Source organism: Lithobates pipiens, unplaced genomic scaffold (assembly GCF_037356315.1).
Source record: "Lithobates pipiens isolate NorthernLeopardFrog02 unplaced genomic scaffold, aLitPip1_a1.2 Scaffold_1, whole genome shotgun sequence".
Classification (NCBI taxonomy): Eukaryota; Metazoa; Chordata; class Amphibia; order Anura; family Ranidae; genus Lithobates; species Lithobates pipiens.
The window spans coordinates 190,489,785-190,611,680 of record NW_027507685.1 but is presented as its reverse complement, the minus strand read 5'-3'; the positions used below and the strand labels follow the sequence as shown (position 1 = coordinate 190,611,680).

The 121,896-nt window shown below is 45.3% G+C and overlaps 1 protein-coding gene across 4 annotated transcripts; it reads right to left on the bottom strand.

The window, feature by feature from the left end:
* Window positions 1-7,567: 7,567 nt before the first annotated feature.
* On the bottom strand, window positions 7,568-91,398 carry EMD (emerin). Of its 4 annotated transcripts, XM_077479056.1 has the most exons (8): window positions 91,253-91,398; window positions 77,189-77,282; window positions 53,680-53,754; window positions 35,864-36,020; window positions 35,593-35,779; window positions 18,662-18,732; window positions 15,578-15,600; window positions 11,311-11,435 (listed from the first exon to the last, which is right to left on the bottom strand). In XM_077479056.1, coding segments are annotated over exons 2-7 (573 nt in total). In that variant the 5' UTR covers window positions 77,271-77,282; window positions 91,253-91,398; the 3' UTR covers window positions 11,311-11,435; window positions 15,578-15,599. The 4 variants fall into 4 exon arrangements, with proteins under 4 accessions (XP_077335183.1, XP_077335182.1, XP_077335180.1 ...); XM_077479057.1 differs by lacking the exons at window positions 35,593-35,779; window positions 35,864-36,020 and having other exon boundaries at window positions 7,568-11,435; XM_077479054.1 differs by lacking the exons at window positions 11,311-11,435; window positions 15,578-15,600; window positions 18,662-18,732 and having other exon boundaries at window positions 34,994-35,779.
* Between the last annotated feature and the right edge of the window lie 30,498 nt (window positions 91,399-121,896).

Sequence of the window (121,896 nt, the reverse complement as noted above, 5' to 3'; positions counted from 1 at the left end):
GACAGCAGCTCCGTGACATACAGCGCTGACAGCAGCTCCGTGACATACAGCGCTGACAGCAGCTCCGTGACATACAGCGCTGACAGCAGCTCCGTGACATACAGCGCTGACAGCAGCTCCGTGACATACAGCGCTGACAGCAGCTCCGTGACATACAGCGCTGACAGCAGCACCGTGACATACAGCGCTGACAGCAGCTCCGTGACATACAGCGCTGACAGCAGCTCCGTGACATACAGCGCTGACAGCAGCACCGTGACATACAGCGCTGACAGCAGCTCCGTGACATACAGCGCTGACAGCAGCTCCGTGACATACAGCGCTGACAGCAGCTCCGTGACATACAGCGCTGACAGCAGCTCCGTGACATACAGCGCTGACAGCAGCTCCGTGACATACAGCGCTGACAGCAGCTCCGTGACATACAGCGCTGACAGCAGCTCCGTGACATACAGCGCTGACAGCAGCTCCGTGACATACAGCGCTGACAGCAGCTCCGTGACATACAGCGCTGACAGCAGCTCCGTGACATACAGCGCTGACAGCAGCTCCGTGACATACAGCGCTGACAGCAGCTCCGTGACATACAGCGCTGACAGCAGCTCCGTGACATACAGCGCTGACAGCAGCTCCGTGACATACAGCGCTGACAGCAGCACCGTAAGCAGCCCCAGGAGGAAGTCAGCACAGCACAGGGATGGTGTGATCCCCTCATAATAAGAACCCCCAGGAGGAAGTCAGCACAGCACAGGGATGGTGGGAGCCCCTCATAATAAGAACACCCAGGAGGAAGTCAGCACAGCACAGGGATGGTGGGAACCCCTCATAATAAGCAGCCCCAGTAGAAATATGACACCGCTCAACCTCTTCAAAGAGGAGGGTAGGGGCATATAGTACGGTGTGCTTTTTTGGGTCAGGGAAGTGAGCCAAATGAATTAAGAAGGTCTGTGTGCTTGATTCCAAAAATTGTTTATAGACATATACATGGTCTACTGATCACATGTGTTGAATTCCTCCGAGATCCATGCCTCATTCATTTTTAGAAATGTGAGGTAGTTAACACTGTGGTGAGCTAGGCGAGTACGCTTATCGGTCACAATCCCCCCTGCTGCGCTGAACGTCCTTTCGGACAGGACACTGGATGAGGGGCAAGCCAACAGTTCGATTGCAAATTGGGCAAGCTCTGGCCAGAGGTCAAGCCTGCCCACCCAGTAGTCTAGGGGTTCATCACTCCTCAGAGCGTCCACATCGGCCGTTAACCCAATGTAGTCGGACACCTGACGGTCTAGGCGTTCCCTGATGCTGGATCCGGATGACACCTGTCGATGGGTCGGCTGAAAGAATGACCTCATATCCGAAGTCACCAACACATCTTCAAACCGGCCTCTTCTTGCAGGCGCTGTTGGATTGGTACCCGCAAATCCTTCTCTGGGAGTGGGAATTGCTCCTCTGCCAGCGCACGCAAAAGCAGAATGCAGCATTTCTCGAAGCAAGGCCTGGAAGTGCTGCATTCTGACAGCCCTCTGCGACGGCGGTAACATTTCCGCCATTTTGTGTTTGTACCGGGGGTCTAAGTACGTTGCCACCCAGTACTGGTCCTTGACCCTCATGCTTTTTATACGGGGGTCCCTATTAAAACACTGGAGCATGAAGGCCCCCATTTGCACTAAAGTGGAAGCGGTGTGGTGGCCTGGCTCCTGCTCATCATCCAGGATAATGTCGTCCTCTTCATTCTCCTCTCCCCATCCTCGCACAACAGGGATCCCAGAAAGGTTTAAAGCATGCTCTTCTTGCTCCTGCTCATCCGCCCCGGCACCATCCTCCTCTGACTCCTCATCAGACTCCTGTTGTTGACTTGTCTCAGATAGAGTAGCCCCCCCTGGGAATTCATCCAGCATTGCGACTTCCTCATCTTCCCGCTCCTGCTCCTCCACAGCCTGATCAATGACACGACGCAATGCACGCTCCAGAAAGAAGGCATAAGGTACCATGTCACTGATGGCGCCATGGCTGCGACTGACCAGTTTGGTGATCTCCTCAAATGGCCGCAGAAGTCTGCATGTGTCGCGCATGAGCAGCCACTGGCGCGGTGAAAAAAAACCCAGCTCCCCAGAACCGTTTCTTTCGCAGAGTTCATACAGGTAGACGTTAACTGCACGTTTCTGCTGGAGCAGCCTATCAAGCATATAGAAGGTTGAGTTCCATCGCGTCGGGCAATCGCAAATAAGACGTCTGACCGGCAGATGGTGTCGCCGCTGAATGTCAGCAAGGCGAGCCATGGCCGTGTAAGATCTTCTGAAATGGGCCGAGATTTTCCTTGCCTGCCGCAAGATGTCCTGGACCCCAGGGTATTTGACAAGGAATCGCTGCACGACCAAGTTTAAGACGTGTGCCATGCACGGCACGTGCGTGATTTTGCCCTGTTTCAATGCGCTAAGCAGATTGGCACCGTTGTCACACACCACTTTACCAACTGTCAAATTGAGCGGTGTTAGCCACTCATCTGCCTGTGAACGCAAAGCTGAAAGGAGTGCCGGGCCAGTGTGGCTCTTTGCTTCCAGGCACAACAGACGCAGCACGGCATGGCAACGTCTCACCTGGCATGTGGAATAGGTTCTGGGGAGCTTGGGCGGTGCAGTGGAAGAGACGCTAGCAGCGGAAAAGGAGGAGGCAGCTGAGGAGGAGAGGGAGGAGGATGGAGTAGGAGGAGGAGAAGAAGAGTCAGGCCTGCATGCAATCCGTGGCGGTAAAACCAAATCTACACGGGTGCCACGGGTTACATGCTTGACGGCCGTCAGAAGGTTCACCCAGTGGGCAGTAAAACTGATATACCTTCCCTGCCCGTGTTTGCTAGACCACGTGTCTGTGGTCAGATGTATCTTGGCACCGACACTGTGTGCCAGAGATACATTCACTTGCCGCTGAACATGGCCATATAGCTCTGGGATGCCCTTCTCTGAGAAATACTTCCTTCCTGGGACCTTCCATTGTGGTGTTCCAATGGCCACAAATTTGCGAAAGGCCTCCGAGTCCACCAGTTTATATGGCAGTAGTTGGCGGGCTATGAGTTCTGACAAGCCAGCCGCCAACCGTTGGGCAAGAGGGTTATCCGGCGTCATCATTTTTTTACGCTCAAACATTAGGCCCACGGAAGCCTGCCTTTTTGCAGAAAAATGTGAGCTTGGCGTGATGGAAGGTGGAGTGGAGGACAATTGTGAGGAGAGAGGAGAAGGAGAAGTAGAAGACGAGGCTGGACGGTGAGAGCCTGCAGTGTGGCTTTGTGTGTTCCGTTGCTCCCACTGGGCTCGGTGATGGCTGCTCATGTGCCTTCTTAAGGCGGTCGTCCCTAGGTGAGTATTGGGCTTACCGCGACTAACGCGTTGACTGCAAAGATTGCAGATGGCAACGCTATTGTCAGCAGCGGACACGTTAAAAAAAGCCCACACTGCGGAGCCATGTGCCGGTGTCCTGGGAGCGCCAGATGTGACCGTACATGGTCGATGACTCGCTCCTGATACATTTGCAGTCTGCTTTGTCCCTGCTGTGCAATGTAAGTCATTGCTGCTTCTCCTCCCTATCTGCTGGTCCATATCTCCCTCTGAACTCCCCTCCTCTTCCTCTCTTGTGGGCACCCACGTGACATCACTAGACACGTCATCATCAACGTCACCTTCCCCACCGCTATAAGTAGAGTAGGCAGCAACACCGGGGACCAACCTCCTCCTTGGGCTGATCTGGGTACTGGCGTCAGACTGCTGAGTAGCGCTTGTTGCTACCTCCTCTTCCTGATCCAATACCAAGAGTGGCTGCGCATCAGAAATGTCCTCTTGATATGGATCGGAAAATAATTCCAGTGACTCAAGCGGAAGGTATGTGGTGGTGGTGGTGGTGGTCGTGTTGTTGGTGGTAGTGTCTTTGGGGGTGCACATAGCAGAGAGTGAAGAAGAGGGTGCAGATCGAGAGGATGAGGAGGGTGCAGAAGAGTAAGGCTGAGCGAGCCACTCAACCAAGTCTGGTGCATCCTTTAAAGTAATTGAACGCACCTTCTGCAACTTCCCACTTTGGCTCAAGCCTGTTGCTCCTGCCCTACCCCTACCACCCCTGCGGAAGGGCCTGCCTCTTCCTCTGCATGTCATTTTTTAAATGACCCTGTGACAAAACTCTTAGTCCCTATACCGCTGAAGGACTGCTGCAGTATAGGTGAGCGGTCAGCAGTGGTGCACGTCAACCCTATCTATTGTGGACCGATAGCGGTCCTTACAGAACAGCAGACTGTACCGCACTCAAGCCTATGTACCGTAGCACCCTATACCAAGTTACCAGTCCTTATAAGAACTTTTGTGGACCAAGCAGGTTGTGTATTAGTGTTTAGCAGACTGTACGTCAGTCCCTATACCGCTGAAGGACTGCTGCAGTATAGGGCAGCGGTCAGCAGTGGTGCACGTCAACCCTATCTATTGTGGACCGATAGCGGTCCTTACAGAACAGCAGACTGTACCGCACTCAAGCCTATGTACCGTAGCACCCTATACCAAGTTACCAGTCCTTATAAGAACTTTTGTGGACCAAGCAGGTTGTGTATTAGTGTTTAGCAGACTGTACGTCAGTCCCTATACCGCTGAAGGACTGCTGCAGTATAGGGCAGCGGTCAGCAGTGGTGCACGTCAACCCTATCTATTGTGGACCGATAGCGGTCCTTACAGAACAGCAGACTGTACCGCACTCAAGCCTATGTACCGTAGCACCCTATACCAAGTTACCAGTCCTTATAAGAACTTTTGTGGAACAAGCAGGTTGTGTGTTAGTGATTAGCAGACTGTACGTCAGTCCCTATACCAATGAAGGACTGCTGCAGTATAGGGCAGCGGTCAGCAGTAGTGCACGGCAACCCTATGTATTGTGGACCGATAGCGGTCCTTACAGAACAGCAGACTGTACCGCACTCAAGCCTATGTACCGTAGCACCCTATACCAAGTTACCAGTCCTTATAAGAACTTTTGTGGACCAAGCAGGTTGTGTATTAGTGTTTAGCAGACTGTACGTCAGTCCCTATACCGCTGAAGGACTGCTGCAGTATAGGGCAGCGGTCAGCAGTGGTGCACGTCAACCCTATGTATTGTGGACCGATAGCGGTCCTTACAGAACAGCAGACTGTAACGCACTCAGGCCTATGTACCGTAGCACCCTATACCAAGTTACCAGTCCTTATAAGAACTTTTGTGGACCAAGCAGGTTGTGTGTTAGTGATTAGCAGACTGTACGTCAGTCCCTATACCAATGAAGGACTGCTGCAGTATAGGGCAGCGGTCAGCAGTAGTGCACGGCAACCCTATGTATTGTGGACCGATAGCGGTCCTTACAGAACAGCAGACTGTAACGCACTCAGGCCTATGTACCGTAGCACCCTATACCAAGTTACCAGTCCTTATAAAAACTTTTGTGGACCAAGCAGGTTGTGTGTTAGTGTTTAGCAGACTGTGCGTCAGTCCCTATACCGCTGAAGGACTGCTGCAGTATAGGGCAGCGGTCAGCAGTGGTGCACGTCAACCCTATCTATTGTGGACCGATAGCGGTCCTTACAGAACAGCAGACTGTACCGCACTCAAGCCTATGTACCGTAGCACCCTATACCAAGTTACCAGTCCTTATAAGAACTTTTGTGGAACAAGCAGGTTGTGTGTTAGTGATTAGCAGACTGTACGTCAGTCCCTATACCAATGAAGGACTGCTGCAGTATAGGGCAGCGGTCAGCAGTAGTGCACGGCAACCCTATGTATTGTGGACCGATAGCGGTCCTTACAGAACAGCAGACTGTACCGCACTCAAGCCTATGTACCGTAGCACCCTATACCAAGTTACCAGTCCTTATAAGAACTTTTGTGGACCAAGCAGGTTGTGTGTTAGTGATTAGCAGACTGTACGTCAGTCCCTATACCAATGAAGGACTGCTGCAGTATAGGGCAGCGGTCAGCAGTAGTGCACGGCAACCCTATGTATTGTGGACCGATAGCGGTCCTTACAGAACAGCAGACTGTACCGCACCCAAGCCTATGTACCGTAGCACCCTAGACAGACCAAGTTACCAGTCCTGATAAAGAGCTTTGTGGAACAAGTGAGTTGTGAATGATTAGCAGACTGCAGCAGAAGGGCAGCAGTCAAGTATAATATTCTTTCTATATTTGGAAGAAAGAATATTATACGTGTACAAGCCTATTACCGTACCACTGATACCAGTCCTGAAAAGAACCTTTGTGGAACTAATAGTAACAGCAAGTCTTTAAAATTATCCTCACTGCCTGACACACTGCTTCCTGCCTGTCCCTATACAAATTGGCAAAAAAGAGTAGGCTGGAACGATTAGCTGGAACAGCTCTTTTGTGGACCTGATAGTAACAGCTAATGATGATGATGATGATGATGATGAAGAAAGACTAATCTGGCTGAGCTGTCCCTAAAATAGCAGCATACAGCGCTCTGTCCCTTTATCTAAACTGACAAAAGAAACTCAGGCTGCTGACCTAACACCTATACCAGTCCTGAAAAGAACTTTTGTGTACCAAATAGCTAGCGTTTTCTCTGTCCCTACTCCACACAGGATCCTTTCCCTACAGTGACAGAAGAAAGAATGTAAAATGGCCACCGGATCGGGTGTATTTATAGGTTAGGGGGAATGTCCAAGTGTCCATGAGCTGTCATGTCTCAATTGGTTGTCCTGTAACACATGATAAACGTGTCACGAAAGGTTAAAGTTCTTGTATACATTAAACACGTAAGTCCGCCGGGGCGAACGACGGAAAAAGGCGTTCGAACCCGCGGACGGCGAAAGTCGGAAATTCGCCGCGAAACGACCGCCGGGCGAACCGTTCGGCCATCACTATTTAATACTACTAATAATTATTTTAAATGTGTATCTACAAACCAGTGGTGACCCATCCATACAGGCGCCGACCCCCCCCCCCCCCCCATCCATGTGTCTGGCCACCTGATCTACATAGATTTACACAGGGTGCCGGACCTTGGATTCCAATGGGGGGGGGGGGAGTTTTGAAGCATGTGATTAATAGGCTTCAAAAAAAAGGGTGGGCTCCGGTGTGCCCAAAGCCCACCCAGTTGTGTGAGATAGTGAATGAATATCCACTATTTTATATGGCAGTGATAAGTTAGTTTTTGCTACTTGAAAATATAATGTTTAAATTAATGTTACTATGATATTATACATTTGTAGCATTTTTAGGCAATTCTTTTGGCTTGGTTTAGTGATTGCAGCTGGTTAAAGTCACCACTTTTAGTACTGAAATCAGCAAGAGGACACAGGAATTCATGAGCTAACCAGAGAGTTCTGTACACCCTGCATTTGCATCCCTCATTCCCTGGTTGCTGTCTGGTAGATTGCACTTGCATGTCTGTCACACTTCACAATGATGATCTAATGGCTGCTGAAATTGTATACATAAAATCCTTTCCGAAAGCTGACTTAATTGTAATTGTATCCTGCATTTTTTTCTCCAGTGCAAGTGACAACGCTGCTCCTTGATAAAAGAAAAAAAAAATCAAGCAAGCTCCAAATGTAATAAAAGCGAGACTTCTTTTCCATTTAAAGCCTCGCTACAAGTTTAATTTTACTTTAAATAGTTAATTTCGGCCAAGTATGATGCAACATCTACATACAGAATACATTGCCGTGTTACGGTAAGGTCCTGTCCCAAGAAGAAAATCGAGTAAGCTATTCACAGGAAGCTTTGCATTTTATAAATGAATACAAATCTTCCTCTGCTTGAGGTGGGGAGGCAAGTGAATGATATCCAGATCTCTACGTCAGCCGATCAGAGGAAGCCTTGCATTCATTTATAAAAATACAAAGCTTTCTGTGAATGGCTTAGCAGTGGTCAGCTCAACTTGATTTTGTTCCAGGAACGCTAAATAAAATTTCTGTCCAGCTTCCAAAACACAGCACTGTATACTACATATAGCTGATGCTACATACAGTTTATATAGCAGACGCATGTATTAGTAATGGAAATTGTTAGTTTGGGCAAAAAACAAACTATTTAATGTGAAATGAAAACCAGAGTTACGCTTTAGTGTAGAAGTATATAGAGAATAGAAAATTCTAAACTCACCTGAAATTATATTTTCCTGAAGCATCTTAACGACAGCATTCGATGGGTTGTGGTCCTGTCCTTCTACGGACCTGTTTATCTATAGTCTAAATTATTATTATTTTTTTTTTTTATTTAATTTAGCATTTTAGCACTTTTATCAAATTTCCTCCGGAATCCCCAATTTTTTTTCCATGAACGATTTTATTGATATACAAACACTGAACCAGTACAAGGATTTACCAGTACCAGTACCAGTACAATTTTTATCCCTCAGAATCGTCTATTTAGCATGGCTCAAGCCCTGATGAAGGGGCCATGAGAGCCCTTAAAATGGGTTTTTAGAAGGACGATACAAATATTAAATGATTGGACTTCTGGACCATTTATTAGTCTGGACCTCCTCTTTTTATACACTTGACAAGTTTTCCAGTAGCCATGTCTAGCAACAGAGTCAAAGACAGAATCTGTTGCCCTGCATATAAAAGATTAAAGGAAGAAGAATTATCTCAAACAACAAAAATGAATGGTCCTCAAGATCAGAAGAATGGGCCTATTGATGAAGATGAAGAACCTGGTTGGCAAGCCACACAAAATCATTTTGGTAAGGGGGGGAAAACAATTCTGACTAAATTAGGCCATGGCTAGGACAGAAAAAAAGAATAGTGACTGCCTATAAAAGGAATTACATTGAATGGGTTACAAATCCTAAAAGGATGGAACCACAATCCATGCTGTCACAATGCTTTTACCCTGGGTAAGATCTAATCCCGTCAAGATCTGCCCTGAAAGGTAATGTTTTTTTTATACATTTCATACATATTTCTGCATTTATGTTATTGAATCACACCTCTTTGCGATTTGCGCTTTTTTTTCTTTCTTTACTCTAGCTATTGGCAAGCTTCACCCATTTTTCTACAGCACTGCTCCTCCAACTAGGACCTCACCTCATGCTGTGCTAGGACTATAAACTCAGATAGCTAAAAGGCTTGAAAAAATTGGCTTGCTGAATGATAAAAACAAATGCACCATCTTGCTAATGGATCTCAGCAAAGCACTTGACTTTTGCATAATCTGGTTGGTCTACAGACACGTGGACTCATCTTCTAGGCGTGTACAATGCTATATAAGCATCTCTGGCCCCTCTCACTTGTAATCGGAAACTGCAGGTAATTGGCTGACAAATCCAGTATGATCAATAACCTTTCTACCTGATACAGATTTGAATATTTGCTGCTGGCAAAATGTCTACGTTATCCTGCAGCCGGTTCTATATCTAAACACAACTGAGTTTTTAGCAGACGCTCTATCACAATAGCTCAGAGGTCTTCAAACTTTCTAAACAAAGGGACATTTTTTTGGTTTCAGACTTTTGGCCAGACTGTAAACAGTGAGAGTAGAAAATGCCCCAGCACCTGTGGGAGTAAACAATGCTCCATCATTGGTTTTAGCGGGAAGAATAGCTCTCCATTGCTGGTGTCAGTGAGAGGAATGGTGCCCCCATGGATGGTGTCAGTGGGGAGGAATGGTGCCCCATTGCTAGTGTCAGTAGGTGGAATGGTGCCCCATTGCTGGTGTCAGTAAGGGGAATAGTACCCCATTGTTGGTGTCAGTGGGAGGAATGGTGCCCCATTTCTGGTGTCAGGAATGATGCCCCACTGCTGGTGTCAGGAATGGTGCCCCATCAATGGTGTAATTTGGGGGAACAGTGTCCAAAGGGCCAGATAAAGGCAAGCAAAGGGCCTTATCTGGCCCTCGGGCCACAGCTTGCAGACCACTGCAATAGTTGGTAGCTAGCAGGGAAAGAATTTAAGATATCTAAACACAATAACAATGTGATTTATTTTACCTTATCAGTCCTTAGATGTGGTGGCTGCAGTAGTTTTCTAAGTAGGCCAAGTACATTTACTGCAAGTACAGAAAAGACCTGTTGAACCTGCTAAGAATCCACTGTCCTAGTAACTTTCTTTGCACTGATCTGGTTACTCAAGATTATCAGTTACCTTCTGTGAACTACAATTCCCCTCCCCCTCCATGTAATGGAGATAAGGTGTTTGTAGACCAAGTCATAAGAGCAAACTAGGATGATCATATTGTTCTCTATAACTACAGTGCAAGGCATAAGCTTGTTACCTTAAGACAGGAATCAAGACAGGATCAGGTTTCAGGGAGGATTAAGACAGGAAATGGTTATGGGCAGGATCATCAGATGATAATAAAAAAAAAGGTCTTAAAGAAAATTGCATCTACACATCTAAAGATTGGTAAGCTGTGACATATTACATTTGTTTTTGGGATTAGATATGTTTTAATAAATTTGAGATATTGCATTGTTCTCAGATGGAACACAGGAAGATCAGATCTTTCTGACATGCCTCCAGAGCAGTGTGATCATTAGCTGGATTCACACTTGCTGTTTGTGTTTTCAATTGAAATCAATGGAAATATAGGACAACAAGTGTTAAAGTGCATTGCTGAGCACTTCATGCAGTACTGACTGTTGACACGTGTCATAATGCTAATTGATTCCAACACACTATTCCCAACGCACATGTTTCTGTAGAAATGGCTGTGTATAAGTGGGTGCTGAAGTGACCACCGGCTGGAACCGTGAATATTCAGAGCAAGAAATGTCCCCAGCACACCATGGATCTCCAGAATGGGTCTAAAGTTTTATTCGGTGATCACATTGTTACAGCAAACAGCAACATTGTTGTATCAGGTATGTGATGAAGGGGTCCTGCATGGCTCTGAATTTATTATTTGCTGTAACTATGTGATTTCTGAATAAAACTTTGGACCCATTCTAGAGATCCATGGTGTGCTGGGGACATTTCTAGCTCTGATAACGTTAATTGATGTGCATCATGGCACACTGACGTTGGGATGTGCTTTCACTGATTTCAACTGAAAATGCATCAAGCAAGAAAGCAAGGGTGTGAATCCGACCTCTGTTTAGAGCCTGTCAATGTATAGATTACATAATAGGGAAAACCATTTAAATGGCAAAATAGTGACTATACAGCTTCTCACATGTGACAATAGTGAATCAATCTGTACTGTGAGCACCCCTATCACTTGGATTCAGGGTTCCTTTTAGGAATTCGAAAGGGTTCTGATTGGTCTCCTTGAAGTAAAGATACACCAGGAATCCAGTCAACAGAAGCAGGAGGAGAAGTTGCAGCCATAGGGGAAGGAAGCGTCTGGTTGGTTGCTTGGGTTCTTCTTCCATTGCTTTTGGACGGATGGGCCTGCGAGGTTCCACTCCCTGTGAGTAGGAGGACTGATGACGCACTTGGGAGATGTCCTGGTATGCGTTTTCCCCAATTCTAGAACTGGGATAGATAAATGGAAACAATGAAATACGAAGCTAACATACAGGGGTAAGTCAGATACAATAAAATGAGGACATTTACAAATGACACATGAGAAACACATTTTGCAGCTTAAAGTGTGTTAACCCCCCCCAAAAAATAAAAAATTATATATATATATATATATATATAGAGAGAGAGAGAGGGAGGGAGGGAGAGGGAGAGAAAGAGGGAGGGAGGGAGAGAGAGAGAGAGAGAGAGAGATCCTGGTCCCTTAAAGCATATTGCACAGTGCTTGTGCTGTCTAATCTGTCCACCTCTAAACTATAAAAAAAAAAACAAGAAAACAACTCCCTGAACTTGTCACTTCCTGTATCTCCTCTCTTTATTGACCACCATAACCTGGGCTACTCAGCCCTGATCACCGTGGTCAGAGTATGTCCATGCATCATCCACTGCTGTCCCCTCTGCTCTCCTTTCTCCCCCCTAACCCCCCTCCCCTCCTACCCGTAATCGTCCTCTCTGTGTCTGTCTCCGGCCCCATCCTCCCCGCCGCTACTACCGTAAAATAAAAACCTAAAATTGTCACTGCCAGCACACTATGTAAGTAGTTATTAGAAACGAGTGTTCTAAGTACCGAATCTGAGCTGTCTTCAGGACAGTCACGTGACTAGCGGCCGCTTTACAGCTATGATACAGAGCTTTAGAGGAGGAGACAAGTAGCCACGTGCTCTCCCCCAGCTGACGTCAGAGGGAGATTACGTCCCCTCACGCAGAAGACATCCATCTGAGCTGTAGAGCGGCCTTGAGTCATGTGACTGGCTTGAAGACAGCTGCAATTTGGTGTTTAGAGCACTTGTTTTTGAATACTACTTACATACTGTGCTATGCCAGCCTCTAATAAAGGGGTTGGCATAGTCTTATATAAATGGGTTAACAAACCTTTTAAAGCAGAATTCCACCCAGATATGGAAGTTCCGCTGATCAGATTCCTCCCTCTCACATTTGGCACCTTTCAGGGGGGAGCAGATATCTGTCAAATCCAGGTATTTGCTCCCACTTCTGGAGAAAGAGCGACTCGCACATGCACTGTAGGGAACCAGGAGTGAAGCCGAAAGTCTTCCCTGCCTAGTTCCCTTACCAGGAATGGCGGCGTGAGCACATGGGAGTCGATTCGAAGATCGTCTTCGGGTGCTGACATTGCGGGCTCCCTGGACAGGTAAGTGCCCATATATTAAAAGTTAGCAGCTACAGGATTTTTAATTGTTTTTTTTTCCCCCAGACTGAACTCCGCTTTAACGTAGGCAAATCCTTTTTTTTTTGATAGAGTAAGTTAGGGTTATAGCCCCTGTTGGTTTATTTTTTGCCCTCTTTGTCCCATTAGGGTGATTTCCCTTCACTTCCTGTCTCATGGGGGTACAGACGGCAATAATAACTGACAGGTGTCCTAATCCATCTCCAAGCTATCCAAAATTAAAGAAAATGTTTTTCATTTAGTGATGCTTTAACCTCTATGCGACCACGCTATATAGCCGAATGATGGCTAAAGAGAGCTTGCACATTGCCTGAAGGAGAGTCTATTGACGTCCTCCCAGAACCCTGCCTCCTTGCGTGCCCCCCCCCCTCCCCCCGGGGGATGCATCAGAAGTGCTCTGTGATTGCTGTGCCCTTCAGGCACAGCTGATCACAGATCAGGGTAAAGAGCCAATCACAACAGCCCTTTACCATGTGATTAGCTGTCTCCAATCACAGCTGATCACAGTATAAACAGGATTTGCCAGTTATCAGCAGGAGGGAGGAGAGCTGGTAAGCGGCAATCCACACAGTTGACATATACACAAATAATCAGGGCACTGATCATCAGTGCCCATCACTGCAGCAACTTAAGAAGCTCTATTTATCTCAAAACAATTGATGAAAATTTTGTTTGCATGACCGCTCAATTGTCATTCAAAGTGTAACAGCACTGAAAGCTGAAAATTGGTCAGGGCAGGAAGGGGATGAAAGTGTCCAGTATGCAAGTGGTTAAAGAGGTTCTTCACCCACACTTTAGGAGTGTTAAAAGGAGCTCCAAAAATGAGCACTGTCCCCAAAAATAACATCCCTCAGTATGCTGTGTCACACTGACGTGCATTTTCCATGTGTGCCGTCACTAACTCAATCTTTAGCATGTGTTATTTGTGCATGTTGGAAACACACCCAAAATCGAGCACTTTTTCTTGACATGTACAGAAATGTGTTGTCCTTCAGCAAATGTGTGGGGGTCGCATCTTATAGCGTGCGTGCTAAAACATATGGTTCCCCAGCACCGGTTCGGTGTGGCGCAATTTAAAAAAAGGTTAAGGGACGAGAGGAGATTGTGTGGCCAGATCAGAGCGGCCTGAAAATAGGTAAGTATATACATCTATCCTACACAGTTTAGTCAGATGCTGGGAAGGGAAAGTATTTTTAAGATTAGTTAGACTTGGCCTGGGATTCCACTTAAAACTTTAAATGCTTATACTCTTCATACACATTTTTATCCTGTGCTCAGCTGAATTATTGGTCATGATCACCTGCATTAAAAAAAGTGTGTGTGTATGTGTATGTATATGTATGTGTATATATATATATATATATATATATATATATATATATATATATATATATATATATACACCGTATTTGCCGGCGTATAAGGCGACTAGGCGTATAAGACGACCCCTTATTTTTCAAGTGAAAACATAGGTTTTGGGCAATACTCGCGGTATAAGACTACCCCCCTTCTGAGGCAACACCATTTAAAAAAAAACATTAGAACCATTAAAAAACACAAAGCAAGAATGCCAACTACTCATCCGCCATGCTGTGATATGTCCTAAAGTAAATCAAACAATAATAACACAAACAGAGATCTATTGAATGCCACAAATCTGGAAAGTAACATTTTTCACTAACCAAACCTATACCACTTTTGGGTTACATTCTATGGGAATTGTCCACCAAAATGCATTTAATAACCCCCCTGTCATATGTCCCAGATTTACCTGTCCCTCTTGGGTGCCTGGGACCTCAAAGGCAAACAGCAGGATGTATAGTAGTAGGAGATCAGTGAATGGATTTACCCAGGGAAGTATGGTGAGCGGTGTATTATTTTAATGAATACAACGCCTGCTTGGATTGGCAGAGGCTGTAGCATCATCAGCCCTTGTGTGTCTCTATCTCTCTCTCTCTCTCTCAAAGCCAATCCGAGCAGGCTATTCTATGTCGCCTGCTCGTATTGACAGAGGTTGTTACTCCAATCCAAGCAGGCTCTGTATTCATTAATAGAATACATCGCTCGCCGGGACTGGCTCAACGGCGTATACTGTTTGTAATACATACAGTATTAGCAGACATTTGGGGGCTGACATCCATCGGGCAGCATTGTATACATGGCGTATAAGACGACCCCCGATTTTTGGGCATTTTTTTTAAGTGTAAAAGGTAGTCTTATACGCCAGAAAATACAGTATATATATATATATATATATATATATATATATATATATTTATATATCTGCACGATTGATCTAAATCGTGATTCTTTTGCCTTCCCAATCTTCAAAACAGCATTTCACGATTCTATCTAACAAGTGCAGAGAATTCTCACTGTTGAGAAAAAATAAATAAAAAATGACATGCCAATTGTGTCATGTCAGGGGGCAAGGAGTACTTAAAGCAGAAGGTGGAACTCCGCTTTAAAGACTAAACTATTTTCTGGCACTTGCTGCTTACAAGTTAAAATCAATATTTATTGCTAGAAAATTACTTAGAACCCCCAGAACATAATATATAAAAATTGTAAAATAGATTTTTTTTTAGCAGAGACCCTAGAGCACAAAGTGGCGGTTCTTGCAATATTTTATTTATGTCACACTGTATTTGTGCAGCAGTCTTTCAAATGCAATTATTATTTTTTTTTAAATACACTTTAATGAATTAAAAAAAAGTTAGCCAAATTTTTTTGTATAATGTGAAAGATGATGTTACAATCGTGACCTTTATTCTGAGTAAAACAATTGCGATTCCCATTTTAGCCAATATATATATATTTATATTTATATATATATATATATATATATATAAATATTTGGGATCCGGCTGTACCGAGCAAATCAGAAGAATCTGTTCAAATCACTTACTTGCTTCGCAGATCTTCTCTTATCTGAGAAAATAAAGATATTTTTTTATCATATGAAAAAGATAGACACCAAGGTAGCTGACAGAGCTATTAATATCATTAATTAAAAAAAGCATCTTACATCAAAGTATCTGGAACAAGAAATGTCTGTGCTGTCCCAATTAACAATAGCATAACACATGAAGTATTTTTATTCTCTTTGCTTTGTGTCCTTTTTTTTTTTTTTAACACCCGCATTTCTTTTGTTTAATTTACTAAAGGCATTACAGCACAGTTGAGCTGAATTCACCAACAAACAAGATATATTTTATTATATTGTTGAGGTATTTTAACCTTTAGAATAACTCTTTTGTGCTCAGACATCACTAATGTTCATGCCAAATTTACCACCCTTAGAATACGTCCATTAACTTGACGTTAACTCCCATGACTGATTTTCCTTCCTAAATAATATTTACATTTGAAACTTTCACATAAGGATTCACTTTAAAAGTAGTATACTGTATATTGTAAGTGCTTTTATGTGTATACTGTAATTGTGTCAGACATTCACCGTATTAAACAAAGGCACATTGCCATCTACAAGGCAGTCTTAAAAACACACTTCTATCTTTTTTTTTTTTTTTATTAAAGTGGTTCTAAAACCTTAAGGCTACTTTCGAACTGAGGTGCTTTACAGGTGCTACATCGCTAAAAATAGCGCCTCTCCTGTCTCTCCAGTGTGGAAGTCTGAGTGCTTTCACACTGGAGCGGTTTGCTTGCAGTACAGTAAAAAAAAGTCCTGTAAGCAGCATCTTTGCAGCGCTGTAGGAGTGGTGTATACACCGCACCTAAAGTGCCCCTGCCCATTGAAATAAATGGGGCAGTGTTGGCAAACCGCCAACAAAGCGCTGCTGCAGTGGTGCTTTGCGGGCTGTGTTAACCCTTTTTCGACCGCTAGCAGGGGTTAAAAGCTCCCTGCTAGCGGCCGAATAGCACCGCTAAAAGTAGCGACGCTTTACTGCCACCTCAGTGTGAAAGTAACCTTAGTTTTTTTTTTTACCTTAATGCATTCCATGCATTAAGGTAACACTCTTTCTGTGCTTCAGGATTCCCCCTAGCCCTCTCTAAGGCCCCTTTTCACATGGCCGGGTTTTTGTGGCCTACAGATTCCTGCGGCAAGAATCTTTCTGCAGGTACGACCGGATTATGTGATCAGCATTGGCCAGTCAGCCCATTTAAACTAATTGCAGGCTGACATTACATGCACCCTCTGGGACAGACGTCAGAGCCTGGACGCAGATGACTGCATACAGACTTTGACATCTGTCCTGGAACGGCAGCTAATTGCTCTGTGTGCAACAGATGCTGTTAGCCCATTAGTTTAAATGGGCTAAGTGGCAGGTGCTGATCGCATAACCTGGTTATTCCTGCAGCAAAAATTAACAGATTCCAGGAATCCAGAAGGCACAACAAACTGGCCTTGTGAAAGGGGGCTTTTACTTACCTGAGCCTGATTTCACTCCAGCACTGTGCAAGATAGCAGTGGCTCTCTCCCTCCTCACTGGGAGAATTTATAGCAGCGGGAGCCATCGGCTCCCATTGCTGTGAATCAACTCCAGTGACAAGGGAGTAGGGGGTAGGGCCAAGCCACGCTGTCTATGAATATAGACGCAGGCAAGGTGGCTGGGGAGCGAATTTTCATGAGTGCCCTAAGAGAAAGCGGCTTTCTATGGGGACACTCTTCGAAGAGGAGGAGCCAGGAGCACCAGAAGGGGACTCCAGAAGCAGAGGATCAGGGTTGCTCTGTGAAAAAAACTATTGCACAGAACAGGCAAGTATAACAAGTTTAATATTTAAAGCAGACTTCCAATAAAAAAAAAAAAAAATTAAAAGTCAGCAGCTACAAATACTGCAGCTGCAGATTTTTAATAATCGGACACTTACCTGTCCAGGGCTCAGCAATGCGGCGCTGGCATTGCCACTGTGGGAACCCAGCTGTGGCTTCACAGCCGGTATGCACAAGCCCCGCTGTGACTGGCTGGGCAATCATCTGGGACCTGTCACGGGTCCCAGATGATTGCCGAGAGGGAGGGGGGAAAAGTGATCTTCCTTCCAGCGCCGTGGTGCCCTGGGAGGAAGTTGGAGCTGAGACCCTCTAAAAAGAGGGTTTTCGCTCCCCCCCCAAAAAAATACACGCCAAATGTGGCATGTCAGGGGTCACGTTCCCTTAAAGTGGAAGTTCCATTTAAGTAAAAAAAAACTAGAAAGTGGTTGTAAACTCCAAAAAAAAAAAAAAAAAAAAAATTTAAAAAACCTGCAAGACAAAGGCATAATGAGCTAGTATGCATCGCTGTTACCGGCGTCATTTCTCCCGGAGTTATTTCTGGGTTTGCAAACTCCAGCTCTGCGATAGGCCGAAGCCACAATGATGGCACGGCTCCTGAAGCACGAGTGAGCTCTTTCTTCAGTGTGCATGTGCCCATGACATCAGCACATGCGGATACAGTGACTATCTCCTAAAAAAGAGCTTTAGACATACTTCTCCTTTGGGGCACAGGAGTGAGCTTAGTTCTGTATTCCTGTGACCCAGATTCGGCCGACAGTAGGCTCATGCCTGTTGTCATGTGATGTCACAGAGCCAGTCCAGGCTCTACAGGGATCCCAACAATGATGTTCGGATCTGGCAGAATGCCTAACTGACAGCGGGCTCAGTCTCTCAGCGCACCGCTCAATGCCTGACCAAGACGCTCCGGCACCTTCCACAGTTCAGAGCTCCAGAGAGCTTTGGAGGGGCAGAGCACAGAGCTGATAACTGACAGTCACTGTCACAGGCTCTGTGCTCACAGTGGAGCTGAGAACTGAGCGATCAAGAGGTCTTTGATTGCTCAGTTCTTGGCGCAGAGCAGGCGGGGGACAGCTGCAGCATCAGGTCAATGCTGCCCCCACACAGGTATGTACATTAGTTTTTTCTTATCCCCCACTTTTAAGGCAAAAGAAATGGCTACAGTTCCTCTTCTGGGACAAATGTAAAAGATACCTGCTGTATTTTGAGGGATTTTTTAAGTTTCAATATTCTGTTTGTAAAAATAAAGCAGACACTTACCACCCTCTGGTGAGCTTGGGGGTACTGGTAGGTTTTGGTGTAAGTTTCTTCTTCATATGATTGATAGTTATCTATTTAAAACAAAAACAAAAAATACATTTAGAGTATAACTAGAGTTTTTCCTAAAATATACAGCATTTCCCTTTGTGAGATTTACATAGGAACTATAAGCTACTGCTAACAGGTCTATGGACTTATTTACACTATAAGTTTGCATTAACCACGTCAAGACCGCAATAGGTATATGTTGCGGCTCTGAAGTGGTTTACCTGGATTATGGCTGAAGATATCAGTCACCCAGTATCGTTTTTTGTTGGAATCCACGGCTGACTTCTTCACGAAAGCAATCCAAGCAGCTCATGAGCTGCTGGAACGCTTTTCAAAGCAGTGAGAGAAACAATCAGACGGTGAGGCTGGCTGCTCCCATGGGTAATCAAAGAGTAGATTCTCTTTGATCGCCTCTATGACCTTGGATGACTGGAGCGACGCCATGAAGTCACTTCCGGTCCAGGCTGAAAGTAAATATATATATTTTTTAAAGCAAAAGATCAAAAACAAACAAAAAAATGTTGTTGATCTTTTGCTTTTAAGATTAAAGAAGAGATCTGGGATATTTATGACCCCAGATTTCTCCATAAAAAGGACCTGTCATCCTTAAACAATAAAAAGTTAAATAATTAAGGAATCATTTTTTTTTAAAGCACCCCTATCCCTCCGAGTGCAGAAGCAAGCGCATACATAAGTCAGCATGCATATGTAAATGGCATTCGTAGCACACGCGAGGTAGCGTCACAAACGGAGAGAGAGCAATAATTCTAGTGCAGATCTCCTTTGCAACTATAAACAGGTAACCTTTAAAGACATTTAAAGCGTCGCCTGAGATTTTTAAGTACCATAGTATGTCGCCAGTCTATGAGCGGTTCCAATTTTAAAGCGTGACATGTAAGTTATCTATTTACTCTGCAAAAACATCAGGTTTCACATTTTACGAGCACATTGGGGTATATATACTGTATATATATATATATATATATATATATATATATAAAGTATATTCTTTCCCATAAAAATTTAGATTGCAAAACTGCTGTGCAAATACCGTGCCACATAAACAATTTCACCATTTTATTCTTTAGGGTCTCTGCAAAAAAAAAAAAAAAAAGATGTTTGGGGGTTATAAGTAATTTTTTAGCAACAAATAATGACTTAAAGAGGGGTTCTGCCCAACCTGCAAAAAACACATACTGTAGCTGCTGATTTTTTATATTAGGACACTTACCTGTCCTGGAATCCAGCGGCACCCCAGCCAATGTTTCCATCGGCTCTTGGGTGCTGCCGCTGCCATTTGTAGTAAGGGAACCCGGCAGTGAAGCCTCGTGGTTTCACAGCCGGTTCCCTAATGTGCTGCGCTTTCTGAATGGCCCAATTGCGGGGGAAGGAGGAGGGGTCCAAACTTTCGGTTGATTGCACCGTGGCACTATCTCCCGGAAGTGATGTCAGGTACCTGCTCCCCCAGAAAAGTGCCACATGTGGCACCTAATGGGGGGAGGGGTTTAGATAAACAAAGATTGCATTTATGAGTGGAACTCCGCTTCAGACTTGTAAACAAAAAGTTTTGAGTGCTGCCGCTGCCATTTGTAGTAAGGGAACCCAGCAGTGAAGTCTCGTGGTTTCACAGCCGGTTCCCTACTGTGCTGCGCTTTCTGAATGGCCCAATGGCGGGGGAAGGAGGGGTCCAAACTTTTGGGTGATTGCACCGTGGCACTATCTCCCGGAAGTGATGACAGGTACCTGCTACCTGCTCCCCCCGAAAAGTGCCACATGTGGCACCGGATGGGGGGAGGGGTTTAGATAAACGAAGATTCCATTTATGAGTGGAACTCTGCTTCAGACTTGTAAACAAAAAGTGCCAGATAAAGCCTGAACTTAAAGTATGTTTGTCAAGGCAAAATAAAAGTAAAGTAGGGTATAAGAAAAAAAAAAACACCCCCAAAAAAACACAAACATATTTAGTACACCTCTGCAATACATACACGTCTACCCATGTTTTATCCCTTTAAACATGTTGACTTGCCAGAAATATAGTATGCTCCTACCTTCCACTTTAACATGGCAATGCTGTATTTTTGGCTTTGAATTCCTAAGCATGTGGTGTCAGCCCTGCCTACTATATTTTTGAAGGACCACAAAGAATACAGACCTCTCCCCATCTCCATAACCTCTCCTTATGCACAGGCAGGGGCCCAAAAGAGTTGTAAGCGTACAAAATTTCTGGCATGATTAAAACGGAGTTCCACCCAAAAATGGAACTTCCGCTTTAAGGACAGGTGATTTCCCCCCCCAGAAACCCTCTTTTTAGTTCACCTCTGCCCCTCCCTCCAATCATCTGGGACACGTCACAGGTTCCAGATGATTGCCCGGCTAGTCACAGCACACCATGCGGCTCATGCATGCGCAGTGCGTGCCCACAGTGACAATGCTGCAAAGAGAGGGAGACGAGCAGGGCTTCGTTCCCCCTGCATCACTGGACCATGGGACAGGTAAGTGTCCGATTTATTAAGTCAACAGCTGCAGTATTTGTAGCTGCTGACTTTTAAAAAAAAATTTAAGCGAAACTCTGCTTTAACTGCGATTTTTGCACATATAAAACATATACTGTATAAACAACAACTTTCAGCTGTATAATCAGCAGTGGAAATAAGAAGTTAATTGCTGGGATTTACATAAACTTTTTAACGTGACACTAAATTCTGTTTAAAAAATATATATTCTATTCAAGTGTGCATTCTTTACTCAAGAAAGTCCCTTCTATTGTTCTCAGCCTCCTCCAAATCACAAATTCCTTGTTTTTGCTGCTGTGATCCGACTTTCTGTTAGAAGGTGGCTACATTCATTCTCCATTGTGGTCCCACTGTATGCAAGAGCATAGCCACTCTCTCTTTATCACTTCCGAGATGGACTATGGGATGTGTAGTGTGCATAGAGCCATGCACATGGCCACAACTAATGAAAGTGAGGAGGAAAAGGAGAGCTTCAGGAGCTCACAGATAATGCTACAAGGAGGCAGAAATACACAGTAAGAAAAGATTTAATGAAAAAAAAAAAGATTAAAGTGTCATTATGTATTGGATGTGTATTGATTAACCACTTGCTTACTGGGCACTTAAACACCCTTCCTGACCAGACCAATTTTCAGCTTTTGGTGCTCTCACATTTTGAATGACAATTACTCAGTCATGCAACACTGTACCCAAATGAATTTTGTGTCCTTTTTTTCCCACAAATAGAGCTTTCTTTTGGTGGTATTTGATCACCTCTGGGGTTTTTATTTTTTGCGCTATAAATGAAAAAAGACTGAAAATTTTGAAAAAAAATGCATATTTCTTTGTTTCTGTGATAAAATTTTGCAAATTTTAGGGATGCACCGAATGGGTTTTTTGGTGCCGAAACCGATATCGAAAATGAAAAATACACTAGGCCGAAAACCGAAACCGATACCGAAACAGCACCGATACCGAAAATGACTGTTTTTAAAAAATATTTTTATACAGGAGGTGGTCAGAGACTGGGGACATGGTACAGGAGGTGGTCAGAGACTGGGGACATGGTACAGGAGGTGGTCAGAGACTGGGGACATGGTACAGGAGGTGGTCAGAGACTGGGGACATGGTACAGGAGGTGGTCAGAGACTGGGGACATGGTACAGGAGGTGGTCAGAGACTGGGGATATGGTACAGGAGGTGGTCAGAGACTGGGGACATGGTACAGGAGGTGGTCAGAGACTGGGGACATGGTACAGGAGGTGGTCAGAGACTGGGGACATGGTACAGGAGGTGGTCAGAGACTGGGGACATGGTACAGGAGGTGGTCAGAGACTGCATGCATGGTACAGGAGGTGGTCAGAGACTGGGGACATGGTACAGGAGATGGTCAGAGACTGGGGACATGGTACAGGAGATGGTCAGAGACTGGGGACATGGTACAGGAGATGGTCAGAGACTGGGGACATGGTACAATAGGTGGTCAGAGACTGGGGACATGGTACAGGAGGTGGTCAGAGACTGGGGACATGGTACAGGAGGTGGTCAGAGACTGGGGACATGGTACAGGAGGTGGTCAGAGACTGGGGACATGGTACAGGAGGTGGTCAGAGACTGGGGACATGGTACAGGAGGTGGTCAGAGACTGGGGACATGGTACAGGAGGTGGTCAGAGACTGGGGACATGGTACAGGAGGTGGTCAGAGACTGGGGACATGGTACAGGAGGTGGTCAGAGACTGCATGCATGGTACAGGAGGTGGTCAGAGACTGGGGACACGGTACAGGAGATGGTCAGAGACTGGGGACACGGTACAGGATATGGTCAGAGACTGGGGACACGGTACAGGAGATGGTCAGAGACTGGGGACACGGTACAGGAGATGGTCAGACTGGGGACACGGTACAGGAGATGGTCAGAGACAGAGGACGTGGTACAGGAGATGGTCAGAGAATGGGGACATGGTACAGGAGATGGTCAGAGACAGAGGACGTGGTACAGGAGGCATCCCCCATTGCAGCCAGTGTGCCCCATTGCAGCCAGTGTGCCCCATTGCAGCCAGTGTGCTCCACTGCAGCCAATTGCAGCCAGTGTGCCCCATTGCAGCCAATTGCAGCTAGTGTGCCCCATTGCAGCCAATTGCAGCTAGTGTGCCCCATTGCAGCCAATTGCAGCCAGTGTGCCCCATTGCAGCTAGTGTGCCCTATTGCAGCCAATTGCAGCTAGTGTGCCCCATTGCAGCCAGTGTGCCCCATTGCAGCCAATTGCAGCCAGTGTGTCCCATTGCAGCCTGTGTGCCATTTTGCAGCCAGCCTGTGCACTGTGTGCAGGGAAGAGAGCCGCCTCCGCCGCCTGTTTGATAACAGCGCCGGGAACATCACAGCTTTCATTTCAATTGCTGTGTGTTCCCGGCCGTGCGCCGTCACACGCAGCCCCTCCCCCTTGTCCGGGCACTTTGATAGACAGATCATCCGTCCAATCCTGCGGATGATCTGTCTATCTAAGTGCCCGGGCAAGGGGGAGGGGCTGCGTGTGACGGCGCACGGCCGGGAACACACAGCAATTGAAATGAAAGCTGTGATGTTCCCGGCGCTGTTATCAAACAGGCGGCGGAGGTGGCTCTCCTGCGCTATACACCCCCATGATGGGCGTCACCAGGGGCGGAGGGCGGGGCCCCGCCCCCACCCAGGCCACGCCCCATTTTCGGCTCCATTATCGGCCGTTTTTCTCTTTCGGCAAATTGCCGAAAAGGGCATTTTTCGGCCGATATGTTTCGGCGGCCGAAATTTCGGTGCATCACTATGCAAATTATAATTTTTTTTCATAAATTTTGGCCACAATTTATACTGCTACATATCTTTGGTAAAAATAACCCAAATTAGTGGATATTATTTGGTCTTTGTGAAAGTTAGAGAGTCTACAAGCTGTGGTGCGAATCGCACAAAATTGATCACACCTGATGTACTGGTGGCCTACCTCATTTCTTGCGACCCGAACAAGTCAGGAAAGTACAAATACCCCCCAAATGACCCCTTTTTTGAAAGTAGACATTCCAAGGTATTTACTAAGATGCATGGTGAGGTTTTTGATGTTGTCATCTTTTTCCCACAATTCTTTGCAAAATGAAGATTTTTTTTTTTCTCACAAAATTTTCAATGTAATAGGTTATTTCTCTCACATGGCATGTGTATGCCACAAATGACACCCCAAAATACGTTCTGCTACTCCTTCTGAGTATTACGATACCAAATGTGTGAGACTTTTACACAGCCTGGCCACATACAGAGGCCCAATATTGAAATAGCACCATCAGGCGTTCTAGGAGCATAAATTACACATTTCATTTCTCAACCACCTATTACATTTTTGAAGGCCCTGGAGCACCAGAACAATGGAAATACCCACAAAGTGACCCCATTTTGGAAAGCTAACACCCCAACGTATAATCTATGAGGCATAATGAGTCGTTTGAATGGTTAATTTTTTTTCCAGAAGTTTTGGGAAAATGTGGAAAAAAAATGAAAACGCATTTTTTTTACGCGAAGTTGTCCATTTATAAGATATTTCCAACACATAGCATGTACATAGCAAAAATGACACCCCAAAATATGTTCTACTACTCCTCCTGAGTATAACGATACCAAATGTGTGAGACTTTTACACAGCCTGACCACATACAGAGGCCCAATATTGAAATAGCACCATCAGGCGTTCTAGGAGCATAAATTACACATCTTATTTCTCAACCACCTATTACAGTTTTGAAGGCCCTGGAGCACCAGGACAATGGAAATGCCCACAAAGTGACCCCACGTGGCACTGACGACACGTGGCACTGACAGATGGCACTGGAGGCAGATGGCACTGGAGGCAGATGACACTGGAGGCAGATGGGGCTGGCAGATGTCGCTGGCAGATGGGGCTGGGGCTGGCACTGGCAGATGGCACTGGCAGATGGCGCTGGCTATTTGCTCTGGCTAATTGCTCTGGCAAATGGGGCTGGCAGATGGCACTGGCAGGTGGCGCTGGCAGGTGGCACTGGGGCTGACGGATGGCACTGGCGCTGGTAGGTGGCACTGGCACGTGGCACTGGCACGTGGCACTGGGGCTGACGGGTGGCACTGGCGCTGGCAGGTGGCACTGGCACGTGGCACTGGCAGGTGGCACTAGCAAGTACCACTGGCGGCACTGGCACTGGCGGCACTAGTGGTGGCAGGTGGCACTGGCGGCACTGGCGCTGACGGATGGCACTGGCGCTGGCACTGGCAGGTGGCACTGGCGGCACTGGGGCTGACGGATGGCACTGGCAGGTGGCACTGGTGCTGGCAGGTGGCACTGGGGCTGACGGCACTGGGGCTGACGGACGGCACTGGGGTTGACGGGCAGCACTGGGGCTGACGGGCGGCACTGGGGCTGGCGGGCGGCAGGCACTGGCAGGTGGCACTGGCGGCACTGGCAGATGGCACTGGGCTGACAGATGGCACTGGCGCTGACAGATGGCACTGGGCTGACAATGGCACTGGGCTGACAGATGGCACTGGGGCTGACACTGGCACTGGGGCTGACACACAGATCGCTCTCCCTCCTCACACGCTGTCTCTGTGTGAGGAGGGAGAGACACGGCAATGGGAGATGATCTCATATGTTTACATATGAGATCATCTCCCATTGGCAGCTGCGATCGCGCTGTGAACGGCCGCTTTGATTGGCCGTTCACGGCGATCTGTATTTGCCTGTCTCCGGGAGACACGGCGAATACAATACTTCCGCGATGCGCGCCCCCCGGTGGCGCGCATTGCGGAAGCAAAACACCAGGCCGTCCAGGGACGGCCAGGCGAAGGAACCCGCCCGCTCTAAGGCCGTCATTCGGCTATAGGGCGGGTGGGAGGAGGTTAATTTTAATTTTATAAACTAAGGATATCAATTAGTGCCACATTAAGCGCTTCCCACCTGTCATATGATGTTGTCGAGCTTGAGCAGTAATATCTAAATGATGAGTGCAGCTACAGGCATCATTCAGATATCATCTTTTTCAGCCGGCGATTCCCTTTACATAAGAACAATCATAGCGGCTGTTCGGCCGCTTGATTGTTTTTAGAGGCAGCGGGAGGGAAACTGACTGGCGGCAGATGATGACCATAGAGATTTCCAGCGAGCCAAATGGCCCACAAAGTCTCTTTGATTGTTCAGAGGCCTCTGCATTTGGGAAGCCAGTATTGTTTAAAAAAAAAAAAAAGAAGTATTTCAGGCTTCCCAGCATAGAAGTGAGATCTGGGGACTTATTGACCTCAGATCTCACTGTACAGAGGACCTGTCACGCACTAATCCTATTACAAGGGATGTTTACATTCCTTGTAATAGGAATTTAAGTTTAAAAAAAAAATTGTATAAAGAAAGCATCAAACTAGGAAAATTAAAGTAACATTATCAATAAGAAAAACATTTTTTTTACAGCGCCCCGTCCCCGCACCCACATATGTAAACTACATTCAAACCACACTTGTGAGGTATTGCCGCGAACGTTAGAGCGAGAGCAACAATTGAAGACCTCCTCTGTAACTCAAAACCTGTAAAAAATGTTAAAGCGTTGCATATGGGGATTTTTAAGTACCGAAGTTTGGAGCCATTCCACGAGCATACGCAATTTTGAAGCATGACATGTTAGGTATCTATTTACTCTGCGTAACATCATCTTTCACATTAGTCCATTTTATTTGCCTAACTTTACTGGTTATTTTTTTTTAATGCTTGAAACCCCCCCCCCCCCCCCAAAAAATAACATGCTTGCATAAATACCGTGGAAGATAAAATGTTGCAACAACTGCCATTTTATTCTTTAGGGTCTCTGCTAAAAAAACATATATAATGTTTGGGGGTTCTGTGTAATTTGTCAGCAAATAAATGAAGATTTATTCAAAGGCAATGCTGAAAATAATCGTCAGTTTAGAGTTAACAATATAGATCATGACTCTAGAATTATTCCTCTTATTTTGGTAGGCAAATAGTTAAAGAGGAAGTAAATCCTGATGGGTTTACATCCTCTTTGTCTCCCTGCAAAGGTAAAGCATAATGGGCTACTATAAATCGCATAGTAGCCCATTAGGTGTCACTTACCTGACACAGAAGCCAGCGATGTCACCGCTGTCCCCTGTAGCACAAAGCGTCCCTCTTCCTCTGGGTATCGCTGCACCGGCACTGTGACGTCACTCCCACGCACGGGAACAGCCACTAACGGCATAACGCCGTTAGCAGCGACATGCTCAGTGCACCTGCGCGCTGCTGTCTATGGCGCAGCGGTGCCTGTATTTTTGCAAATACACGGTTTAGGAGATATTTCATGGACCTACAGGTAAGCCTTACTCTAGCCTTACCTATAGGTCAAAGTGGTCTGTATGCGCCAACATGCATTTTTTTGCCATGGACCATGTTGTGTTTTTCCACTCATTTTTAAAAAAATTGCATACACGTTAATCTGCATTTTGGGCTTGAAAGTTACCCAAATACTCCCAAAAATGTATTTTTTTCTGGTAGGTAGTGTTTGCAATTTTTAATGTTATATTTGCACAAGAATTTGTCAAATCTATATTTTCAGTACAGAAATACTCCAATTAATTTTAAGTGCACATTAACAAAATGGAATAGATTGTAGCCATATAACTGTTGCAATTAACTGCAAATAAAGAAATGATCATGTACAGTACTCAATGGTTTCTTCAGGTAAATAGATACCAAATATGGCAAGAGTTAACGCAATGAGAGAAAAGTACGATACCCCAAATTCTTCAAAGGCAATGCTGTAAATACTCGTCAGTTTAGAGCCAACAATATAGATCATGACTCTAGAATTATTCCTCTTATTTTGCTGTGCTCAGCGATAACTAACTTTTGTTGCCCAATTGCAAAGCTCTATGTCCTCCTGCTCACCAAGTTGGTTGTAGAGAAATGCTTAAATAATGCATTACAATTTAACTACACTTATTAGATTTTAGATGACTAAAATTAGTTTTAGGCAACTAAAATGTACTGGAGATTTAGTCGACTAAATACGACTAAAACAACTGCAGAAGACTAAAATGGGACTGAAACTAAAATGCCAATTTAGTCCTAAGACTAAAACTAAGGCCGCGTACACACGAGAGGATTGTCCGTCCAACTTAGTCCACTGAAACGTGTTTCAGCGGACAGTCCGCTCGTGTGTGGGCTTCAGGGGACTTTTTCAGCGGACAGTCTGGCGGACTAAGTCTTTCGGAATTTCCGTAATACAGTCCGTCCAACTTTGGTTTCAGCGGACAGTCCGCTCGTGAGTAGGCAAGTTGGACGGACTAAGTATGGCGCATGCTCAGAAAGGATTTACACGGCCGAAGGTTGCATTGCAGTGTATTGGACATCGTATTTCTAGTCCCGTCGTACGTGCTGTACACGTCATCGCGCAAGCTTTCAACGGACTGTCTGTTCATCGTGTGTGGTCAAGTCCGTTCATTCAAAAGTAGGACGGACTGTCTGTCGGATTGTCTGACGGACTTAGTTGGACGGACAATCCTCTCGTGTGTACGCGGCCTAAATCGAAATTTGCTGCCAAAATGAACACATGTGATTCACGTCCTTTGTTGTCAAAGGCCACTGACGAATTTCAGATGGGCAGAACGAAACATGTAGACGTAGACGCTGGGATGACCCCTCTGCAGATGGCCCAAAGACCGTTTACCCCACGAGAACTGACACCTATCTTACCGGACTAACCCGCCATATACCGGACTGTCCATGTGATTGGAGATTAGAGCCACTGTCACCCAGACCAGCCCACTCAACAAGGGATGGAGATCTAGGTTGCTGTGAGTGAACTGTAGATGATTTGCATGAGTCGGGAGGTGGCTTGTTTGCCCCCAGACCAGCATATGTGAATGGCAGTATGGAAGGAGGGCTTTGAGTACATTTGACCCCACTATACCTGAATTTGTTATGCAGCCGTATGTGCAAACAGGTGGAGAGGTAGGACCATCCCTGGGCGTGCAAGCCGTGTTATACATCATGTGGTAGTCTTTTTAGTAAACTAATGGGATTTCCCCATTTTAGAACAGTGTGTTGTTGCCACATCCTTGTTGTGTAGGAAAAAAGAAGAATCCCCTTAAATGGGTAAAAAGTAGAAAAATATTTATTATAGTACATAAAACAGATCATTCACAAATATGATGATCGTTAAAAACATAATCATATCAAAAAGACAGAACAAAAACTAGACAAAAAAAATAAAAAAAACACAAGACAAATTACATAGAGAGCATGGAACAGTATTAAAGATACTCTCCAGTGATTGAGTATTCTCTCCGGTACCCGACGCATTTCTGTTTCATCAGGGTTATTGGATAGGAAAGTATGTAGTCATTAATTTGTCACATGGTATGTTCTACTATGCAACTAAGAAAAAGATTAATAGAGCACTGCAAGAGCTGGCATCAATGGGAGCCTGCCAAGCGACCCCACAAAGTAAAATTATTCCCCAAGTGAAGGAACTCTTATTTGCCGGGTGATCAAAGAGAAAAAAAATATCTCATATGGAGAGTGCAGCTAGGAGGTGGTGAAAAACAATGGGGGTCATTTACTAAAGGGAAATTCACTTTTCACTGTAGATCTGAGGGGGACATGCAAGGAAAATAAAAAACAACATTTTAGCTTGCACATGATTGGATGATAAAATCAGCAGAGCTTCCCCTCATTTCAGATCTACCCCTTAGATTTTAGGCAATTGCCCTTCCAAGTGCACTTGCAGTGCAAACTAGATTTGCCTTTTGTAAATAACCCCCCAATGTTTTTTAAGTCGTGAGGAGATGCTGTAGAAAGCCTCTTATCATCCGTATACTCCAAGTTATATTTGTGAATGATCTATTTTAAGTACTATAATAAATATTTTTCTACTTTACTCTTTTGTGTGGTTGTTGCCTAAAAAGTCCCAATCAAGGGAAGTTCTTTTTTCCTAATCAGCCTATACATCAAGATCTACTAAGTGCTATCCCATACAGTACTGCCTATCCTCGTTTGTTGCTCGTTACACTATTGCATGTATGGACAGTCCAGCTCCTAGTATCTGCCTGTAAGTGAGCTTTTTTTTCATCACATGTTCCAGGATGGACTAGTAGCACTTGCTACACCAATTTTCAGCCATATTCATCATCACATTGGCTACTGTCTCCAAGGATATATGCTACAGATGCACATTTTTCATGTACCCTTTGACCGACTATTGGCCCTTTGACACACAGCTGCTGGGTATAGCGGGTTACTGTGGGCGGGTCCCACGGTACAGTGGTGAGGTGCCTCATTCGCCAACTGTGACTTTAAAGGGGTTGTCGCCTTTTTTATACTTGCCTCCACTGGTTTTGCACAGAGTGGCCCTGAACTTCCTCTCCTGGGGTCCCTCAGCAGCGCTCCTGGCTCCTCCCATCGAGTGTCCATGTTGGAGAAGCACTCGCCTTGGTGGACACACATGCGGGTGCGCTCCCGAGTCCCGCATCTGTGTCCATTCACAAAGCATGCAGGACTCGGCCTCGCCCCCGGGTCATTGGATTTGATTGACAGCACTGGGAGCCAATGGCTGCACTGCTATCAATCTATCTAATCAGGACAAGAGACAACAGCTGCAGCTGGTGTGCTCGTTCCCGGCTGGTGAGGGATCGTGGTCAGGTAAGTAAAACGGGGGTTCGGGGAGGTTTTACCTTAATGCAAAGAATGGAGGTTTTTCACCTTAATGCAAAGAATGCATTAAGATGAAAAACCATGAGGGTTTCTAAGAACCCCTTTAAGGTGTGGCACCTCCCACAGTGGGGCTTGACTCTTCTTGTGCTGAGGTGGTTGATATGGCCTTCATCTGTAGGGGGTTTTCTTGGGGAGGGGGTAGGCCCAACTCCATTGTGGGGTTGTATGCTCCACCATATTCTTCTTGCATTTAGTGTGTGGTGGTTCCATTTAGGGTTGGTTTTGGGGATGGTGGTATGGGGGAGATTTCATGCAGGGTGGGGAGGTGGAGTATTTCTCTTTCTCCAGGCAAGACTTGCCTGGTGCTTTTTATGCCAATTTATTTTTGGTACTAATATAGATAATTTTATGTAGTTAACTTTGATTGGGAGTGTTGAGTCTTTCCTGTTTTTGTAGTTTTTGTTGTTCCAATAATTAGATAACTCCCTCCTTGCATTTATAGGTGAGTTCTACATCCATTTATACTATAAGCAGGATTTCCATATCATATTTCCCATATTACAACCTCAAACTGCAAGACACCACATACAGGAAGGTGGTGTCACCCACAGGGCATTTGGTAGTTACCCTCTGGTCAGTGACCATTCTTTATGGGAGGAATACAGACGGTTCATTAAGCCCCAGTTGAAACTGAATGTGGCTTTAAAATCATGCAAATTCACTTGAAATTGTATGATTTCAAAGCTGCATGTCAGTGCGACTTCAGGTGTGACTTAGCTGATTTTTGTATGATTTCAAAGCCGCATGTCAGTGCGACTTCAGGTATGGTTTTGCTGAATCTGTGCAACTTCATGCACAGTTGTCTATGCGAGTCTCCAAAACGAGTGCAGGAACATACATACCAGTGCGCCACCACAGTCAGAGTCACACTGATTTGAACAGCTCCATTGCCGACAATAGGGTGCAACGTGTCATGCGATTTGAACCTGTCAATTCACATGACAAGTGCCACCGGTGTGAACAGGAGCTAAACTCTGGTATAAAAAATTCTATCCAAGTATGAATGCCTCACTAAAAAAGTATCTTCTTTTCAGCCTCCAATTTTTTTTTTTTTTGCTGCTGTGATCCAACTTCCTGTTAGATGGTGGCTATGTTCATTCTCTACAGTCCCTCTTTATGTAGAAATGTAACCACCCTTCTCTTGCTCCCGAGACGGACTATGGAATATGGGATGTGTAGTGTGCATAGAGAAGTGCACATGACCACAACTAGCCTGCACTGCTCATTCCAAGTTAACGGAAGTGAGGGAGAAAAGCTGAAATTCAGGAGCTCATGCAGGATGTTGCAATGAGGCAGAAAAACACAGCAAGAGACCATTTCAAAGATTACAGGGCCATTAAGAAGTGGATGTGTGATTAGTTTTGCATATCATTTAGTGTCACCTCTTGGCGCCAACAGTACACAAATATGTGGCCTCTTGGCATGTGAGCCTTAATGCCGAGAGGCCGCATATTTGTGTACCAGAATGTAAACAAACCTGTGCCGAGAGCGAACACTCCCGAAACAGTTACCAGCAGAATGCTCCTGTCCTCTACTTGCGATGGGGCGCTTTCCGATGAAGCACCGCATATTCACAATGCACAGTAAAGATGTGTCACTCAATGCAAGGAAATAAATGTGTGGAAGTCTTCAAAATGGAAGATTTCGAACTTCAAGATCATTCAGGTTTAATAGGAGTAGGCTATAAATGATTGAAACTCAATGTGATAATAATAATGTAATATATAGTGTTAAAAGGTTTGACTATAGATGCATGTTAACCACTTAAGGACCGTAAAGATTTGCCCCCTTAATGACAAGGCCATTTTTTGTGATACGGCACTGCGCCGCTTTAACTGACAATTAAGCGGTTGTGCGACGTTGTATCCAAACAAAATTTATGTCCTTTTTTTCCCACAAATAGAGCTTTCTTTTGGTGGTATTTGATCACCTCTGCAGTTTTTTTTTTTTTGCGCTGTAAACAAAAAAAAAACAAAAAACATGTTTTACTTTTTGTTATAATAAATATCCCAAATTAAAATAAAAATAAAAAAATGAATGTTACCCATAGGCTCTCCCCTAGAGCTGCTGCTGGCTGACACAGTGGAGGTGGATCTCATGACCGGACCAGAGTGGGCTGAAAATGGGTAAGTATACACACCTTTTTTAGTTAGTATAGGTATGGGGGGGGGGGGGGGGCATTTTTCAGACTGGTTAGGCTTTAGCTGGCATTCTACTTTGAAGCATTAGCCTAGCAGCATTAGGGTCACTGGCTTGAATCCCCAACCACGGCACTACCCGCCTGGAGTTTGCATGTTCTCCCCGTGCCTGTGTGGGTTTCCTCCGGGTACTCCAGTTTCCTCCCAAACTCCAAAGATATGTTGATAGGTTAATTGGCTCCTGTCTAAATTGGTCCCAGTATGTGTGTGAAAGTTAGGAACCTAAAGCCAGGCAAGTACACACTCTTAGTTTTTCTTCATGCAACCCAGCAAGCCCCCCCCCCCCCTAGCCAGAACACTCTGATTAGCGCTCTCTGCCATTGATCAGGAGTCGGTCGGCCGCTGGTTTTCCGACCAACATACACATGGGCCGAATGTCTGTTTTTCTAACATTCTGCACGTGTGTACAGGGCTTTGGGCTGTAAGCTCCTTGAGGGCAGGGACTAAAGTGAATGTACAATATATATGTAAAGCGCTGTGTAAATTGATGGTGCTATATAAGTACCAATAATAAATTAAAATAATAAAGCATTAGCTTAACCACTTGCCGACCGCCGCACGACGATGTACGTCCTATTTTTGAAGAGAGATATCTCGGTAACGTCAGCAGCTGCTGCCACAATCGAGATATCCATCTCTTCAGGCGGCGGTCGGCTGTACGATAACGGTGGTCTCCGCGGCGGATTTGCCGCGCCCTCCCGCACCTTCTGCCGCTTACCGGAGCCGTCGGTAGCGGCGGAGGCGATCGGGTCCTCTTCCTAGCTGGGCATAGAGACAAGTTAGGCTAAGATGGCCCCCACTCGTCTTTATACCATAGGAGGGCGGAAGCGACGTTAAAACGTCACTTCCGCCCATACCTCTTAAAGGTATATTTTTTTTAAATGTCATTTTTTCTTTCTTTTTTTTTTTTTTGTTGCATTTTAGCCCAAATATGAGATCTGAGGACTTTTTGACCCCAGATCTCATATTTAAGAGGACCTGTCATGCTTTTTTCTATTACAAGGGATGTTTACATTCCTTGTAATAGGAATAAAAGTGATCCATTTTATTTTTATTTTTAAAACAGTGTAAAAATAAATAAAATCAATTAAAATAAATAAGAAAAAAAAAAAGTTTTTTAAAAACACCCCGTCACGACGAGCTTGCGCACAGAAGCGAGCGCATACGTGAGTAGCGCCCGCATATGAAAACAGTGGTCAAACCACACATGTGAGGTATTGCCGCGATCGGTAGAGTGAGAGCAATAATTCTAGCCCTAGACTTCCTCTGTAATGCAAAAAATGCAACCTGTAGAATTATTTAAATGTCGCTTATGGAGATTTTTGAGGCTAAAAGTTTGACGCCATTCCACGAGCGGGCGCAATTTTGAAGCGTGACATGTTGGGTATCAATTTACTCGGCGTACCATTATCTTTCACAATACAAAAAACAAATTGGGCTAATTTTACTGTTGTCTTATTTTTTTATTCAAAAAAGTGAATTTTTTCCAAAAAAAGTGCGCTTGTAAGACCGCTGCGCAAATACGTTGTGAAAAAAAGTATTTCAATGACCGCCATTTTATTCTCTAGGGTGTTAGAAAAAAACCAATATAAAATGTTTGGGGGTTCTAAGTAATTTTCTAGCAAAAAAAAAAACTGTTTTAAACATGTAAACACCAAGTCTGAAAAAGATGCCTGGTCCTTAAGTGGTTAAGCTTGACAGCCAGAGAATTGACATTCTCAAACCAGAGGTCAGCAATAATAATCCCCCTAACTCCTCATGGCACAGCCACTTGAACATAGTTGATATGTTCTGAAAATGTATGAAGATGCTTATATATTAGACAAGGATGACAAAACAGAAAGGAACACAAAGCTTTACATTTTTTTATTATTTGTTTAGCAACTTTTGCCTACAAAATTGTCTACATAAAACAAAAACATAGTGCAAACAGAGTTACAGAGGTTCTGAACAGATGGCATAAAACAAGAAATCAAAACCATTTCAGTCGTTAAAAGAAGCTACAGGGCAGCAAGGCCAGTATATGAGTAGAGAAGTTGGCTGTAATATGGTGAATGTGGATAGGGCCGCAAATGCTGGGCTGAGGGCAGTGCTATGGCCTTGCTGAAGGATGTTTACGTGGGGAATCTGCACAGTGGGAAGTAATGAGATTTAAAAGGTCATGGTGAAGGGTGACCATTTTTTCTGCTGGTACCTTATTAAGGAGAGGTACAAGGGACATGGCCAGATGGTAGCCATGTTTCTGCTCTGCCTCCCTCTCTGTGTCAAACTTCAAAGCACTCATTGGCTCTGGTTGAGGGTCCTTTTGGGATAAGAGCTTGCTTCGTTTTGTCTGCCTTGCTGTGGGGGTGGCAGGTGAAGCAACTTTAACCTCTGCCTTCTGTGGTTCCTCCACTGTGGTAGCTGAGGCAGATAATTCTGACACTGGGTTGTCAGCACACACCTCTTGTCTTGTTTCTATGATCCCTTTCGTCTGTCTTGTCTCTCTGGTGCCCGGTCTTGTTCCTCGGGCGCCCTTCTTCTGCCTGGTCTGGCTGGTGCGTTTTTCTTGTTTTGTGTCACTAGCACCTCTCTCCTGTTCTTGATTCACATATGCAGGATTCTCCCCTGTGCCAAAGGGTTTTTCGGTTCTATAAACACATGTTAAAAAGCAATCATAATACATACAATAATATGTACAAAGACCATAAACCGCTTTAACATTGGCTACTTACTGAGGCGATTCAAAGCACGGCTGGGTAAGATTAAGATGGCTGAGATGTGTTGAAGTTCCCGCACTGTTCTGTTGCTTCTGTTGCTCAATCTTCTGAGCTGGTAATTCTCCTCTGTAATCATCTTTCACACTTCTTGGGGATATTTCCAATGCATGGGCTGAAATGACAGAGACACATCTATTTAGTAACTAACAGGTTTCATGTAGTGGCCATTCCTATATATCTACACTCAGTCTGGGCACATATACCATCTACTGTATTGTTCAATCCACCTGCAAGGCCATATGGAGGAAATGGTAACTCCCACAGAGTCGAGAAGGAAAGAGATTGCCGATTTGTTCTGGCAACAATAACATTTTCCAAATTGCTTGAGGGGGGACCAATGGGGAGCATATCAGGAAGGTGATACCACCGTGTAGTGGAAGCAAATTCTTCACCCATAAGAAATATTTTAATTCAGTCCTTCTGGTTGTGGTGGATGCCAGCTACCATTTCACCTACAATGATGTGGGGTCCTATGGAAGCAGCCTTTTCCCCATCTTCAACCATTAAAATATTGGGCAGCCATTGAGGAATAATGGACAAATATTCTTCAATACAGAGCACGTCCTGAACAACTGAGCTCCCATACCCATATGCCCATATGTCTTTGTGGGTGAGGAGACCTTTGGAAATACAAGTGGCCCCCGGGTTTCGAACCAGTTAGGGACTGTAGGTTTGTTCTTAAATCAAATTTGTTTGCAAGTGGGAACTGTACATTTCTATGTGCAACTCCAATCTGTGCAGTGATGTGGGATGTTCTGGGTGCTTCTATGTGTGCAGTTGTGTTATTTGGGGCTCTTGTAGCCATGCAGTATAGCACTGTGGGATGTGTCCAGTGCTGCAAAACTGATGCTTGGTGGTATCCGGGACCAGTGTAGAGCGCAAGCAGCTGGCAGTGACATCACACCATCTCCGTTCGTACGTAGGAGTCGTTCGTAACTCGGGGACTGCCTGTATTAACTGCAACTTTATGCAGAGACCTGAGCCATGAAAAGAGCAAGTTTTTAATTATAGATTCTGCTGTGCCATAAGATGGTATAGTATACCTTTGGTATATTGTTAAACAAATGAAGAATCTTGCACTCAGCTACACAAATGACTCCAAAGAAAGCAATCAAAACACCATTATGTGAAGTTAACTTCATACTCCACAACTATATCTTAGAGAAGGTCAGCTAGAGATATAAGGACTCCTTCCATCACTACCTCGAGCACTATGGAGCAATGCTGGGAACCATGTGCCCACTTGCTATCAGGAAGAAGAGTATTTCCGGTTCCCTGCTACAGGAAAATTTACAGTATCTTTTGCTATATATTTATTTATTTTTGGTTAATGGTGTGTGTATAGAACAAGTCCAATGGTCACACTACGATCAACTTGAACTTCCAAGGGGAATTTAATAACATCTAGTAGTTTGTTTATAGAGAAATTAGTTGTGTCACTTGTGCAGAAATTCCCCTGAAATGGGCTTGTAATTTTGACATGTATCTCTGGTTTAGATACCGATGACCACTAATTTCAGAAAATCTCAACTTAACTGATGGGAATGATTTACCATTTTGTTATTTGCATATAACAAAAAGTTAAATAGGGTCATGCAGTAAGTACAAGATATCTTCAAGCTAAAATGCATCACCGGTTTGAATGGTCGACTGCGTGGCAAACAGTTTCATACTCACCAGTTGCTGTCTGCTATGATTTGGGCAGATCAGCCCATGCTGGATATATCTTGGAGGCAACCTGATGCCAGATCAGAGTTTTTTTCGCATTTGTTAACGTTGTAAAGCATGTGGCTTTGGTCATAAATTTTAGGGTGGTTCTGCATCTGGCTGACGAATGCTTCAATATCAATCCATGCAATGCTGCTCATCTTGGCCATAGTCTGCTGTCTTCTCTCCACGCAGAATATGGATGCTGTACAGGTCACAGGTGGAGACAAAAGTACTTTGCCGGCTGATGAGTAGAAGCCGCACGCCAAAGTTCACTTCTTCCAAAAATTCTTTATTACACTGCTAAAAGTAGAAACTCATTCATGTCCATATTGTCCTTGCAGTCAATTCAGTATTGGTGAAAAGGGTTAAGGAAGAGCGCCCCCCCTAACGGGCAGGGACAACATGGACATGGATGCAGTTCTACTTTTGACAATTTAAAGAGGAACTTCACCCCCTCCCCCTAATATTTTTTATCCCCTGCTTACCTGATGCTGTGTTCTGCACAGTAAGGATACTCACCTGGCCAGCAGATCCATTGTCGCCCTGCTGGGATCCTCTTGTCTGCAACCACCGCAAGGTTTCCGTGCTGCCTTGTGACAGCTCCCGCCTCTTCTGAGTGCATGCACTGCTAGGCCCGCCCCCCTCCTCCTTTAGTGAATGTAACTGGTATAGCGCCCCCCCCCCGTGACACTTGGGATATGCGAGTCATGCATCCCAGGAGCCACAGACGTCATTCACCTAGGCAAATGTCGGAGGATGGGGCCTTTTTGTTAAAAATAAAGTAAAAAAACAGACCAATATCTGTGTTGCAGACCAAAACTGAAAATTCAGGAAGCACTTGGCCAAAAACCAAAATTACAGTTTTAAAATAAGGTTTATATTTTTATATATCATTGTATTATATTCGACTTTTTAATTAATATCATCAATTTAAATTAATATGAATTTGTCATCTATCATTGGCACAATGCATGGAAAACGCAGCAAGAACACATCATTAACGCACCCGTGTTAAATTTTTGAAGCTGACCTATGAAAAACACACCATAAGCACAGTAATCCTGGTAAAACCGGCACAAATTTGTGGTACAATTGCAGTGAATTTGTGGTAAAATCACCACAAATTTGTGGCAAAAACACAGTACGTTTTCAGTGCTCTTATCCATTAACCATTTCGGGCAAAATGGTTTGGCAGGCTGAAATTCCGGTGCATCGCTAGAGGAAACTACTGCTGAAGGGTGAAGATCTGCTTTGATAAAGGGTCTTTGGTAGACGTGAACTTTGGAGTGCAGCTTCTATTCATTAGTGTTCCTTGATTTAAAGCTGAGACGAGCATCTTGAGCTGGTATCTTGGGCGTTCGAAGCAAGTAATCAAGAGCGGTGCAGTTCTGGAGCGGTACTGAATACTTGGGAGGTTTGTACTTAGTCTACTATTTGGTCATTCATGCACTGCAGACTGTTGCAAAAAATGCAACCTGCCCTTTTTTTTCCAGTGCACCCCCAACACAGGGCTTTGGCGTAACGTTGCACCATTAAAAACCATGGTTTTTGAGCCTAACCATGTATTGAGACTGAGCTGAGCAATGCAGCACTGGTTGTGTGAACAAACTGCAGGCCCTACTGGATGACGCCTCTGTTTTAGATGCTGGAGAACCTTACATTCAAATACTAAATGTTGTTCTGCGTCTCATTCTAGTTTTTTTAATTCTTTGCTGGCTGCCCGCCCATGTCAAGAAATGGGTTACCCTCTTTTTTTTTATCTCGAGTTGCTGGATACATTTCTCCAGGACTTGTATCACAGCTCCCATTTTGAAATAGCTCTTCTTTAGGTAACAACATTCTACAACAAATGATTTTGCAGCTGTCTGGATTCAGTTCTTTATTAGAAATGATGGTATTCATACACTGGCAGTGTGGGAGTTTTTTAAACAAAAATTACCATCTTCCATTAAAAAAAAAAAAAAAAAAAAAGACACTGCTTGGCTGGAGATGCAGCTTGAGGCAGACCAGCTGGCAGCAAACCATTTTATACCCAATTCTAGTGTAGCAAATTACTTGTATCACAAGTTTTCTATAATTCCACTCTTCAGTGCTCTTTGGCATAGATAATGGCATGCTTGCAGAATATTTTGTGCTGGACCAGGGCTTTTTCCCTCCTCCTGGGGAAGAGGGAGTTTACATTAAACTCTTGAAAAGGGTTCTGGGCCAGCGCTCACATAAGGCAATTGTAGAGTTTGGGTGGCATTGACCAGTCCAGTTGTATTCCTGGTAGCTCTACTATAAAAACAGACTTGCACCATGCTAAATATGTAATCTGAAATGGTTATTGCTCCTGCCAAGGATCCCAAGTAGAAAAACAGATACAGCAAGTCATTTATACTTTAAAAAAAACAAAAAACTCCACAACGGGTATCTTTTCTGTTGACTCCAAACTCCCTCATTCACACCAGCGTGTTTTGTAGTGCGTTACCACAGGCCTGATTATACTCAACATGCAGAATCCCATAGCTTGTAATTGTGCGTGTTTACATTTCAATGCTCTGTACAGGATGCCAGGGATGGGTCCTGGGTGACAGGTATATTTCCCCACTATTTGGGTTGTGGTCATTTAAGGGGGACAGTCTGAAGACAATTTTGAGTACTCGGGGGTTCTCACCCATGCAGGGTGAGGGGTTCCGGGGTAGTCTGCTTTGAAGAGAGAACTGATTGACAATTTTCTCAAGATTGGTAAGTGCTCATTTGGGACCTGAAATCCAGAAACTCAGGGTGGGAAACAAACTGGTGGCCCTTCCAACTACAAGTCCCATCATACCTCTGCCTGATGAAGTCATGCTTTTAACTGTGAGCCTTGCAATGACTCGTGGGACTTGTGGTTTTTCAACAGCTGGAGGGCCACCAGTGTGAGGCCCCTGCTCTAAACACTGGTTACAGGGACATCTGTCTGCATGAGTGTCCAGAAAGGGAACAGCCAGCAGGTGTCTGTAGAGAGGAGTGATTCACAGCTATGAGCGAGTGTGGACTGTCTGGCAACTGAGATGCCGTTTGTTGAACTCCTGTGGGCCTTTTTAGCACCCTGAAACAAGCTGGAACCTTAAACTCTGGTATGAGACTGGCATATTAGTGGTAAGCCACTGTACTGCTTTTCCTGATGCCAGAATAATGGACTGTTTAGGTTAACCTTTGCTAAAAAAAGCTGTTTGACTTTTGAAAAAAAAAAAAAGAAATAGACATTTATTTATCTCTCCGCTGATCAGGAATATAACAGGTCGGACGGACACAGCCCGCTGTTCTCTATGGGGATGTCAGATGAAAACGCACCTCCTGTCAGTTTCCATCCGACCCGATCTGCCGGACAGATGGGGAACAAATCTCCACTCGTCCACTTGTAGGGGGCCCAAGCACACAAGGGGGGGGGGGCCCACACAGGGAGAGGGATTAATGATAGATGACAATTACAGAACTCTTCCTCCAGCAGCTGAAAGCTGACCTCTCTCCCTCTCTGCTGCTAGTTTTTATCTGCTGAGAAAGAGACAGTCGTCCCTCACTAATACCCCTCCCAGTGCTGGCTCTAATGTTAGCGCTGCTCCTGAGTTTATCTATGTAACTTGGTTTCTCTTCCTCTGGGCCCATTAACTCCATAAAAACATAGCCCGGATGCGTTCCAGATGCTTTTCTGCATGTGTGTTTTTGATGCTTTCCAGTGCATTTTTAATGCAATCCAGTGCATTTGTTCCCCCTCTTCTTTTTTTTTAAACCTTAAATAAGGACATATGTGTTCCAGTGAGATTGTGGTGCACTTTGCAGCATTCCAGTACAGTCTAGTGCAGGAAAAATGCAGCATGTTCTACTTTTATTTTTTTCTGGAACACACTAGAGCTGCAACCTACTTTCCATGTGTTTTTGATGCAGAATAAAAATGCACTGGACTGCACGTGGTGTAAACTGGCCCCCTCTCTCTCTCTGATCCTGAAACTACAACTCCCCATATTTTTTTTTTTATCTCCGTATATTTAGCAGAAATTGTTAGGAGTTGTGTTTTGTTTGTTAATAATGAATTTATTGTATTTTTGAATTTTTTTTGATATATAGCTTTAATATTTTCTTTGGGGGGGGCTGTCAGGTAGTCTATGCGGGGCCCCGCAAGTTCTATCAGAAGCCCTGCGGACAGGATTGGATCGAATGTTGGCGGGTGTTGGTAGACATCCGCCACTGCGTAGACAGCAGCAGATGGTCTGATCAAGTTTTTCAGGCGGACCCGATTGGTCCCTCAGTGTGAAAGGGTCCTTACAAGCAGCTGGCTGGTGATCCCAGGCTCTACATATGACAGCTCAGTCTCAACGATTTACACTCAAATAAGTACGTGAGCTATTTTTTATTTTATTTTTTTAGCATAATCAGTCATTCTTTGGCCCTTTAGACTTCAATGGGAGGGCCTATAATCATGGCATGAGTTTTCATGCATTTTTATACCCAAAGAACTGCTCTTCTCCCCTTGCCACAACCAAAACACTTGAAGCTTGATGCACGTGTAAAAACACTTGCACAAAACTTGTAAAAATGTGAAAAGGAAATTAAAATGCCAGAAATACACGGTGCTCAGGTGTGAATGCAGGCTCAATGTCCATGTGTTAAAGAAAATAAGTGCACAACTGCTGTTTAAGAGGGTGTTTTGAGCAAACTTTTTTTTATACACAGAAACTGATTATTATATTGTATTAGGGGTGAAACAACTAATCGATTATGAAATTAATCGATTACTATTTCCATAATCGATTAATCAGCCAGTAACATATTGGGGTTTAAAAAAACCTAAAATGAGCCCTTTATAGTACAAAAATAGCAAATAATCGCTACTGTGAATATCACTTTCACAGCTCTAAAAAAATTAACCAATTACAGTAGTGATTATCTGCTTTTTGTTGTACCATAAAGGGCTACTTTTAGTTTTCTTTTAACCCCATTATGTGACATCAACCGGCGACCCCCGCCCCTTGCCCCTATATAAGTCGCCGCACACCGCATCTCTGGCATTGCGGCCGGAGAGAGCGTCGAGTCAACATCTCCAGGAGAAGAAGAAGAACGGAAGGCGGCGGCGACAGAAGACCGGGCCACCGCTAGTAAAAGAGCTGAAAGAAGAAGCGGTGGCCTGGCAAGAAGAACCAAAGAGGGGAACAAGACCCCCGAAGTCGGAAGAAGAGGGCGGCGACGAAGAAGAAAGCCGTGCTTCTCCGCTAGCAAAAGAGCTAGCAGAAGATAGCGGAGGAGTCCGGCGAGAAGACCCCCGAAGACGGAAGACCCCCGGAGCTGTGCAATAAACTATTTTCACCCTGTGTTGTGTTTTTTTTTACATTTTTTTCACAGGTGAATGGGTAGGGGTACGTTGTACCCCATACTCATTCACATAGGGTGGGGTGCCGGTACCCGGGGCCCCCTTATTAAAGGAGCTCCCGGATTCCGATAAGCCCCCCGCCCGCAGACCCCGACAACCAACGGCCAGGGTTGTCGGGAAGAGGCCTGTTGATGAGGACAAGGTGCTTTTGGGGTGGGGGGCCGCGCGGCCCCCCTTCCCCAAGGCACCCCCCATGTTGGGGGGCCTGGTACGGCTCAGGAGGGGGCGCGCGCTCGTCCCCACCCCCTTTCCTGGCCGGCCGGGTAGCGTGCTCGGATAAGGGTCTGGTATGGATCTGGGGGGGCCCCCACGCCGTTTTTTTTCGGCGTAGGGGGTTCCCCTCAATATTCATACCAGACCTAAGGGCCTGGTATGCTCTCGGAGGGGGAACCCACGCCAAATTGTTTTCCATAAATTTGGCGTGGAGTGCCCTCTTGAGAGCTGATAATTCTGTCAGAGTCGCCTCCGTATAGACGGAGATCCGACTTGGAGGCGACCTCCATTGAAATCTATGGGTACCGGTCGCCTACAAGTCGGATTCAAGTAGTACAGGAACCTTTTCTGAAGTCGGAGCGACTTCAGTAGTGTGCATTAAGATGGCTCTCATTCACTTACATTGCTTTTTAAATGTTCGACCTGAGGCGACTAGGGGCGACCTGAAGTCGGATCGGAGTTGCCCCTGTGTGAACGGACCCTAATTCAACATTTGTTGACAGCAATGCTTAGTTAGAGATCAATGTTTATTTATGGTGTTGTGTATCTACCAGCTCATACTTTTATGTTGAATAATTTAGAATATAATTGTAAGCATTAAAGCTGAACTCCAAGCAAAGGATTTGTATTTCTGTCCAACTGGTCCTGCGATTTACACTGCTCTGCCCCACAGCACTGTCCATTTCCTCTGTTGTAGTTCAGTAACACTTGAGCTTCAATCCCCTGTTCAACTCTCCGATCTACAGATGATTCAAATTCCTGACTCAAGCGTGCCTTTCTCGTTCTCACTGTATGGCGATAGTCTAAAAAGAGACACTGATTATGTCAGTCAAAGTTTATTCCACTAAACTGGCCTATTGGAAGTCCCTGGCTGTGGCCATTTCCTGCTGACGTGTTTCACTCCGTTAGGCTAAATGGCTAAAGAGGTAGAGGTGACCTCTACGATTAAATCCAACAGGGGTGAAATGCATTAGTGGAGAGGGATCACAGGCAGTGGAATAAACTTCATGGCATGATATAATCAGTGTATCTGCCTATTGTTGTACTTGCAGGTCTTATCCCTCCCTAACTTGTGACTTGACAGTAAAAGGAAAAGCAGGAGACTGATGGAACTCATCTGTCTTTCCTCCTATCCGCATGTTCCTTGTAAGCAAATGCTGCAGTACAGCTGATTAGCTCCTTGTGCAGCCCCCCCCCCCCTTCTGTTATACAGGAAGCTCAAGAAGAGGATACAAAGTCAAGTTCAAGTACTTACACTGCTTGCATTTAAAAAATACAACTAATGTTGTTTTAAAGAATAGAGGGCTACATGAATTTGTATCTTTTATATCTGCCTGGAGTTTAACTTTAAAGCTGATGTCCAGCTTTACTGTCACTACACTAACATGTGTGCCCGCTGGGCATGCTGTGTAAACTATATGTAGCCTCAGCTACATACAGTAATCTGTGTTGTTTTCCAGCTGTGAGACAAGACCTTTCCATCTCACACCCAAAATAAAACAGTCAGGATTAGCAGCGCTCAGCCATTCACAGGAAGCTTCCTTTGACAGGCTGAGTCAGAGCTTGTGACTTCATGAGCCCGCCACTTTGAAGCAGCCAATCAAAGGAAGTTTTGTATTCATTCATTGAATACAAAGCTGCTTGCGAATGGCTGAGCACTGCATGTGAGACGTGAGATGGGAAGGTTTTGTCTTACAGCCAGAACACAAGGCTGTGTACTGTACATAGCTGAGGCTATATACAGTTTATACAGCACACCCAACGGGCACAGGTTAGTGTAGGAATAGTTTGTTTGTGCCAGCTTGGTCCAAATGTACGATTTAAAGCAGGGGTGCTCACTGAAGTGATTTGGTAACTGGTTGTGGGCCACAATAAAATTAAATTGTTCACAATTTAGATTTTTTCTATTTTGCATAGCATAATGAACCCTTTTCACCTGCAGCCGCTAAATGCTGGCGGGAGGGAGAAGAGGAGGAGCCAAGGGGATGGGTTCCTGTATAAGCCACTCCTCCAGTCCAAGTCCAAACAGAATGTAACCGGGAGGCTGCACTGTTCCCCTGAAGCATAAAAGGCGGGCCGTACTGCTTCTCCCTGGGCTACACCAGTGGTTGGAGGGGTGTGGTAAAAACACGTCTCAACTATGGGGTTTTACCCCCCCCGCCCAACTGCAAACAGCCATTCCTGTTCTGAGCTCACTATAAGGCTGCTTTAAAACTGATGCACTGTGGTTTACCCACGCCGCAGGTACAGCACCAAAACTCCTGCATTAAGGAGGCTCCCGATCTCACCACGGCCACCTGCTTCCTCTGCTGCCAGCGCCAGCTCAACGCTCTAGGATGGGGGTGCCAGCAAGCCCAGATCACGATCAACGGGTTGCAGATATGCGCCTTCCTGCTCTGAGGGTGAGGGACACAGGATGAGCAACCATGATTTAAAGTGAAAGTAAAGCTGTACATCAGCTTTAACCACTTCCTGTCCACCGTATTGTCAATATATGGACGGGTGACGGCTCTCTCGTTCTGGGACGACATCCTATGATGTCATCCCTCACTCTCTGTGTGTCAACCGGTGGTGCGCTCTGTCCCTGGGACACGGCGCATCACCAATCTCGGTAAAGAACCGATGACAAGGTTCTTCACCCATGTGATCAGCTGTGTCCAATCACAGCTAATCACATGTAAACATGAAAATGGCAGTTGCATGCATTCCTCTCCTCACACTGACAGCATGTGAGGAGAGTCGATCGGCGGCATTTCCTTACAGCTGAGATCTGCATACATAATCAGGGCACTAATCATCAGTGCTGCCTATCAGTGCATTAATGAAGGAGAAAAATTACTTATTTACGAAATTACAGAAACCAAGAAAACTATTTTGGTCTTTTAAAATTTAAAAGCCCAGTGGTGATTATATACCACCAAAAGAAAGCTCTATCATTCTCAAACAATTGGAAAAAAAAAGTGTTGCATGACTGTGCAATGGTCATTCAAAGTGTGACAGCGCTGAAAGCTGAAAACTGGATTGGGCAGGATGGGGGTGAAAGTGCCCGGTAGGCAAGTAGTTAAGAATGTTCTTAAAACAAACTAGGGCTGCAACTAACGATTTATTTTCATAATCGATTAGTTGGTCGATTATTGTTTCGATTAATCGGGTAATATCCTTTAAAAAAGCGTGGTGCATAATTGTATATATGTAAAGTTTAAAAAAAAAAAAAAAAAAAGGAATTTTATTCTTAAATATCAATAACCAACTATATGGTTAGGGAGCAAAATCTAAAATCCACTCTGAGAATAACAGACAGAAGAGATATATTGTATATACTATTAGAGGTTGAATTTGGTAAATATCATCATTATTCTCATCAATAATAATAATAATAATATGCTGGCCAAACAAAAACAATGTCTTCCTTCCAAATAAAACATTTAAATTTAAAATTTTTATTTTAAGAACGTTTGTTCGATTTTCTAATCGTTAGTGAGGTCAAATCGACAATTGTTTTCAACCACAGTGATGGGAAAATTTAGAAATAATAGTAAACTTCTCAAGCAAAGGCATTTTCAGACAGTGTATGTGGTTTTTATTCAGAAATGACATCCATTTTAAAATAATGTTAAAAACAAGTGAAAATTTCAAACAACATTCTTTCATTCAGCGAATGTACAAAGAATTTTCGTCTGAATATTCTCATCTGAAAATTGATCGGTGTGGCCAAAATAAGGCTTGGCATACATCTATGCAGTTTGCTTTTGATCTGTTTCTGCAGTGCTTTTTGCTGTGTGTTTTGATTTTTGAAAACGTGATTTTGCTGCGATTTGTGTTTTTCCATTTTTTTTGTGCTTTTTTTTTGTTTGTTTTTTTTGGCCAATTTGTTGTTGGGTATATAAAAAAAAACACAAATTGCTGCAAAAACACAATACAACATGCTTTTCTGCAGCTTCTCTATTAAAGTATATTGAACCAAAAAAGCACAGTTTTGCGTTTGAAAAAGGTTCTTGACCCTTTCCAAATACGCAGCGGCTAAAAAAAAAAAGCATAGATGTGAACGTGTCCCATAGGAAACCATGTAAATGAACTTGTGTGTTTCTGCAAAAAAGCACCAAAAAACACATAGATGTGAACCAGGTCTTAGCCCTTGTACACACGGTCTGACATTCCGACAACAAAATCCATCGGATTTTGTCCGAAACTTGTGTTGCATACACACGGTCGGACAAAGTTGTCGGTTATTTTGTTACGACGGGACTACGTTCAGGCTAGTAGCCAATAGCTTTGGTGTAGGAATTTGATCTGAGCATGCGTGCCACTTTGTCCGATCGGAATTCTCTACACATAATCGGACAAAGTCCGATCGGATCATGTTGTCGGAAAGTTTTATAGCCCAGCTCTAAAACTTTGTCCGACGGATATTCCGATGGAGCCCACACACAGTCGGATTATCCGACAACACGGTCTGATCGGACATTTTCTGTCGGAATGTCTGACCGTGTGTACAAGGGCTAAGACATTTAGTAAAATAATGGGGTTAAAAAAACTAAAATTAACCCTTTATAGTACAAAAAGAGCAAATCGCTACTGTAAGCCCTTGTACACACGGTCGGAGAACCGTCGGATTTTGTCCGAAACTGTTGCATACACACGGTCAGACAAAGTTGTTGGAAAATCCGACGTGATTATGTTATTTCATTACGACGGGACTACGTTTAGGCTAGTAGCCAATAGCTTTGGTGTAGGAATTTGATCTGAGTATGTGTGGCACTTTGTCCGATCGGAATTCTCTACACATGATCGGAGTATGTCCGATCGGAGCATTTTGTTGGAAAATTTTACCAACAAGTTGGAAAACTTGGTCCGTCGGATACTCCGACTGAAACAGTCCGATGTAGACCACACACAGTCGGAATATCCGACAAAACGGTCCGATCGGACACATTCCGTCGGAATCTCTGACCGTGTGTACAAGGGCTAAGGGGTTCATTTTTTTTACGGTGGAACAGTGAAAGTAATATTTACAGTAGCGATTATTTGCTCTCTTTGTACTATAAAGAGCTAATTTTAGTTTAATCCCATGATATTACTGGCCAATTAATGGATTATGAAAGTAGCAATTGATTAATTTCATAATCGATTACTTGTTGATTAATCGATTAGTTGTTTTGGTCCTAAAACAAACCAGTAATTTCTCCATGCTGGGCAAAGCAACTGTTTTGCTTCAATGCCCCACTACCCAGCAGCACAACTATTCCTTCCCTTCAGTTGCTGGCAGCAAAGAGAATAGTCTGTACCTCAAGGTATGTAGGAGTGTATGACTTACTCCATGTGACAGCGCAGGGCCAATCATGAACCATACCGTTAAACAGGGAGAGTGCATAGCCCTGTGTAGAGTACGAAATTAATGACTAGCCTCACTGAATAGGCAAGCCTGATAATTCCTACTGTCCCTATCCTCAGCCCCTGAGTTAAGGTGCAGGGAAAGTTTTGGACGAATAAAATTATTTAATTATTTAACTGAATGAACAAAAATACAATTAGGATTCTGCTAAAAGAAAAAAAACACCAATAGAGTGGATTTCAACAACAGGCATATAGAAAATTGAGGCAATTAAACTGTCCGCAATACCCCAAGGTTACAAATTCCAGCTATTCATCTTTGGCTGGTCGCTATATTTTTTATTCTGCTTTAGTTTTTTTTTTAGAGATCTTTACCAATACATTCTTTTTGCTTGGACAATGTCACATTGTACTAAATAAAACAGGAGTTTTGATTATATTACAACCCCAATTCCCAAAAAGTTGGGATGCTGTGTAAAATCTACATAAAAACAGAATGCAATGATTTGCAGCTCTCATAAACCCATATTTTATTCACAATAAAAAAACAAAAACATATCACATGTTTAAGCCGAGAAAATGTACCACTTTAAGATAAAAAATAAGATCATTTTGAAATTGATGGCAGGAACACGTCTCAAAGTTATGGCAGGGCAACAAAAAGTTGGCAAAGTAGAACCCCAATGCCAAAGAAATTGGGACAATGTTTACCATCGTGTAGCATCCTCGCTTTATTTTAATAACTAGACACCGAATCCCGTCCTGTGTGCCACAAACCCGGTATTTGTTTTTTTAATACCGTTCAATGCGTTTTCATCTAAAAGCAATCCTAGTAGTTTACAGGCAGTGGGAGGGGACACCAGCGCTTCTCTGTGCACTTTTGTGCTGTCGGGGAGCCCTGTATCCGATCCAGCTGTGCTGCCAGGTTATCCTAGAGTCGGACAGGGACCAAAAGGTCCCCAGTCATCGCTTTGGTCTAGAACAGGGGTCTCCAAACTTTCCACTTTGGGGGCAACATTGTTAATATAATTTTTTTAATGAATCTGCAGCAGGCTGACGGCAGTAGAGCTTGATGGCGCACCTGTATCCTCTGCCCGCACCTAAAAGCTATAACCTCATGCACAGGGGCTAAACTTCCACCTCAATACATTTGGTCCTCGCTGCACATTTGTGCCCTCATCAGAGCCCCCCTGCATATTTGTGTGCCCATCAGAACGCCCCCCTAATATTTTTGCCCGAATAAGAACCCACTGCATATTTGTATTCCCATTAGAGCCCCCGGACACATTTGTGTCCCCATCAGAGCCCCCCTGCACAATTGTGTCCCCATCGGACCCCCCTGCACATTTGTGTCCTTATAAGAACCCCCCTACACACTGTGACCCCATCAGACCCCCGTCTCATATTTGTGTCCTTATCAGAGCCCCTCACATATTTATGTCCAAATCAGAGCCCCCTGCATATGTGTCCCCCTTCCACATTTATGCTCCCATCAGAGACACCAGCACAATTGTGTCATCCCCCTTAGAGCCCCCTGCACAATTGTGTCCCCCTTAGAGCCCCCTTTCCACATTTGTGTCCCTCAAAGGAGCCCCCGCCGCACATTTGTGTCACCACCAGCAGTCACATCTGTGTCCCTCTTACGTCTGTGTTTGGCTTCAGTGCTGTTCTGCTGCACCTCCCGGCTCCCACCCGCCTGTTACACAGACACGTTGTAGCCAAAAGCACAGCCGTAAAGGACAAAGGTGCTAACAGAGGGCCGGGACCCGGGAGGTGCAGTAGGTCCTAGCAATCAACTAGTAAGGCGTCGGGTTGGACAGGCTCCGTCGGGCTGCTGGACCTGCGCTACATACTATCAGGGGTGAATATGAAGATATGAAGCACAGTTCCTGCTACCCGACATAGCCTGAGCAGAAACCAACCATGCAATAACTCTCAGCCTGCGGGCTGGTAGATCTGGGGTCTTAAACCCCAGATGGCTCCATAAAGACCTGTCGTTCCTTAAGTCTATCACAAGGGATGTTTACATTTTTTGTGATAGGATTAAAAGTGATAAAAAAATTGTATAATTTAGAGAAACTGTGTATAAAAAATAAATAAATAACAAATATGAATTTTGTTTTTCTTTTTTAAAGCGTCCCCATCCCTCTGTGCTCATGTACAGAAGCGAACGCATACATAGGTCACGCATACATAGGGCACGCATACATATGTAAACGGTATTCGCACCACACATGCAAGGTATTGCTGCAAACGTTGTAGCGAGAGCAACAATTCTAGTGCTAGATAGACCACATCTGTAACTCTAAACTGGTAACCTGTAGAAATGTCAAAAGCGCCTATGAAGATTTTTAAATATCTTAGTTTAATAAACACAATCAGCTGCACTAGATATGTACACATAAATCAGTAAATAAAAGCTAGCAGCTGGCACAATATAAATATACAAATACACTTGGGCTCCTTTCACAGGGGGCATGTCCGTTTGACGGAATCTGCTTGCTCAACGGGGGGATCAACCTGCTGATCCCCGCTGAGCAGGTGGATGACTCACTGTGCTGAGATGGACCTGTCAGAGTCTCACTCTCCTCTATGGGGAGATCTGATGAAAGTGGACCACCTGTCCGTTTTTATCCAATCCCATCGACTTTTTCATTGAAAATAGGGTCACCATCCGTCTGGATTTGGCAGACAGTATCGGAGGGTGTTTCCACGGACACATCACCGCTGACGTCCGTTGCCGAATGGAGTGTCGGATCAGGTCCTCCTGAAAAACTGACAGGCAGACCTGATTAGAAAGCCCATGTGAAAGGGCCCCTAGGTCTGAATCGTGTGCAGAATTGCAGGGATTTGAAATCACAGCAAATCGCAGGATGCTTGTGCGATGCCATTACCTCTTAAAGTGGTTTTCAACTCTCCCCCACAACTTTGTCCCATGTAAATCAGCATAAAAAACCCTAATGGACACTGCTTGTAGATGTCTCCTTACTTGCTTAGTATTGTTGTAATTCTTTTTGTTCTTTAGAATGATGTCACTGAGCATGCCCATATCTCCCCTGATTTATGGCACACCCTGTGTGCTTGTCTATTATCAGGACTTCCTATGGCACAACACTGAAATCCCACGAGACTGCATAATCACTCAGCGCTTCCTCCTACACCCCATGTGACATCACATGGAGTGTAAACCTGGGCATCGGACAATATTACTGCAGTCTTATCAGCTGAAGCTGATAGGACTGACATAGGCAAACACTAGATAATTGGCACAAGTAAATACTATGAAATAAAACAAGTCAGCTATTAGCAGGAAATCAGGGTTGCCATAGAAATGTTGGATTGAGAAGGAGGCTTGGTTAACAGTACAGGAAGTGCTCAAAGTAAGGGCGGAAATACACTCTATTGTGGACTCAGAAAACAATACTTAAGATGGCGCTGCCTTACCCCCGGAAATAAGTTTTTTAAAAAAAATTTTTAAACAGTAATATGCGATTTGGGCTGGATTGCAGTGGATATAGTTTGATAATTACTTATTATAATGGACTAACTAAAAAGTAGCATCAGAGCGTGCAATTTTATTTCCTCTTTAATAGAACCCCAATCGCGCCGCAATTTTGCTGCAATAAATCAGAATGCTTGTCGTTCAAAAAGAAGTAGGAGCTTCTTTTGAGCGACAGTATCGAGCCTTGTGATTTGCCGCGATTTATCACGACAAGATCGTGGTGCGATTGGGATCGTTCAGATGTAAACGGAGCCTAAAAGTGTAGCACTAAAATTTTTATCAGATTTTCACATCTAATATTTTAAAACAAAGTTAGAGTCCTTTGCAGAGTAAATCCAAAGCTGCTTAGTAAACAGTAGAATCAACACACAGCTGGGTGCTCCAAAAAGGAAGGGAAGCCCACCACCATCCCCGATCACAATGACTCTTACCATCAAAAGTGGACCCTTTCATAAGAAGGTCAAATCTGCAGTATAACAATCCTGGAAAGATCTCCCAAGAGGTTGATTTGCCACCCTTGGCACGCTCTGGTGACCATTTGGAGGCCTTTTAATCACAGGCGGTCTTAAACAGCATGATGCAGGGGTATCGTAATTTGTTGCCATTCCACGAGCGTGTGCAAGTTTAAAGCGTGACATTGTGGGTATCTATTTGGCGTAACACCATTTTTTATATTTCACCAAAAAATTGGGTTAGATACTGTGGGTTTTTTTTTGTTTTAAAATTCCTAAAAGTGTATTTATTCCAATTTTTGGGAAAAACCGCTGCGCAAATAGCATGTAACATATAAAATTGCAGCAAACAACATTTTATTCTCTAGGGCCACTGCTAACAAAATATATAAGGTTTGAGAGTCATTTTCTAGCAAAAAAAATGCTGATAATTACTTGTAAACAAAAAGTATCAGAATAGTTTTCAAATGGTTAACACTCTGTAAGGCTCCTTTCACACGGGCTTGTCCGTTTGATGGACTCCGCTTGCTCAGGGAGCGTTCAATCTGTTGATCTCCGCTGAGCAGGCGGGGGACAGGTCCGTCTCCACTCATTGTGCTGAGATGGACCTGTCAGAGTCCCGCTCTCCTCTATGGGGAGATCAGATGAAAACTGACCACCTGTCCGTTTTTCATCCGACCCGCCAGATGGATGTAAAATAGGGACACCATCTGTCTGGATTTGGCAGATGGGACCCGAAAGTAGTTGGTGTCAGCGGACCTGTCACCGCTGACATCCGCTGCCCCATAGGGTTGAATGGGGCATCCGATCAGGTCCACCTGAAAAACTGACAAGCAGACCTGATTGGAAAGCCTGTGTGAAAGGGCACTAAAGGTCTGGGAACTGAGGAGACCAGTGGCTGGACTTTTTGGAGAGGAATGTTGTCCCATTCTTGGCTGAACATATGTTGCTCTAAAACCTGGATATATTTTCAGTATTGATGGTGCCTTTCCAGATGTGCAAGCTTCCCATTACATATACACTAATGCACACCCATACCATCAGATTTGCAGGCTTTTCAACTAAGTGCTGATAACAAGCCAGACGGTCCCTCTTCCCTTTAGTGCTTCTCCATTCAAAAAAATAAATAAAATAAATTCAAAGTTTATATTAGATATATATTTTAGTTCCTTACCTGCAGAGCTTGGGTAGGCATTTTTCTTGCGTTCAAACTCAACAAGTTTCTTTTCATACACCGTGCGTGTGGAGTCTATAAAAGGGACGAAAAAAACAATTGTATGAAACATAATTACTGTTATAAAAAGGCTACAGAAGTCTCAAAAACAAAGGTAGCAAAACTGCTTAAACAAATAACACCTGTGCCAACTTTTTTGCAGGCCTTTCTATTACTGTCAGTTAAAGAACGTGCTTTGCAAGAAAAAAGCTAGTTCGGCGCCCACATTGCATAAACTAACTCTTGTGTTCTAAAATAGTTTTTGACACTTTTATAATCAAAAATAAAAAATACATATTTCTGGAATTTCATTAATAGTTCATTTGGGCCAAGCTGGCCCAAATCAAATATTTCCTTAGTAACGCGTGTGTCTGTTGTGAGAGTGATTTAAAGCTGTGTGTAGCCTCACCTATATACATTATTTAGGTGTCTGTTTATGAAACTGTGAACAGCAGTGATTTTTTTTTAACAGGAAACTGAGATTATATAGTGATATACAGTACTTGGAACTCTGTCTGTTTTAGATGTTGCATTTTAAAATCAGTGGAAAGCCTGCTGATCTCACAGGTTTGCTAATTGGACAGAAGTTCGCTGCTTTTAAAATTCAACATCTAAACAGTCAGACTGGGTTCTAAGTACTGTATTCCACTATATAAACTCAGTTTACTGTTAAAAATAAGTGTAAAATGCAAAACTCTGGTGGGTGTAACAATATGTCCACTTGCCCCCTTCTCAGTATATCCTTACTATGGAGGACAGCGGGGTGTAGCAAGATGGCTGTGACTAAACGTCACTTCCGTTACACAGTCTGACAGGTTACCTAATCTGTCGAAACACCCCCCTGTCATATTTATGTGCATATATATATATATATATATATAAAATATAACATGTGCATGCGTGTGTTTGTGTGAAATGTAGGGGGACTATTTATTTTATTAGCATTAACCACACCGTCTGTCCATGTACTGAGCAGTGATAATTTATCACTGCCTAATAAACTGACATCTCGGTGTTTCAGTGAATTTCTATTAGTGTAATATTGTAAAGTCTCACGAGATTCCAGTATCAGGGGCCGTTCTCCACTGTTGGAAGCGTTTGTAGATCGCTTAACTCCTCCAAAGGAGAAGTGATCTACAAAGCTTCATAAACTGGCATCCAGAGAAGAACGATCTCCTCTGAGAATTCTGGAGAATGAAGCTGTAAAATTTTTTCACTGCTTCATAAACAGACACCTTAGTGCTGTGTTCTGGAGGTGGGATGTCCCGCTTTCTGGTGCAAAATCGAGCCAGGCTGAGCCCTGCTCTGTCATTCACAGGCAGCTTTATACTCTATGAATGACTACAAGGCTTCCTCTGACTTGTTGAGGTGGAGAGGCGGGCAGATAACATCATGATCTCCAACTCGGCCAATCAGAGGTAGTTTTGTATTCATTTATAAAATACAATGGGGTTGATTTACTAAAACTGGAGAGTGCAAAATGATCATGCGACTAGGCTAGCTCTGATCAACAAGGAAATGTTCCCTCCAGCAATAGACACAACTGAGCATGTGTGGGTTGGCTATCCTGCTTGTGTGTTAGCTGGCCTTCAACAGATAGACAGTGCAGGAGGGAAGGATCTGTGCATACAGGATCAAACAGCCTTTTTTACACAATGCTGAGGATTATCCCCTTAAGTTTCACAGTGAGTATAATAAGCATGCTATGCTACATATACAGACTGATTTTACTGTTGTGGGTTTAGTAACACTTTAATCACTTCAGCCCCGGAAGAATTTACCCTCTTCCTGACCAGAGCACTTTTTGCGATTCGGCACTGTGTCGCTTTAACTGACAATTGCGACGTGGCTCCAAACAAAATTGACATCCTTTTTTCCCACAAATAGAGCTTTCTTTTGGTGGTATTTAATCACCTCTGCGGCTTTTATTTTTTGCACTATAAACAAAAAAATAGCAACAATTTTTAAAAAATGCATTCCTTTTGCTTTTTGCTATAATAAATATCCCCAAAAAATATTTAAAAAAAAAACACATTTTTTCCTCAGTCTAGGCCGACTTCATACATGTGTTCTTCTACATACTTTTGGTAAATAAAAAAACGCAATAAGCGTTTATTGATTGGTTTGCGCAAAATTTATAGTGTCTACGAAATAGGGGATAGTTTTAGGGCATTTTTATTTATTTATTTATTTATATATATATATATATATATATACTTTTTTTACCAGAAATGGTGGCGACCAGCGATTTTTATCATGACTGCGGCATTATGGCGGAACACATCTGACAATTCTGACACATTTTTGGGACCATTGGCATTAATACAGCGATCAATGCTAAAAGATTGCACTGATTACTGTAAAAATGTCACTAGCAGTGAAGGGTTAACCACTAGGTGGCGCTGTAGGGGTTAAGTGTGTCCTAGGGAGTGATTCTAACTGTGGGGGGAGGGGCTGTGTGTGACACGTCACTGATCAGCGCTCCCGATTATCAGGGACAGTGTCACTAGGCAGGATGGGGAGATGCTCGTTTACATTAGCATCTCCCCATTCTTCCTCATCGTGAGATGATCGTGGGTATCCTCACGGACATCGGGTCCACGGGACCCGTGATCGCGGAGCTCCCGGCAGGCATACACCTGCGAGCTGCCTCTTTAATGGCAACGTACAGGGACGTTAATCTGCCTGTATGTGCACTTCTGCCACAGTATATCTGCGTGATGCGGTCTGGAAGCGGTTAAGGAATGGTGAGCTGTAATATATTACATTTTAATTTTGGGGTTGTTGTGTGACAGTGAAGCATCAGCAAAGTGTCAAGTACATCCCAACTTGTGGACAAGACTTGTATGATTGGCCCTGAACTGTGACATCAAATTCCACACTTTGCCACAGTGACATACTGACAGCGTTCTGTAAAGTCATTTCTTGTGCCTTTTTAGAATCTTTATCATTCCTGCAAACACTTCCTCTGAAACTTGTCATAATATACATACTGTATATTTGTTCTTGCATGGAAAACTGTAAGACTTGTATAAAAAAAGAAAAAAAGTTTATATAAATAAAGTTTATATTTATTTTGCTTATGCAGGTATCTCCAGTCTGATTCTGTGCCTGGGCACCCCGGGCTGTGTGCGTTTTACAGGTAAGAACCCGACCTTTTCATTTTAATTTAATCAACATCAATAACTCATAGCTGTTTTATCAAATCTTTATGCCCTAGAAAAACAAACAAACATGGCTGCTTCTAATGTGCTCAGAAAGAAATGAGATACGGTGTCAGAATTTCCAAGTAACATTAGTTGTGTTTAAAGCTGGCCTCACACTAGTAAATTTGTGTACTTGAGTGTACTTTTCACTGAAACGTTGCGCTAATATCGAGTGACATAAAAAAAAACAAAAAAACAGAATACAAACACAGTGTGGTGCTTAAAGCGGGGTTCCATCCTAAAGTGGAACTTCCGCTGATCGGAACCCTCCCCCTTCCGGTGTCACAATAGGCACCTTTCAGGGGGGTGCAGATACCTGTCAAAGACAGGTATTTACACCGACTTCCGGGCATAGACTCCCACGAGAGTCTATGCCTCTTCCTGTCCCTGCGCGCTGTCTGCTGGGACACACACGGGTCCCACAGACAGCGCGGACAATTCCTATTGCGCTGCGCGACTCGCGCATGCGCAGTAGGGAACCGGGAAGTGAAGCCGCAGCGCTTCACTTCCTGATTCCCTCACCTAGAATGGTGGCGGCAGCAGCCGAGAGCCGAGCGATCGATCGGCCTCGGCTGCCGGCATCGCTGGACCCCGGGACAGGTGAGTGTCCATTTATTAAAAGTCAGCAGCTGCAGTATTTGTAGCTGCTGGCTTTTAATATTTTTTTCCACAGTGCAATCCCGCTTTAATGCATAAGCATTATGTCAAATACAATACGCCACTGTGTTTTTTTCTTTTGTGTCCTAATTTAAACAATTTTATGTAAATTTAAATACCGTATATACTCGAGTATAAGCCGAGATTTTCAGCCTCTTTTTTGAGGCTGAAAGTGCCCCCCTCGGCTTATACTCGAGTCATCGCTGTCTGCCCGCTCGATCAGCGTGTCGAGCAGACAGACAGCGGCCATTCTATAATTCAAAAGCCGCGCCTCCGGCTCCGGCGCGGCTTTTGAATTTTACAATGGCCGCCGAGGCGCCGACGAAGAGGGCACGGGACGGAGGCAAGGCAAGGCACGGGACGGGACGGAGGCAAGGCACGACACGGGACGGAGGCAAGGCACGGCACGGGACGGAGGCAAGGAGGCAAGGCACGGGACGGAGGCTCGGGACAAAGGCTCGGGACACAGGTAGGCTGGACACACACACACACACACACACACACACACACACACACACACACACACGGATGGATGGAGACACACACACACACAGGGATGGATGGATACACACACACACAGGGATGGATGGATGGATGGAGACACACACACACAGGGATGGATGGATGGAGACACACACACACAGGGATGGATGGATGGATGGATGGAGACACACACACACAGGGATGGATGGATGGATGGACACACACACACACAGGGATGGATGGACGGACACACAGGGATGGACGGACACACAGGGATGGACGGACACACACACAGGGATGGACAGGCATGTCTCACCCTCGGCTTATACACGAGTCAATAAGTTTGCCAGTTTTTTTGGGGGTAAATTGGGGGCCTCGGCTTATATTCGGGTCGGCCTATACTCGAGTATATACGGTAATTGTTTAGAACCCCCAAACATATAAATATGATTGTGGCAATACCTCACATGTGTGGTTTGAACACCATTTATATTTGCGAGCGCGACTTAGGAATGCGTTCGGTTCTGCGTGTGATTACGGAGGGACAGGACGCTTAAAATGTTATTTTTCTCTTAAAAAAAAATTCTGATAATTTTTATTGCTGTCACAAGGAATGTATACATCTCTTATGATAATAGTAATAGTAAGTGACAGGTACTCTTTATGGAAGGATCAGGGATCTATAAGACCCCAAATCCATCCTTTGCACTTAAAAGCATTAAAAATGCCAAGTTTGGCAGTTTTGAATGCTGTAATTTTTTTTAAATTTTTGGCGCCTTTAAGTGTTCAATAAACCAAAAGTGATGTCAAGACATAGCTTCTGGGTTACCTGATCCGAGACCCGACCGAAGCAGATTCCCGGCTTCGTTTGGGCCTCCTACCAACCGGCGGACGTCGTGGATGGTTGCTCGGGCCTTCCAGTGGGACAGAAGTGCCTAGGCAAGCCATGGATGGCAGTTGGAAGGGGGATCCTTGGTATGACAGCTGAGCGACTGCTAGCTGTATCGGTTGTCATCCCAAGAAAGCCAATTGTTTGCTCTAAAATAACAGTAACCGGGGTGATGCGTGCAGCTGCATGCATCACTCCGGTACAACCCCTTCAAGCCGAGGCAACACATATTTGCCTACGTTGAGCGCGAAGGGGTTAATTGACATAATGTTTTTGCATTAAGCACTACACCGTTTGTGTGATTGCATTGTATTTTGGAGACACATGAGTGTGGTGGGCGCAGCTATTAATCATTTTTGTTTTGGAGTTCTATTGATTGGTCATAGTAGCTGACAGGTTTCACATATATAAAAAAAAAATTTAAACCACCACTACTTTATTCTCTAAGGTGTCTGCTTCCAGAAAATACAAGGCTTTTTAAATAATCTTCTGAATTAAAATGATTTTTTTTAAATGTACACACAAAAAAAAAAGAAAAAAGCTACGGCAGTGAAAGGCTTTTGCTGTTTGCATTTCTTGTGTGATTCTCTATGTAATATTCTGGTGTTAATATGGGTGGGAAACAAAAACCACAAAAAAGTCATCATGTTTTCTCCAGTTGAAGTTAGTGTGAATGTGGCAGCCACAATGTTCTATATGTTGTGAGAGCCAGCTTCAATGGTAATGCATTAACCACTTCAATACAGGGCACTTAAACACCTTCCTGCCCAGACCAATTTTGAGCTTTCAGCGCTGTCGCACTTTGAATGACAATTGCGCGGTCATGCTACACTGTACCCAAATGAAATTTTTATAATTTTTTTCCCACAAATAGAGCTTTCTTTTGGTGGTATTTGATCACCTCTACGGTTTTTATTTTTTGCGCTACAAATAAAAAAATACCGAAAATTTTGAAAAAAAAAATGTTTTTTTTGTTTCAGTTTCAAAACTTTGTAAATAAGTACGTTTTCTCCTTCACTGATGGGCACTGATGGGGCTACACTGATGGGCACTGATAAGGTGGCACCAATGTGGCACCAATGAAGTGGCACTGATAGGCGGCACTGATGGGCGACACGGATGGGCGACACGGATGGGCGACACGGACAGACACTGATAGGTGGCACAAATTGGCACTGATAGCTGGCACGGATGGGCGGCACGGATGGGCATGGATAGGCGGCACAGGTGGGCATGGATAGGCGGCACAGGTGGGCATAGATAGGCGGCACAGGTGGGCATAGATAGGCGGCACAGGTGGGCATGGATAGGCGGCACAGGTGGGCACTCATAGGCGGCACAGGTGGGCACTCAGGCGGCACAGGTGGGCACTCATAGGCGGCACAGGTGGGCACTCATAGGCGGCATCGGTGTTATAGTAATGGATGCCAATCAGTGCCAAACAATAATGCATGCCAATCAGTGATGCCCATTGTGGCCACTGATTGGCATCCATTATGGGCACTGATTGGCACCCATTGTGCTGACTGGCACCCTGGTGGTCTAGGGAGGATTATGGATTTTTATTACCTTTTCCCTGGTGGTCTAGTGGTGTCCCTGGTGGTCCAGTGTGGGCATCCTCGGGGGGGCTGTGCTGATAATCGATCAGCACAGACCCCCCCTGTCAGAGGAGCAGCCGATCGGCTCTCCTCTACTCGCGTCTGACAGACGCGAGTGAGGGAAAGCCGATCACCGGCTCTTCCCATTTACACTGTGATCAGCCGTGATTGGACACGGCTGATCACATGGTAAAGAGTCTCCGTCGGAGACTCTTTACCGAGATCGTAGTTGCCGGGTGTCAGACTGACACCCCGCAACAACGATCGCCGCGATGCGCGCCCCCGGGGGCGCGCAGCGGCTCATTATCCTAATCACGTCATATGACGTCCGGTTAGCATAATGAAACCACTTTGCCGCCGTCAATTTGTAATAGGGCGGGCGGCAAGTGGTTAAAGTGGTTGTAAACCCTTACAAACCACTTTGACCTACAGGTAAGCCTAGATTAAGGCTTACCTGTAGGTCCAAAAAATATCTCCTAAACCTATACGGTTTAGGAGATATTTGCCCGAAGACAGGCACCGCTGTCTACGGCGCATGCGCCGTAGACAGCGGCGCGCAGGCGCACTGAGCGCGGCATTTCCAACAACGGAGCTGCCGCGCCTGTTGGCTCCCATGCGCAGGAGTGACGTCATCGCGGCTCCGCCGAATGACAGCGGCGGAGCTGCGAGACCCCACCGAAAAGATGGATGCGCCGGACTACAGGGGACAGCGGTGACATCGCTGGCTCCTGTGTCAGGTAAGTGACACATAATTGGCTACTATGCGATGCATAGCAGTCCATTATGCTTTGCCTTTGCAGGGAATGAAAGAGGAAGTAAACCCATCTGGGTTTACTTCCTCTTTAAGGACACTTGCTTACATTTTCTTTTTAAGGGCTCATGTACACAGGGTGGTTGAAAACCCTTTCTGAAGCCTGGAAACCAACGGTGAAATACGGCAATTTTACAGCTTTTACATACCGAGTTTATGCGAGTTTAGCAGTGGTTGTGAGCGTTTGTACACATAAGGTAACATAGGAGAGGGTTCAAGGGCTGCTGGAAAAAACACCCAACTGCTCCTAAACTTCAGTTTAGCAGCTGTAGTGTACATGAGGCCTAAGGCTTTTCTTGCCCACTTTTATTAAAAGTAATGTTCAAAGAGACTCATGTGGTTTCCCTCACAGGAGTTTTCCAGCATTTCTCTGACACAAAATTAAATGTACGTCAGCCGCCTGGCTTATAACTGCTGCACTTTTTGCTTTGGCCTTGAACCTCCGGCCCTTTTCTGTCTCCCCTGAGATAGTCTTCTCACAAGCTCAGCGCCTGTACCTAGCAGCTCCCTGCTGCACTGGCCCCCCACCTATCTCCTAGATGGAGCCCTCCTGACTCCTAGGCAGAGACCTCCTATGTCTGCCAGGGTACAGCCATTAGCCATCGACAGCTCCTGGACTACGAAGGATGTTCACACCTGCGCAATCAGGTTGCTGGTCTCCATTAAAGGATGAGCTCACTTTTACAAAAAAACTTCTTATGCAGATAAGGGGTACCTGTAGACACAAACTCAGCAGCTTCGACTAAAGTTGAATAATGCCCTCCTTTTCAGGAGGCGAAAGACCACCTGACTGCCATGATGGTCAATGTATAAACGTCTAATATTGCTAAAGACACACATGCTAAGTTCCTTAAAGTCTGGGAGCCATGGTTGACCTATGCCTTCCCTGAACTCCCTCCAACAAGTGTGGGTCGGTTCTGATTGGTATCAGTGATCCCAGGTCCCCATTTCCTCCATCCTTCCCTTCACCCTATCTCTAATTTCCTCTTTTGACTTTTCACACTCCCCCCCTTTCCCCCTTTTCTAACGTTCCAGGGCCCTCAGCCCTCTTTGGCCATCGATGGTTGCACAGGAACATTTCAATGGTGAGTACTACACATTTGTCATGGTTAGTTTTGCACTGTGATAGTTTAGAAAGGAGGCTTCCCTCTTATGTTTAGGTTGTATGTTTTGTTTTTCACATGCCAGTCTGTCAGGTCACTTGGGGACAGGTGACAGATGCACACCGTTAGGGTCAGGAGTGCACCGCTATGGTAGTGAACCCTATGGCTGACTGCTGTGGATGGAACTCTGGGTGGTTCAGAAAAGCAGGTCCACTGGAGCACCAACACTGATTCCACTGGGAGCTAGGGCATAAGATTCCCCAAGGCGTGGAGTCTAAGAGCCAGCAGGTGTTCACCAGAGCCTCTAGTCGTGAAGATGGACTGCGCTGCAATTGGCTCCAGGTCGTGGCCCCCAGGGTCTCCCAGCTTAGTGTAGGCTACAGGAGGATAGAGGAAGCACCAGCCCAGGACAAGGGATAGTCAGGAGATAAGCCAAAGGTCAGGGAAACTAGCAGACAAGGATAAACAGAGAACATGCCAAAGGTCAGGGTAACAACCAGGCAGGTATAGTCAAAGGACAAGCCAAGATCGGTAATAGAAACAGACGCAGAGCACATGGCAAGCAGGAGACAGGAAGCCAAACACACAATATTGCTAGGGCAAGGCAGGCTTGGACAGCACAATGTTAAATAGTGTATCCTGTAGAGGCTAGGGTGGAGCCACGCTGGGGGAAGAATACTTAACCATGCAGGTGTGAGAGTGCAGCCCAAGGCTGACGCACAGACCAGGTAAGCAGGGCATGAAGGTATTACTAGCGATTCATGACACAGTCCTAGCCCCTGCATGGGCAGTCTAGATGTCAAATTCTAGGTGCCTTTGACATTATCCCCCCCCCCCGTCAGAACACAATGACTTCGTAGGAGGGATTCCCCCATCAACAATGAGTGTAACCCGTGGTCACAGGAAAGAAAATTGCTCCATCTATAGCCAGCTTTAGACCCTTTTCCACTTTAAATTGTCAAAGAGACAAAAATGAGAATTCATTTTTCTAACAAAGCCCCAGACATCAGGAAAAACCTAACAGGAGTTTAAATCCTTCCCAACTGTATTTAAAACTAGAAATTTTTTTTGGGCTTGACATGCACCTAAATAATAAAAATGCCTTTGTACAAAGTAGAATCTTTATTGTGGGACTCCCAACGACCATTTGCATAAGTACACAAGTAAGTCACCATGGCAGCAGACATGAGATGTGATGTCTAAACACTAACTGGTGTTCACCAGAGCTCTTGATGGTGGAGATGGGTTTTGCGGCATGTTAGTACTGGGTCGTTGTCCTCAGAATTGTCCCACCAGGAGGTGAGTAAGGTGGGGTCTAGTAGCAGATATGGCAGGTAGGGATCAAACAGAAGCGCAGTCAGTAAACAAGCCAAAAGGTCAGTAACAAGTGGTTGCAGGTTGGGATCAAGCAGACGCATACTTGAAGAACAAGGCAAAGGTCGGTAATAAGTGTTACCGAAGATACGGATGGCTGGAAGAGTGACCATAGCAAGATATTGGCTGGAGGAAGCACAATGATCTGGCAAACAGGAAGTGCAGAGACATGGCTTAAAAATGAAGATCATGAAAGGAAAGGGTTCAAGGATTCAAGGTTCAAGAGAAACTAAACAAGGCAAGATTGCTCTAATGCCGCGTACACACGACTGGACTTTCCGGATGGTCTTCCCGATGGACTTTCGGTGGAGTTCCGACGGACTTTCTGAACAAACGAACTTGGCCACACACGAACAGACTAAGCCCTTGTACACACGGTCGGAGAATCCGTCAGAATGTGTCCTATCGGACCGTGTTGTCGGATAATCCGACTGTGTGGTATGCATCGGACTGTTTCCGTTGGACCAAATTTTCCAACATGTTGGAAATATTTTGCGACCAACTGGTCCGATAGGACATACTCCGATCATGTGTAGAGAATTTCGATCGGACAAAGTGCCACGCATGCTCAGATCAAATTCCTACATCAAAGCTATTGGCTACTAGCCTGAACGTAGTCCCATCGTAACGAAATTACGTCATCACGTTCTGAAAGATCGGATTTTTCGACAACTTTGTCGGGCCGTGTGTATGCAACAGTTTCGGAGAAGATCCGACGGACAAAATCCAACAGACAAAATCCGACGGATTTGGTTGTCGAAATGTCCGACCGTGTGTACAGGGGCTAAGTCAGTTCGTAAGTCCGTTCGTTTTGAACGTGATGACGTACATGGAACTTAACAAGGAAGTTCAATAGCCAGTAGCCAATAGCTTCCCTTGCGTCGTATTTGGTCCATCGGACCAGCACACAGACAAACGGTTTTCCTGATTTTAGTCCGTCAGATAGATTTGAAACATGTTCTATTTCTAGGTCTGTCTGATTTTTTTTTTTGAAAAACGATTGGACTAGGCACCTGAACAGCTCGCTGTCTAAACTCTTAGACCAAGCTTCCCTTGTCTAGTTTCTCTTGAACCCTTTCCTCCCATGAACTTCCTATTTAAGCCATGTCTCTGCACTTCCTGTTTGCCAGATTGTGCTTTCACAAGCAATTCTCCTGCTCCGGTCACTCCTCCAGCCATCTGTATCTTCGGTACCAATTATTACCGACTTTATGTTTGTTCCTTGAGTATGCTTCTGCTTGATCCCAACCTGCAACCACTTGTTACTGAACTTTGGCTTGTTTACCGACTATGCTTTTGCTTGATCTCTACCTGCTATATCTGCTACTAAACCCCAGCTTGCTCTCCTCCAGTTGGGGCAATTCTGAGGACCTGGCACTAACATGCAGCAAAACCCATCTCCACCATCAGGAGCTCTGGTGAACACCAGTTAGCGTTTAGATGCCACACCTCAGGTGAGCCCGTGTCAACTGCCATGGTGACTTACTCGGGGGCCTCAAGTACAGCCAATAACATATCCAAACAATAGTTTAGTTGCTAATATATTATTAATAAGACAGTAAAATACAAATGTTCTAACATTATTTTAGACAAGCTGGCTGCTATAATGCAGCTTTTGAGCAGCTTTCTCCACTGCTAATTGGTTATGTGAGAAAGGGACAAATTAGAAATTTTAGGAGTTTTCTCTTCCTAGTGACGTTACAGTATGACACATCCAAGAAATAAATATCTGCTTTGCACATTGTTAGAGCAAAGACATTGTTTTTCAGAGACCAAAGCTCGTGTCAACGAGCGCTAAGAAACGTCAGGACTAGAAGAGAAATAGTTTATGTAATGGGTGAAGGTTGGCTTCAACCTCTACCCCCTCCTTCTCACATGACAGTGTTTAGACCTATCAAATGGCCCCTTAGGGCAAACTAACAAGAGTCTGTGTAACCTGCAATAAAGTATAGTCACCTGCTTCAGAAGTTGTTGCTGACATTCATCACAAAATTATATTGAACAAAACATATTCCCCAGCATTAGAAAAGGTGTGGTCCAATCTGCCCGGAGACACCTTATAGACATAGGCACCTCATCTCCCAATTTATATGAAATTTTCAAGGCCAGGGAGGGGGAAAGAAGGGAAAAGCAAAAGGAGATTTTTAAACGGTGCAATTATAAATACTATTGAAACACATTATAATAAAAATTCATTTATTTATATACATAAAAAACACTATATTGTTGTGTATAGTGTTATGAAGTACAAAATACGCATTTATTACTAGACTAAGGCTGCTTTCACACTGGGGCGGGAGCAGCGTCGGCGGCAAAGCGCCGCTATTTTTAGCGGCGCTTTACCGTCGTTTTAGCGGCGGTGTGCGGGCGCTAGCGGGGTGGTTTTAACCCCCGCTAGCGGCCGAAAAGGGGTTAAACCCGCCCGCAAAGCGCCGCTGCAGCGGCGCTTTGCTGGCGGTATTGCCGCGGTGACCCATTGATTTCAATGGGTAGGAGCGGTATAGGAGCGGTGAATACACCGCTCCTTCACCGCTGCAAAGATGCGGCTAGCAGGACTTTTTTCACCGTCCTGCCAGCGCATCGCTCCAGTGTGAAAGCCCTCCGGCTTTCACACTGGAGTTAAAGGGGCCGGTTTTTTTCAGGCGTTACACAGGCGCGATTTTTAGCGCTGTAACGCCTGAATACCGCCCCAGTGTGAAAGCAGCCTAAAGAGATCCCGGCAAGGCAAGTTGATGAGCCAATAGCACTCGTTCCCAACATGTTTCGCAACAAGCTTCTTCAGGGGAATGTGCCACTAACAATAAACATAATTTAAAATGAATATATAATATAACATAAATCAACAATGTGTAATTACAACAGTACATGAACACCATATATTACAACCCAGGCATGTGTGATCTTAAACAAAATGGCGCTTACCACCCATCAATTGACAACCGCACAACCGGGGGGCAACCACTAGATGTAAAATGCGTGCAAACAGTCGGTCAAATCAGCAGCTGATTGGCCTTTTGGAGGATACAGATGGAGGTAAGTCAGCACTACAGAATGAGTAAGAGAAAACCGAAAAATAATACACCTATATAGTCAATGTACTTGTATGATTAATAATATATAAATTAGCCTCCAAGAAATGAAGGGATGGGGCAAAAAGCCTCACTTCAATAGTATTCTATAATGCTGATTAAAAGACTAAATTAACTATGACAAGTTATAAATATAATAACCAAGAGTAAAAATAATTAGATATAGTAATTCTAAAAGAGAAGGTATATGATCATACCTTTAGTGATATTTAGAAGCTGAACCCAATTAAATGGTAGCAGATTGGGAAATTCTCATAAGCCAAGTAAAATGAAAGATCAATGCTCCCAGTTAATAAACAGCCAGGCAATCAGAATGAATGAAGTCTGGCTGATAGACCCCTGTAGGGGCGGTTTCCCTGAAATTAATCAAAGCGAAACAGTAAATACACAATAAGGAGGAATAATAGGAAGTTGATACAGTAACAAAGTTTCAAATTACCAAAGTTTGGCGGTACTCGCGCTGTGCCGTTCGCAGGATCAGTGATGCGTACGGTATGAGCCTAAAGCAGTGCTGCTTATATCTCCCCCATCCATCGAGCCGGCGTCTGACGTCACCGGCTCGATGCGGACATACTGGAGGAGACACCGCGCATGTGTGGAGCCAGTGAAACCAACGGCCAGACTACAATTCCCATCATGCCACAGCACAGAAGGAGGAGCTCACCGGCTGGGCAAATATCAACTATAAACTTTGTTGATATTTGCCCGGCCGGTGAGCTCCTCCTCAACTTTATGTCATAGTTAATTTAGTCTTTTAATCCGCATTATAGAAGACTATTGAAGTGAGGCTTTTTGCCCCATCCCTTCATTTCTTGGAGGCTAATTTATATATTATTAATCATACAAGTACATTGACTATATAGGTGTATTATTTTTCGGTTTTCTCTTACTCATTCTGTAGTGCTGACTTACCTCCATCTGTGTCCTCCAAAAGGCCAATCAGCTGCTGATTTGACCGACTGTTTGTACGCATTTTACATCTAGTGGTTGCCCCCGGTTGTGTGGTTGTCAATTGATGGGTGGTAAGCGCCATTTTGTTTAAGATCACACATGCCTGGGTTGTAATATATGGTGTTCATGTACTGTTGTAATTACACATTGTTGATTTATGTTATATTATATATTAATTTTATATTATGTTTATTGTTAGTGGCACATTCCCCTGAAGAAGCTTGTTGCGAAACATGTTGGGAACGAGTGCTATTGGCTCATCAACTTGCCTTGCCGGGATCTCTTTAGTCTAGTAATAAATGCGTATTTTGTACTTCATAACACTATACACAACAATATAGTGTTTTTTATGCATATAAATAAATGAATTTTTATTGTGTGTTTCAATAGTATTTATAATTGCACCGTTTAAAAATCTCCTTTTGCTTTTCCCTTCTTTCCCCCTCCCTGGCCTTGAAAATTTCATATTCCCCAGCATATTCATTTGTGTTTATTTTGTTAATTTATTTCAGGCATTATCTGTGCAAACCTCTATAGAATGTAGTGATTAAACTAATCATACGTTCAATCCTCTTGTTATCCACATTGCATAAGTAGTATTCACTTGTTGTACTCTGTACAGGAATTTTTGTATGGAGTATTGATAAAAAGTGAAAACACTATAAAATGTGGGCTAAAGCAGCCCTAGCCCAGCCCCTTATACCTGACTGCTTATGGGAAGTTTAGGGAATCAAGAAAATACATGGGGGGGGGGGATGATATTTTAAACTAGAACAGACAGAATCTCGAGCAGCTGTGCATGGCCATCACCTATGATCCATCATAGGTGCATCCAGATCTTTCATATTTAGCCACATAAGACAAGAGGTCTCCATTCTGCTTAGTAGAAGAATGTGATCTTCATGTAGGAGGAGGACTCCTGGACTAGGATTCTTCCAAATCAAATGTTCCTTTTATGGTTGTGGCGGAATACATAGCATTACATGTAAACACATTATCTATCACATATCACCGAAAATGTGCCCTCCTCCTCCTTTAAAAATGTTTCCTAAATTCTCCAGAGACTCATCCCTCCCTCAAATGTCTCATATCCCCAGAAAATCTGGCTAGGATAAGTGAAAAATAAAAAAAGTTTACTTTCTTTTTTAGTTTCTGGAAGGAAACTCACTTGGACAGATAAATTATACTAAATGTAAAGATGGTGTCCCTTCCTAAAAACCAAACCCAAGGCCCCAACTTTACAAACCCATAGTACAAGCCAATAAACCGATGTGCTTCCCATTTGTGCTGATTTGTAACTATTACAAGGAGCGATCCACCAAAGGAAGCATCCAGATCTTTTGTGTCTGGCCACATAAGCCAAGAGGTCTCCATTCTGCTCAGGAGAAGAATATGATCTTCAAGTAGGACGACTCCTGGACTAGGATCCTTCACATTCAAGTCTTTCCTTTTTATGACTTCGGTGGAATACATAACATTGTACGTAAACACATCGTCTGTGACATACCACCGAAATTTGTCCACATCCTCTTAAAAATGTCTCCTAAATTCTCCAGAGACTCTTCCCTCCCTCAAATCCCCAGAAAACCTAGCTAGGGTAAGTTAAAGTAAAGAAAGTTTACCATTATCTTTTTGGTTTCGGGAAGGAAACCCACTTGGACACCTAGAAAGCATACTAAATGTAAAGATGGCGTCCCTTGCTAGAAACCAGACCAAAAATAAAGCTCCAGGCTCCTTAAAAAAACTAAAAGTCAGCAGCTACAAATACTGTAGCTGCTGACTCTTATTAAAAGGACACGTGCCTGACCACAAATCCAGCGATGGCCTCACCTGAGCCGATTCTTTTTTCGGCTTTGGGCGTAGGCACCTGCATCTCTAGTGGGGAAACAGAAAGTGAAGACTTTGTGGCTTCACAGCCTGTTTCTTGCTGCACATGTGTGAGTTGTGCTGTGCCTTGTGAATGGTCCCCTCAGTCTTCTGGGATCTGTGATGTGTCCCATAAGACTTTGGGGGAAGGAGGGGAGGACAAACTTTTGACTCAGTTGGCTGTGGCGCTCTGAGCTGGGATCGGGTACCTGTCAAAACCAGGTAGCTGCCCCCCCCCCCCAAAAAAAAAGTGGCATGCAAACAAGCGGAGCTTCCCCTTTTGGATGAAGCTCCACTTTAAGACCTCAACTGTAAAAAACCACAGCACAAGCCAATAACTCACAATGCTTCCCAACTACACTAATTTGTAACTATTTTATAAGGGTTGATCCAAACTAGGAAGCATCCAGATCTTTTACAATACATTTAGCCACATACAGTAAGACAAGTGCTCTCCTTTCTGCTTAGTAGAAGAATGTGATCTTCATGTAGAAGTCAATCAAAGCTTTTCTTTTATGGTTGCGGTTGAATGCATAGCACTACATGTAAACAAATCATCTGTCACATACCACCAAAATGCATCCACATCCTCTTAAAAATTGTCTCCTAAATTCTCCATAGACTCTTTTCCACTTCATAGGTTTAATAATTCAGTTTTAATTCATTCCACTAATTGTATATAGGTACACAACATTTCTCCAATGCAATGAATGGAAGATTAGGTTTCAAAAGCATTTGGAAAAAGAAAGGAAGGACGAAGACAAAGTGCCACTGTCTAATCGTAGTATACACGAATAAAGTTCAAAGGTGAAATAGAAAGGTAATGCACTCACATAGAAATAAGTGGGCACTGCAAAAAGACAAAAAAGTAGTGATGCGCAGTACTATAACAGGGAATTTAGCCTAGGAGGCTAATAAATTCTATAGGCACTAAGATTATTAGGTGATATATATACTACCGCATAAAGTAAAAGGATGGTATGTAAAAACGGTATGCGTGTATATATCACCTAATAATCTTAGTGCCTATAGAATTTATTAGCCTCCTAGGCTAAATTCCCTGTTATAGTACTGCGCATCACTACTTTTTTGTCTTTTTACTCTGTAACTGGGGTTCAAGTACCCCACTTCAGTGTGTGCAGCAGTACGAATACTAGATTCTTTCCTGATTAGGCGCAGGAATAACTTCTTTCATATTCAAGTGGGCACTGCGTATCTATAATCTGTGGAGTGCCCAGCAGGAGCCAATCTCTCTAATAGACATGAATTGGAGAAAAACAGAACAAAAACCAAATCAAAAAGAGAGTGCACCACTCTGTGTAGTATTTATTAAAAAATAATATAGTGAATAGATGAACAATATTGCACTCACATATGGTTGAACGAGACGGCCTCACAGAAAGCAGTGCTGAGAAAAGATGTGGGTGTGCAGATAGGAGGCCGCTGTGAACCGCAATGAAGTGACTTTGGTCCAGCAAAGTGATTGTGATGATGTCACACGTACATTTAGATGGACACGCCATCCTGAGACTTGACAAAGGTGACTCTGTCTCGAGATGTGTTGCTACACCCATTCACATATACGTGTGATGTCATCGTGGCAGCTATGTCGAATGGGAGTTTTTTCCTTGCAGTACCGTATATACTCGAGTATAAGCCGAGATTTTCAGCCCCTTTTTTTAGGCTGAAAGTGCCTCCCTCGGCTTATACTCGAGTCACGCAGATCAGGTAGGCAGACGGCGGGCATTCCACTATTCAAAAGCCGCGCCTCCCTGTCTGTGATAGGCGGAACACTCAATTTCCCAGCAGTCAGTGTTCCGCCTATCACGGACATCCGCTCATTCTCATACTACGGACGAGGATGAGAGGATGTCCGTGATAGGCGGAACACTGACTGCTGGGAAATTGAGTGTTCCGCCTATCACAGACAGAGAGGCGCGGCTTTTGAACAGTGGAATGGCCGCCATCTGTCAGACGAGGAGGAGAGGTGCGGCATGGCACACAGAGGCTGCAGAAGGCAAAGAGGCTGTAGATTGGCACAGGTAGGCTGCGATGGAAACAGGGATGGACGGGACACAGGGATGGACGGGACACAGTGATGGACACAGGGAGGTATGCAGCTGCTGATGGGCATTGTTTACCCTCTTTTCCACTCTTTTAAGCTGTAACAGTAGCTGCTGCATGTCTCACCCTCGGCTTATACACGAGTCAATACGTTTTCCCAGTTTTTTTGTGGTAAATTAGGGGCCTCGGCTTATATTCGGATCGACCTATACTCGAGTATATACGGTACATTGCGGCCCCCATCTGCCCACCCACAGTAGGCTCTTCTTAGTTGTCCAGCACTTCTTGCTGTGAGGCCATCAACTTGATAAGCTTACAATCCTCCATGCTGCCATCTATTGGGACCATATAAGAACACCACCTGCTGGAGCCTTTTATTAATGCAGTGTCTTCATAAACCAAAAGTGAGTGCAATATTGTTCATTTATTCACTATATTATTTTTTTTTATACATTTTACACGGAGAGTTGTGTGCGTTCTCTTTGTTTTTGTTCTGTTTTTCTCCTATTAATGTCCATTGGAGAGACTGACACCTGTTGGACACTCCACAGATTATAGATATGTAGTGCCCACTTTTTTTGTACGTGAGTGCATTAGCTTTCTATTTCACTTTTAAACCAGGGTGGATTTGATTTAAATCAACTCAATTTAAATCATAATTTTTAAAGAGCAACTGTCATCTCTGTCCCGCAGTGGCTCCTCCTCTGACCCGCTGTTATCTCACCGACAATCCCATTCACATTTTTTTTGGTGAGTGGATGCCCGCTAACAGACGCTGCCATGATGGATCTGAAATGACGGGTGCTCTTTAAACGCAAGGACTTATTCTTGCTGGTAGTTAGAATCTTTGATCTTGGCAAACAAAATGAAGGTTTCATATTTAAAATAATAAGCTGTTAGGTTAGTAAAACAGCGATATCAGAACAGATTTTAGGTTAATAGGTTAATCGCACATCGTTTGAGAACTACTAAAATTATTTTTTTAACTAAAACCATAACATTGCCAGTGCATGTTATCTCAGCTTGCAGAGCTTGGATTTATTTAATGAGTTTAGCAAAAAATCGAAATATTGCAGAATATACAGCCTCGTGCTAAAATAACTAAGCTCCATTTCATGCTGAATAAACTAAATTATTAATGTATCTTAAATAGAAACCTATCTTTAGATAGATTTTTACTCCAAAGGCATTTTATTCAAATACATTTTGATATAAAAAAATAAAAAATCATATTTAACCACTTTCAGACCGGACCAATTTGCTGGTCAAAGACCAGACCACTTTTTGCGATTCGGCACTGCGTCGCTTTAACTGACAATTGCGTGGTCGTGCGACGTGGCTCCCAAACAAAATTGACGTCCTTTTTTTCCCACAAATAGAGATTTCTTTTGGTGGTATTTGATCACCCCTGCGGTTTTTATTTTTTGCACTATAAACAAGAATAGAGCGACAATTTTGAAAAAAACGCATTATTTTTTACTTTTTGTTATAATAAATATCCCCCAAAAATATATATATAAAAAAAAAATTTCCCTCAGTTTAGGCCGATACGTATTCTTCTACATATTTTTGGTAAAAAAAAATCGCAATAAGCGATTATTGATTGGTTTGCGCAAAAGTTATAGCGTTTACAAAATAGGGATAGTTTTATAGCATTTTTATTAATAATTTTTTAACTAGTAATGGCGGCGATCAGCGATTTTTATTGTGACTGCGACATTGTGGGGGACCCATCGGACATTTTTGGGACCATTGTCATTTATACAGTAATCACTGCTATATAAATGCAGTGATTCCTGTGTAAATGACACTGGCAGTGAAGGGGTTAACCAGTGGGTGGCAGTGTAGGGGTTAAGTGTTCCTAGGGGTGTGTTACTAACTGTGGGGGGGTTGGGCTTTCATTTAGTGAACACTGATCTCTGCTCCAATCACATGGAGCAGAGATCAGCGTCACTAGTTGCTAGGCAGAATGGAGAAATGTTGTTTACAACAGCACTTCTCCTTTCGGCCGCTCCGTGAGACGATCGCGGGGATGCCCGCGGCGATCGAGTCCGCGGGTCCCGCGACCGGACTCACGGGGGTCCCGACCAGCGCGGGAGCGTGCCGCCGGCGGCGCGCTCCCGATGGCAGGGTGGCAAATTTAAAGGGACGTACATGTACGCCCATTTGCCTGCCCGTGCCATTCTGTCGACGTACATTGTCGTGCGCTGGTCAGCAAGTGGTTAAATAACAACAAAATAAAAAAAATTATTGATTTTTATCCACCCTGCTTTCAATTTTTTTCACGTATACTACGCTTAGACAATGACACTCTCTCCCTCCTTCCTTTTTTTTTTACATGATCGTTGGTGGGAAGTACCCCAGATCCCGTCTGAAGGATTGGCTTAAGATGCTATTGAAGTGTGATTTCCCTTATGGACCTTTCATTTCCTATGAACTCTATAAGGGTCATAACTATACACTGCTGGAAGATTATTTTTAGCAGGAGATACCAGTGTTACTCTCTTGCCACCAGGTAATTCAAAAATATCCATACTTGTTGGGATATGTATGTCAATGAAAAGAATTTTGAAGTTGTGGAAAACTGGGGGCATGCTTCATGTGGCAGTCATAGACTGGACACACATTACATGAGATTGTTGGGGAGATTTATTCTAGCTTCCTGTTCCGCTGACAAAGCGTCACAAAGACAGGAAGTGCTGAGCTCTCCCATAGAAGGTGACAGATCCAGAAATATAGATGCATTTTTTTTTAATTTGTGTGTGGAAAGGTCAATACATCTGTCTGGCCCAAAGGCTGAGCTCCAGGAATTCAGTCACTTTGCAAAATGTGCTGGATTACTATGGATTAGAGCTGCCACGACACGTCGACGTAGTCGACTACGAAAATACGTTGACGTGCGTGCAGGGCGTCGATGCGTCACAGTGGGGGCAGTGCTTAGCATCTACGGCTCCCCTCCGTGCCGCCGTCCCCCTCTTCTCCCCCTCCGTGCTGCCGTCCCCCTCTCTTCTCCCCCTCCGTGCCGCCGTCCCTAGGGGTGCAACGGATCGTCACCGATCCGTGCGCACATGCCGCGCTCCGCGGTCTCGGCCTTAGGAGAGGCCGCGGCTTCGGCCTAGCTCCAAAGCGGCGGCCATCTTTCTACACCCAGGCGTTTACAATGTGATCGCTCCGATGGAGCGATCACTTGTAAACAAACCGTTTCTCTCTCCCCTCTCTGTACTGATCTGTGCAGTGGAGGGGAGAGGTCGGATGGATGCAGCCATCCCTCCATACCCTGCCAATACTCTGCCCGCCAATACTCTGCCAGCCAATGCAATACTCTGCCTGCCAGCCAATACTCTGCCCGCCAATACTCTGCCCGCCAGCCAATACTCTGCCCGCCAGCCAATACTCTGCCCACCAGCCAATACTCTGCCCACCAGCCAATACTCTGCCCGCCAATGCAATACTCTGCAATACTATACTCTGCAATACTATACTCTGCCAGACAATGCAATACTCTGCAATACTATACTCTGCCAGCCAATGCAATACTCTGCAATACTATGCTCTGCCAGCCAATGCAATACTCTGCAATACTATACTCTGCCAGCCAATGCAATACTCTGCAATACTATACTCTGCCAGCCAATGCAATACTCTGCAATACAATACTCTGCCAGCCAATGCAATACTCTGCAATACAATACTCTGCCAGCCAATGCAATACTCTGCAATACAATACTCTGCCAGCCAATGCAATACAATACTCTGCCAGCCAATACAATACTCTGCCAGCCAATACAATACTCTGCAAGCCAATGCAGTACAATACACTGCCCGCCAATACACTGCCCGCCAATACAATACTCTCAAGGTTATCCAAAGGATTAATTAGCTAATCAAAAAAAAAAACCACTAGATTCATTAAAAAATAAAAATAAAAAAAATAATCAGATAGTCGTTGACTAATCGAAGAAATAATCGATAGATTAGTCGACAGACAAATTAATCGTTAGTTGCAGCTCTACTATGGATTACATCCTACAAGGTGCATGCCAGCTTGTGGAATGATCTCTTTAATTTACTTTGCATCAGGAGCATTGCTATAGCTCCGATGCTAGACTGTTGGTCTCTCCGCCCCTCCCCTCCTCCTGTGCAATCACAGAACATTTTGTATTAGGTGAACCCATTCACAATATATACAAAGCCTTCTGTGAATGAACAGCAGAGGGGATGGGTGGGCAGAATCTGTGTGTAAGAAAACATACTGTATCTCTTGTGAGAGCGCCAGGAGTATATTGATCGCTGTACTCCCACTGCTCAGTAAAACTGCCCACTGTATATAAAAAAAAAGAGGCATGCACCTTGTTTTTTTAGTTTATTGATTTTCTTTTTAAAGTGATTATAAAGTTTAGTTTTTTTTTTTTAAATAACAAACCTGTCATGTTTACCTGCTCTGTGCCATGGTTTGGCACAGAGCAGCCCCAATCATCTTCTTCTCGGGCGTCAGCGCTTCTGGCTCCTCACCCTTAACCAGTGCCCCCAATAGCAATCCGCTTGCTATGAGGGCACTGGTGTGTGCTCGCCCCGCTCTATGAGTCCAATAGACACACAAAGCTGCGGCTCAGCCCCGCCCCCCTCCTCATTGGCTCACTGGCTGTGATTGACAGCAGTGGGAGCCAATGGCTTCGGCTGCTGTGTCTCAGCCAATAAGGAGAGAGAGACACAGGACAGCTGAGGCTCCTGTGCACATTGCTGGATTTAGAGGGGGCTCAGGTATTGGGGGGGAGCAGCACACAGAAGTTTGAAGGTTTGCATGAAGGTAAAAAAAAAAAAACCTTCAGCCTTTACAACCACTTTCATTTGGTTTAGCCCCCCCACCCTCCATCATTCATCAAGGCAAATTACATCAGTGCCCCCAGTGACTTCTGAGGTATGTGCTGCACATATCCCAGGAGGCAGCAGGACCGCCGCACTTCAGCCCATTCACTAATGGAGGAGGGGTGTGGGCCTACCAGTGCATCATCAGTAGGCTGTGGCCGAACGCAGAAGAACCAGCACAGCCTCCTGATGATGTCACAGATGAGCATAGCGTCGCAGGACCTGGAAGCGGCTGCAGACACAAGGATCTCACGCAAGGAGCCAAACACTAACCATGAGTGAAAGAAACGTTTTTTGTGTTATCATTCATATTCTCTGAAAAATGCCCAAGAAATCATAAATTCTGCCAGGGTATGTAAACTTATGAGCAAAACTGTACATCCATTCTACAATCTTTTTCACAATTCTAACTTCAAATAAATTCTATATGCTGACAATAGTACCAAAACAAATTACAAAATTAAACATGTTATGAATGCACAGGTTCACTGCTGTAGATAAAATTCAACATACCAACGATTGGCCCATGATTTATTCCGTATTCCCGCAGGACTTTTATGAGCTCCGTATCTGACAGGTTTTTGAACTTGTCCATGCTTGGCAATCTCTAAGAATAAAATGCAAAACAAATTATTAGTCTTTGGCTATACTTTTATCAAGCACATAACTCTTTCTTCACTCCACTGCTGAGGACCTGTTTTTAAGTCTGAAAGAGAAAATGAGGAAGTATAGTGTAACCTGATTTCTTGTTTCATTTCCTCAGTGTAAAACTCCCAATTTTTTGATTTTATGATTAACCTCTTCCCGAAATAGAGCATATAAGAAGCAAAAGGGTGGCAGGGTCTCTAAAGCCTAGCCACTGTCCATGGGGCTCTGAGATTCTCTGATGAGACAGAACACAGAGCGCTAACTGACAGGTTCTGGACAACAAACTTAAATAGGCTCTGGGATATTTTAGATTTATATGTGTAGTCACATAAAAGAAAGCTTCAAACAAGCTCCATAGCTCTGGCGAGGCAATTTCCATATAGCAAGGCTTCCCCCCCAATGGGCTCCAGCCATAGACATACAGAAAGGAGCACCAAACCAAAACCGGGATGAGAGTCCAAGGTAATTTTATTGGTTGTGGTTTGGAGAAAAGGAGATTTCATCTCCAAATACGGAAAGACTTCTTCACACAAGACAGGTCTTGACAAATTTGCTTGGAATCTAGGAGCCAGCTAAAAAAGTTAGGAGCCAGGTCCGTAACGGCGATCCGGACCTGTCCCTGGCCTGACCTGGAGACGAGTGAGGGGAAGATGGCAGCCCCCCCCCCTCTCCAAGTCATTGCCCATAACTCTTAGCCCTTGTACACACGGTTGGACATTCCGACTGAAAATGTCCGATTGGGCCTCGTTAGCGGATAATCCGACCGTGTGTGGGCTCCATCAGACTGTTTCCGTTGGAATATCCAACCGACAAAGTTTTAGAGCTGGGCTATAAAATTTTCCGACAACATGATCCAAGCGGACTTTGTCCGATCGTTTGTAGAGAATTCCGATCGGACAAAGTGCCACGCATGCTCAGATCAAATTCCTAGACCAAAGCTATTGGCTACTAGCCTGAACGTAGTCCTGTCGTAACAAAATAACGTCATCACGTTACGAACGATCGGACATTCCGACAACTTTGTCCGACCGTGTGTATGCAACACCAGTTTCGGACAAAATCCGTTGGATTTTGTTGTCGGAATGTCCGACCATGTGTACAAGGGCTTAGAGGGACATTTTATTTATTTTTATTTTTTTCAAATGACAATTTTTTTTTAATTGCATTTTAGTGTAAATATGAGATCTGAGGTCTCTCTGACCCCAGATCTCATATTTAAGAGGACCTGTCATGCTTTTTTCTATTACAAGGGATTTTTACATTCCTTGTAATAGGAATAAAAGTAACACAATTTTTTTTTCTAAAAAGAACAGTGAAAAAATTAAAAATAAAAGTTAAAATAAATAAGAAAAAAAATAATTTTAAAACACGCCCTGTCCTGCCAAGCTCGCGTGCAGAAGCGAAGGCATACGTGAGTAGCACCTGCATATGAAAGCGGTGTTCAAACCACACATGTGAGGTATCGACGTGATCGGTAGAGCGAGAGCAATAATTTTAGCCCTAGATCTCCTCTGTAACTCAAAACATGCAACCTGTAGAATTTTTTAAACGTAGCCTATGGAGATTTTAAAGGGTAAAAGTTTGTCGCCATTCCACGAGCAGACATCATTTTGAAGCGTGACATGTTGGGTATCAATTTACTCGGCGTAACATTATATTTCTCAATATAAACAAAAATTGGGCTAACTTTACTGTTGTCTTATTTTTTAATTAAATAAATAATTTTCCCACAAAAAAGTGCTCTTGTAAGTCCGCTGCGCAAATACGGTGTAAGAGACAGTATTGCAAAGACCACCATTTTATTCTCTATGGTGTTAGAATAAAAAATATATATAATGTTTAGGGGTTCTAAATAAAGGGAAGGAGATGGGCGGGCAGTGAAAACAGGCAGGGGAAGCTCCTTTAGCATTGCTGGTTGTCATACCATCGGCCACCACGAGAGAGCGCCAGATTCCAGAAGGAAGCATAGGACCGCAGAAGGCCTCAAAGCCGCAGCCTCAATTACCGGTGGCACGGCCCAACGTGATCACGGGCGGGGGAGGGGAGGGTTGGGTGTGCAAGGAGACGGGCTACCCCCCAGCTGTGCCACTCCAGGCGCCAGGTCGCTAATTCTAGTCGCAAATGGGATCTGGCGCCTGGGGTTTGTCGAGCCCTACAGTAAGAGCTGTGGCATAGACTTCCTCAAGACCTAGTTCTGGACAGCTCAGTAGATTGCTTTTAAAAAAGTCTTGGATTCTTTCCTAAATGTACATAATATAACTGGATACTAACATTTATAGGTTAATTTTTGATCCAGGGAATAATCCGATTGCCTCTTAGGGGCGAATTTTTATTTTTTTTACCAGCTGGAGCAAATTGGATAATGCTTTTTTTTTGCGCCCTTCTCTGGATCAACAGTGTCAGGAAAAAACTTAAATTTTTAAATAAGGAATTTTGAAGCAAAATAAGGGTCAGTGCCTACCTGCAGCCTCACAAGTGTCATTAATGCAGCCTCACCATTGCCATCAATGCAGCAGCCTCACCATTGCCATCAATGCAGCAGTCTGATCGATGCCCATCTGCAGCCTAGGGAGGGAGGGGGCGGGACCAGCGCCAACAGATTACATACAGTGAGAAGCTCCTATGATAGACAGAACAGTGGTACAATGGCTTCCCAGAAGACGGGACTTCCTATTACAGAGGCCGCCAAGTAAACAGAAGATTCTCACTGTATGTAATCTGACGGCGCTCTTCCCGCCCCCCTCCGAAGCAGCTGAAATCAAAGTATTGCTATATAACACGCATGCGCTATTTTCACTCGATTTCCAGGGTGGAAAGGTGCGTGTTATACGCCAATAAATCAGAAAACAGTATCTATTGTTTAACTGGATGGACTTGTGTCTTTTTTCAACCAGACTAACTATGTAGGTTAAAAAAAAGTCTTCTAAACCGTCCAACGCATGTTGGGAACAACACCAATGGTAAAGTGGGGAGTGGTGTTGCCACCTAAAAGCACTGAAATGGTTTTTATATGACTTTTTATTTTCTTACCAATAATTTAAATAGTCTTGGACCTTTTCATCCAGTTTTGATCTGGTGTTCCTTTCTATATGTTTCTAGGACTGACAGCTCCAGGTCACTGTATGCAATTTGGGAGACAGCAGGATGGGCTCCCAATCATGTGACCTCTTTGATGGCCAATCCCAGTGATCATGTGACTGGGGATGACTTTGGGTGTTAACAAAAACCGCAAAGAGTAAGTTCACTTTTACAGAAAGCCCTGTGAAGCCCCATACACACTATCAGTTTTTCTGCTGAGTTTTTCCATCAGGTTTACCAAAACCATGTAGTGCAAGGGCCTGCCTGATTGCATACACATTGAAACTCTTAAGGTTTGACCTCCTATTATATGGTTTTGGTAAATCTGAAGGAAAAACTCAGCAGAAAAACTGATAGTGTGTATGGGGCTTAAGATGAACTTACACAGGTCGCGCTGACCTGGACCATGGTAATCTCCGGTTCTAAGCCCCGGTATATCTGCGCCAGGAGCCCGCGGCTTAGAAACCCTCTCAGTTGAGTGTCCAAAACGTTTTGGAGCATTCCAATTGGTTACATGGGTGGCGCTGACCAATCAAAAGCCGCATAGCCCATCCTGTCAGCTATAAAGACTCTGGATGCAGAGAGGATTTCTAAGTCCCGGGCTCCTAGCACAGATATACCGGGGCTTAGAACAGGAGATTAAAAGATTGCGGCGGTCCAGGTCAGCGGGACTGGGGGGGGGGGGGGTTAGGTTAGGGAGGGGCTCTAGAAGGGGGGCCTATGTAAGTTCATCCTACAGATTTTTCCACAATTCTTGCATAGGTGGAAACTTCCTCATGTCCTGCACATGCGCAGATGATGTCCGGCAGGGCTGGGGTCCCAAGAGAGCCCTGCGGCACACATCTCTGCATGCTCCAACCATCTCCGCACCCATGGGGTTTCCTGTGTATGCATAAAGACTGTTACCAGGGAAGAACAAAACCATTTTGATCTTTTCGCGTGGGCAGATGAAGGCATTGTAGGACCCGTAGACACATCTGCGCATGCGCTAGGTGACATACACTGTGGCAGCATTGCAATGTCACTACTGGGCAGGCTTAATTAGCGCTCAAGCTGATGACTGGTGCCCAGTCCAGGTGAGCACTGCTCCCCAGCACATTTTGGAAGGTGCACTGCTGAAGGCGTCTCCTGTACGCATGTTCAGAAGGCCAGGTGAAGGTGTCAGTGCTGGTGTGGGTGCTCCTGGATGTAGAAAAGCTGGAGGAGGGAAGGTTAAGTATAGGTGGCTTTGGATCCTTATTAAAGAGTTCTGCGCCCCCCCCCCCCCACAAAAAATTAAGTCTGTCCAGGGTCCCCGCGATGTCGGCACCCCAGACATTTTCCGGATAGGCTCTTGGGTGCTGCCACCTCCTTTCATCTTCACAGCCGTTTCCCTATTGCCCATGTGTGAAGCGCACTGCGCTTTTCTTCTGACTGGCCCGGTGGCGGAGGAAGGAGGCCGAACTTCTGAGGGACAGCGCCGTCTCTTGGAAGTGGGTAAGGGGACCTGTCAAAAACAGGTACCCCCCCCCCCCCCGAAAGGTGCCAAATATGGCACCAGAGGGGGTAAAGGAAGCGGAAGCACATAAGCAGAGGTTCCACTTTTGGGTGGAACTCCGCTTTAACCAGTTATTTACTGTGTTGACAGAGGAGGGTTTCCTATTTTTTTTTCATCTGGAATCCTTCACTGAAACTCTTAACCTTGCTTTAATTTTCCTATTACACTTTGGGGTTGATTTACTAAAACTTGGAGAATGCAAAATCTGGTGCAGCTGTGCATGGTAGCCAATCAGCTCCTAACTTTAGCTTGATCTATTAGACCCCTTTCATACTGCCAACATTTATCAAGCGCTACAGTGCTAAAAAAAAGCACCTGTATAGCGCCTGAAAAAATGGCTCCATTCACACTGGAGCGGTGCGCTGGCAAGGCATCAGAAAAAGTCCTGCCAGCAGCTTATTTGGAGCGGTGAAGTCACCTCTGCTTCCCATTGAAATCAATGGGGCAGCACTGCGATACCGGCGGTGTTTTTTTTAGGCGGATTTAACCCTTTTTTGGCCGCTAGCGGGGGGTTAACCCACTAGCAGCCAAATAGCGCAGCTAAAATCACAGTAAAGCGGTGCTAAAAATAGCACCGCTTTACTGCCAATGTGCAGGACGGCTCGGTGTGAAAGCCCTCTTAAGCTTTGAAAAAAAAAAACTGGAAGCTGATTGGTTTCTATGCACAGCTACACCAGATTTTGAACTCTCCAGTTTTAGGCTGGGATCACACTGGAGTACAAAGCGGCTCACAGCAGGCGTCCGATGCGTCCCTGTTCACCGTTTCAGGTCTGATTTCGGTCCAAATTTTTGGCTGAATTTGGACCTGAAATGGACCAGAAGAAACACAGGACTCCTGTGTGATTCGCACCCGAGCCGCTCTGGAGATGTGTGAAGCGGCTACATAGGGAGCCGGTCAGTCACAATCTCCTGAAATGCGAATTGGATGTGGAGGAACCCACATCCAATTCGCAATTGTGTGAACCAGCCTAAGTAAATCAACCCCAATGTGTGCCATATCCACAACATGCAAAAGTACCTATCAGCCGTAAAGCCTAGTACACACAATAAGATTACTGGACGAATGATCATCCATTTTTTTTGTTTGTTTGCATGCTAGTCTCATATCGAAAACTAACAGGTTACACTAAAGTAAGAAAAGTCTTGTATGGCAAAATAAAGTGATGTCATTTATTTGTATTGTATTTTTGGACGAAAAGTGTACTGATTAACCACTTGTTACAGTTATACTGCTGCAGAATGGCACGGCTGGGCGAAACAACGTTCTGTTACGTCGCTTTGCGCTATGGCCACTAGGGGTGTGCACCCGCTGCTCACCCCGGAGCAGATACGAGTGCCCAGCTCGTGGCTCACCGAGAACCAGGATCTGTGTGTGTAAATGAGGGCAGAAGAGACTGATCGTGTGTTCATACTAAGTATGAACAGCGATCTGTCATCTCCTCTAGACATTCCCCTCCCCCTTTCAGTTAGAACACAGAGAGGGAACACAGTTAACCCCTTGATCACCCCCTAGTATTAATCCCTTCCCAGCCAGTGACATTTTTACAGTAATCAATGCATTTTTATAGCACTGATTGCTGTATAAATGACAATGGTCCCAAAAATGTGTCAAAAGTGTCCGCCATAATGACGCAATCCCAATAAAAAAAACGCAGATCTCCGCCATTACTAGTTAAAAAAAAAAATGCTAGTCTATGGAGTGACGGATGTCAGCGGTGACATCCGACCCAGTCCGAGCCACTAAAATCAGATGGATGCCCCTACGTTCACATCCATCCCTGGCTGATCGGGTGAGATCTGATTCGTCCAATCTTGCCATAGTAACTAGCAGCGCTCGACAAGCCCCTCCCCACTCAGTGAGCAGAGAGGAACCTGTCATCCGCCGGCTCAGCGGAGGTCAACGGAGAGATCTCCCGCTGAGCAGGCGGACTCTAAGGCAGCGGATCCGCCTCTTGAGAATGAAGCCTTAGATTCTTTCCAACTATCTCTGGGGACTACAGAACCTTTATGGTATAAAGAAGTGAATAGGGGGATGTTTCTGTAGTGCTGTCCAAGGATGAAAAAGTAAATTCTCTATAGATATAGCACAGTCAGTGAGCGTGGTCTCTGTAGGACAGGAGGTTTGTTACTGACAGGATCACCAGGTGAAAATAAAGGGGGGAAAAGCTTAAAAAGGGGAGGGGGGAACTAAAGCAGCCACCAAATCTAAGGACTGGTAAACTGTAATATTTTACATTTTTCTTCTTGGGTTTAGATATAGTTAGTGGAACTCTGCCAATGTATACAGATAGAAGCAGCACAAGTCAACATCAGGAATGTCTGTCCCTGAAATTGTCTATACAGGACATTATTTTGGCCATATAAGGGGAGAATTTGAACCTTCCCATTAGTCTGTTTTTTTAGCCACTTCAATACACTAGACCCAAACTACATTTTTATTATTTTGTTCCTACAAATAGCGCTTTCTTTTGGTGGTATTTGATCACCTGTGGGATTTTTATTTTCTGCTAAACAAATAATATATTTTTTTTTTAAATAGGATTTTTGTAATTAACTGTAAAATCCTTTTCTCTGGTGTTCATTGACGGACACAGCACTCAAATTTTGACCTTAGGGTTATATCGCCACCTTTAGTAGAGGACTAGGCAGAACACATAAAAAACAACACAACACCGCCCAGCGGCGGTCCTACTGGCTATAACCCCTCACTCTGCTTCCAGCACCTCAGTTCGTTAAAAAGCAGTACAAACATAAACAGGAGTGGGAGCTGTATCCGTCAATGAACAGCTGAGAAAATAATTTTACGGCGAGTACAAAAAAAATCCTATTTTCTATTTCATTCATTGACGGACACAGCACTCTAATCTTGACCTTAGGGAAGTCCCCAAGCAGTGTCAAAAACGAGGGGCGAGAACAGAAAGAAAATAAACCCCACCCATAACAAAAAACTCCTCCTCAGAGGAGTCGCATCCTCAAACGGCCGCCTGCAAAACCTTGTGGCCGAAGCACGCATTCGAAGATGCGCCCACATCAACTTTGTAAAATTTGGTGAAAGTGTGAACGGACAACCAGGTTGCCGCCTTACACACCTGGGAAAGAGACGCTTGATGTCAGAAAGCCCAAGAGGCACAAAATGCCCGGGTAGAGTGTGCCGTCACAGGAAAGGGAAGCGCCCGCCCCCTTATGGCATAAGCCTGAACCACGATCTGTCTGATCCCTGAGAAATGGTGGCGGACGAGACTGCCAGGCCCTTCTTTGGACCAGCCACCGATACAGACAGAGTCCGACCTCCGGAAAGGAGCCGTAGCAGACAGATACACCCGCAGAGCACGGACCACATCCAAATAATGTAAAGCAACCTCCTTGGGATGCGACGGCCGAGGACATAAAGACAGGAGCACAATGTCTTCATTTAGATGAAACAACCTTTGGAAGAAAAGAAGGCTGCGGCTGATCCTTATGAAGTACCAAGTAAGGAGACTTGCATGACAAGGCCACCAACTCACAAACCCACCTTGCAGATGTAATAGCCACTAGAAAGACTACTTTCTGAGAGAGTGTCAATAAGGGGATCTCCCTAATGTTTTCAAACGGCAATTTCTGAAGCACCGAGAGCACCAGATTCAAATCTCATGGGGGCAGTGGCGGTCATACAGGAGGAGCCACATACCGAACCTCCTAAACAAAAGTATGCACCAATGAGTGAGTTGTCAATGGTCACTGAAAAAAGACAGCCAAAGCTGATACCTGCCCCTTCTGAACCACTCCTCGCTGCAAAAACAGCAGGATCCTGGAAACTGAATATGTACGCGGATGCCACCCCATCTCCTCACACATGGAGATGTAGGCCTTCCATGTGCGATGATAAATCTTCTGAGAAGAAGACTTCCGTGCCCTCAGCATAGTGGAAATCACCGAAGCTGACAGTCCTCTGTCCCTCAGCACCTGGCTTTCAACAGCCATGCAGTTAAAACCAACGACGGTATAGCAGGGTGAAGTATTGGACCTTGCGACAGCAGGTCCTCCTGCATCAACATCCGCCACTATTAGTACTATGTCGGTGTACCAAGAAAGTCAAGGCCAATCTGGGGCAATCATAATCACTGGAATCCCCTCGGCCTCCACTCTGCGTAGCAGACGTGGGAGCCGAGAGGCTAAGAGATCCACATCCAGCATGCCCCACCTTAGGCAAATGAGCTGAAACACTTCCGGATGCAGTGAGCATTCCCTCTGGTCCAGCAACTGACGACTGAGTTAGCCCGCCTGCCAGTTTTCTATGCCGGGAATGTGTACGTCTGACAGAGCCGGCACATGCCGCTCTGCCCACTGTAGGATGTGAGAGACCTCCAGCACTGGAGCTGAGCTCCTTGTCCCTTCTTCATGGTTAACCTATGCCACCACTGTGTTGTCTGACTGGATCCTGACCGCACACCCCTGCGACCATGTGGAGAGGCACCGCTTGATCGCCTGAAGCTCCAGTACATTGATCGGCAGGCGGGATTCTTCCAGAGACCCTGGGCCGACTGGATGCCCCAAACTCCTCCACAGCCAGACAGACTGGCGTCCATCGTAACCACCATCCAATGAAGAGGAAGGAACGACTTTCTCAGCCACCAGAGAAGCGAATCCCTGACTGGCTGGCTCAACCGAATTTGACAATTCAGGGATGTTGGAAATTTGTCCCATTTTGACAGAATCTCTTTCTGCAAGACTCGAGTGTGGAATTGAGCATACGGTACCGCCTCAAAAGTGGCTACCATGAGACCCAGAACTCACATGCAAAAATGCAGGAACGACCACCTGTGGGACATCAATAACTTCACCGCAGATTGAAGTGTCTGCAGCTTGTCCAAAGGGAGAAAGAATCTCGCCTGAGGAGTTCCAGAATCAAGCCCAGGTACTCCAGGCGCTGAGTCGGCACCAACACCGACTTCTGGGGGTTCAACCAACCAAACTCCCAGAGAGTCTGTATGGTGATCACCACGGCCTCGAGGCAGAAGCTGCTCTCAGGAGGAGGTCGTCCAGGTAACCCACGTTAGCGATCCCTCGTTGTCTCAGCAATGCCAGAATAGGGGCCAGCACCTTGGTGAAGACCCTTGGCACTGTCACTAGGCCAAAGGGAAGAGCTACAAATTGGTAGTGCTTGTCCCTGGCCGCAAATAGCAGAAACCTCTGGTGTCTGACGCATATGGGGACATGCAAGTATGCGTTCTTGATGTCCAAAGAAGCCAAGAAATCCCTTTGATCAAGTGCAGTGACCACGTAACGAACCGATTCCATCCTAACCTTTGCACCTTCATGAAGCAATTGAGGGCCTTGAGATTCAGAACCGGATGGACCCTTTCCTTCTTCGGGACTAAAAACAGATTGGAGTAGAATCCCTGAAACCTTTCCGGCATCGGGACAGATACTATCACCCCACGCAGTAGTAGGTCCTGTACTGCCCCAAACAGGGCCTCCCGACGAGCCGGAAGAAGATGAAGATTGGAGGGAAAAAATCTATTTGACGGACAAGAAACTCTATCTTGTAGCCTGACAAAATCAGTTCGCAGACCCACTGGTCGGAAAGGAGGGAGATCCACTGGACTGCAAACTGAGGGTTGGGGGCGTTTTTAACCCCCCTTGTGCCCGCATGCCGCTTCGACCCTGGCAACAAATGATTCCAGGACCGCCGACAGAGCGTCCATAGGCACCACAGGTGCAGGTGAACTGGTTGCTAAAACAGGGGTGTCTGGAGAAGAAACACCAGCCTCTAACGCCATGCCGAACCCACGCTCACCTGTCACCCTTACGGACCTAAGGCAAGCAAACACAAACATCCACACTCCCAGCTGCCACAGACTGAGCCCCCTCACCTGCAGGACTCCCCACCCTGACCCAGGTGCTGCTGCCATCCGCTCACCTCTCTGCCTGCCACAGGGTGTCCCATGTCCTATTTGCGCTCTGCAAGTCTAAAGCAGCCGCCCAGCAGCAGAGCACGACCGACCTGAGGCTACCGAAAATGGCCGCCTCAGCAAAAAACGTCTGAAAACGCCGGGAAAACGCCCACCGGACTCCAGGAAAATGGCTGCGGCTAAAGTACATCACTGATGTACTCTAAAAGGGCTGACAAATTGCTCTGTGGGGGAATGCAGAAGAATCGCACAGGCCTGAGGACTGGAAGTCTCCATAGATCACTTCCCCCATTAGCATAGGCTGAAGGCACAGAGCTTTGTGATTATTGTGCTGGCCAATCACAGTGATCACAATTGTAAACAGTGTAATGATTACATTGGAGAGTCTGCCCCTTGCTGTAATTGTGTAGACTAGACAGCAGGGCTCAAAATTTCAAGTCTTGAGCTACTAGCCCGGCCTTAAGGGTTACTCGCCACCAGTTGCCCCAACCGTTCCCTACCCTGCATCGCCCCTAATCCCCCCCTAAACACGCCCTCGTAAATTATCTCATGAAATGACACTTAAATGTTTTATGCAGAATTAAGTTACAAAATAAATATTAACAACTTTATTAGTGGCCATCAGTGCATCCTCACCAGTGCCCATCAGCAAAGCCTCATCAATGCAGCGTGACCAGTGCCCATCAATGTGGTATTGGGGGGGCAGGAAGGGGGTGACAGTGCCTGGTATTGGGAGGGCAGGAAGGGGGTGACAGTGTCTGGTATTGGGGGGCAGGATGGGGTGACAGTGTCTGGTATCAGGGGGCAGGAAGGGGGTGACAGTGTCGGGTATCATGGGGCAGGAAGGGGGTGACAGAGCTGGGTATTGGGGGCAGGAAGGGAGTGACAGTGCCAGGTATTGGGGGGGGGCAAGAAGGGGGTGACAGTGCCCGGTATTGGGGGGCAGGAAGGGGGTGACAGTGCCAGTATGGGGGGGGGGCAGGAAGGAGTTGATTGTGTTGTTATTGGGGGACAGGAATGGGGTGACAGTGCCCGGTATTGGGGGACAGGAAAGGGGGGCTTTGTCTGTTATTGGGGGACAGGAAGGGGGTGACTGTCTAGTATTGGGGGGCAGGAAGAGGTGACAATGCCAGTATTGGGGGGGCAGGAAGGGGATGACAGTGCCAGGTATTGGGGGCCAGGAAGGGTGTGACAGTGCCCAATATTGGGGGGGCAGGAAGGGGGTGACAGTGCCCAGTATTGAGGGGGCAGGAAGGGGGCGACAGTGCCCGGTACGGGGGGGGGGCAGGAAGGGGGTGACAGTGTCTGGTACTGGGGGGCAGGAAGGGGGTGACAGTGCCCGGTATTGGGGGGCAGGAAGGGGGTGGCTGTTATTGGGGGACAGGAAGGGGGTGACAGTGCCTGGTATTGGGGGGACAGGAAGGGGGTGACTGTGTTTGTTATTGGGGGGCAGGATGAGGTGACAATGTCCGGTATTGGGGGGCAGGAAGGGGGTGGCAGTGCCGGTATTGGGGGGGCAGGAAGGGGTGACAGTGCCCGGTATGGGGGGGTGATGACAGTGCCCGGTATTCCGGGGGGTGACAGTGCCCGGTATTCGGGGGGGGGGGGGGTGACAGTGCCCGGTATCTGGGGGGGTGACCGTGCCGGTATTGGGGGGGGCGGTGACAGTGCCCGGTATTACAGGGGTGACAGTGCCTGGTATTGAAGGGGTAAGATTTGACATGTTTGGTATCGAATTACTCTGCACAGCCTCATCTTTTATATCAAAATTGGGTCATGAATTGAGTTTATGTTCGTCATAAACAGATAATGGGGGGGGGGGGGGGTGTTGTGTAAATCTTCAGGCCTAGAATGCCTCATCAATGCAGCGTGACCAGTGCCCATCAATGTGGTATTGGGGGGGCAGGAAGGGGGTGACAGTGCCTGGTATTGGGAGGGCAGGAAGGGGGTGACAGTGTCTGGTATTGGGGGGCAGGATGGGGTGACAGTGTCTGGTATCAGGGGGCAGGAAGGGGGTGACAGTGTCGGGTATCATGGGGCAGGAAGGGGGTGACAGAGCTGGGTATTGGGGGCAGGAAGGGAGTGACAGTGACAGGTATTGGGGGGGGGGGCAAGAAGGGGGTGACAGTGCCCGGTATTGGGGGGCAGGAAGGGGGTGACAGTGCCAGTATGGGGGGGCAGGAAGGAGTTGATTGTGTTGTTATTGGGGGACAGGAATGGGGTGACAGTGCCCGGTATTGGGGGACAGGAAAGGGGGGCTTTGTCTGTTATTGGGGGACAGGAAGGGGGTGACTGTCTAGTATTGGGGGGCAGGAAGAGGTGACAATGCCAGTATTGGGGGGGGGGGGGCAGGAAGGGGATGACAGTGCCCAGTATTGAGGGGGCAGGAGGGGGGCGACAGTGCCCAGTACGGGGGGCAGGAAGGGGGTGACAGTGTCTGGTACTGGGGGGCAGGAAGGGGGTGACAGTGCCCGGTATTGGGGGGCAGGAAGGGGGTGGCTGTTATTGGGGGACAGGAAGGGGGTGACAGTGCCTGGTATTGGGGGGACAGGAAGGGGGTGACTGTGTTTGTTATTGGGGGGCAGGATGAGGTGACAATGTCCGGTATTGGGGGGCAGGAAGGGGGTGGCAGTGCCGGTATTGGGGGGGCAGGAAGGGGTGACAGTGCCCGGTATGGGGGGGTGATGACAGTGCCCGGTATTCCGGGGGGTGAGAGTGCCCGGTATTCGGGGGGGGGTGACAGTGCCCGGTATCTGGGGGGGTGACAGTGCCGGTATTGGGGGGGGGGGGGGCGGTGACAGTGCCCGGTATTACAGGGGTGACTGCCTGGTATTGAAGGGGTAAGATTTGACATGTTTGGTATCGAATTACTCTGCACAGCCTCATCTTTTATATCAAAATTGGGTCATGAATTGAGTTTATGTTCGTCATAAACAGATAATGGGGGGGGGGGGGTGTTATGTAAATCTTCAGGCCTAGAATGACTTTGTTTTTTAACCATGTGTACAAAACACAATGACTGGAGCCAGGGCAGATCTATAAGTATAACTTATGTGGATGTGGTGACGTTCTACCTATAAATTGTTCTCCGTAAAACGTGAACTTCTCTGGTCAATCTCAGCCAGTCCCTCACATGGTGACAACATCCGGGAGATCCTGTCTGTCCCACGATAATGGCAGGGGGTGGGTGATGAGGGGATCTCGGTGATCGGCCCGCTCTTCCCATCACTGAAAAAATGGGCGGCAAAACAGTCCGACCGCCGAGGCCACGCCCACTCTCGGTGCGCGCCAGGCAAACGGTGAAAAGGGTGGGGGGGCAGCTAGCCAATAGAAAGGCGCGGCTGAAAGTGCGGGAATGAGGACACTGGTCTGAGGTGAGGGGAATGACCCGCGCAGTGGCCGGTGACCGGGTGTGCTCACCTCGTGCTGCTCTGCGTAGCTCCGTCCGTCCGCTCGTAGTAGCTGAGGATTGGGGGGGAGTGGTAAGGGGCGGGGCTGTACCGAGTGAGGACCCGCCCTCCTCTGGCGTCACTCAGTGATCGGAGTTGGCGGGCTGTTCTCCTCTCAGGGAGTGGTTGGTATGTCCTCTCACTTCTATTCTATGTGAGGGAGAGATTATAATCAGAACCCTGAGTGTAATGGCCGGCCTCTGTGTATGTGGTGTTTCCCTGTACTTAGCTCTATTGGAACTGGACGGTCTCCTTTATCCACCTCACTACTTCCCCCCCTTCCTGCCCCCCAATACCGGCCACCTCCCTCCTTCCTGCCCCCCAATACCGGCCACTTCCCTCTTCCTGCCCCCCCAATACTGGCCACCTCCCCTCTTCCTGCCCCCCCAATACTGGCCACCTCCCCTCTTCCTGCCCCCCAATACTGGCCACCTCCCCTCTTCCTGCCTCCAATACCAGCCGGTATCCTTCCTGCCCCCCAATACCGCCCACTTTACCCCTTCCTGCCCCCCCCCAATACCGGCCACTTTACCCCTTCCTGCCCCCCCCCAATACCGGCCACTTTACCCCTTCCTGCCCCCCCCCAATACCGGCCACTTTACCCCTTCCTGCCCCCCCCCAATACCGGCCACTTTACCCCTTCCTGCCCCCCAATACCGGCCACTTTACCCCTTCCTGCCCCCCCAATACCGGCCACTTTACCCCTTCCTGTCCCCCAATACCGGCCACTTTACCCCTTCCTGCCCCCCCAATACCGGCCACTTTACCCCTTCCTGCCCCCCCCAATACCGGCCACTTCCCCACTTCCTGCCCTCAATACCGGCCACTTCCTGCCCCCAATACTGAACACTTCCCCCTTCCTGCCCCCAATACCGGCCACTTTCTACCCCCAATGCCAATCATTTCCCCTGTTCCTGCCCCCCCAATAGCAGCCACTGCCCCCACAATATGGGCACTTTCAATACCTGCCACTTCCTGCCACCCCATATGGACACCCCCCTTTCCTGCCCCCCAATACTGGGCACTTCCCCCCCCCCCCCCAATATGGGCACCCCCCCAATAACAGCCTCTTCCTGCCCAGGACAATGTTCAGCTTTCAGCGCTCTCACACTTTGAATAACGATTGGACGGTCATACAACACTGTACTCAAATTACATTTTCATCGTTTTTGTTTTTTTTCTCACACAAATAGAGCTTTCTTTCGGTGGTATTTAACCACTTGCTTACTGGGCACTTAAACCCCCCTCAGTCCCAGACCAATTTTCAGCTTTCAGCGCTGATGCACTTTGAGTGACAATTACGCGGTCATACAACACTGTACCCAAATGAAATTTTTATCATTTTTTTCCCACAAATAGAGCTTTCTTTTGGTGGTATTTAGTTACAGCTCGGAGTTTTATTTTTTGCTAAACAAACAAAAAAAGATGCAAAAAAAAAAAAAAATCATGTTTTAATAGTTTGTTATAAAATTTTGCAAACGGGTCATTTTTCTCCTTCATTGAAGTGCGCTGATTAGGCGGCACTGATAGGCTGCATTGGTGGGCACTGATGGGCTGCATTGGTGGGCACTGATGGGCTGCATTGGTGGGCACTGATGGGCTGCATTGGTGGGCACTGATGGGCTGCATTGGTGGGCACTGATGGGCTGCATTGGTGGGCACTGATAGGCTGCACTGGTGGGCACTGATAGGCATAGTTAAGGCGGCACTAATAGGCACAGATAAGGCGGCACCGATGGGCACAGATAAGGCGGCACTGATGGGCAAAGATGGGCACAGATAAGATGGCACGGATGGGTGGCACGGATAAGTGGCACGGATGGGTGGCACGGATGGGCACTGATAGGTACCACAGATAGATGGGACTGATGGGCACTGATAGGTGGCTCTGATAGGTGGCACTGATGGGCGGCACTGCTGGGCACTGATGGGCGGCACTGCTGGGCACTGATGGGCGGCACTGGGGTGCAGCACCTTTGAGGCAGATTTTGGGTGGCACTGTGGGTGGCACTGCTGGGTGGCACTGTGGGCACTGCTGGGTGGCACTGTGGGCACTGCTGGGTGGCACTATGGGCACTGCTGGGTGGCACTGACAGGGGGGCACTTACTTTATTTCAGGATGGCACTGCGGGTGGCAGGTGGGCACTGGCAGGGGGCAGGTGTCCGCTTAAATTGCTGGCCGTGATCGGGACTGATGTCCCGAACACGGCCGCCGGCGATCGGCTTTTTTTTACTAGCATCCGCAGACACCCGATTTCGTCAGCCTCCGCTACTGTCCGATTCTGCAGACGGAGGAAAATCCTATTTTTCTATCCGTCTGCAGAGCGGATCTGATGAACACGGATAGACGGTCCGTGCGCATCCGATCCCCATAGAGGAGAGCTGACAGGGCGGTCCCCGCACAGTGTGCGGAGACCGCCCTGTCCGCAGCCAGCTCAGCGGGGACAACTGAGCAATCCCCGCTGAGCGAGCGGATCATCACGGGGCGGATCATTACTGATCCGTCCCGTGTGAAAGGGGCCGAACAGTTTGAAAAAAAAAAAAAAAAAACAGGTAATTTTTCTCCTTTACTGATAGGTGGCGCTGATGGACATTGATAGGCTGCACTACTGAGCATTGATGGGGGACACTGGTGGGCACTGATAAGCGGCACTGATGGGCTCTGATAGACTGCACTATTGGGCATTGATGGGCGACACTGATAGGTGACACTGATGGGCACTGATAGGTGGGGCTGATGGGCTCTGATAGGTGGCACTGATAGGCTGCACTGATGGGCATTGCTAGGTGGCGCTGATTGGCACTGATAGGTGGCCCTGATTAGCACTGATGGCCAACACCGATGGGCTCTGATAGGCGGTGCTGATGGGCTGCACTGTTGGGCATTGATAGGTGGAACTGATAGGTTGCACTGATGGGCATTGCTAGGTGACACAGGCTGCGCTGATGGGCATTGCTAGGTGACACTGATAGTCAACATTGATGAGGAGGAACTGATTGGCAGCACTGTAATCAATGCCGATGTCCCTTTAACACAAACTAGTAGGGGTGCAACGGATCAAAAAAATATCGGATCGTTCCTCGGATCAGAGTCACGGATCGTATAATTTTTCGAATCCGCAAATAATAATTGAATTTGCAAAAACCTGTGAAAATGCCACCACCATATAGTCCCCACTGTAATATACATCTCCCCCACTGTAATGTACACGTCATCTCCCCCAATGTAATATTGGCTGGGTATTGGCAGGGTATGTATTGCAGAGTATTGGCAGGGTATTGCTGGGGTGGCTGTGGCTGCCATCCGATTTCTCCCCTCCACTGTACAGATCAGTACAGAGAGGAACCGGCATCATCATGACGCCGGTTTGTTTACAGGTGATCGCTCCGTCATTTGACGGAGCGATCACATTGTAAACGCTGACGGTTGTACCAAGATGGCCACCGCTCGGGAACAAGACGAAGCCGCGGCCTTTCCTAAGGCCGAGACTGCGGAGCGCTCTGCAGATCGTGGCGTGTGCCGATCTGAGTGGGGTGACCCTTTCAGTTCGCGGATCGGTGCCGATCCGTTGCACCCCTACAAACCAGTTATAGGCTCTCTTCTCTTTTCATGCTGTCAACGCGAGGAAAGGCGATAATCTGGCTTGTGTTTACATCCGTGATTAGCTGTGATTAGCCCTTTACCCCGATCTGACATCAGCAGAGGCCTTAGGCCTCAGCGCTCACAAAGCTCGCCACAGGGGGCACGTGGGTAGCACGATCAATAGATGTCCTCCTGGCAAAGTAAACCTGCACTGTAGCAGGGATAAGAAACAAAGATCTGTAGTAAAAAGCATTACATATTACAAAAAATGACACCTGGTAAGGCAGGCCTTAGATAGTGTGAATTTCTTTCCTGCAACCAAATTTTGCACGATTTCCCCATCAAGACAGATTGTGCTGACAGGGGGATCCCTCCTGCTAAGCCATTGTCATCTCCTGGTGTGGACCAACCCCAACCCCCCCACCGTGGCCAGTAGAAAACAAGTGATTATTATATTGATATTGATGATATTAATATAGTAACAGCTGCTTGTACCCAAGTCAAGGGAGAGTTTCAGACAACCAAATCTCTCATGCAACATCTCTGGATAGAGAGGGGGCTCAGGTAAGTATTAGGGTTGCACTAAATCCACTAAATTTAAGACAGAGTACAAGTACCCATACCTTTTTCCAAGTATTTGCCGATACCGATTACAATACTTTTTTTATTGTCACAGTGGCACCATATGCAGAACTAATGACGCGTGGACTGTGTCAGTCGTTTTTTTAGTTTTTTACAATTGTATTTTTTACTTTTTTTTTTTTTTTTTTTTTACAATGCTTTTTTTGGTGGGTGGGGAGTGGACCGTGTTAGTGTTTTCTATTTTGTTTTTTAATTATTGTTACAATTTAACCTTTTAAATATTTATTTATTACAATTCTTTATTTTTTTTATCAGCCCTGTGGGGGGGCTTTGGTGAGATATCAGGGGTCTTAACAGACTCCTGACATCTCCCTTTGAGACACAGAAAGGGACTGGGGACAGAGATTCACCAGTCCCTTTCTTGGCAGCCTCAGCTGCACTGGAGATGAATGGACAGGAGACAGAGGCTCCTGTCCATTCATGAACTGAAGCATCATAAACAGTTTAAGATGCTCAGTCTGTTCATTTGGAATAGGAAGGAGCCAACAGATTTGCTGGCTCTTTCCTCCGCTCTCAATCCTGAAAGATTGACACAGAGGGGGGGGAGGGGGGGGGCAACAGGAGTGGAGTATACAGAGTGTGGGGGGTAGGAACGGAGTATACAGAGGGGGGGGCAGGAGCGGCGTATACGGGGGAGGGGGGGGAGACAGGAGCGGATGATACAGAGGGGGGGTGGACAGGAGCGGAGTATGCAGAGGGGGTGGGACAGGAGCGGAGTATGCAGAGGGGGTGGGACAGGAGCGGAGTATGCAGAGGGGGTGGGACAGGAGCGGAGTATGCAGAGGAGGGGGGACAGGAGCGGAGTATGCAGAGGAGGGGGGACAGGAGCGGAGTATACAGAGGAGGGGGGACAGGAGCGGAGTATACAGAGGAGGGGGGACAGGAGCGGAGTATACAGAGGAGGGGGGACAGGAGCGGAGTATACAGAGGAGGGGGGACAGGAGCGGAGTATACAGAGGAGGGGGGACAGGAGCGGAGTATACAGAGGAGGGGGGACAGGAGCGGAGTATACGAAGGGGGGGGACAGGAGCGGAGTATACGAAGGGGGGGGGGACAGGAGCGGAGTATACGGGGGTGGGGGACAGGAGCGGAGTATACAAGGGTGGGGGACAGGAGCGGAGTATACAAGGGGGGAGGACAGGAGCGGAGTATACAGAGGGGGGAACAGGAGCGGAGTATACAGAGGGGGGACCGGAGGAGCCTACAGGAGGACACAGGGGGACTGGAGGAGTATACAGGGACGGGGGGGAGTTACAAGCACCGATCTCCCTGTATAGATTTCAATAAAGCAGCTGGAAGCCACTGAGGGGAGAAGAGGAGAAGCGGCTGTTAGCTACTTTATTGAAATCTATACAGGGGGTGATCAGTGCTTGTAATCCCCCCCCCCCCCCACAGGGCCGCACTGATCACCCCCTGACTGTCCAGGTACCGGATAAAGCATCGGAGCATTTGCATTTACAAGTACTCGGTCTCGGTGCAACCCTAGTAAGTATTAGGGGAGCTGCTGCACACAGAAAGTTGCATAGAATGCATTAAGATAAGAAAAAACTTTTGCCTTTAGAGCCACTTCAATGGTTCATTTTTCTGCTGCCAGTACATTCCCCAGCATGTTATCCTATGTGTCCGTGCACACATAGGCTGTTATCAGCGTTTTTTGGCAGTGTCGTTTTCTGGCTGAAAAACCTCAGAACTAGTGGATTTGAAGAAGAGTTTTTCAGCTGTAAAATGGTTTTAACTCTGATAAGGGCTGAAAAAAGCAGCTATTCAGTGTTTTTGAGCCATAAGCTTTTGTGGAAGTAGTTTTGCTGAAAAATGCTGCAAAACTCATTCTGCAGCTTTCTAAAACTAACGCTACTGGTGTTTTTATAACTCCCAGTGTGCACGAGGCCTTTGGCACACATTTGCATGTTGATTGCCCTAGGGTGCTCAACCTGTGGCCCGCCAACTGTTGTGGAACTACAAGTCCCACCATACCTCTTATTCTGACTCCAATTGTTGTGAATCGACTTATCCCTTAGGAGACCTCTATGCCTGGCCTGTATAGGATATAATCACTGAGGACAATCCTCATCAGCTTAACCTCACCAAATACAGATTCCATCCACAAAGGTGCTTTTATTCTGAACATCAGGTTACAGCAGGTGACAGGATACAAACATGAATAGGTTGTGGTATTTATGTGGTCAAAAGATGATATTGTCTGTAGCTTACTATGCAGAATATATGTGCCCTGCTACATGTGGCCTGTTGGCTGCATCCATGACACGGGAAGTACAATCTCAGAAAGAGGGGTGGAGCATTACATACAAAGGAAGTGTGTCATAACATAAGGGGGAAACAACATAAGAAAACAAGTGCATTACCCCAAAAGGTCACTAGATGGCAGCATGTGAATTAAATATAAACGTCCATAGAAAATGGTTAAAGCGGGAGTCCACCCGGACTCCACGTTTTTTTTTTTTTTAAAGCCAGCAGCTACAAATACTGCAGCTGCTGACTTTTAAAATAGTGACACTTACCTGTCCAGCGCGCCCGCGATGTCGGCACCCGAAGCCGGGTCCTGCCGCCGCCATCTTGGGTATGGGAATCATGAAATGGAGCCTTTTGGCTTCATTTCCCGGTTCCCTACTGCGCATGCGCGAATCGCGCTGCGCAATAAGGACGCTCCCCGCTGCCTCTGGGATCTGTGTGTTTCCCAGCAGGCAGCGGGGCACTTGCGGGAAGGGGCGGGCACTTGCGGAAAGGGGCGTAAGTTACGCCCCTTTCCGCAGAGAGCTATCCCGGACGTGGGTGCAGTTACCTGGATTATCCAGGTAACTGCACCCCCCTCCCCCCTGAAAGGTGCCGATTGTGGCACCGGAGGGGGGGAGGGTTCCGATGAGCGGAAGGTCCACTTTAGGGTGGACCTCCGCTTTAAGTAACAATCACTATAAATTCAATGCCCCGTTGGGGCAGCACACTCCCCGTCTGGCATGGTAAATGTCACTATATGCATCAGAACAGTATTTGTGCAGCTGCAAATAACAAACAGTGCAATTTGCTAGATGTATTAAAGACCTAGAAAGAACATGCATATAATGCAATAACTCTTAATTTAAGGCTTCAAGTTATGTCAACTAAAGTTCAAGACACTTTCTTCTTGAAATCACAAATAGAATCCAGCAGTATAAGCAACAAGTTAATTCTCCAAAGGGTAAGAGCAGAATAAGTTCCATGTTGGGTCTGAAGGTCTTTACAGTCCCTTGTCTTCCACCTTGCGTACCTTACTGTCATCACTAGGAATGCTCTTTACAATAAATCCCTTGGGCCATTCAATTCTTTCAGATTTTTGGTTCTTAAGCAGAACGAGATCTCCAACTTGTATGTTGGCGTTCAGTCGTTGCCATTTCCTGCGTCCTTGCATAGTAGAAAGATACTCCATCTTCCAAGGATTCCAGAAGCACTTGGCGAGGTGTTGTACTCACATCCACTGGTCATAGCACAGATTTCCTGCTTTATAGTTTCCAGGTGTAACAGACCCAAGCTTCTGGGTTAAGGATAGTTGGGGTCTCTGGATCTTTGGACACTGGAACAAGTGGTCTTGAATTGATTATGGTAGATGCCTCTGCCAGGAACATGGTTAACCACTTATACCCCAGACCATTTGGCTGCCTAAAGACCTAAGGACCTTGTACAGTTTGGCACTGCACTGTTTTAGCCACTTGCCAACAGCTGCATGTACATATACGTCGGCAGAATGGCACAGCTGGGCAATTGGCGTACAGGTACGTCCCTTTTGAGTTTGCCGCCATGTGGTTATTTACGCGACCCTGTAGGGAGCTCTGTGTGTGGGATCGTGGGTCCCGTGGATTTGATCGGTGTGGGGATACCCGCGATCGTCTCACGGAGCTGAAGAATGGGGATATGCTAATGCAAACAAGCATCCCCCCGTTCTGCCTAGTGACACTGTCACCGATCATAGCTCCCTGTGATCGGGAGCTATGATCAGTGAAGTGTCATTCGTAGCCAAGCCCCCTAACATTTAGAATCACTCCCCAGGACACACTTAACCCCTCCCTAGCCCCCTAGTGGTTAACCCCTTCACTGCCTGTTTAATTTTTACAGTAATCAGTACAATTTTATAGCACTCATCGCTGTAAAAATGACAATGGTCCCAAAAATGTGTCAAAATTGTCTGTGTCCACCATAATGTCGCAGTCACGATAAAAATCGCAGTTTTCCACCATTACTAGTAAAAAAAAATATATATATATATTAATAAAAATGCCATAAAACTAACCCCTATTTTAATTTTTGCGCAAACCAATCAATAAACCCTTATTGCGATATATTTTTTTTTTTTTAGCAAAAATATGTAGAAGAATACGTATCGGCCTAAACTGAGGAAAAAAAAAACGTTTTTTCTCCAGTCATCTTCCAGGACGGCACACCTGAGAGATGACTGGTCCACCTGACAGGAAACACAATCAACAACAAGTTTAAAAGTTCCCACCCCTCCCTCAGACCCTCAGTTCTTGATTGTGTTTCCCACAGGATGGCAGCGAAACCAAGTTCTCCTTTTTTTGTGTTTTTCTGGAAGGGTCTGGGACCCTTTTTTTTCTTAGGAATCATTTCCCATGGGAGACTCAAGCAGACAGGGGGTCTGTGGTAGTCTCGGACGACCCCCGTCTCTGGGGGCCGTCTAGGGGAAGTTCTCCCGGATAGGGAGCCCATTAACAACCTCACAGGACAGGGGAGTTGTCCTAGTAGTGCTGCTCCCCATTTTGGTCTGTTGCCTTACCAGAGAACGCCGGTTCCGGTTTCGTTGGTGGAGTGCGGTGAGCTGCATCTTTTTTTTCTATGGCAGCAGTGCTGGACGCGGATGGCGTGCGTTCCAGCACGGCTGCGCAGGAGCGGAAGTCCGCCGGAACGCCGCGTCACTTCCGGGTATCGGATTTCCAGGCTGGGCGCTGTAGCTCTCTGGCGTGTTGGTGCTGGACGCAGGGCATGCGTCCCAGCATAACTGCGCATGACCAGAAGTCCGTCGAACGCCCGACGTCATTTCCGGGCGACGGGCTTCCCTAAAGATGGCGCCAGTTACAAGAAATGGTGGCAAGGGGTGCAGTGGAGAGCACCCAGGCAGCGTTAAAAGGCGATACTGTACTTCCAAGCACAACTGCAGCAACTCCAGGCAAACAGGAGGGGATGCTCAAGACTGCACCTGGTCCAGCGATCCTGCAGGGCAGCAAAGTCGCTATGGATATGGAAGGTCCGTCTGAGCAGACAGCTACTGAGGTCGCCACAGGGGGTGAGTGATCCAGCTGTGTATTGTAGGGGCGGGGTACTCTGAGGCAGACTCCCCCTTCCCCTTTAGGACGGTGGTAGCTAATTGTCTATTTTTGTTCCAGAGACTGAAGGCTCTGCCCAGGGGTCAGCCAGTAGGTCAAAAGGGAAAGCTACATCTAAGTCCAGGCGCTGTGGTCATTGTAACTCTAAACTAGCACAAGACCACAGCAAGCCCTTTTTGCGATAAATGCATTTTTAAACTCGCAGGCAAGGAGACCGCTCAGGTAGTGAAGGAGTGTCGTGCCTTGCAGTTAGAAATGCTAGCCACCTTCCAGTCTTTCTGAACTACACTAGAGAAGGGTTGGGATGAAGGCCCATCGGGTAGAGAGACCCCTTGCTCACAGGAAGACTTTTCCATGTCCTACACAGAAGGTTCCCAGGGCCAGGTCTCCTTTCTGTCTGGGGTGGAGGAGGGTCAAGTCCCAGATTTTAGTACTGGGGAGGAAGATTCGGACCAGGATAGCCAAGGGGAGGCTAAACCTAGGGGCCTCTTGTTCTCGGCAGAGGACATGGAAGGCTTATTAAAAGCCATTTATGCCTCAGAAGATATACAGATACCCTCTGCGCAGGTTTCAGCACAGGATAGGGTGTATAGAGGCCTAGGAAGGTTACAGGCCAGGACCTTTCCTGTCCACCAATCCCTGAAGGATATAATCCTTAGGCTGCTTTCACACTGGGGCGGGAGCGGCGTCGGCGGTAAAGCGCCGCTATTTTAAGCGGCGCTTTACCGTCGTTTTAGCGGCGGTCTGCGGGCGCTAGCGGGGTGGTTTTAACCCCCGCTAGCAGCCGAAAAAGGGTTAAACCCGCCCGCAAAGCGCCGCTGCAGCGGCGCTTTGCCGGCGGTATTGCCGCGGTGTCCCATTGATTTCAATGGGTAGGAGCGGTATAGGAGCGGTGAATACACCGCTCCTTCACCGCTCCAAAGATGCGGCTAGCAGGACTTTTTTCACCGTCCTGCCAGCGCATCGCTCCAGTGTGAAAGCCCTCTGGCTTTCACACTGGAGGGAAAGGGGCCGGTTTTTTTTCAGGCGCTACACAGGCGCTATTTTTAGCGCTGTAACGCCTGAATACCGCCCCAGTGTGAAAGCAGCCTTAGAGAATGGAAGGAACCTGAACGTAAACTTCTCAGGTTAAAAGCCTGGAAGAGAAGATGTCCCTTTAAGGACGAGGAGGATACATCCCTAGCACAGGTGTCTAAGAGGTCTGATCTGTCCTTCGAGGACTCTGGAAGCATTCAGGACCAGATGGACAAAAAGTCTGAGACCCTACTCAGGAGGGCTTGGGAGGCGAATGCAGCGGCAATGGCGCCCGCCCTAGCCTCCGCCTGTGTAGCCAGAAATGCAGACGCCTGGCTTGGCAGGTTGATGGAACACGTCTCGCGTAGCAAAGAGACTAAAGGAATTGTAGACTCGCTGGAGGTAATCAGCAAGGCAGTAGCGTATGTGGCAGATGCAGTGGTGGAAACTTCGGAGAGAGTGATAGACACTTTGCTCCTCAGTAGTAAAAGAGTTACTAGAAAAATTTATGCAAAAGTCTGGAAAGTTTTCTCCCATTGGCTACAGTCTAAGGAAGGGGCTCTCCAGATGATACCTACCATCCTAGACTTCCTTTAAGAGGGAGTGGACCAGGGATTGGCAGTCAGCACTCTCAAGGTCCAGGTGGCAGCCCTGTCCATGTTTTTTGACAGGGGTTTAGCACAAGAACCTCTGATAAAAAGATTTCTGTTGGCCAGGGAAAGGGTAGTCCCAGTCAGGTCGGTTAGTTGCCCTCCATGGGACCTATCCCTGGTGTTAGATGCCCTAACAAAAGGGCCCTTTGAGCCGGTGGCTCAGATTTCTGTTAGATTTTTATCATTTAAGTTAGCCTTCCTTCTGGCTATCAACACGGCCAGAAGGGTGGGTGATCTACAGGCCCTTTCGATTAAAGAGCCTTTTTTGTGTATCCTAGAGGATAGGGTAATCCTCATTTAGGATCCTCTTTTATTTGCCAAAAGTAGCTTCTTTATTCCACAGAACAGAGGAGATTATTCTCCCGTCTTTTTTGCCAGAATCCGAAGAACAAGGAAGAGGAAAGGTTCCATCTCCTAGATGTCAGGCGCTGTCTCCTAGTATACTTAGAGTGAGAGACTTTAGGAGATCCAGTCACTTATTAATCACCTTCTCAGGGAAGAGAAAGGGTCTACAAGCCTCTAAACCAACAATGCCTTATGGGCAGGCAGGTAAACCAGTGCCAGCTACCTTTAAGGCACATTCAACCAGATCCCTGGCAACCCCCTCGGCAGAGAGGGCAGGCGCCTCAATCGACCAGATCTGCAGGGCAGCGACATGGACGAGCCATAGGACATTTTTGAGGCACTACAGAGTGGAGCTGTTGTCCCCTCAGGACTTGGCATTTGGCAGGAAGGTCCTACAAGCGGTTGTCCTGCCCTAAGGTAGGCCTGAACTTCTTGCTTATCGTCTCAGGTGTGACGTCCTGGAAGGTGACTGGAGAAAATGCCAGTTACACTTACCGGTAAAGGGGTTTCGAGGAAATCTTCCAGGACGGCAGGCCTACTTCCCTACCCTTGTTTTATTGGTGTGGTATATTTATTCCTCACAGAATGTTCCCTCTGACACCGGTGTGGGATATCCTTTTCCATAACTGAGGGTCTGAGGGAGGGGTGGGAACTTTTAAACTTGTTGTTGATTGTGTTTCCTGTCCGGTGGACCAGTCATCTCTCAGGTGTGCTGTCCTGGAAGATTTCCTAGAAAACCCGTTACCGGTAAGTGTAACTGGCATTTTCCAAAACGACTTTCAGGACAGCCACCCAAGAGATCATGGCTCCACCTACCAAAAGGAAACACCTCCTCCATCAGAGCTTTTAAAAGGAAAGCCTCCACGCAGCTTACTCAGTTTTTTGTGTTTCCTCCAACTGGGAGGAACACCTCCGGTGAGAGCCATAATCTCTTAGGCTGGTCCTGAGAGTGGGTAGGTTCTCACCTTGTTTTTTCTTTGGGGCTGGGCCTCCCATCTACCTCCCAGTGGGGACGGTGCCATGGGCTCTCTCTCACTCTTCAGTGCTTGGGGAGAGCCAGTACGTCGGTTGTCCTCTCCCCTATTGTTTCTTGCAGGGTTTGTTTTTCCTGCGTGCAGCGTGCGCTGCATTGCGGGAGTAGGCGGCCACCATCATTCTGGTGGCCAGGAGAGCCTTCGGCCACATCCTCCGGGAAAGGGGCAGGACTTCCGGACAGCGTGCAGCGTAATTCCTGGATGCTGGAACGCAGGGGGAGAGAGAGGAGGGCCAAATGGCGCCTTATTTCCAGGACTGCGCAGTGCTGATTTTCATTCCCGGGACCGGTGGTGACTGATACCACGGATCTGCTGAGCTAGCAATGGGGAGTGCCAGCAAGGTAGGAGCAGTGTCTCTCAATGGTCCGGATCCTTTTGCTCTTGTGGGGGGGGAGAGTGATCACCCTACCCTTCCTCCCAGGGGTCAGTCTGTTGTTTGCCTGGTAGGCTATTGTGTGGGGTGTAGGGGGTGTCTGCTTACTTGGGCACTGGGAATTGTGTGGTTTTCCCTTGTATCTGGGTGTCATCTACATTCGTTTTTGGCAGAGTTTAAATGGCGTGGTTTGTTTTTTCTTGTCTCTTTTCTGTTTGTTTAAGCAAAAAGTGCTGCCCAGCCAGTTAAGAGGAGATACCCTGTCTGTAAGGAAAAACTAAGTGAATCCTGGATCAAGACACTCTGTGTGTCTTGTATCTCAAGCATGATTAGGGAAGAAGCCCCGTCCATTTGTGGTGATTTAATAACAACCATTAAGGATGAGCTTAAGGCTGCTTTTCAGGCTTTCAAATCTAACTTAACAGACGGTCCTGCAATGTCAGGAGAGCCTAGAACCCCGCAGTCATCCTTGGAGCCCCAGGGTGTTCTCAATTGATGACGGGAGGGGGGATGTCACAAGCCACCTCACAGGATTCTGTCTCTTTGGCCTTAGAAGAATCTGATTCGGAAGAAGAAGAGGAGGATTCGGAGGCAGCCTCTAAGTATAAATTATCCTTAGAAGTGGGAGGTCTCCTCAAGGTGGTCTATGCGACCTTAGGGATTGAGGAAGAAATGAAAGCGCTCTCCCTACATGATCGCATGTATGCAGGGCTAGGGGATTCCAGGAGTTGCACCTTCCAGGTCCATTCCCTGGTTTCTGATATGATCAAGAAGGAATGGTTAGAGCCTAAGGGGAAGCAGTTTTTCTCTAGGGCGCACAAGAGAAGGTTCCCTTTTGAAGACAGTCTGGATTTTGTTTGGAACAAGGTCCCAAAGTTAGATTCTGCCTTCTCTCAAGTCTCAAAGTTGACAGACTTGGCTTTTGAGGACATGGGCACTTTGAAATAGCCTATGGATAAAAAGATGGACCTCCTTCTAAAGAGAGCCTGGCATTCAATAATGATTAATTTGAAACCGGCCATGGCAACAAACTGTGTGGTAAGGAATCTAGATTATTGGGTCAACCAATTGAGACAACTTCTCCTGCGCTCTGGTGTCTGGATCTTCAAAGTGTAATACCGACAGTTTTAAAAGGTAGTGTCAAAAAGGTCTTGCAGCCCTCTTCAGAATATTGGGTATTCAAATACTGGAGAAAACAAAACAAGAAAGGAAGGCGCACTGACCTAGTGCATTACTATAGACAGAGCTTTATTAAAAATCGAACATATAGCAAAATGGCTGCTCACAAACGAGTATTGATAAAAGGCATAATCAATACAATTGGGTCCATCACACCGAACATCCACACATCCAGATCTGATGTCAAATGAATCAACTAATACCCCAACACAAACGGCTGACGCGTTTCAGGGGAGAACCCCTTTCCCCAGAGCCAAGACGGGCAATGGTTTTTCGCTGGAGGCTAACTTAATATATGTAGGTCTCTGAGTGCATGTGGCCAGAGTACCATGGAGCTCCACTCACACCACTCCCAAAAAAAAAAAAAAAAAACCACTTAATTTGATTTGATTTAGTTTAATTTGATTTTAGTTTTAATTTTAATATTCAATTTGCAAAAGAAATACATGAATTAATTATATTATAATTATACTAATAATGGTATCTACAGATAGCAACGGGTCACCTCTGATCATAGTGCTAATAGAAATATTTAAATATATAATATAATAAAAAAAATTAAGAGATATAGATAAGCATAAACATAAAGCAGGTGGTGATGTAATAAAGCCTTACCCAAAGAATAGATCCCAAAGATGTTTCTATGCAAAACCTGCCTCTATATCAGGCTCCATATCAGAGAAGCCCCAGCCTTGATGGATACACTGGGACGCTCTGTTGGTGGCTGGAACGCTCATAAAACAGGAAGTGCGGGTGGAAATGCGTTCCACACGCAAGAGATTTTAGACTCTTTTTCTACGCTATCAGCAGCAATCGCGTATATTGCAGATGCTTCAGCTGAGTCGGTCCGCATGACAGCCAGGTCAGCCGCCCTGACTAATTTGGTAAGAAGGGCCTTGTGGCTGAAAATTTGGCCAGGGAATGCGGCATCACAAAATAGACTTTGCAGTATTCCCTTTGCAGGGGATCTGTTATTCGGCTCAGAGTTAGAATCTATTATAGACCGGAGAATAAGTCGTTCCCGATCAAGAAAAAGCCAGCGCAGATGCGTAGACATTTTTTTTAGGCCCCCAAAGGGGCAGCCGGAGGATGGGACGCAGGACAACAGGAAGCCCTGGGCTGTTCAAAAACCCAAGGTTAGGGGTGGAGTTCTCCTCGATCCTCCTGCGTCCGCCACCAAGCCACAATGACTCACCCCTCAGGGTGGGAGGGAGGCTCCAAGAGTTCTTCCCTCAGTGGGTGGCATTACCCAGGGTTACATGATAGAATTCATGGAGGCCCCTCCACAAAGGCTCTTGTTCACAAACATCCCAAGGGATCCGGTCAAGGCTGTCGCCATGAAGTCCCTCATTCAGGATCTGATGTATCAGAAGGTCATTGTGCCAGTTCCAACAGAGGAACTGGGTCAGGGGTTCTATTCACATGTGTTCCTGGTCCGGAAGCCTTCAGAAAAGTTCCATCTCATTTTAAACCTCAAAGTGCTGAACAAATCGGTGCAGTACAAGAGGTTTCGCATGGAATCTATCTTCTCCGTAAGGAACCTCCTGAATTAGGGATGTTATATGGCATCCATAGATTTGCAGGATGCATATCTCCATGTCCCGATTTCTGTCAGGTCACAGAGATATCTGAGATTGGCACTAAGGGAAGGGAGCAAGGTAGTTCACCTCCAGTTCAGAGCCCTCCCGTTCAGCTTGTCCTTGTCCCCGAGGGTATTCACCAAGATTATGGCTGAAGCATTAGCGCCCCTACGTCTAGAGGGAATCTCAGTGATCCCGTACTTGGACGACCTACTGTTTTTTTGCCCAGACCAGGGAGGGCAGAGCCTGCACCCACCTAAAAGAGTTAGGCTGGATTATAAATCTACAGAAATCAAATTTGGTCAAGAAGTGATCTTCCTGGGGTTTCGTATCAGCTCTCTGGATCAAAAGATCTTTCTGCCAGAGGAGAAACAGGAGAGGTTGATGCAATTAGTAGCTCAACTACAGTCCAACCAGAAATGCAGAAGAAAAACAAGTAAGGGATATCAAAAACACACTTAGTGGTAAGAGTGGATATCCCAATAAACATATTGATAGAGTGCCAATGTCCGAAATAATTGTATGCAAGAAAAAATATATCGGGGACTTATGGACTTTACAGGCACCAGTAGGAAACACAAATAATATTAAACAATTTTATTATTCAAAAAACATACAAACAATTAATTAAAAAAGCCAGGAATGAATAAATACATTACTGAATAGAGACCAACAATCAGTAAAGCGTATCATTAGTACATATCATATGTTATACAGACTCAGTGCAGTGGCCATCACTATAGTATTGAGATCTTAGATATATATTCACGAATGATGATATGCTAATGTGGGTCCAATGCCCGACATGTTTCGTGTCAAGTCGACGCTTCTTCTGAAATTCTTAAAAGAAAAACCCAAAAAATATACAATCAAAAAAAGTTTACCAACAAGAAAACATATAAATAGAAAACAGATCATATCATCAAAACGAGTGCTATCCAGGAGACAGTTCAAATATGCACCATGTGGATGGTCAAAAAATAGAGCACTGTGGGGGCATACAGCAATATGATAAAAAATTTAAAAAATGGAGTTACCCTTTAATATAAAGATTCACGGCCGATTCTACAGCATATAGATTTCAAAGAAAGTTAGTAAATGTAGCAACCAGTCAGCTGAAAAAAATATAAAAAGGGAAGTAACAAAAATGATGTTTTATATTGTATAATTATTATAGTCCAATGCATTGCTTTCAAAGTAGCAATGCATTACCAACAATATAAACAAACACTAAGGGAGCTCACAAGAATGCAATCAATTCATTGCCAAGATTCAAATAAAATCAAGCATATAAGGGAGGATAGAAACAGTATCAGAGACTGTGTGTTCTGATCTCCACAGAATGGTGTAGAAGGCCAGCTGACAGGCACACCCAGTATAAAGGATTGAAGTAAACAAGGTGTCTGAAAACACAAGATATATGTAGATATTTAGTTCTAAAAAGCACAGGGGATGACTAACAGTTCGGCGTGTTGTAAAAACGCCATAGTCAAACAATAAAATACCTACAGAGTACTGCCAAATAGGGATACAAGAGCGTCCAGCTGTCCGAGAGAAAGGGCAAGTAGATATTCCATCATAAGGAGATGCTATTACAGTGTCTGTCTGCCTTAAATGTGTATGTCCCGCCCCCGGCATCCAATAGGCAGGGAGCCATAATGATGTCGAATGGGCCGTCCGAAAGCTCCGGCTTGTGCTAAGCCCACCCCACCCCCTTTTCTTTATTGTACCTGCGTGGAAATTCCGCTGGACGCAAGGGACGAGGGTGATCATACAGCACCGCCGAAGCTGAGATCTCCAAGGCCGGTGAACTGGAAAAAATACCGGCCATGAAGGAGATCTACATGCGTCAACAGGATGAAAAACCTGTGACGCTGGGCGGCCAAACAGTACTCAAGATCACCACGGTGTAGCAGACTGAATCGTCTCCACACTAAATAACACACGGATTGAAACTAAACGATGCCCAACAAAAAACAGGGGGGCATCCAAAAGTAAAATGGAAAAGGAGTATCATATAGATACCAGAAATAAAAACAAAATAGAATATTCAATCGAGTGGACAAATAAGAGATAAATTAAAGAGACATGGACTGCAGTATATCTCTGTACTATACTGCTAATCAACATACAGTATATTTTACAAAAATCGAGGAGAACAGCAAAACCAGATATTAGAAATTAAAGAAATGATTTGTAGGACTGGGACTTGTTAATACCCGGAGCACAAGTGGCATTTAATCTCTCAATCCATAAAGTTTCTTTTCTTAGGATTATTTTATCCCAATCACCTCCACGGGAATTGGGAGGGACTACATCTAATGCAATGAATGAAATGACTGAGGTGTCAAATTTGTGATACAGATCCAGATGTCTACTAATAGATGTTACCATCTTACCCCCTGAAGAAAAGTATACTTGGTCTTTAATCCGGGCACGGAACTGCCTAATAGTTTTTCCTACATAAAATGCAGAGCATTTGCAGATCATGAGGTAAATAACTCCATGAGTCTCACAATCTGCAAAGAACTTGGGGACGAATGATTCCCCGTTGGGTAGTGTGAAAAATTGACCTGTTCGAATCAGAGGGCAAAAAGAGCATTTGCCACATCTAAACATTCCATAACGGGGTCGGTTTTGAGGTATACGGGAAAAATGGCTAGAAGTTAGTTGGTCCCGTAAAGGATCTGGGTCTACGAAAAGTAATATTAGGTCTGGGGTGTATATATTTGGCTAAGATTGGGTCTTACCGTAAAAGGGACCAATGTGTAGCCAAGACTTCACGCAGTTCAGCGCGGTGATTAGAAAATCTGGTAATAAACCTCACAATGGGGGTCTGTTCCGAATTTTTTTTGTCTGTATAAGAGAGAACCATGAGATTGTCGCGATGCTCTGTTGTATGCTTTCCATAAGATGGATTTGCTATATCCCCTTAATTTTAAACAATCTCGTAATAGGCCCGCTTGAATTTTAAATTCTGCAGTGTGTGTACAGTTTCGACGCAGCCTCACATACTGGGGGTATGGAATACTGCGTAGTAAAGTGTCTGGGTGCGCACTGGTTGCATGTAGGAGTGTGTTGCCTGCAGTCTCCTTACGGTAGAGAGTGGAAGCAACACACCCCTCGTCATCCTTAGAAATAGTCAAATCAAGGAAAGTAATTTTGGATATATGACTAGTAAATGTGAATTTTAAATTAAACTGATTATTATTAAGTTCCATGACAAAAGTTGCCAACTCTGCATTGGTCCCTGTCCAGATGATGAACACGTCATCGATGTACCTCAGCCAGCAAATAGTGTGGCTGGTGTACATCGACAAGGTGTCATCAGAAAAAATGTGACGTTCCCACCCCCAGGTAGAGGTTAGCATAGGCTGGGGCACAAACAGTGCCCATAGCCACTCCCTGTACCTGGAGGAAGTGGGACTCTCCAAATACAAAAAAATTATGTGTAAGAATAAAGTAAAGTAAATACAAGATGAATTTGCAGAATTCCCAACGGTGGTTAGTTTGCTCAAAAACAAAGGTACGGGCTGTTCTGATGCCCTGCTCATGAGGGATGCTGGAGTAAAGTGCCTCCACATCCAATGTCACGAGCAGGGCATCAGGAGGCATGACCATTCCCTCAATGTGTTTTAATAGATCCAGTGTATCTTTCACATATGATGGTAAAGTGAGTACATGTGGTGTGAGAATGGAGTCCACCAATCTGCTTGCATTTTCTGTGAGTGACCCAATGCCTGATACAATGGGTCTACCCAGGGGATTGGTAGGGTGCTTATGTATTTTAGGAAGGGCATAAAACGTAGCAACTTTAGGATGTTTAATGTTTAGAAAGTCGTATAGATCCTTATCAATAAGGCCCTTCTGGTCTGCCGAACCGATCATTTGCAAATATTCATTTTTAGAAGTTTGAATATATGAAGCTAGGATGGGTTTATACCATTCTCTATTACGTAGAATTTTAAGTGCCATGGCAGCATATGAATCTTTTGTCATAAGCACAATGTTACCGCCTTTATTGGCGGATTTGATTTCCAAATATGGATGGTTTTTTAATCGTGAAATGGATTGTAATTGAGAATGGGTCAAGTTGCTAGGTTTTGGTATAAGGTGCAGCTGTTTGATGGCATTTACAGAGCTCTTCAAAAAAGCCCAAATATTGGGATGGGACATAAGGTCTGGAAACCGTTGAAATTTAGGCTTGAAGCAGGGGGTCTCAACAGATGGCAAATTAGCCATGGTGGGCCCCTCGTGGTCAGATGACTCCCCGCAGAATTTTCCTCAAGGAGAAGCATCAGATCATGAAGGGCCCTGAAGTTATCCATAGTATAATTTTTGACACATTCCGAGATACGGTCATTACATCTGCTCACAGAGTCAGTGAGTTGCAGGCTTTGTCAATCAGGGAGCCATTTTTTTTCTGTTTTTCCGGATAGGATAGTTCTAAAAAACGGATCCACATTTTTTGCCCAAAGTGGCGTCGGTTCAGAACCGATCTCGGGAGATAATTCTTCCTACATTCTGCTCTAATCCGTTGAGTAAGAAGGAAGAAGAATTCCATACCTTGGATGTTAAGAGAGCAGTCCTAAGTTATTTGGAAGCCACTAAGGACTTTAGACTTGCGGATGCACTATTTTATTTTCAGGCAATAAAAAGGGAAAGTAAGTGTCCAGAGGAACCATAGCAAGATGGTTAAGGATGGATATTGCGGAAGCCTATTCCTGTACTGACCAGAGGAGTCCAGTGAGTGTCCGGGTTCATTCCACAGTGGTGAGTTGGGCAGAGAATGCTGGTGCCACCCCTGAACAGATATGTAAGGCAGCTACCTGGTCAAGTCTGTTGACATTTGCCCGCCATTATAGATTAGATCTCATGACGGCTGGGGATCAGGCTTTTGGAAGGAAAGTCTTACAGGCTGTTGTCCCGCCCTGAATGGAGTAAGTCTCAGTAATCCTCTTGGGTGGCTGTCCTGAAAGTCATTTTGGAAAATTTCAAGTTAGACTTACAGGTAACTTGTTTTCCAATAGACTTTCAGGACAGCAGTAACCCACCCTGTTTTATGTTATGGCTGTAATACTATGATTTAACTGTCACTTATGTGTTGCAACCGGGATCAGAGAGTCTCTACAAACAACTGAGGCTGCGTGGAGGCTTTCCCTTTTTTTTTTTTATTAGATTTTCACATAATACAGAGTAAAGAACAGAGTATAACGATTCAATATTGAATATTGAGCGAAACAGCCATGTAATCTTGTTACAGGGAGATAGATAGTAGTAGTAGTAGTAGTACATATAGCTCTATAGTTGCTTATTACTAAGGGAGGCAGGAACATCCTCCTTTCCACATCAGCACACCAAATGGGTCCTTGCTCCGACGATGGGATCAGATTTTGCCACCTATCAAGCTTCACAAATGTCCGCATGTAACTTGTCACTACATGTTGTGGACTTAATCATTTGCATCTCATTGGTTACTTTTTATACCACTCTTTCCAGCGTTTGCAACTTTTGTCAAAAGTTACTCAAGAGTTATTCCTAATGGCTAGCAATCTCTCATAGTGATAATTGAGGTTCACTTGGGCTACCACTTCTGAAGGGTTGGGAGTAAATTTACTATGCCAGCATCTGGCGATTACTAGTTTGGCTGTGTTTAAAAGGTGTATGATTATGGTGCGGAATGTTGGCGGATATAAATCAATACCTAAGTGGAGGATTGCTAATGCAGGTTCAGGGATTTTCAACATTCCTGTGACTTCTGTTATGATACTAAATATTTTCCTCCAGTAGCTGGAGAGGTTTTTACAGTTCCAAAAAATATGGTAGATCGTTCCTGGATTGCCACACTCTCTCCAGCATAAAGAAGAATATGTTGGATACATCTTGGTAAGTTTGTTAGGGGTCCTGTACCACCTTGCCAGGACTTTTTGTGCTAGTTCCCAATGGTTGATACAATGTGAGGATGAATAAGTGATTTTTAACATTGATGACCATTTAGCGGAGGTGAAATTTTGGTTTAAATCCTTTGCCCAGGCCTTCATGGGCGGGGTTTTAATAAACTCCTGTTTTTGTTGCAAAATGTTGTAGAATAGACCTATACCTTTCTTTTTATGTTCAAGTGTTGTATAAAAATGCCATAATGTGGGGTGGATGTTGATTGAAGGTGGTGGGCATTTTGATATTCGTGATGTAAGTTGTCTGTGAAGGTGTATACTGGTGTTGGGTAGGTCGAATTTTGCCTGTAGGGATTTAAATGGTAAAAGAGTATCCTGCTCCATTAACTCGTCTATCCATTGTACCCTCTTGTCTTTCCATTTGGAGAATGAGCTGTAGGGGAGGAGTATTTTTAATGTTTCTATTGGTATTCTAATGGAGGATGTAGGAATCTCATGTTGCGTGTGTGAACATAGATGTCTCCAGGCCAGTACTGATGCCTGTATGGTAGGGGGAAAGTGTACCAATGGGGTTGGTTTCCAACTATCAGTCAGTAACAAGTGACCTAGGTTCGAGACTTTAGATAGGGCTAATTCTATGCCCACCCAATGTGGTGTATCGTTCGTTCTAAACCCTTGTTTGATTTGTGTTAAAAGATTGGCCCAATAATAGTCTTTGATGCCTGGCATTTCTATTCCTCCTACTTTTCGATGCTGAATGAGGTGAATATGGGGGCATCGCGCTCTCTTCCCTTGCCATATATATATATATATATATATTGTTTTGGCAGTTTTTGAATGTCCGTGAGATACGACGATTTGAGTGGGATTGGGAGTGTGCGAAAGATATACAAAATTTTTGGGAGGACTAGCATTTTGAAGGCTGAAATTTTTCCTAACCATGAAACCTCTGTCTTCGCTATTTGGGACAAAATTTCTCGTATATCAATTATAAGAGGTTTGATGTTGGTGTCAGCGAGTTGTGAAACTTTGGCTGTAAGTAAGATACCTAAGTATGAAATGGATTTTTTTCTGCCCAACTATATGGAAATTGCTGTTTTAAGTGAGTTCGGGTGTGTTGGTTTATTCCCAGGTCTAGGATGACCGATTTGTTGAAATCAACCTTATAATATGAGATTTCACTGAAAGTGTTAAGGGTGTCATGCGCAAAAGGTAACAAAACGAAAGGGTTTGATAAAAGTAAAATAACGTCATCCGCAAATAAGTTTATGTGTGTTTTCATGTTGGATTTTAAAACCTGAAATATGAGGGTAGGTCCTAATAGTTTCCGCCAGGGGTTCCATCATCAGGTTGAAAATAGATGGTGAGAGCGGGCATCTGTGGCGGGTTCTGTTCAAGATCGTACATTTTTTCGATAATAATCCGGATGTGAGGACTTGCGCAGACAGATTTGAATATAGGGCTAAAAATTGATCTTTGAAGCCAAATTTATGTAGGACTTTTTCCATATCCCCAGTGGATCCTGTCAAACGCCTTCTCTGCATCCAAAGAGAGGAGCAGAGAAGGCGGATTCAGCGTGGTGGATGATGTTTATTAGGCTTCTAATGGCGTCTGAAGCTTGGTGTTCCTTAGTAAAGCAAGCCTGTTTGGTCTTGTTTTATTAATAAGGGTAGGATATCGTATAGTCTAGAGGCTAATGTTTTGGCGTAAAGCTTAACATCAGTATTTAAAAGGGAAATAGGACGAAAGTTAGCTGGAACATCTGGGTTTTTGCCTGGTTTTGGGGAGGGTAATAATATAGGCTCTTAGCATCTCATCTGGCAGCATGCCTTTATCCATAATTTTGTTGAATAAGAGAGTAAGTTTGGGAAGGAGTGTTTGTCTAAATTTTTTATAGCAAGCGTTGGTTAGACCATCTGGACCTGGGGCTTTGTCTGGTGTCAAGGAGAGTATTATCCGTTCTATTTCAGTTGAGGTAAAAGGGGCGTTTAATGATTTTAGGTGTATGTCTGATAAAGATGGGAGGTTGAGTTTGGAGAGGAATCGTTCTATGTCTTCTGATAGGGGTTGTGGAGTGTTGGTGTCGGTTTTTAGATTGTACACTGCTGAGTAGTAGTCTGCGAAAGCATCAGCTATTTCTTGTGGGTTTAATAATTTAGAAGATGTTGTTGGATGAAAAATGTGAGGTATTCTAGTTTTAGTTCTCTGTGTTTTCAGGCGGTTGGCCAGTAATCTACCTGCTTTGTTGTTTGCATAATAATTTCGTTTTCATTTCCTCATACAATTGTCATGTTGGGTAATTGGTGTTTCCCTTAAAGTGTTTCTCAGGTCTGATAATTTGGATGCTAAGGATGGGGAGGGTTCTACTTGATTTTGTGTTTCCAGTAATTGAATTTTGCTCAGGAAATCTGTCATTTTAGATGATTGATTGCGCTTTAACCTAGCATTAATTTTAATGAGGATGCCCCTCTATATATGCTTTGTGAGCGTTCCAATTAGTAAACATGCTGTGTCATCATTAGTATTAAGTGTAAAATATTCTTCTATGTTTTGGGAGATTTCTTTATAGAAATCTGGGTCCTGAATCACCCTATCCTTGCACCTCCAAATGCGAGTTGTGGCAAAGGAGTTCCCTCCCTCAATTTGAATCGAAATTGGGGCATGGTCTGACCATGTGATTCCCTTTTATTTCAGAGTTGGAAATCCTTTGCAACAGAGTCTTATCAGCCAAGAACAAATCATTCCTAGAATAGTAATTGTCTGGGAGAATAAAATGTGTAGAATTTGTCATTAGCGTTTTTACACCTCCATATATCATATAGTTCTTCCTTGGCAAGGAGGTCCCTAAAGTGGGATTGATGTCTCCTCGTCAGTGAAGTAGTATCTACAGTACCATCTAATATTGTGTTGAAATCTCTGCATATTACCGTATATGCTCGAGTATAAGCTGAGATTTTCAGCCCCTTTTTTTTAGGCTGAAAGTGCCCCCCTCAGCTTATACTCGAGTCACGCAGATCAGGTAGGCAGACGGCGGCCATTACACTATTCAAAAGCCGCGCCTCCCTGTCTGTGATAGGCGGAACACTCAATTTCCCAGCAGTCAGTGTTCCGCCTATCACGGACATCCGCTCATTCTCATACTACGGACGAGGGTGAGAGGATGTCCGTGATAGGCGGAACACTGACTGCTGGGAAATTGAGTGTTCCGCCTATCACAGACACAGAGGCGCGGCTTTTGAACAGTGGAATGGCTGCCGTCTGTCAGACGAGGAGGAGAGGTGCGGCATGGCACACAGAGGCTGCAGAAGGCAAAGAGGCTGCAGATTGGCACAGGTAGGCTGCGATGGACACAGGGATGGACGGGACACAGGGATGGACGGGACACAGGGATGGACGGGACACAGGGATGGACACAGGGAGGTATGCAGCTGCAGATGGGCATTGTTGACCCTCTTTTCCACTCTTTTAAGCTGTAACAGTAGCTGCTGCATGTCTCGCCCTCGGCTTATACACGAGTCAATACGTTTTCCCAGTTTTTTTGTGGTAAATTAGGATCCTCGGCTTATATTCGGATCGACCTATACTTGAGTATATACGGTAATATGTTCCCCTCTCGCACCTGGGATATATTTTTTTTTTTTTTTTCCTGCTAAATTTGATTTGGTGCGAGTTTGGAACATATACATTGGTTAAGGTTATAGGCATATTATCAATGATACAGATCAAAATTATAAAGTGTCCATCTGGGTCAATTAATGCTCGTTTAAGAACAAAGGATACCGTGTCCCTTATGGATAGCATCATTCCTCTCTCTTTGGCTGAGGCAGAGGCCTGGAAAATATGTGGAAAGTTTGGATGGGAACATTTCGGAGTAGCTAGTTTGTGAAAGTGTGTTTTCTGTATAGCCAACATATCTGCTTTTTGAGTGGTAGCTTCTGTCCATATCGATCTCTGCTTGACTGGATGGTTTAGGCCTCTTGCATTTATGGATAGAAGTTTAATACTTATTTTTGTTGGTCTTGTTGTAGTCGATGTTCCTGCTGGATAGCCCTGTGTAGAAAGGATGAAGGATCTGATGGTTGGGAGTGGTATAAGAGAGATTTGGTTTCCTGCTACTTGTGGAGTAGTGGTGTATGAGCTTGTTGCATCTTCCCTTGTATCTTTTTAGCAAATTGAGTCTATGCTATGGCTGATAATCCATCATTTTGAGTAAGGATTGAAAAGAGACTACTGCGTTCCCAACGGGGAACGTAAAAAAACATTGTAACTTGAAAAAAACAACTAAAAAAAGGTCCAAAGGACAGGCAGCACTTTGCCTAGTTCAGTGGGGTTTCGGTACGGTGTTCTGTACCACATTCTTTCGTCCGCTGGGGGAATTCTACTGAATGTGAAGCACTTTTATCAGGGCTTGGCTGTGATCATTTGTGCTTTGTAGGTGCCCTGCATTGTGTCATGACTTTCCAGTCTTGTAGTATTTTCCCACTAGGAGGATGATGTTGTTGGAGTGTAGGCAATCGCTGGTTTTGTTCCGGGATCAGGATTTGCCATCTTTGCAAGCGCTGTATCCCTTCTTATGCCACGTACACACGGTCGGAGAATCCGTCAGAATGCGTCTTATCGGACCGTGTCGTCAGATAATCCGACTGTGTGTGGTATGCATCGGACTGATTCCGTCCGAATCTCCGTCGGACCCAATTTTCCAATATGTTGGAAATATTTCCCGACCAACTGGGCCGGTCGGACGTAATACAATCATGTGTAGAGAATTTTGATCGGACCAAGTGCCATGCATGCTCAGACATGCTCAGATCAAATTCCTACATCAAAGCTATTGGCTACTAGCCTGAATCTAGTCCCATCGTAACGAAATTACGTCATCACGTTCTGAAAGATCGGATTGTTCGACAACTTAGTCCGACCGTGTGTATGCAACAGTTTCGGACACAATCCGTCAGACTAAATCTTACGGACAAAATCCGACGGATTTGGTTGGCAGAATCTCCGACCGTGTGTACAGGGGCTTACAGAAAGTTGATTGTGTGATTGGAGCCTTTATAGGAGATGTTAAGCTTGGCTGGGTACTTCCAGCGGTAAATTATCTTGTGGTTTCTTAAAGCTTTAGTGATCGTCGCCATGTTGCTGCGCTGCTGGAGCGTATGCTGTGACAGATCTGGCAGAACTTGTATGTTGATGGCTTGAGCCAGTAGATTTTTCTGGTTTACGGAATGTCTCTAGAAGTTTTTCTTTCACCTGAAAGAAATGGATTCTTAATGGAACATCTCTGGGTATCTCTTGGGGTAGGAATGCAGGCTTTGTTACTCTGTGGATCCTGACGATTGTAAGATACGTTTGGGATAGAGATGGAACGACTGCTTGAAACAGATCTCGAACAAATTGCGGGAGTTGTTGTGCAGATATGGATTCGGGTATCCCTCTGAGTTTCAAATTAGTTTCTGCGTGAACTATCCTCGAGGTCTGCTAATTTAGTTATAATTTTTGAGATCGTTTGTTGTTGTGCTGTATGGGTGTCCACAAGAGCATTGAAGGATGACGTAGCATCGCACATATGGGTTTCAACTTGGTGCACTCTTTCCCCTATGTCCCGTATTTCCTCTCTGCATTGCTGTACACATGCAATCATATCAGACTGAATGGAGGAGCGTAAAGAAAGTAACATCCCTTTCATTGTGCTATCTGAGAGCGGCTGACCCGTAGTAGGGAATTGTGCCATAGGATCAGTGCATGATCTGATATGCGACTCTTGATGTTGTTTCCATATCCAGCCTGGGTTTAGATTTCACCGGGCTCCTTGCTGACGGTGATCCACATGGAGAGGAGGATGTGCTTGAGTCCGTGTCCGCGATTATGCCCTGTGTTCCCTCTGTGTTCTGGGTGGTGTTGTTCGGCTCTGCAGAGCATACCTGTGGAGGGTCGCCATGTGGTGGGGCTGTGTGTCTCCCGTGGCCATTTTGTGGGAGCCCACGCTGTACCGCTGGGAAGAAGTCCGGCAGTTTAAAGGCTTGAGGCTGTTCAGTTTGCCTTTTCCCTATGATCGGAGGATAATGGTAACTCCCAGAGGGCTGAGGAGAGTGTTGTCTTGTCCGGATGCTTCCTATAGCCGCCATGTACAGGTTAATTCCCCCAGTGCCGAACGGAGCTCTCTCCTATGCGTCCATCTCATACGGCGTTCGCCACGCCCCCATGGATGCTTTCCTTTTAAAAACTCTGATGGAGGAGGTGTTTCCTTTTGGGAGGTGGAGCCATGATCTCTCGGGTGGCTGTCCTGAAAGTCTATTGGAAAACAAGTTACCGGTAAGTCTAACTTGAAATTTTTATATAGTTTTTTTGGGGATATTTATTATAGCAAAAAGTAAAAAAAAAAAAAGATTTTTTTTTCAAAATCGACGCTATCTTTTGTTTATAGCGCAAAAAAATGCAGAAGTGATCAAATACCACCAAAAGAAAGCTCTACGTGTGGAAAAAAAACATGTCAATCTTGTTTGAGAGCCACGTCACACAGCCCCGCAATTATCAGTTAAAGCGACGCAGTGCCGAATCGCAAAAAGTGCTTTGGTCTTTGGCCAGCAAAATGGTCCGGAGCTTAAGTGGTTAACCGGTAATTGCGCGGTCATGCAGTGTTGTACCCAAACAAAAATTTGCGTCCTTCTTTTCCCACAAATAGAGCTTTCTTTTGATAGTATTTGATTGCCTCTGCAATTTTTTTTTTTTTTTTGTAATATAAATGGAAAAATGCCAAAAAAAAATTAAAAATGTTTTTTTTCTAATTTTTGTTAGAAGAAAAAGCCAATAAACTAAATTTTAGTCATACATTTAGTCCAAAATGTATCCAGCCACATGTCTTTGGTAAACAAAATGTCAACAAGCATATATTTATTGGTTTACGCAAAAGTTATAGCGTCTACAAACTAGGGTACATTTTTCTGGAATTTACACAGCTTTTAGTTTACGCATGCCTATCTAATGTCTTGAGGCGCTAAAATGACAGAGCAGTACAACCCCCCCCCACCATGTCCCCATTTTGGAAAGTAGACACCCCAAGGAAATTGCTGAGAGGCACGTTGAGCCCATTGAGTATTTAATTTTTTTTGTCCAAAGTGATTGAACAAAATATATATATATTTTACAAAAATTTTCACTAAATGATATATTGCTCACACATGTCATGGTTATATGTGGAATTGCACCCCAAGATACATTCTGCTGCTTCTCCTGAGTATGGGGATACCACATGTGTGGGATTTTTTGGGAGCCTAGATGTGTACGAGGCCCCGAAAACCAAGCACCGCCTTCAGAATTTCTAAGGGTGTAAATTTTTCACTTTCACTCCTACTTATCACAGTTTTGAAGGCCATAAAATGCTCAGATGGCACCCCCCCCCCCAAAATGACCCCATTTTGGAAAGTAGACAACCCAAGCTTGCTTAGAGGCATGGTGAGTATTTTGCAGCTCTGATTTGTTTTTGAAAATTAAGAAAATACTTTTTTTTTTTCAATTTTCAAAACTTTGTGACAAAAAGCAAGATTTGCAGAATACTCACCATACCTCTCAGCAAATAGCTTGGGGTGTCTACTTTCCAAAGTGGGGTCATTTTGGGGGGGTTTTGTGCCATCTGGGCATTCCATGGCCTCTGAAACTATGATAGGCAGCGAGGAGTGAAATCAAAAATTTACACCCTTAGAAAGCCTGAAGGTGGTGCTTGTTTTTCGAGGTCCCGTGCACGGCTAGGCTCCCACAGTTTCACACATGTGGTATCCTTGTACTCAGGAGAAGCAACAGAATGTATTTTGGAGTGTAATTTCACATATGCCTATGGCATGTTTGAGCAATAAATCATTTAGTGACAACTTTGTTGTAAAAAATTAAATAAAAATGTTGTCTTTTTCCCCGCAACGTGTGTCAAAATATAAAATATTCCATGGACTCGACATGCCTCTCAGCAAATAGCTTGGGGTGTCTATTTTCCAAAATGGGGTCATGTGGGGGGGGGGTTTGAACTGTCCTGGCGTTTTATGCACAACGTTTAGAAGCTTATGTCACACATCACCCACTCTTCTAACCAAGGCAAAGCCCTTTCTGACACTTTTTGTTTACATGAAAAAATATTTATTTTTTGCAAGAAAATTACTTTGAACCCCCAAACATTATATATATATTTTTTTAAAACAAAGGCCCTACAGGTTAAAATGGTGGGTATTTCATTTTTTTCACAGTATTTGCGCTTTATCAGTATTTGAGTTTTTTCATATGCATTTTTTTTTTTTGCAAAAAACACACTTTTTTAAAAATTTGAATGCACTAAAACTATATTGTCCAAATGTTTGATGAAATAAAAAAGATGATCTTAGGCCGAGCACATGGATACCAAACACGACATGCTTTAAAATTGCACACAAATGGGCAGCGGAGGTACTGCCAAAATGACTGCCCTCTATCTGACCTTCACAGTGATACCTCACATGCATGGTGCTGTTTACATATGACGCTTGCGTTCGCCTTTGCACGAGAGCAGGTGGGGACGGACGTGTTTTTTTTTTTTTTTTTATATAATTTATTTTGCTATTTTATTTTTTTACTGTTCCTTACATTCCTTTCTGTTCCATTTTTTTATTGTTATCTCAGGGAATGTAACTAGTCCCTATGTTAGCAATGGGTAGTGACAGGTACTCTTCTTCCTTTTTTTTTTTTTTTTTTTTTTTAATTGGGGTCTCTCCTCTGCCCTGAAAACATCTGACCACACCAAGATCGGTGATATAAAATGCTTTCCCAATTTCCCAATGGTGCTGTTTACATCCAGCGAAATCTAAGTTAGCTTCAGTTTTTTTAGGCCATAGAGATGATTGGAGCCATTCTGGTATCTGATCAGCTCTATGGTCAGCTGGCGGAACCACCAGCTGCATTCTCAGGTTCCCTGTTGGGACAGGAGAGCCAGAGAAAACAATGGAAGATGGTGGGGGGGGGGGGAGGTCATTC

Bases quoted from the DNA above. Each gene is read 5' to 3' on its own strand.
- EMD (XM_077479054.1), bottom strand. From the start codon at position 77,270: ATGGACAAGTTCAAAAACCTGTCAGATACGGAGCTCATAAAAGTCCTG. The intron at 53,755-77,188 runs GTATGTTGAATT...TCCCTTTTATAG, and splicing joins AAATCATGGGCCAATCGTTG to ACTCCACACGCACGGTGTAT. The intron at 35,780-35,863 runs GTAAGTAGCCAA...ATGTGTTTATAG, and splicing joins CCGTGCTTTGAATCGCCTCA to AACCGAAAAACCCTTTGGCA.